The sequence below is a fragment of the Lepisma saccharinum genome, chromosome 21 (genome assembly GCF_977018435.1).
Source record: "Lepisma saccharinum chromosome 21, izLepSacc3.1, whole genome shotgun sequence".
Classification (NCBI taxonomy): Eukaryota; Metazoa; Arthropoda; class Insecta; order Zygentoma; family Lepismatidae; genus Lepisma; species Lepisma saccharinum.
Window position 1 is genome coordinate 28898148 of NC_139249.1, and position 144179 is coordinate 29042326.

The window sequence follows — 144179 nt, forward strand, 5'->3', positions numbered from 1 at the left end:
ATTAGAATATGTTTTTGTTTGAAATTTGACATCGAAAGCTCAACTCGGAATTTTGGGAATATTTTTCGTGTTAGTAACATACTGAACAAATATGCAAAACACAACCTTTTTCGATTCTTTCCGCTATTAGGGAGAAAATGTACAACTTGACTGGACTACTTACAGAATTACCGTTTTGTTCAAATTTGTGGGGCCTTCTAAGTGACGTCATACGAAAATCTCCGAAAGCAAAATGTACGCAATGTGCCGCCTTGAATAAAATCCATCTTGTGCAGTTAATAAGAAAAAGAAACTTGTTGTAACATGGTGTATTGAATTTTATACCAGGAGAAAGTTGATTGTTAACACACACACACACACTTATATTTAACAGCATTTTTGTAAAAAGTAAGCAACACTTATGGCGGGATGGTTATTGTAACATGCTACGAAGACCGTGGCGATAGGTTCGAACCCTGTCAAGGTTTGCATGTTTCACTGTGTTTGTTCTTTCCATTGATGAGATATTGCCAAATCACATTTTTGTACTTGCGAGAAACACTGACTTTAAAATTCAAATAAATTCATATATCTTCCGTTTGTTTTCACTGTACTTTGTAGCCCAACTCATAGAAAAAAAATGTCTTGATAAGGTATGTAACTGACTTTCATGTCATTTCATTTGAAATGTTTCACAAGTACTTGTTTCGCTCTATCTCGTTTTATTTGGTTTTTGTTATTTTGCGTCGCTTTTCTGTCATTTTTGTCTAATCGCGACGATGAGGATTAGTGATGATATGATGAAATTGGTAAAGGGACAGTCACAAAGAAAACCCATGCCCAGAATGGAAATTCGAACCCGGGACTCCTCGTGTCATAGCGCGCTGTGATAACCACTCCGCCACGTAGGCCGGCGTCTCTATCTCGTCCCGACACTTTTGGTGTATCAGTAAATTTCATCGTCATGAATCACTGGAGGTGTAGAAAATCGACGTGCCAAAATTCAACATAATGCAGCACAAAAAAAAAGTGATGCCTCTTCGAATTGAGATAAGATGCTTAATGTCACGGGTATGATTCTAGATGTTCGTAAAGAGCCAACAAAATTTTTTAAAAAATCGGCGCACATTTCCGTACACAATTTACACAAATCGGAATCGAGCTCTTACCAATTTCATGTTGACAGCAGGCACCAATAAATGTAACTTCGCCGAATTCAGATTTGCAAGAACTGGTGCACCGCTGTCATTTTCTTTAGCTTTTATACTCCCGAAGGATAAGGTCATTTCCGATTCGACTGAGGGAGAAATCTCAGACATTTTCCCAGCCGAGGCTCTCACACGTACATTTCAAATTGCTTCTTGTCGTCGTCACCGAAAGGGAAAGCAGCGCGCCTGCCATCTCGCGGGAATTCGTTGAGTCACTGGTTCGTGTTCTCCCTGCATTGTATGCAGTGCGGAACGGACTTTTCGCTCTCAGCGGAGTGTGTTTTACAATAACTGAGGAAAAACAAGATGTGTTGCTACTTTCTATTCCGTAGAACCACATGCCTTTGTCTTTTTCCCCCTTTCTTTGCTTTTTTTCGCGATCCACATTCGTTGTCAATTTCAACACCAGATGGCGGCACTATCGAATGAGGAAACCCATAAGGATTTCTGCATCGGACGACATTTTTACGGCCTGTTGAATTGCCTCTAGTGTTTTGTAATAAGAGCTAAGTTTGGGTTAAGATAAAGGGTAGTAACATTCTGTACAATCTCTGCTTTAATATAGTATAGGTGTGTTTCACCTACGTCACAAACTGTTGAATTGTGGCTTCGAGCAGCCATGATTGAGGCCAGTTCTTGTAAGCATACGGAATTCAAGCAGGCTGGTGGAAGATACTAACACAGACGTTTGTGATTTAAAACAAACGTGAAGATGTAAACAAAGCTACGTGTTGGATATTTCCTTGCAAACGACAAAGAAAATTGGCTGCAAACATGGCGACTGTGAGCATCCTGACGTCAAATGAAACTCACCTATATCACGTAGGCCTATAGTTTCCAGTCGTAATAAATCAGTTTTCGGGAAGTTACTTTCAAAAGTAACTGCATTTCAGTTACAATTACTCTGCCTCAAATAATTAAATAAATCTTTTACTTTAACAGTTACTCCCAGGCTCTCACTCATACAACGTTCACTATTCCATAGGCTACCGAATCAGTTCAATATAATCTCAAACCAAATATATTCACTTCATATTCATTTTTTATCAGCAACATAGACAAAATTGTACATAAGTAATGCTTTTGTGAAACTGATCTATTTACCTTGGCACTTTTTTGGCTTATTTTATTTTTGTTTATTTTATGTTGTCCTTTCTTTTGTGTTTTTAATCTTAGTCTATTGTTTTACTGTTGTCTCTTTCTGGTTTAAAATAGCTTCTGCTGTACTGGAAATTTCAATAAATAAATAAATATTCTAGATAAGTTTATAACAAACCTAATACGAATACTTAGACGTAAGAAAATTTCCAAGTAAACTCTTGTACTTGAAAGAATTACGTCATGCAAAACATTTGGTCCCAGCAGAAGCAGATTTCTATTTATTTTAGCAAATCATAATTTTGTTCATTAGTGTTGAAATATACAGAAAAGTAACTGCGAAATCAACTGTTACTCCGTTACTTAAAGGAAAGTAGTTGAGTAATAGTTACTCTGCTCAAAAAAGTAGGCCCATTGGGGGATGTGGATATAGGGCCCCACGTATTCTCCATCTCAGCCATTTTTGGAGGTGATGCGATCAGCATTATGCTCCGGTCGCCTTTATCAAATAGTGTTGTCCCCAAGTATCCATTTATATACTGGGTGAGCCCCAGAACAGCTTTATTCCGACCTCAGATCATCCATCACGGGAATCGAACCCGGGTCTCCCAAGTGGGATTCAGACACCGTACCTATTGGACCGCCGAGGCTCCAAGCAGGGCTGAATCTACGGATGGAAACGTGTTGTACCTCCACTGGGTATTGAATCCGGATCCACTTGATTACAAGGCGAAGACGTTACCACTGCGTCAACGAGAAGCCCCTGTGTAATAGAGGCGTACTTCTAATTAAAGTATTTAATACTTTACAGCACCTCATTCATATGTCATCAGAAAGAGATAAAGATACAAATATGAAATATCTCTGGAGAGACCTTCTCTCTGTAATTCATACACACAGGACTTCCGGTGGCGGTAATAAGTGAGTCGGACGTATTGCGTTGAGCTCTCTATTTTTCGCTAATTACGGTAAGAAGAATCAAGTTCTAGTGTTATCCGGATATTTTCTAGTGTTTCGGAAGTTGTCAGATGCCCGATGTTAGTAACTCGGTTCCGTGGTTGTGAATAATTGTACAAAAATCGCTAAAAACTGTGCTTAGCGAAGTACACAGACGGTGCTTTGTTTTGATTCAAAGAACAGTTCTTTTGAATCAGTGGACTCAGATCGCATTATATACACCGTTAGCCACATTTGTGGTTCGTCAGCCTTCCATTGGTGATCGAAGTGCATAAAACCTAATTAAAATCTCACATCGGACTGTACTTTGGGGAACTGAGAACTAGTATATTCGTGTAATCGTGTAATTCGGCAAAAATCACCGGTTCGCGAGTGCGGGGTAATCGTGCTGTATAAAAGACAACGTACTGCACATTTGCTTCATTCCTTCCGGACACAACAGGAAGATACAAATCGTGGTGTACACTTTGACAGGTGTTGTGTGCACCGATAATATGTTCGAAAACGCAATTGGGGGGTGTTTTTCACCAACTTAGGCGTCTTCGTAATTTGCTTCCTGTTTCCTCAAGCTCCGACAATGAAAAAACAGGACTTTGAAACACCTAAATCCCCTCCACTCAGGACTGCTCGATACAGACGACGTGGTTTTCAGCTTTCCTCATCTGATACGGATCTGGCAGAAATACATGGACCACACATATTACAAGGATCGACTGTTCCCAACTTTCGCTCCAGAGAATCACTTCATAATTCCACGAATTCGCTCCCAGGTGCTATTACGGACCCTAAACTACAGAAAACCGAATCTACAACTAGTGTTTCCAACAAGAGGCCCCGTGATAGTGGCGATTCATCTAGTGAGGATTCCCGAGTGGATGCTGAGGGCTTTCAGCTCAGCAAGAAGACGGCAAGGAGATTACCGATATATCAGCCAATATCCATCCCACTGAATAATCAATTTAGTGCTCTTCAGGAACACGTAACTGAGGATGCTCCTGGTGACAAAGGGGATGATACAACCACACGAAATTCTATTCAAGACACCCGTCGAATGAAACCACCACCCACATATGTGTTTAACCTTAACAATTTCTATGCCCTCTCCCAACACTTCAAAGCACTTAAAATTCTTCTTCTTTTCTGGCACTACAGCCCATCACAGGCCTTGGCCTCCTTCAGAATCTTCCGCCATCCATCTCTATCCAGCGCCTTCCTTCTCCAACTCCTAACTCCCAGCATACTTAGGTCCTCTTCTACCGAATCAACCCACCTTAAAGGTGGTCTTCCTACTTTTCTCCTGCCCTCCATATGCATAAACGTTATCTTTTTGCACATCGAGTTATCTGGCATTCGGTATATATGTCCTAGCCACCTTAACCGTATTAGTTTAATTTCCTTCACAATATCTATATCTTGGTAGAGTTGATATAGTTCATTATTGTATCTTCTTCTCCAAAATCCATTTTCACATATAGGACCATAGATCCTGCGCAGGATCTTCCTTTCAAAACTTCCGATCATTGTCTCAGCATTCTTAATTATAATCCATGATTCACATCCATACATTAAAATAGGTCTTATTAACGTTTTGTATAGCTTAACTTTTGTTTTCCTTCTGATATACCGGGACTTCATATGTTTTCCAAGTCCAAAGTAACTTCTATTTGCCATACTTATTCTGTGTTGAATCTCTGTCAGAGAATCTACTTTTTCTGTTATATACACACCAAGATACTTAAATTCCTGTACTCTCTCGAAGGAGAGCCCGTTAACTTCAAGATGTGTAGTACTAGTATGCACCTTGGTTATTTCCATATATTTTGTTTTAGCAGCATTTACTGCAAGCCCCATTTTTTTGTGCTGCTGTAAGGAGATTAGCTACAGCTTCACGCAATGCTCTTGTTGTTCTAGCTATTATAACCACATCATCTGCATATGCCATCATTTGCACTGACTTGTTTATTATAGTTCCTCTAGTGTCTATGCCTGATTCTCTGACAGCCTTTTCTAGTGCAATATTGAATAGCATACATGACAGGGCATCTCCTTGACGCAATCCTTGTTTTGTTTCGAATTCTTGAGATAGCTGATTTCTTATTTGTACTCTACATCGCACGTTTTTTAGAGTCTCTTCTACTAGATTTACTAATTTCTGTGGGATGTTGAATTCCCTCATGGCTTCAATCAGCTCGTTCCTTCGTATGGTATCATACGCAGATTTAAAATCTATATAGAGGTGATATGTATTTATTCCAAATTCTTTTGTCTTTGCGCATATCTGTCTAATTGTATGTATGTGGTCTGAGGTCGATTTTCCCTCTCTAAAGCCACATTCGTAGTCACCTATTATTTTGTTTACATACGGGGAGAGCCTTCGGAAAAGTATATTAGAGAGAATTTTGTATCCGGTGTTAAGTTTGCTGATGCCTCTATAGTTTTCTGTTTGTAGGCGATCCCCCTTCTTATATATGGGGTATATTATACCTTCTTCCCATTGTGATGGGATTTCTTCATCCTTCCATATTTTATCTAGTAGATTTTGAATGCTTCTCAAGAAATCCCTTCCGTGAAGTTTCATCATCTCTGCTGTTATTTTGTCAGATCCTGGCGCTCTATTGTTTTTCAGCTTCTCAATGGCACTCTTAACTTCTTCAAGGCTAGGTCCCTGCTTTTCCTGTTCATTAAGCTGGGGATTTGTTACATTCTGATCTTCTTCCGTATGCTGATTCTGTTCTTGCTCCATTCCACTTCCATTCTGGTTTTGTTCATTCAAAAGTTCATTAAAATGTTCCTGCCATCTAATTAAAATATCCTGGTCATTACTTAACAGTCGTCCGTCTTTATCCTTACATATATATGCTCCAGTTTGGAATCCTCGCATTTCATTGACAGTTCTATAGAATCTTCTACTCTCTCGTTTTCCATTAAATGATTCCACTTGTCTCATTTTACTTTCCACACTCTCTTTTTTCTTTCTCTTATGTATTTTCTTTTCCTTCCTTCTCAGTTCTCTATATACTTCTAGCTTTGCTCTTGTAAAATAACTTTGTATCATATTTCTGTATGCTTCATTTTTATGCTTGGTTATCTCCTTGCACTCCTCGTCAAACCATTCATTACGGTTTTGTTTCTTCATTTCCCCTATTTCCTCATCTGCTACTTTTATTATTACATCTCGTATTTTGCACCACTCTTCATTGGGATTGGTGTTGTTCACGCCATCTTCCAGGTTTTTCAGTCTGTCAGTAATCTTTTGCTGATATGTTTTCTTTCTGTCTCTTTCCTTCAATTTATATATATCATGGACCACACATATTACAAGTATCGACTGTTCCCAACTTTCGCTCCAGAGAATCACTTCATAATTCCACGAATTCGCTCCCAGGTGCTATTACGGACCCTAAACTACAGAAAACCGAATCTACAACTAGTGTTTCCAACAAGAGGCCCCGTGATAGTGGCGATTCATCTAGTGAGGATTCCCGAGTGGATGCTGAGGGCTTTCAGCTCAGCAAGAAGACGGCAAGGAGATTACCGATATATCAGCCAATATCCATCCCACTGAATAATCAATTTAGTGCTCTTCAGGAACACGAAACTGAGGATGCTCCTGGTGACAAAGGGGATGATACAACCACACGAAATTCTATTCAAGACACCCGTCGAATGAAACCACCACCCACATATGTGTTTAACCTTAACAATTTCTATGCCCTCTCCCAACACTTCAAAGCACTTAAAATTAATCCTACAATATACCATACTTCTACTGGATCAAAAATTCACTTTGCCACTATGGAGGAGTATAATATTGCTATTGATCATCTGAAAAGTCATAATCTCGAATATGCAACCGGGACTCAAACAGGGTTTCCGGTACTTCGAGTTGTACTGCGAAAACTTCCAAACGATACAAATATCATGGATATCGGCAGATTCTATCAAGAATTAGGTTATGATGTGCTCAAGGTATCTCAGTTGAAACAGAAGGATCAAAGTACCCATAAACTCGTGCCATTAGCTCTTTTTCTGCTGACCATTAAAAAGACTGAATTTGCGAAAGGAATCTATAAAGAACCATATTTTGAACAACACCGTGTGGTGATTGAGGAGTATCACCCACGGCAATTTATACAGTGTTTTAAATGTCAGAGACTTGGACATGCCCAACAGAACTGCAATGCCATAGCTCGCTGTGTCAAATGTGCTCAATTACATGATACACGGAAATGCCCTAAAAAAAGACCGTACATCACCTGCTAAATGTGTAAACTGTGAAGGTGACCACCCTGCTAACTTTCGCGGTTGTCCAATTTTCCAACGTGTACAACGAGCGCAAGAACTCCGCAAAAATGGTGTACAGTCTTCTTCCGACACTCCTAAGCAATCACCTCCTTCCTTACAAGACCAGACAGCTTTCCCTGCACTACCAAACACTAGGAGTTATGTTACTGCTGCAAATACAAAAACTAATACAAGAGGCCAGGAATTTAAGGACATTTGGACTAGCATAAAAGAAATTTTCGATTTCAGGGGTTTTCTTCAAAAAATTAAATCTGGTCTACAGCGAATTAGTCATGCCAAGACAATCGTAGATAAGTTCAGTGTTGCCATGGATGTTTTGGATAACCTTTTCGGAAATGGCCCGTAAAGGTACTCCGATAAGTAGAACATTGACGTGTGTTCAGTGGAATGCTGATGGAGTTCGTACTCAATTCCTGACTTTCAAACAATTTTTACGTGAATATAATGTTGATATAGCTCTGGTGAATGAAACGCACTTGAAACCCCGTAATTAATGGAAAATTGCAAATTATACCATTTATAGAAACGATCGGTTCCCGGGACGGAAAGGAGGTACGGCTGTAGTTGTGAAATCTTCGCTATTTGCACGTCAACTTCCAAATCCAGCTCTAGAAGCTTTAGAAATCACAATAATTGAACTATTAACTACCACCGACCCACTAATTTTGATAGCAGGATATAACGTTCCAGAACAGCTTATTCCTATACAAGAACTAGAGACTGTTTTTCGCTTGTGCCGCAAAGTGATTTTAGCTGGTGATCTAAATTGTAAAAACCCTGCATGGAATTCGCGTGTAGTGAACCGTGGAGGTGCCTCTCTTCTCCAAAGTGTCCAACAATTGAACTTGCCCATTCTTGCCCCAAGAGAACCCACTCATTATCCACGAGGACGTGGACTTCCAGATGTGTTGGATATCTTGATATATCAAGGTGTAAATATTATGACTGGTCCCTATGTTATTCATGATCTAGACTCGGACCATCAACCAATACTCTTTGAAATTGTTCATCATAATTTATTGAAGCCTCCTCCTCCAAAATATCATGTTACAACAGACTGGGATGTTTACACTCGACAATTAGTGCCTATCATTGACTTGCATTTAGCTTTAAAAAACCCAGCCGAAATTGATTCGGCTTTACAAAACCTTACAGCAGGTATACAAACTTCTTATCTTCACTCCACTATCAGAACCCCTCAGTTATACAATAACTATGGCTGTCTATCCCGTGAGGGTATGATCCTCCTGAACTGTAAAAAATATTTCCGACGGAAATGGCAACAAACTTATAACCATCGCTACAAACAGTTGTATAATCAATTTCACGATCGATTTCGCCGATACCTCATTCGGCAGCGACAAGCAGATTGGGACACCGAATTCTCCGGGATATCAATGCAGGATAGTATATTCTGGCAATTATTAAGAAATTATCTGCGAAAGAATCCACAATCTGCTGCCTACCCTCTCCAGGGTCCAAATGGCATGATGTACACACCAGAGGAGAAGGCTGAAGTGTTCTCCAAACATCTGGAGGACCAATTCCACACACCAGATCAACCGCATAATGGCAATTATATCCAGAAGATTCAACATCAACTGGAACAATTACGTCATGAACCACTCACAGCTTATCCACTTCTCACAACCCCTCAAGAGGTCAAAGGTGTTATAAATCTTCTTCGACCTGGTAAGGCACCTGGCTTTGATACTATTACTACATTACAACTGAAGAACGGCCCCAGAAAATTGTTAGTTTTTCTAGCAAAAGTCTTCAATGCTATATTCCTTACTGGCTATTATCCATCAAGTTGGAAACTAGCAAAAATAATCCTCTTGCCAAAACCAGGAAAGAACATTCTTCTACCACAGAATTATAGACCTATAAGTCTTCTGAGCCATGTTAGCAAAATTTTGAACATATACTACTCAGACGATTACAAGCTGTGGTGGATGAAAAAGGCTTGCTACCGTATCATCAATTCGGATTTCGTCAACATCACAGTACTACTACGCAACTGGTCCGAGTAGTGGAGTATGTTACAGGAAACTTTAATCTCAGTCGACATACTCTAGGGGTATTTCTTGACTCCGACAAAGCCTTTGATCGAATTTGGCATTCTGGATTAATTGTGAAACTATCGGAATTGGGAGTTCCTATTTATTTAGTGCAATTATTGGATCAGTATTTACAAAAGAGACAATTTCAGGTGCAATTTTTAAGTACTCGATCTACCGTTAAGATCATACATGCTGGTGTTCCTCAGAGAGCTGTTTTATCTCCACTTCTGTTTGCTTTATATACCAGTGATATCCCTGCTACTCATAGATGCATGTTAGCTACCTATGCAGATGATGTTGCCATCTTTACAAATAGCCCTTTACAAGATCTATGCTATAGCAGGATGAGACAACAACTATTAGAGTTGGAAGATTGGTCTACTCGCTGGTGAATGAAGTATAATTCACTGAAGAGTGCTGCGGTTTTATTTACACGTCGACATAGACAACTACCAAAGATTCTACGACTCCAGGGATCTTCTATACCGGACAAACTTTTTACCACATATCTAGGAGTTGTTTTGGACCGAAGACTAAATTTCCATAAACACATCTCAACTGTGACAGCAAAAGCACAAAATCGAGTTGGACAATTGTACCCAGTTTTCCGAAATCCTACCTTGGGACTGACGACTCACTTGCATGTGTATAAGATGATGGTACGTCCCACACTCCTGTATGCAGCACCAGCTTGGGGTCATCTCCGACCTTCAGTCATAAGGACATTGCAGATTATACAGAATAATGTTGCTCGACTTATTACTGGTCATAGCCGAGATACTCGTATCTTACAAATCCATGAGGACCTTGAACTAGATTATGTTCAATCTGCTATATATGCCATGTGTTACAATTTCTGGAGCCAGATCCAACAGCATCCAAACCCAGCGGTTCGAGGCATTGGAACTCGACCACAGGTCCGGATGACCCACTCCATGCCCCGAAATTTTGAACAAATCTAAATTCAAAAATGCTATTGTATTATTGTGTTATGTGTTACATATACTCCCTGTTTATGAGTACTTCAAAGTACGTTTTCAATGGAGCAGATTAGTGTTCCTTGATAGTGCAGCTATAAAAGCACAGATTGTGATTTTGTTGTTTCTTTGTTACTTATTGTTACTTATAAATTGTTATCATTATTATTATTCTATGTGGTTATTTTATGTTTTGTGTCTTAAAGTGATGTGCAAAATATAGTTTGTGATTAGAACTTTTCATCAGTGCACCGAACTATTGTATGGTTTGAAAAATAATAGTGATTATTTCCTTCCTCTGTCAATGCAAAATTATAACAAGGAACTCAACAATTTCAAATTAGTGAAATAATACAGATGAACTATTGTCCAAATCCCGGCCGACAGTCGACCCGGGTTATAGCAAGAAAAATGTTGTATATACACTATTTTGTAAGAACATGATAGTAAGTCAAGGGCACAATGGTCCCGATACTTACAAAAAACCTGTTAATAAAGCATTTGCATTGGCATTGGCATACACACATGTTGTACACATATGTGCGATGATTTCATATCAGCGTTATATACACTATTTCCCCCAATAAATTGTAGAAAATTACAGGGGGCGCCCGGTCGTCATGGCACCTGATAATTTTCACCTGGCCCCTAGATTATTTTATTATATTTTTTTAATATTTGGAGTTCGCTGATTGAAATTTCCATTGCCTTTTAACAAATAACGACTACAGTATGTGTTTTTTTAATACTGATTGATTAATTTAGTGTTTTAAGTCCACTTTATGCACAGTAAGGCTAATCGGGGCTGGACCTACAGTTTAAAGTGGGATCCAAACCACTATGTACCTCCACCGGGTATCGAACCCGGGACCCCTTGATTACAAGGCGAAGACACTACCATTGCGCCATCGGAGAGGGCGTGTTTTTTTTTATGTTTGTGTGTTTTCTGTATCGTGTGTATCATTAAATCAGAACAATACACATGCCATTATAAATTTTTACACTGTTGCCAGACGAATTTTAAAATCTACAGCGATATGGTAAAGTCAGTCATGTATTAGAATTTTTTGCACATGTAAAAAAAATACTAACTCCCGATAATCAGACTTGCGCCTAAATTATTTTCAGTTTTATCTACCCCTGCCCCAAACATTCAAAGGAGATAGTGTTATGTGTAATTTTGCGGACTGATAAATCATTAAGATAATATTTTGGTGCGTTGGTAGAGGGTATTCCCAGAACAAGCGGTCATAAGGAGTCACAAATGGTGGACTCGGCCTCCCTGGGAAATTAATGTCACACATTTAATATCGGTCCAGTCACTGTAATTTGCGTTAAATATTATTCTGTTTGTTTTGTTGTATTATTTGAGAGGACAGCGCTTTTTGAGGAGGAATGTCTTGTTTGCATCCCTCCTGGAAAAATGTAATATCTGTTCTTTCCTTAAAATATACCTTCCTGCTCCTTTCTGGAAAACAGGCGGACAGGCTAATGAGCTGTTGGCAAGCTCGGAAAAAATAAAAAGTCACACGAAATTAAGCACGTACGTATCACTATGCTAATATATGTTATTTCCGTCGTAAAGTGATAAATTAACGAATCTAGAAGTTTGAATCCGAAGTTTCTTGTAGGTTAACATTAACTTCCCGTGTGAATTTTATTTTCTGGCAAGCATGAAACATTTTCTCTTCCTGCTCTACACAGCAACCGAAAACCTTCACTGAAAGAACCTTTGTTGTGTTTTTATTATGGTACATTGCAAGCATCAGCTACCGGGATCTTTTTACTTATGTTGTATCGTATCACAATTACCTACAAAAGAAAATGCTTCTTGTGTTATGAACAACTGTGGCAAATCGTTCTCCTTTGATTTCATGCCGCCTCTCTTTGCCTTCTTTGTCACGCCGCGGCGTTCGTTTTTTCGCAACTCGATACCGACAGCAGCTATTGTTTTTTGTATATGAAACTCGCCCTTTGTTTTGTAACGACATGGAATTTATACTTCTGTGACATTGTTGAAGCTTCAGAACGTACAAATGAAATGTATTTCTTGAAAATAAGGGCGAATTACGTATAAACAAATTACGTACAACTTGGTTTCGTTAACACGTTTTTAAATTATATTTTGCGGAAACTACAAAAATGTACTTCTAAAACAGAATTTCACAGAACTGAGTTACTGTATTATGGAGAAGAATTTATCAAGAACAAATCAATTGTGTGTGAATTGACTGATTTATTGAGTTGGTTATAAAGTGCACTTTATGCACACTACGGCTAATCTGGAATGGACCTACATTTGGAAGTGGGATCCGAACCACTATGTGCCTCGACAGGGTATCGAACCCAGGACTACTTGATTAAAAGGCGACGACGCTTACCCTACTACTGTACCATCGGGGAGGCACATGTGGGTGTGTGAAGTGAGATAATTTGGGAAGCTACCAATTACTTTCTTTCTTCTTTCCGACATTGCAATACAATTTCTCCAAACAACTCTTACAAACACACACACAAACGCCCGCTCACGCACATAAGTATTCAATGCAGAAATTGGACTGAATATTAAAATAAAAGAAGAAGAAGAAACCGCACTTCACTCAGCCAAAAGCTCTCCGCCTATTAAGGCTCCTTCATACATTGACGAAAACGCGCAGTGCAGACGTTCCGTTTTAAACAGATTTTTCAGTTACGAGCAAAGATAGGACCTCGGGGTTTGTTTTCTATCCTTCAGAAAATATGGCTGCGTATCTCCTACAAAGCAGAAATTTTAAAAAAGACCCTGCTTAATAAGTAAATTGGGCATAAAAATGGGGAAAACCGTAATTTTCACATGCAATTATCTCGTTAACCACACAAGCTTATGGAAAACTGTTTTGTTGGGGCCATGCAATGTTCATTGTACTTGACATTAACATCATCACTCCAGAAGTTAGTTTTCCTATTTTGAGACTGTTTGAGGAAAACGAAACCCTTGCAATACGTAAAAGTGTCCCTGCACTGTGGCGACATCTCGTGCAGATAGTTAGAAGCGTTCTAAACTCCACCCACAGTAGAACGCGGAGGGATACAACAAAATAGCTCGAAGACAAAACACGATCGCGAGAGACAGGGGGAAGTGTGCGTGCGTCAACTGGACGTGTTCAATTGCAAAATATGGGTGACGGCAGCAAGTGTGTTTGACGTAAGATGTGGGCTCCGAGAACAATGAAGTTTCAAGCTCTACAAAATCGCCGGCAAAATAACTACACAGACGTTCACGTATTGTGGAAGGGTTCAGAATGAAATTTAAATAATATCTATCCGTTTACTACATCATCAAATGGGGAAGTATTTATCGGTTTCCATTAGACGTTTACATTGTACGTACGTATTTTGAGTAATTCAATTAAACCGGTGTCCTTGGCAAATATTACGCTATAATACGTAGAACAAGTTTGCTGGGGGTCCTGACCCCCCCGAAAGGATTATGAAGTACTAAAATTAAATAATGTAAATATACTCCTTTAGCAATTTTTGCATATTCGATGGATAATTTCCTCTGAACGCGTATTGGAGGGAAGGATTATAGCTATAAATATAATACGGCTTTGAAGTATAGCACCCGAAATACTTATCAAGTACTACTATTTTTACTCTGAATATTTTGGAAGGCAATGATTAGGATTGAGATCATAAGGCTTTGAAAGACATAAAGGATTTATTTAGGGCGTCTGGACCCCCTCCCTCAAACGAAAAGATTACCAAGTAATAAAATAATAACAATACTCGTTTAGCATTTGTTGTATATGATGGTTGTTAGCTTTATCTGAACAGACTGAACTTATTGGAAAGCAAGGATTATATTGGGATAGCACGGCTTTGAATGATATTACAAAGAAGGTTTATGCATACTACAACTCATAACAATATGTATACAATATCTATCTGAAACTTCACTGTATCTAACATTTATTTCGTTATGCAATTATCGAAATTAAGTGTCCCTTTTCTGTCAAACATGTAACACCTGCACATGCCATCAAGACGAAGAAAGTAACTTTCTGGAAATTTGACGAAGAGCTTAACGCCAATATCATGAACACCACAGATAATTACTATTACCACGTGTAGGGTAATAGTAATTATTACACGGAAGAAGGTACTGTATCTTTGGTCTGTGGACACAGAAAGGTGTTAAAATAGAATACATCCAGAGAGATGATCAGTTCTGGAAGAAGAATATGGAAACGCAGCTACAACAATTCTATGTTGAGTGTCTACTACCAAAACTTGTCTATCCACGGCACACATGTTCAATGCAGATCCGAAATCCCACGAGAATAATCCAAGCCCAAAATAGAAGGGAATAAAAAAAACACCGGCAAACCGATCAAGAAGGAGAATCTTTCTAAACGAGGTAACCTTTGTAGGTAACGTATGCATTGTTTGTGGCATAGTTGGAAGTAGTTATTTCTGGGAGGCCTACACATAACGTACAGCAACAGATTTTACTATAGTAATTATTTAGAGGCTAATTTCTTCATGAATTTGATCTTATTTATGTATTGCAGTGCACAGGAGGCGTTTTGTATAGCAACAGAGAATATGTTTACCTTTGAGACTGATTTTGTCATATAAATTGTTCGCAAAGTATTATTAGCTTATGTAACGTAATGTACAGAAACACAGGGCGCTTTCCAATTATTGTGAGAATTTCGTTGTCATGTATTTGTTCTTATTGTATTACATAGTGTATCTACGTGCACTGCTGTTCATGAATATTTAAGAAGCTCATTGTTTCTGTCCGTGTATGATTTCTTTATTTTTTGTAGCCCAGTAATTTTTTATCTGTTTGTCAGATTTTTTTCTTTTCTTGTTATTTGTACTTCAAATAAGCAAAGATTGGAATAGTATACAGGGTGGGCCAGATTCAATTAGGCAGTTTTCGAACATTAGTAACCAATAAATCCAACAGCATACGGAAAAAATTGGAAAGTACATTTTTTGTCAATAGATGGCTGCATCATACGGTATGCTGTGAACGAGGTTGATCGCTGGATTGGCCGTCGAGGGCCTGTGGACTGACCAGCCCGATCACCCGACATCAACCCACCAGACTTTTTCCATTGGGGTTACCTCAAACACAAGGTGTACGCTAATCCCATTGACAGTGAGCAACATATGCGTGAGGTAATTGTTCAGGAGTTCAAGAATGTTCAGGTTAACATGTGTAGGAAGGCGTGTGAAAATGTTGCTTTGCGTCTACAAGCCTGTGTTGACTTAGATGGTGCCCAGGTCGACCACTATCTTAAAAATCAATGACTTATGTGTGTGTGATTCCACTTTTGTAACAATTTTGTAGCCGTTGGAATTGTTAACATTTGTCAATAAAAATAAAATGAAGAAAAAATAAAAATAACATCTAATCAAAAGCTGCCTAATTGAGTATGGCCCACCCGGTATATCTACATAAGAAACTGTTACTTAAGCAAGAAAAATAAATGTACCTCGAGAAAAACCAGTCTACTCCGTTCCCTGCGATGTCTGTTCTCATCATCCCATTCATTACTCTTCACCACGAAATAAACTTTATCTGCAGAAAATAATACAGAAAGCCTACTAATTCAGTAGCTCACAACTTTGCTCTTCCAGTGTGAGCGTTGTTCGTTGTAAAAGCAAAGTTGTAAAACTACAATTTTAGCATACGTGTAGTTAATTGTACATGATCAGAATGATATGTGTATATCTTATGGAACACTGTCCATTCAATGAACCTGTTGTGATCACTGACTGGGCAAACTGAAGAAATGTTTAATTCGTGCTCTGTTTTAAACTAACTAGTGTCACACGAAAATATAAACAGTTCATATTATTAGATTACTATTGTTAATAAATGTTATAATAAAAAGAATGTATTGCCGGCTCCCGTGGCGGAGTGGTTAACACATCGCGCTACGACGCCAGGGGTCCCGGGTTCGAATCCTAGCCTGGGTATCGTTGTATGTGAGCAGTGGCGCAGGAACGTTTTGCATTTGGGGGGGTACAAAATTCACCCTCCCCCATATATATATATATATACACGCACACACACATACTACTTCAAACCAAGTGTCACAATAATAATAATAATTATTATTATATTTAATTAAATTAAAATATTAATTAAATATGTAAATTAATTAATAATGAATTATTATTATTACATGAATAGGTAAAATATAGTAAAATAATATAGATATAACAGCACGTATTCATTATCTAGCTTACGTATAGTTAAGATCGACAAGATTTGCATAAAAACAACTGCCCTGGCAAGGAATTTAATGTCAAATAAAAAAAATAATTGAATATTTATTAAATATCCAAAAAGGAGTTGGATCCAATTAATGAAAAGTAAAGTTCCTGATTAATATTTTATGGATGATATTAGTAGTGTCCATAAATGTTTGGAACCCTTCAAAGCTGTATGCGTCAAATTCCTTACTTCCAATAAATTCAGCGGAAATAATCATCGAACAAAAGCTAAACAATATTTTGATTATTTACTTTTACTACTTGTTAAGTCTTTCGGGGAGGGGGATCAGGAACCCCCCGTTAAATACGTCCTTGATATCTAAGTATAATGTGAAATATTATATTTTAGAACAACACACACATTCGTGTTATTTAATGATATTTTGCATAAATATTTTTTTCTTTGTTTTCTTAGAATTTAAAAAAAAACAGATTTTAAAACCAGATAAAAATTCTGAAACATATAAAGCTCTGGACCTCGTTCGGGGTTTGTTTTAATTTAACGGAACGGAAAATCAGGAGTTTTAACTGTGAAAATTGCGAACAAAGATACATCTATTCATTTTAATGCAGGTTGAAATTAAAGGGGATGAGGAGGATCTTGGGCCACCCCATCCAGAAATAATCATCTCCCACCCAATGGATATAGAAATTACATTATTAAATATATAATACTTATGGAGTTCCACTTCAGTTCTTTTCATTCTAATTTTAAAGTGCCATAGCTACGCATAAAAATATCTTAAACAATTTATGGCAGATGTGTACCACATCCAATGCCTTTGAGAAGCCATGTATTTGGTATTTTCTCAGACACCTACAGGGCGTTGTATTAAAAAAGAAAATAAAACTCGAGTTGAGATGGTTCCCGATCAACTCGTAAGAAGTCTAAGTTTGAAATATTTGTGAAACATTTGACAAAGCATTTATTTCTTATATAATTACAATTAGCTGTACCTAATGACACTCTACAAGCACTTTATCATTACATATACAAAACTGAAATCCTTCAGATATCAGAGGAAACTAGGAAAGTTATATGCTCAAGACTTTTTTTCTTCTTTTCAATCCTTGGTGGACAATATGAAGAGCAGGCCAAGGTTTATTTTCGTATGTAATAGTATTAAATGCAGGTGCATGCGTGTTTTTTTGGGTGACATGTTAATTTCTCGTTTATGTGAAAAGGTAAACTTTAATGTAAGCAAAAGCATGTGCGCGTCACAGTTAAAAATTTTCGCATCTACAGAGAAAATCCAAAACGCATTCCCACCTCGCCGGCCTCCGTGACGATGGGGGTTAGAATAGCGCGCTATGACGTCAGAGGACCCAGGTTTGAATCCCGGCCTGGGCATGGATGTTATTTGTGAGTGTATATCAATTTCATCATATCATCACTCATCCTCATCTTCGCGATTAGCCAAAAGTGACAGAAATGCGAAGTAAAATAAATGAATCAAACACCTTGTGAATCCATCCAATCCAAAATATACCAATAGAACCTGCAGTGAATCTCATTTATGTCGTTCATTCATCTGACTAATGTAATGTACAGTTTGACTTTAGGGTTTAACTTAAAATGGCTTTGTGTTTGTGTTGCATTCGATATCACAATTAGATTATAAGCAATTAATATCCAATTATAAGTATACCCTAATACATAGGTAAAAAAAAGTCCCCCTGATAAAGTCGCAAATTGCATCCTGTTTAAATGTGATGGAAAAATTTAATTTCGCCTAGGAATGATATCGCTATGCGATGAGTCGAGAATTGTCACAGCCTCATCTCGTCTCCTGTGTGGTGAGGTCCTTCTCGTTCTTGTTTGTGCTTATTTTTGTTTCGGTTTCCACTCTGAAGTTATTAAAACTTATTCTAGATTCACTTCATGCTCAAATAGGCTAATCGGGACTCTATTTCCAAAAAAATATCTTAAAATATAGGTTTAAGTATAGTTTTCCGTACACCATCTTACAAAGTTATGAAAAATATGGGTGAGGTACAGGAGTACATTGTACCCCCCAAGTTGGTCTGTCGTGTCTCGTCTCGTTTGTGTAAATATTTCGTTTCGAAAAATTACATTTTAAACATTCAAAAGAAAATGGAGTCAATCATATACTCTTCTGATGAATATTTGTATCTTATCTTCGAATCGACGAGACCACTTCTTTAGCATTCGTCTGCAGCATGATTTTCTGAGAGCAAATATGGTTCCATCGTTCCACACACATTTTAAACAATTTTCATCTCCTTAAAGAGGTTTCCAAGAACTTAGGTCAATGAACTAACTAGTAGCAAGCACAATGTAGTAGAATAAGTTTGCAATGGATTGAATTTCTGTGGTAAGAAAGATAATGCTCATAAATTATAAACAATATACACTTTTTTATTGGGTGAATTGAAATAGTACCTTCCGTCTGCTGTAAAATTACCAAAAGGGGCTACAACTCGATTTACTAGGGTACAGTACCCCCTTTAAAAATTTGGGGGTACAATGTACCCCTGTACCCCCCTCCGTTCCTGCGCCACTGTATGTGAATGTTCATTCATCATATCATCACCACATTAGCCAAAAGTGGCACAAAAGGCGAAGTAAAATAAAGCAAATCAATCAATCAATCAAAAAACAATGTATTGTTATTATTACTATAAATACTAAAATCTTAACAAACTTGAAACACCTCGCGACAAAATTCTGCGTACGCCAATTATAGTTACAAAAATTGTAATTTCTATTTAGGAACTGTAGGTACAAAACAGGAACAGTTTTCGATTTTTCTTTCATTGCTCTTTATGGAAGATTAAAGAGAGAGAGAGTGGGAGAGAGAGAGAGAGAGAGAGAAAGTGCCTTTTCCCCTCCCTGCCTCTCCCACATAATGATATATCCAAGATTCAAGACATGAAAGCGCGGCTGTATAGAGGTGATCACCTCTTCCATTTCATGAATGTTTGAGAATCTTTTGTCATCAAATTACGGATTTACTATCCATGAAAAATTCGTTACGTGTTAAAAGAACGATAATTCATGTTTGCTTTCTTCGCTCGCCTGCGCGCCAGATGGTCGGTCAACTGCTTCACAACAAACAAATTTTCGTCCTTCCTCCCTTGCAAGCGATTGTGTTTGTTTCTCCTCAGGTACTCCCCCACCCCAACTGCCCTCCCGTCAGCCGTGAACAGTAAACAGCAAATGCCTATCTTCAACGATCTCATATGAAGATCTGTTTCCATGTGTAGGTGATCTTTTATACTTTTTCAAAATCATTTCGCTGTTTCTTTAACATAACTTGTGTAGGTTCGTTAGGGACTATTTACTGTGTCGGAGCTCTACGAGGAAGTAGAAGCTGAGACCCAGGCAAACTGTGAAGACTGCCAATCTCGTGACGTACTCGGTTACGTCCGAGACACGTTACGGAGTAAGCCACGCAAAAACCAACCCACATGACCCTCCTTTTTTCTTCTTCTTCCTCAGATTCGACTTTCGTCAAATGTATGAAGGAGCCTTAACGTTGTTCCTTCAAATATGAACAGAGTGGGACTGAGAACAATGGAAGTGTCCCGTCATTATATGTTTAACCAGATGTTTAATCCTACACGTGTTTCTGTGGGCTCGCGAAAATCCTGAAGTAACTCAATCCGGCAACAGCGCATCGCTACCAGAGCGGGTGGTTCCACGTCGGTTGCTAGCGCGTCCCGACTGTACGTTGCTTGCCCCTTCCTGAAAAATGCCTCGCTTGCCCCTTTTGGGAAAAAAAATCCTTGCTCGTCCTTTCCAAAAAAAAAAAAAAAAAGAATGCATTAATTGCCGTTTCTGAAAAATGTCCTCCGTGCTCGTTTTTGGAAATTAATACCTTTCTTGCCCTTTTCTGGAAAGATGCCTTGCTTTCCCACGCCCGAAAAAATATTACCAAAGATTTCATGAACGTTTGTTGTATTTGAGCTAGTGCAACAATGAAACGACATGGAGCATGCAACAATGTGTGTCCATACGATAAGATAATTATCATTTCTTGTGACATGTTCGACAGATGGTCAAAAGCGTTAAATTAGTTTTATTAAATTAAAGAAGTTACGTGCCGTACGTTATATGTAATTTGCAATTGTTCTATATTATTTTCCTCTGTTTACAATTGCAAATATTTTGTCTTTCAACTTGAGACGCTCCTCAAAATAAAATATGAAAGTAATAAGTAAAACATTCTTATTATGAAAGGAACCGTTGTGGGGAAAATTGACTCTTGATCATGGAAATTGCTCCTGTCTATTTCATACCCTGCTTACGTCATGAAAAATTGTAATCATAATGGCATCTAAATAATCTATAATGTTAAAAATAGCCATTGTTCAAAAGACTTGTTCTCTCTCTCTCTCTTCTGTGTAAATTATTGAAAACATAATTAATGTCTCAGCGATTCAATTTGTAATTAGAAGAATCAATGATCATTGTAACGATATTCAATTCGGTAAAAACGGTTCGTTCCTCTCTTGTTGTGAAAAATGGTAATTTATTGTTCATCGTACGAGGATATTATTTTAAGCCCTGGAGGCGAACCATTCATCAACAAAATAAAGATGGACAGAATTTATTCACAGTACAAGTTAATCTCATTCAGATTTTTGATAACATTTGCTTACGTATTTAGCCTTGTTTTCAGGGAAAAGACACACATACATATACTTCTAACTGTTTATTCTTAAACCTCAGTTCGAATAATCAAATCCTTCGGATCAGATTCATATCAGACATACTCTCTCAGCTACATACCACACAATTACACTAACAGCAAAATCCTGACATCTGTAGGCAAATAATTTAGCTCTCACGCTCACACAAACAGAAGGAAAAAAAGCATACAACATTTTCTTTCGTACGACACACTCAAACTGCAAATTCTCTTAGCATCGCGAATTCCTGAACAAAGCTCTCAACCTTGGTATCTTCCCGCATTGAGGTTGATGTAGCTGGTTCCAGGCAGCCCACCCGACCCTCCAGCGGCTCTCAAAGATCCTGGATAGTTGTAAGCGCCTTGTCCTTGATATCCAGCGTAGCCGCTGATCGCCTGGGGAGCGTAGTTAGCTTTTCCTTGTTGTCCAGCGTAGCCGCTGATTGCCTGAGTAGCGTAGTTAGCTTGTCCTTGTTGTCCAGCGTAGCCGCTGATCGCCTGGGGAGCGTAGTTGCCTTGTCCTGGATTTGCAGCGTAGCCGCTGATCGCCTGGGGAGCGTAGTTGGCTTGTCCTTGTTGTCCAGCGTAGCCACTGATGGCCTGAGTGGCGTAGTTACCCTGTGCCAAGCCACCAAGGTTGGAGGCTCCTCCTAGGTTGCCTATCCCTGCCGTGTTACCGTAGTGGACGACTGATGGATGGGCAATGGTACAGAAGGGGTAGTTGGGACATTCCTGAGGAGAAATGCCGGCGGGCAGTTGAGCTGGTTGACCAGCAGAAGCTATGGCCAAAATGGCGGAGTACAACACCTGAAAGAAATGGAACGTCACTAGTATTTAAGAACAAATTGCCGAAGTTATGATTGATCAAGCCACGACACTTAATCAGACAGTTTGGTAGGAATGACTAGATAGAATATCCTGAAGAAAAAAAAGGATTTGGTAGTAACAAAGTAAGGAGAAAATAATATTTGATTTGAATGATGGGTGTTTCTAAAACTTACGGACTGTAGCTAAAGCTGGAGAAAATATAGATCCGCCCGCAAGAATATCTTCATGAACAGAATATCAGATAAATATTTCTTAATTTTTTAAAGGTTATAGTTACCTTTGTTTGTTGAAACAATTCTTAAGCATAAAGTTTATTTTAATTCAATTTATGCACTGGAACTGGGTCGAGAGTTTTAAATGGGATCCGAGCCACTACGTTTTTCCACCTTGTATCGAACCTGGGACCCGTTGACTACAAGACAAGAGCGTTAGCACTTCACCATCGAGATCAGTTTCTGTCACAACATTAAATTTATTTGGCAATCACACACAACGCTGTACATAATGTAAGCCCGAACGTTCTAATACAGGAGAAGACGCAAATGCATTGTACAAAGTTGTAGTTGCAGAATTTTTTTTATGTCGGTTCACATCAAACATTTTAAAGAGAAGGTTTAAGATTTGGGAAAGTTATTTGAATCAAACACAAGTGATTCGTGGTATTGTGTATGTTGTGCTTCCTAACTGTAATTGTGAATCTTACCCTCCTGGGTAAGACTTTTTCGTGGAAGTGACCATCAATGAATGGAGGCTTGGTGATTATTATATATTTCATTCGTGTAATTTAATATAAAGGACTGAAATTTTTTTAAGTAATTTTGGAAAAATACTTGCTCGTCCTCCCTGAAAGAAATTCTGCGGACTGCCATGTATGTGAACTATGGAAATATACAGCATCTCCGGACAAGCATTATTGAAAGACAACTTACCAAATTCATCATGGTTGCTAACACGTTTCTGCTGTTTCCACAGGAGCGAAGGAACTGATGCTTTGTTCCACCCTGGGAGTGACTTTTATACGATGCGTTTTACGGCTCTGGGTGAGACTGCTTCATGTAAATCGAAACGGCAGATTCATGACAAGGGAAAGTGCCTCAAACGGTAACATTTTGTTGCATCGGTTTCTTTAATGTCTCCACTGATTTTCCATGAGTGAAAACTTGATTTCAGAACTACTTCTCGGCATAATTACTGCATTTATTGTGCTTTCTCTTTCGTTCAGATATCTGGTTAATTAGGTTTTCATTTTCTCATATGAATATGACAGCTAGGAGTAGCTAGGTGCTCGTGGATATTGTTTCTCAAGGTCTTCTCGAATATCTACTTCTGCCTTTTCAAGCCAAGATAAAAACCACATTGTTGGCAGGTTGACAAGCCACCACTGGATAGTTCCAAATCGAGACAAGCTGAATTCTATTTCTACCTTTTCTTAACCCTAGACGTACCGCAGAAAAATATAGCATCTGGTACCATCTGGGTCTCTCAGACCCAGTGTTAAAAATTGTGGTATTTACCTTGGATAACACTAAGCAGATTTTTTATTTAAGAATCTTTATTTTATGTGATTATGTTTTGATTTGCTTTATTTTTCTTCGCTTTTGTGCCACTTTTGGCTAATTTGCGAAGATGGGGATGAGTGATGATATGATGAAATTGATGAATGGACACTCACAAATATCCATGCTCAGGCCAGGATTCGAACCCGGGACCCCTAGCGTCGTAGCGCGATGTGCTAACCACTCCGCCACAGGGGTCGGCCTGTGATTATGTTTTGATTTATTCATTTATTGCACTTTATTACGTGTTGTTACAATTACAGTTCTACTAAATTTTGTTCTATTACATTATCATTAGTTATTTTAGTTATTTCCGTTTTTCTACATACATATTTATATGTTTTATTACACTTTATTCAGTTTTGTAACATTATTCTTTTGTTTTATTACAATTTTAATTTTATTTTATTATGGTTTTATTACACTGGTACAAGAACTACTGCACAGTAGGAAATTTATTTACAAATCTATGCACTTCCCGCAAACAAAATGTGAATGTTGCATGCATACGGGTTTCTTACATTTTGTGCAGATGTGATTGGTTTTCCTATTAGCCTTCCACTTGCAAACAGTGCATCTTCTTCACTTCTTGCCTAGTGCTGGAGGTGGAATAGGATTCGGATCAGTCGAGGGTGAAGCACCAGCAAGCTGTTTCCCTTGTTCGATAAGGAACAGTCGACGCGTGCGTGATTTTCCACTGCAGTAGTCCCCATTCAGTGACATCCACACAACAAAAGCGTTGAGAGCACTGATATCTATCATATTGTAGAAGATCACCATTGGCCATCTTCTTGTCATTCTCTTCACAGAATAGCAACGAGCCATTTGGTCCATTGTATCGACTCCTGCCTTGGTGCTATTGTAAGAGAGGATGACCTCTGTCTTTCTCAATGAGTTGCTCTCATCGATGTTGCCTTTGGAGTGCATGGTGCTGAGAACAACAACTACTTTGCCGTTTTTGGGACAGTACGATGCAAGCATTGCGTCCTTCTGAAACCCGAATACTGTGGTATTGGGGTTACGTCCTTTGGTTGTGACAAGTAGTTTCAGGACAACGAGCGCCATTTCCCCAGCGCCATCTACATATTCAAATGGAAAATATCAGTGGGTCTCAAAGACCCAGTTTGTACCAGTTGCTATTATATTCTGCAGAAGTCTACTGGCAAACTCAAACACGAAGATAATCTCAACACTTAATCTTCACCGAAACAGCAACAAAGTCACATGACCTCATGGTCCGTGCAAAATTCCTTGCAAAAGTATAGATATATGAATTCAGTTATGGGTCTCAGAGATACTCATGTGTGTTACATTTTCCCTCCATTTTAACTGAAAAGATAGTGCGACTTACTTACCTCTTCCAATTGTAACAGAAACAGAAGTTGTACACCAATAACTTCCTGCAGCCAAACTCACATGAACTAAGATAAATCCTTAGATTTATCTTGTTAGAAAAATTGAAGGAAATATGCTGTCACTGGTCTCACCAAATTTGTGAACTGTCTTTGCATGTGGAAAGCTTCAAATAAGAAACACTGGTTGCCTAATGAACCGTATGCATTGAAATGAATATTGTGTTATGTATGAAGAACAAGTAATTCCTTAACGTTTTTACTTTTGAAAATATTCTTAAATTCAATATTAAACAACAAAAAAATGCTGTGTCACAGGTGTTACATTTGTTTTGTCACAGTCATTACGAATGATCTATAAATTCAAGTTCAATACCAAAAAGATATGCTAAAAACAAAAGTGAAATAATAAACTCGTTAGATGCATACAATTTTATATCTTTTGAAGATGTTAATCTAAAAAATTTCCAGTATTTCTACTTTTCATGGATTTGCTCTAAAACGTCTGAGGAACACTATACCAACCCCTAAGTTGGGATAGCAGCAGACGAAATGACCAACGTCACAGCTCATACATAATTTGTTGTTGATAAGAAGGAAGAAAAACAATTTGTATTAAAAATGTATGTAACTTTTACTGGAAATACAGGTTATCTATTGTTTCACTTTTGGTCAAATTAAAAATACAAAATTAAGAAAAACTAAGGGTATGGTCATATTGGATCTGGTTTCGGCCGAAATTTTACACAGGTGTACACGCCAAGAAAACGGTAGAAAAGTATGGGGGGGGGGGGGGCTGGCGCCGAGGTATTCTGGCGTGCACAGCCTTGTTTCATCGAGCACCCAATGTAAGCAAATACTTCCTTTTTATCATTTCGCCAGAAGTGTGATGTCTCGCACTTTATATATTTGGATGACAATAGTGGACATTTCAAGTTTTATTGACTTGGTTTACGAACGTAGACTATTAAACACACTTCAATGAAGGGGAATTGCAAAGCGCTAAATACATGTTTGTCATTATAAGAAGGCACAAATAATAAAAATCTTCCAAAACCTTATTAACACTCTCCGTTCTGCCTCACCAATATTTATTTTCAACTAGCTGATTACCCGGCGTTGCCCGGGCATTTATTTATCCCAATCTTCTATTAGACAGGAAAATAATGAATTTTAACTATAGTGTAAAATGTAACTAATGTTATTTACAGATATTGAAAAGTATAAGTACAGTATACAAATTATAAAGTAATCAAACGTCTCGAACGCCTGGAGCAATTTCAACCAAACTTGGTACACATATGAAAATTGCAATCGTGAATGTCACCAATTAGCTTAGTGATTCCGAAAACTATGGATTCCACACTAATATCGGTTGTTTTCGAATATTTTTACATGTCACCCCCTTCCCACTCCCACCCCTGGGGGTGTCTTCCCACAGTATTTATTTCGAGATTGCAAGTGATACGTGTACCAAGTTAGGTTGAAATCGCTCCAGGCGTTCGAGAGTTTTGCCGGAACAAACACACATATATACACACATATATATACACACATACATCCATTTTTATATATATAGAATATAGATGCAGAGTTTTCGAACAGAAAAAAATCGTCGGCTATTTCAATACATTCTGCCCATCAAACTCTACCGGGACACTGACAATTTTCCTGTTGCAATGTAACCTCCACATCGCGAGAACATCTGTCAGTCGAACTCGCTAGAACATGGCATGGCAAAATAGAAATTCGGCGGAAACCGGTCCAATGTGACCGTACCGTAACATGTAAACCTTCCTCTATAGCTTTTTTGTATTTGTTGCATTTTACCTACTTAATGTCGCTTTTTTGCCTTTTAAAGTTGATCTCAACTGTATGGATGAACGATGATTTGGCGAAATTGAAGGCGCACTGACAAATGCAGTGCCCCACAAACACTAATGCTAGGGAAAATAACAGCAAAAACATACTATTAAACATGAACGTAACAGAATTATTATTTCAGAAATGTCATCTCAAAATCCTCTTCAAACTACAATTATGAAATTTTTAAAATTACCAGCATGCATGGTGAAATAGTTGACGCATCACTTTACGTATGCAAGGTTTCTTGATTCGAAATCTTGGTAAGTCCCATTGCATTTGTTCCTCAATCTATTTCAACAAAGAAGTATTCATTTTCGCTGGCATGCTGGCGGTGTGGTTAGCACAGCGCGCTACGAAACCATGGGTCCCAGGTTCGAATCACAGCCTTTGTGAATATCTCTTCATCAATTTCATCACATCATCACTCATCCCCCTTGTCGCTATTGGCCAAGTGTGGAAGAAGAACGACACTAGACAACAAAAATAAAAAATCTTCGCCGTCGCGATTAATCTAAAGTGCTAGAAAAGCGACAAAAATAATTTTAAGAAATACATCTGGAAATAACTTGCTATATTGTAGATGGGCTCAACTAATATACACAAATGGAGACTGGCGTACGCAGGAGGAGCTGATGAGGTTACAGCCCCTCTAGAAATGTTGAGAAAACCAAAATTTTTAAATAGAAGCAGTACAGAACAGGCTGGAAAATGCAAACCCATCTTAATTACCACTACCATTTGTGTCTTTGGAACAACTTTTAAAACGAAAGTGAAAAACGGTAATTGCAAAATATTTTATATTGTGTAAAGCCCACCCTCTTGAGCGCAGATACGTAATACACAACTTTCTAATTCCAGTTCCCTGAAAATATATATATATATATATATATATATATATATATATATATATATATATATATATCATACGCTAGTGCTAGTAGATATACGTATGTATATACCCATATACAGCAGCAGTGTTAGACCCGGAGAAGTGATAGACATACACCCTTCGAGCAAGAGTCCTGTGTTTTTTATAATTCCATCTCCTCTACGCATCAAAACAGCAAAATTTAAACTAAATACACAAAACTGAATGCGATATTGGGACGTAGGCATTACATGTAAATCGAGCTAGTAATGTGACCTAGATTATACTGATAATTACGGTTTTCTAAGTCTCACGAATCATCTATGTCTCAAGTATACAGGAAACGAACAATATGAATCACGAGTAGAAAAATGGAAAAGCTCATACATTCTCCGGTAGATAGAAAACTTTCCAGTGCACAGTTACTATTAGCATGCGGGAATTTCACTTTTTTTGCACACCTGAAAGCCCGTCTCGTACATGCACATGCACGTATATAACTTCCTATCTGGTTGGAAGGCCATCAGTTCCTCTCTTGCGTTGCGAACAGCAGAAGCTCCTCAACAGCTATGATGAAACAGGTAAGCTACGTCTCCAAAGATGCTTCGGAGCATCCTCCACGAGGACCGCGGAGATGTTTCACTCTTGCTAGGCCGAATCATAAAGGAAAACTCTTTTCCGTATTATACGAGCAGGGCTATGGGAAGGGGGCAGAGGTGAATTGCTCACCCTGAGTCGGCAGTGTGCCCTCCCTGAAGTCTACAAACTTTGCACACCAATGCACGTAGCAGACATAATAGACCACGCTGTAAGAATATTCGCCCACCCACCTCTAGAATTCTGTCTACCACCCTGTATGTGTGTCGCGTGACTTGGTTACTTTCGCACATAGAATTCCACATGTTTTCAGTGTAATCGTTTTTTTTAAAAAAAAATAAATAAAAAGATCTCATACCAGTGTTTCTGCCAATTCCAAGTTTCAAAGGCAAACTCTTTTTAAAAGTTAGAGACAAGAGATAGTCCGAAAATGTGAAATAACTTATGATAGTTAGTATGAGGTGGAAGTAGAAGTTCCTATCGTAAGTTTATAATATGATTAAAACAGAATTAGAAAGTGTGAATCGCTAGCATATAAGATGAAAAGATAAACTAGTAGGGCCTCCTCTACGATGTCGTGGTAACGCTGTCGACTACAAAGAAAAAAATATTGTAGCTTATTGGCAACACTGTAGGTGGGTGGCGTGACCTTGACTGGACTGTTTTCGTGGCGAGAGCTATAGTAATGACGGGGTCTTGGTGGTTCGATTTCCGGTGAAGCACTGTAGATAACTCCTTTTCCGATTAGCTCTGAGTGTAAGCATAAATCAATGACAAACTAACGTTTTTGATCAAACAGCAGGCAAACGGTATGCATAAATTTATCTTAAATTCGATCTACCTGTTTCATGTTGCTTAAAGCTATTACTCATACTATACTACAGGAATCTTTTTCCTTTTTTACTGGTTCTGAAGATTTGTATCTGCCACACTTTCAACCAGTATTTGAAAACTTATTCAATGATGTGTACTCTTCTAGGTGTTGTGTGCTGTCATTTTGGCCTTAGCTTCTGCTGATCCCCCTCAACTGCCAGCCGGTATCTCCCCTCAACAATGCTCCAACTACCCCTTCTGTACCATCGCCCATCCATCAGTCGTCCACTACGGAAACACGGCTGGGATAGGCGACCTTGGTGGAGCGTCCAACCTCGGTGGCTTGGCACAGGGTAACTACGCCACTCAGGCCATCAGCGGCTACGCTGGACACCAAGGACAAGCGAACTACGCTCCCCAGGCCATCAGCGGCTACGCTGGACAACAAGGACAAGCTAACTACGCTTCTCAGGCGATCAGCGGCTACGCTGGACAACGAGGACCAGCTAACTATGCTCGCCAGGCGATCAGCGGCTACGCTGGACATCAAGGACAAGGTGCCTACAACTATCCAGGATCTTTGAGAGCGAGTGGAGGGGCTGGAAGAAGCTACATCAACCTCAATGCAGGAAGATATCACGGTTGAGTTAGCCTTGCGTCTCTTCCAAGGTACCCATCATAATAAGAGTGTCTGTGATCGATTAGTTAAACATGAATGTTGAAAGACTTGTTTATAATTATTGTTCAAAAGGTTTTGTAATTTTTAAGATAATTTTGTTTACTGTTACATTTTTATAGTAACAATTGTAATAAATATTGTATCTACATAATGCTTACGTGTCAGCATTAAAACACCTAGAAACATCTACTGTGGTCTTTTAAGAAGCATTGCAATGCATTTTATCTACGTTGGCAATGCTTTCACTGCACATCAATGGATATTTGAGGACTTGTTTTTCACTTCACACACGCAAATATACATGCATAAATTGGGGTATTTTTAATACAGGGCTTATCATTACTAGATGTCTTGCTGCCCACTGAAGAGAACGATAGACTCGTAAAGAAATGTGCTTTTCGTTGGAAATCCAATCCCAAAGGGAGGCAAGACGTCCGGTCATCGGGAGATGCTGCGATTACAAAGTAAAATAATAAAAAATATTGCACTTGAAACATTTTAGAGAAGAACTAAAGAAAGCTAATATTCGCATATTTGTGTGAAATTAGTCAAATAACAGCATAATACTGATAGAAATACGCATTAAATTTGCTTAGCTCAAATGAGAGTCCAGTACTACACCTCGTGCCCAACCAACCCTCTACGGTTCCTACTGAGTGCAAAGTTGTTACGCGGCCAAAGTCAGCGCAGAATTTACCGAATATGACTTCTGATTTCCTTCCAGTTACCATTACTAGAGGGGAGACTGGATGCGGCTATTAATTCTCCATTGGCAGAGACAGGATCAGTGCGATAGAAGTGGCCAAGAGATACCGTTGCCAACTGCCATTCAATTATGTAATCCTGGAGGCAGTGACACCAACTTATATGGGTCTATGGGGCTGGAGCCCACGCAATAATTTGCCTGTTATCAGTTCCGTACCCAGGATTTCTTTAGGCGGAAGGACAGATCCATAGGCGCATCTAGAAAGTTTCTCTAGTGGGGCACAGCATATGCTGTAATTGTAATGCTGTAAATATACACACACATACATAAATTACTGGAGACTTACATTGTTCGACACATTGATGCTACATAATATTTTGTTGACTTCTGCATCTTTATAGACAATATTCATGTACTCCATTATGCTTTGCTTATTTCTATGCTACGAATCTTTGAAGAACGACATTTACTACGTATGCAACCACGTGACAGATATTCGCAGTTGACACTGACATTTATTTCTGTCAGAGAGTGAAAAATTTGTGTTATGATATGGATAGACTACATAAATCATCTGTATTTAAATATCTCTTATGAAACTTACAAATTCTTTGATTTTATATGGCAACAAATTATGTAGTCTACGATAAGCAACATATGTGTGTCCGGTGATATGCGTAGATGAAGGTTCACACCCATTTTGCAACATCAAAGTTCCTCAATTTTTCAGGTATAACTTTCCAGATTACTGTACAATGATTTAACTTGCTAATAAATAATAGTTGTACTTCAACTTTGAAAGTTAATCAAATTAATCAAGTTTATTGAATATTTCTGAAAATAAATGAAAAATAAAATAAGAGAGCGTCTTATATATTTAATGTTATCCCCAAAGGAAGGTTGCTGGGATGATAGAACTAAATGTGTTTTCGGTTACCAATCCGTGAATTTTTAGGTTTTGAGTGTTTTTAACAAATTTTCTGTGTTTTAAATTACTTTCTCACTCCTACCCTGATTTCTTGACTTCTCCAGGCCTTCCACGATTTTCAGTGGGTACCCTGTAAATGTATTTTCTGAAGGGAAAGTTTAAGATAAGTGACTCCAACCTGTCAGTGTCTCTGCTGGCATAATATTGTTTCCATGACGTATTGTCGCTTTTAGAATCTTATTCGACAGTAAAAATAAATGTCAGTGGCAACCAAAAAGCTATTAAGTGGGGTTGCATACGTATAGTGTACCAAAAATGCCAATTTCAACGGCTCTCTCAGAAAGTTGTTGATGTTGTACAGTCACACCCCTGTGTATTTATGTTCAAGGCAATTACAAGTAGAAAAGAAGAAAAGTTGTAGTAAAATAAATTCCGATTGACAGAATCTGGTAAATGATATTGTACTTAATTTCTTGAGTTTTTGAAAAATTATGCTTTTTGTTAAAAGTACTTCAGGACAATTTTGACAATAATCGAAGAAACCATTCAATTATCAAGGGGTTCCTATTTGTTTGTCGAGTGTCAAACAAACGCTTTTGACTCATGGGAAATTCAAAACAATTTTAACAATTTCAGAATGTCCTACATAGCCAGTGCAATGTCCGTAGTGATAGTACAAGAATCGTCCTTAGTAGCAAGTAGTATCCGAGCCGAGACAAAAAAAAACAGAGACATTCATTAAAAGGAAAGGCCTGTTCCGACTGAATCGAGACGTCTGGTAACCTTGCATCAATGGTTATAAAACTAAAATTAATTAATATTGCAGACTACAGATTTAAAAACAACACATTCATTTGTGCAAAAACAAAATCGAAATTGTTGCAAAATTTTAAAAATCATCAACGTTACTTTCGTAGGTTTTTAGGCTGACAGACACATTTTAGAACTTGAGCTGGCTCCCATGGCCTCTGCCTGTAATTAAATTTTATTTTAGAAATAAAGTCCCCGCGCTGAGGAAAACAAAATGTTTCATCATTATAAATCTAAAGAATATTATTACTAACTGTTATAAAAATATGTAATAAAAATTTGTTTTATCTCCGATATGATACTTTTCAGTGCCCTATATAATTTACACTATCCGTGGTCACGTCGTTATTAGGAAAGTAAAGGAGGGTAAGGGCTTATAACCAGGATGAGGATCGATAGGCATTAAAAACTCTCAAAACAGGCAGGTAAAAAACTCTGTAATATACAGGGTGTATCAAAAAGAATCATCCGATTTAAAAATGCTATATTTAGGAAACCAATGGACATAGAACCTTGCAGTAAGTTGTAGAATACATGCTGGAATATAAAGTTTTGCTTGCAATAAGGTTTACTTTGTTGCAGGTAGGTGCCACTGGTGCAGCTCACTCTTTAGTCCGCGTCAGGATGGCAACCCAGCAACCGGCAGCATTCTGCGTACAACGTCGAATACTGTGAGCAGTAGGTGATGCAGCACCGTATTTACGACGAAACTCACACTGCACAACTGTAACGGACCACATTTGTTGAAGTGGAGAACGCAGAAAGCTTTCGGTTGTTGGGATGTCATCTTGAAGCGGACTAAAGAGTAAGCAGCACCAGGCGCCCGTTCCGAAAGTCGCACGAGTTGAACGCGTTAAACGAGTTATGGTAAATGGCCGTCCCATAAGTGCTCTCGTGCATTTCGTTATGCTGTCCCAAAAGTCGCTTTCCGTGCTTCTCGTGCAAGAACGAGATTCACCAAACGCACGGGCCAGAAGACTGGTTTGTTCGGTGAGAATCGTCTGCTGCGTGCAGGCAACGCGCGTGCATGATGGCTTTAAACTGCATATGAAGCAACATGCGTAAGACGAGTGTGCCTCAACTGTTCTTACAATGTGATTAAGATGAGTAACAGTGTTAACAGTAGAGTTTATTTATGCCATAAGGACATGCCTTCCGCTCGACGCCACGAGGACGCTGCGCCTGCGCTTTCGTCTAGAGCGTTCCATAAGTCTGTAAAATAACTCGTTTCACCAGGTTGACGAGCGAAGTTACTCTCGTTAAATTCGTTTCGTTAAGACTTTCGGAACGTACCTACCTGCAACAACGTAAAACGTATTGTAAGTGAAACTTCATATTCCAACATGTATTTTTGAATTTTGAATTTTTTGAATTTAAAATTTTGGGAGCGTCAGCACTTAGGCTATTTTGCTCCCGTCACATTATACGGGGGCCAGCCCCTTATCATTACAAATAACAACTCTAGCGTTGCATAACTAAAAATGTTAAAATGTTCTGACTTCTGTTAAAAGCTGAGGCCGTAAACGGGCACTCAGCACACACAAGGACAACAAACAGGACAAAACACACAAAATTATACTGGCCATATTGCCAGTCGCCAGAGCCTCGTTAGTCTTTAGTCCAGGGTGCACTACGTGGAAGTGAGGTTGACTTTTGGGCGCCTACGTGGAAGGTCACCCCTTACACCCCAACATGTATTTTACAACTTACTGCAAGGTTCTATGTCCATTGGTTTCCTAAAAATAGAACTTTTAAATCGGATGATTCTTTTTGATACACGGTGTACAAAATGGGCACTAAGATTAATAAACATCGCCAGATTTTTCGTCGCTTCCCCAAACTAGACACTCTAGCCTCAGTGACCTTCTAAATAGACACTTAGGACTAAAATGGACCCAAAAAAGCCACTAAAAATAAATCATGTATTCCTCTCATAAATAGCCTGGAACGATTTTTAGACATAAAGCCTACTCCGCACTGACAATGAAAAACAGGATAACATTATTTAATGTGCTGGTCAGACAGTGCTTACATATGCATGCGCAGTGTGGCAACATAGTGCACCATCTTACCAGAAATCATTAGAATGCGTCAATGAGAATACTCTCTGAAGCAGATATAAATGTCCCAACTATCCATATTAGAAAAATGCTACCATTCACATCATCGGCCAACGGAATCATAGAATAAAAATTTATAAAATGCTACGACTTAATTAACACAGAAACACCGAATACCTACAACAAAAGCACGCACAAAAGGTCGAGCAGTGTCCCCGTTGGTCATCAAATCAGAACAGAGTGCATATACGGTGAAATATAAGTGTATAATTACGAATTATGATCAGGTCTAGAGACCTAGCCTAATTCTAAACATGTATAAGTCAACCCTACTCCAGTTTGCACGACAGTTGTGCGAAAGAAAAAAACAACATGAAGCAAGTAAAACACAAAACAGGACATGAAGAAATGCCACAAAAATAAAATAAGAAGGCAAGCCAACAAATGTTGCCGAAATTTCCAAATATGCAAAACTGCCAAAATCACGGATCTGATCGGATTTTCCGACCAAGGAACGAACCAAAAAGGCATTTTAGGGTAAATATCATTTCGTAAAATTATAAAACAAATCTCAGAGTTCAGCCCACTCAATGTTTTTAAAAAGTTGGTACCACTGCCTGGGAGACATGCGAGCGAGTAATAAAGATTGGTGGTAGGAGGAAGTCTCCTCTACTTTGGTCACCGTTCAACCAGCTACACATCCACGTACCTCGGTTTGCTTTCTGTACTGGAAATGACACCCAGATAGGAATCAAGACGACACAGGACATTTTCCAGCTCTTTACCATGCACAATAATAAAACAATTGAAGACCGGTGCGAGAGAGTTCAGCACATTCCTCCTGCCTCTCTTGCATGCGAGCAAGTTCCTTCCAGCAAATTTCAACAATACTTGCCAATTAGTTGATCCCTGCTTTCTGCTGCTACTTCCTATATAAACCCCTTTACCTTTATGCTAATCATCAGTCAACCCAGCACCTTCAAGAACTAAGCTCACACTGCAATCATGATGAACTTAGTAAGTGGGGACATGGTAACTTAACAACCTAATGAAAGCTCTAGTGCTTCACTTCTCAGCACTGTGCGAATTACATTTTTGCTTTTGGGGGAATGCCCACTCAGTGGCGTGTTTATGATTTCATTTTGGGAGTTAGGTTTTTTGGGAGGGATATGCAAATGTGAAAATTTGCTACAAGACAGTAAAGTCAACTATTGTATTGCGGTTCTAAGTATCTTTGAACTAATCTAGGTCATTAAATCTTGTGATAACATTTAGACATAATTTAGAAACACTTGCTATACAGTAAAATCTCGTTAATCCGGACTAATTAATGGGGGATAAGTTGACCGGTTTAACGAAAGTCCGGATTAACTGAAATAACCTAAAAGAACAGTAGAAAGTGCATTGAAACTCCGTTCATAGCAACAAAACACGTTTATGATGGTGTATTTAAAGGGCATAGGCCTAAATACATATCCAGTAGAGTACAAAGTCTGCGGGAAACATGATTTCATCAGTGGTTGACTGCCTTTTCTTTGGGAAGTTCTCTTGTTGAATTCTAGACACATTTAAAACCTTGCATTATGCTTTTTTTGGCCTTTTGCCTGTCCGGATTAAGCAAAGTCCGGTTTATTTGGGTCCGGATTAACGAGGTTTTACTGTATTTGCATTCTAAGAAAACGCAGACAGCTATCGAACTAATAACACCGAAAATTTGACCAAATTTCTATTGCTAAGTTCAAACTTAACGTCCACCTAACCCACCTTCAAGTTTCTTGTGAACACTTTAATGCATGTAAAATATCATCACTATGCCATGAAAGCTCAAGTGGAAAACAGCCTGCTGTTGTTTCTGCTCGGTGAGGTTGGTCATTTGCAGAATAGTGTCCTTTTTAATCCACAAGGCTGTATATTTGTCGGTAGGGAAATCTTTGATGTGCATTAAACGGAGTCCTAGGACGTTTCATAGCCGTATTTGTGATTTTTTTCAGATGTCCTTGTTCCATAGTAAAGAAATGGTATACCTACTATAATTTTCTTTCGTCAGGGATATATACGTATATATATATATAATTTTTTAAATTATTTTTTTGTGGCGAGAAAACGCCGGATTGCTGAATAACACGAGGAAAAATTACCTTCACAGCTTCGACTTTGAATATTGTGGTTGAATTATTGTTTCAAGCGTCAGGTGCGGGGCACAACTCAGCTTCCACCACAGGCCAAAACTAAATGCTAGGAGCTCTATCTAAACTTGGTCATCCTAACCTAAGCTAACCACAGACCTAAGCGGAATTGTAGATTAGTAATTGTTAGGTTAGGAGGGCTATAGTGTGTCTCAACCTTAAAAGTCAGTATGGAAGTAAATGGAGTACTTCCCTCTCTCTCTAATACATGAGTTTTGCCAATAGCTCTGTCCTTCTCTACCACAGCTGCGTCGCCAGTTGTTACAAAATTTACAAAAAGTAAAAGTCATAAATTTCAAACAGTGAAATAATTATCCTGTAGAGTTTTTTATGCTCTATTTACTGACGGCATTATATAACCTGTCATAAATTCATGTGATCTGAAATTTCCATAATTATGCAATTTTGCAATAACGCTTAATTTTTTTCTAGTAAGTACTTCAAAAGCCATAAATATGGAACCGTTTGAACAACTTCGCCAGTTTTTTTTTTCTATGGGATCTATGGTGTTTGTAGATATGATATTCTTCCCCAGAGTAAATTAATTTGCTTACGAGGAGAGATATTTTGTATAAATCATCAGACCGTAACACGAAAAAGTTGGTTAGCGAGAAATTTTTCGGTTTGTCGCGATACACGTGCAGACCAAGCGAGAAAAGTGTTGACAATTGTTTGAAATTATTTTTAGAATGCATTGTTACTCCACAGCACCGTTATTTATTTATTCCGCAATCGTAGTTTGTTTATGCGGGCTGTCTCGCGTATCAAATTCATTGCGCGCCACCAAGGTTACAATTCAGTTGCAGGCAGGTGTCCCGGTTCGTAGGAAGTGCAGTGTGCTTTATTTTCCGGAAAAAAATGTATCTTAATGTTTGTTTTTGTATTTATTTAATTCTGTTTATGTAAAAGATACAACATTCAACGAAAGAAGTAACAATAGTTGCGTGTATTACACATATAATGCAAATGTAAAATAGTAAATAGTTACGTCGAAATATAAAGATTTACATGCAAATCTTGAGGTAACTATAGTTGTTTTTTTTCAAAATGCATCAAATACATAGATTTTGAAGATTTCCTATACGATATTAAGGAAGTAAATTTGTCAAAATCATTAGCGATTAACAGCGACTCGAGCTCCTCCGTTTGTTGATCTGGCAACGCCGCGCTTTTAGCATTAATTTTTAGCGTTTGGTTGAAGCTTGGTGTACCCCGCACCAGACCCTTCTTACTGGCAACTGCGTCCTGATTGTTTAGAGTTACTCATTGTTGAAAGTATCTCAGTTGCGTTACTGTATAAATAACACGATGCTATATTTTAACTATTGGGACTTAACAATCGGTCTTTCCATTGCTATGCCAATATTCAGAACGAGAATTTTAAGGAAAGAAAATTCAGTAATCAATTTCGTAAGTCTAATTTTGAGGGAAGAGCAAAGTACGTTAAAAGTTCATGTAACTAAGTAACTAATTTGCACTAACTCATAAAAATAACGATTACTTGCAAATGTCTTGAACGTAACACGTTTCTTTTATACGTAGAGTGGATTTAACCTTAGATCATTTTCAGGATAGCACAACAGGCATGTATTCACAAGTGGCAGTGACAACAGGATTCTGAAGCCTATATTGATTGGTTAAATAATCTGTCTAAAAATATTGTCTATTCCGATGAAAGAAATATCGATGAATCTGTTGCACATGGCTATTTACACGCATGATAGAAAAAGCCATTTTTCATTGGCTCATAGCAAAACATTACCAAAAAAGATTTTTCGTTTTGATATCTTCCAAGCTTTGTGAAAGTTCGTCTGTGTTATGCTATATGGCCGTACCTTGTATACACACATCTCTACCCGTTATGCAAGCAGTGTGTGGAGTGATAGACTTTCAGGAATCTCACGTTCAATTTCAAATTAGTATGAAGATTGTCGTTTTTTTCGAGTCAAGTAGCGGTATTCAGCTTAAGCAATGTTAACTGCCGTTATAATCCAATTTGCACTAATAGGTCTTTCTGCTCAAAAATGCTGTCACTTAATGCTTTTTACCTGCTGCATTCTAGGTCGCCATCACTTTATTGTTTACCGTGGCGTCTGCAATTCCTCCAGCACAGTATCCGGCGGGAGTCTCTCCCCAGCAGTGCCCCAACTACCCCTTCTGCGGGAACGCCCCTGCACCCGTCGCTGCCAACGGCGGTTCCTACGGCAACGCGGCATCCGACGGCGGGTACCAAGGTGACCAAGGTAGCTACGATGGTAGTCATGGAGGAGAAATTGCCTATAATGTAGGCCAAGGAGCCTACAACGCTGGGCATGGCAGCTATGGAACAACTCAAGGTTTCCAAGGAGCATACGGAGCTTTGCAGGGAGCATATGGAGGTTCACAAGGAACATACGGAGCTTCACAGGGAGCGTACGGAGCTTCACAGGGAGCATATGAAGGTTCGCAGGGAGCTTATGATGGTTCACAAAGCCCCCTTGGTGGTGGACAGGGAGTCATCGCCTACGACGCTGAGAAGGGGCCCTTCCCAGAGGCCCAGGGAGCCCACCACGGTGGGCAGGGTGCAGGAAATGTCCACTACAACCAACCCAGCGCCTCTTTTGGATCTGGAGCAGTCGGCAACTTTGGAGGAGCCGGATTTCAGTCTGGTGCCGCCGGAGGCCAAAACTACAACAGCCTTCACGGCTCTCTCGCAAAATTTCCTGCAGGGCTTAACCCCGCAGCCTGTCCAAACTATCCAAAATGTTAGTAACCATTGTAGCGATCTGTGTACTGGCAGTGTTCTATAATTCTGGTTAAATTATATTTGTTATGAAAGAAATTCCGTATAGAGTCAATTATTTTTTTCCACTAATCGGATTGAAATGTTTTCCTGACTCAATGAGTTAACAGTGCGTAAGTGTTAAATTTTGAATAGAGTTAACAAAGAAGTCTTCTACAAAGAATTATTCTGTTTGTAATGATCCACGTAAGACAAAACTTAACTAACTCTTCGGTACAACAGTGACAGGGTAGACGCTATATACACCACACAGATGTAATTAGTTCAGTTTGATGATACAGAAAAAATCGAATTCTTAAAATTACACAATCTATGAACACAGTTACGCAGTCAGTGTTTTTTTTTTACCGAATGTATATATATATATATATATATATATATTAATTTAGTTGGTGTTTTAAGTCCACTTTATGCACAGTAAGGCTAATCGGGACTGGACCTACAGCTTAAAGTGGGATCCGAACTACTATGCGCCTCCACAAGGAATCGAACCCAAGACCCCTTGATTACAAGACGACGACGGTACGACGACGGTGTCCATAAAGTCTCACCCCACCCTGGGTATTATGAGAACACGGATTCCATGATGTTCAGGGGGAAACGTTTTGAGGCCAACCATTCCCTACCCGGGCCCCCACAAGGGGGTAGGCTGGGGTTGACTCAATTTTTTCAAATAGCAAGGGGAGTCGAAGAATATGTCGTTTGCAAGGTCTTATCATAACAACAATACAGAATACAGCAAATCCGGGGTCTCTACGTAGCTCCAGTTGACAATGGCGTGAAATCAAATGTAGAACATGACCAGCATTGGACAGGACTCTAACTCCTACAGTAGTAATCCTAGACAACAGTGGGAACTGGAAAAATGTTCCTACACTGTAGCATGATTCGGAGATATCCTAGCAGTGTCTACAAATACGTACACCCCCCCCCCCTTCCTAAGAGATGGCAAGCGTCCTTACACAAAACCGCATGTCATCGCGCCCCCTGAGGTTGCTACTAGGAGGACAAGTACAAGCACAATCGCAACTCATGTCAAATGGTGAAGGAGGCACGTAGTTACATGTACAATGTCAACTGAAGGCAAATGGGGGGTTACAAGATGTTACAACATGTACACCACCAAAAGTCAAATTGAGCTTACCTACTATTTACAGAAGATGTTCGAAATGAGCCCCATTCACTTCTTGGCAGTAGAACAGACGAGTATAAAATGCACGTCGCACTTTGCTGAACGTGTCTGCTGAAATGTCTCTACAGGCTGCTATTATTCTTTGTTGCATATCAGCTAGACTACTAGGTTCTGTTTTGTACACAACAGATTTAAGGTGTCCCTAAATGATAAAATCGTTCGGAAGCAAATCAGGCGATCTCGCAGGCCATTCGATGGTACCACGACGGCCTATCCACCTATTGGGATAATGTTCGTTCAAGTACTCACGTACGTCTTGGCTGTAGTATGCAGGACATCCATCTTGCTGAAAAAAACGATATTGTCCGCATCAAATTCAGGCACACCGTTGACATCGACTGAGTTTTCTACAAGGTCCGTTACCAAGGGATCCACTGTGTCACGTACAATTTGCAGGTACAGATTACCGTATAAATTGCCATTAAGAAATAGGGGTCCAATAATGTGATTTCCTAAAATACCTGCCCACACATTAACCTTCTCAGGTCTTTGCGTATAGCCTTCCCTCACAACATGGGGATTAACATCTGCCCATACTCGAACATTGTGTTTATTGATTGATTGATTGATTGATTTAGTTTATTTTACTTCGCGTTTTGTGCCTCTTGGCTAATTTGCGAAGATGGGGATGAGTGATGAAATGATGAAATTGATGAATGGACATTCACAAACAACCAAGCCCGACCGGGATTCGAACCCGGGACCCTTGGCGTCGCAGCGCGATGTGCTAACCACTTTTTTTTTTTTTTTTTTACAAGTTTTCTTTCATACAGTAATTTTACAGGTTTTGGATAACAATAGTTCTTTTAACATTCCATCAGCACCTTTAAAAAATGTGCAAATAATATTTTTCTTTTATCTTGAGACACTTTATGATATTCCTGTTTAACATATATTAAAAATTGATCATGAAAATCTATACCTTTATGTATGCAGACAAACAATATATAATGTCCAACCAACCATTGTACACTACGCAATTTAGTACATGGAAAATACGAAAACGTAGGTAACATTATGTTATGCACAGTAAACGCATTGGGATGGGTGCGACAATTTTTTCCTAATAACACACATAGATATTTCCATGTTTCACGTGTCCGTATGCATTCACTTAGCCAGTGTAAAATCGAACCATTTTTTTTACACCTACCGCATAGTGGGTCTTGTAACAATTTTAATTTATGTAATTTCTCTTCCGTCACCACTATATCCTGTACCACACAGTACCACGCAGATTTTACCAAGGGCGATAAATGTGGTGCGTGAACATTGTTCCATATTTTATGCCAGGGATGGGTTGGTTGATTAATCATTATCTTGCAGCTAGGCAATGTAGCCAAACAACGGGCCTGGTATAATTTAGATACTTTTGGTATTTCAAGAGGTTTCGCTGAAAGTAGTATATAACAAATTTCTAGCACTGATTCTTGTAAATATTTATACTGCGGTGGCACCGTTGCTATAGCGATCGGAGACTGCAATGGTATGGTGTCCAAAATCTGCTTAAGTATCACACCCGTTAAACTGTCTGGGAAGTTTACTAACATTGACATATCTGCTTGTACTCGGAGAGCCTGGCTTTTTAAATCCACGTGAATCAAGCCAAGCCCCCCGCACCGTACCGGCAGACATACATTCTCGTGACTCACCCGCAGCATTTGGTGTGCCCAAACAAACCAGTTTATCGCACTCCTTATCTGTACCAAATCCAATTTCCTCATCGGAAGCACTCGTGCCACAAACCAGAGCTTTGAACTCGCATAAATGTTTACAAAAGCTACCCTGGCAACCAAGCTAAGGGCACGAAGTTTGTTTTGTTTAAGGACACTTTTCAGGTCAGCAATACATATTGAATAATTTTGAGCAATCATTTCTTGTAAAGAGTGGGTAAAAATTATTCCAAGTATTTTCAGTGCATTTACTTTTTGAATTTTATCATTTTGATACGAGTGGTTTGTAGCATCTAAGTGCATCCAATGAGTTTTATTATAGTTAATCTTTAGTCCAGCCACCGAGCTGTACTTTTCTATCACATTTTCAAGTATTTCCATATCTGTTGGCAAATTCACAAACACCGTGACATCATCAGCATAACCTAATAATTTTATCGTTGTTGAGTGAATATTTAACCCCTGCAATTGCATTTCAAGTACCTTTAAAAATGGCATTAACGCTACACAAAAACTTATCATAGACATGGGATCACCTTGTCGGACACCCCTTTGTATAGGAAATGTCTTAGTTAAGAACCCATTGATTTTTACACACGATTTGGCATCAGCATATAAACTCTTAATCGCATTTACAAATTTTGTACTACAACCCATCCTTAAAAATACAGCATATAAAAATTCGTGCTGTACAGTATCAAAAGCATTTTGAAAATCCAATGCCACTATACCATGGTGACCTTGTATGGTCGTATGTCTATAACTAGTTATAACATCACGAATTGTCTGTAAAACAGTAAATATCGATCTATTATTACCATAACAGTATTGATGGACACCGATCATTCTTTCCATATAAGGCAAAAGACGACGAAGTAAACATCGTGCAAAAATTTTATAATCCGTGCACAACAAAGATATAGGTCTATAGTGTTTTACTATCGTAGGGTTTGGAACTTTGGGAACCAGGACGATTACACCTGTATTGCTCGTCCTACCCAAGCAGTGTTGGTTATATACTTCATTTACCCAGTCTGTCACAATATTACCTACAAGTGACCAAAATCTTTTATAAAATTCTATGGGAATACCATCTATTCCCGGCGATGATTCATTCCTAGAATCGCTTCGTACACCTCAGCAGCTGTAAAGGACTTTTCCATCCGCAAGTTGTCATTAAGAGAAAAAATTTCCGGAACTTGTTGTAAAAATATTTGTTCCTGAGCTGGATCATAACTTGTTCCTTGAAATCTAGAGTGATATGCGCGGTAAAAGATTTCCTTTATGTCAGTCACATTACTATACTCCGAATTATCTTCGTCTATTATCTTATGAATCGTTTGGCGTTTTCCACGATTACGTTCTTGTAGAACATGACTAATATTTGCCATTTCAAGAGGGTCAAAAGGTAAAAGTTTACTACGAATTTTGCACCCACTTCTCTTTGCGCGTGTAATTGCAACAATATTGCCTGTACTTGTTTAATGTTCTGTTGCACTTTTCCCCCTCTTACTCCTTCATCAGTTAGCTCTCTCAACACTTTATAATAAAAATTGTATTTATTATTCCAATCCTGGTTCCGTTCCCTACTATATTGTCTACAAAACCGTTTGATAGCTGGCTTTAGATATTCATCCCACCACTTAATTATATTTATTTGTTTCGCTCTTAATCGTTCCCAATATTTCCATTTCTCTTGGAATTTGTCAGCAAAAAGTGAATCATCAAATAACGATATATTCATTTTCCAATATCCATACCCATATTGTATATTTGGCAGTTGCATATTTACCGCCATTATAATTGCACTATGATCTGAGAAGCAAGTTGGCACCATATTAACATTAGTGATATTAGGGATAATTGATGGTGAAACATAAAATCTATCTAACCGTGACGCTCCCCCATCCTTTACATACGTGAAGCCTGCACTAGTTGGGTGCAAAGTGTCCCATACATCTTTCCATTGAAACCCAGTTACCAACTGTTGCAGCGCATTGGATGTATTAAATCCAGGGCGCTGGTCTTTTGGCAACAACACACAATTAAAATCGCCTCCACAAATAATATGTTGCTTATTACCTTGAAGTTCCGTCGCTACTTCAGTTGCGAAAAATTCATTGCGTTGCTGCCTTTGATTACTACCAGAAGGCGCATACAGATTACATATCCACAGGTTTTCCACTTGTACACTTGTAATTCTACCACTCGGATGGTATTCTACATTTAATACAGGTATATTATCTCTGACTAATACAGCTGTCCCTTGCGCTGAATATGTGGGATTATTATAAACAATATAACTAGAGGGTAACTCATAATTAGTTATTGCTACTTCTTGAATGAGAGCAATATCTATAGCGGACTGAATTAGAAAGTCCCCCAATGCACTTTGTTTTGTTTTGTTTTGTAGTTTGTTTATGTTTATACTAGCAAGTCTAATGGTGGTAAGCATCACTATGGATATGTAAACACTTGATTTTACAATACTGTTAAATATATACATTGTTTTACTGTTTTTAGGTCTACCTTACACACCAAGATTCTTAAATTGTCCTTTACTATTATGGCTATTCCTTGTGTCTTGTAAGTAGCATTATTGTATACACGAAGGGAATATGGTAAGTCAAATTGGAGAACCGACACTTCTTGAACCAATGCAATATCAATAGATGATTGCAAGATAAAATCACCCAGGCCATGTTGCTTTCCTTGGTTCTGCATTTTACAACAAAATTAATATTATCACTTACCAAGAATACCGCATGTCGCACATCATCCTGGAACAACCTATCGCACCACACAAAAACACACCATATACTAACGCGAAAAACTAACCAGCACAAATTTATCATATTGAAAAAATCTAATTTTTCTCACTTTCAGTTGCGAAAACGTTAGTATTTGGATTACTCTGGGATCTGGTGATACGTGCCGGTGATGGATACGGAGAAGGTCGATCTTCAGGCTTTTTTTCCGACAGTGAAGTCACCTCATTCTTTGCCTGGCCTTTCTTCCTTTTATGTTTACCCACCTGTTTCTTACTTATGTTTGAATTGGAGCAATCGGGGATGTTTTCAGGCAATGGGTTTTGTAATTGCTCTGTACTGGATAATTTCATAACACCGGTCGGATCAAACACCATACAAGAACTATAACTACTCGTCGTGAATTTCTCATCCTGCCGGATTTCGGCGATCTTTTCCTCTTGTGGCGAATTTGTTTGTACACACACTGGTTCATCCTTATGTATCACTGGCTCTTTCGGCACTTCTCCTATCGTGGTGTGAACTGAAGATTGTAATTCAGTCGGTAGAAATTCCATTGTGTCCTCCACAAGGGGCAGCTGGATCGGAGAGGGAAGCACACTTTGTGCATAAGTCACTGTTGAATGGAAAACACTGTCAAAAATCGTTGCGGGCGGGCGAGCTCCCCCAACTACTGAACGGGTATATAAACGTCTTTTCGGGCACATTATAGCTGTATGTGACACTTCCCCACACAGTCGACAAGTAGGCTGTTGGCCCGGATAAGTTGTCCAATAACGAAGACCTAGAATTGTCACATAAGACGGTATTGGTTTCTTGAGTGACATTTCAACTATCTTCCTCCCAGTACGAACAGGGTATATATGTTCACCTGAATAAACTTCATCATTGAGAGATTTGATTTCACCATAGGATGTCAACACAGCCCGAATCGCGTCGTCCGAAAGTTCCATAGGCACTACATGTAATCGAACCAGCACAGTGTTTTTATCCGCCCAGTCAATTTTCACATCATGAGAACCCTCTTCGTCACTATATTTCAGAGTGGCACCGCATTTAGCTATTAACTGTTCACCCAGAACTCGCGAAATCAGTTTAACATACACACTTTTCCGAAAGTAATCTATCTCAATACTTAGCACTTGATCCGGGGTCAATAACAGCTTTTCACTAATGAACCGATGAATGTTCATAGATGCTGGTACACGAGATACAGTCTGAAAACACAATTTCAAAGTATTTACTCGCTTAAGTTCCATGGTGCTTCACAATCTATTCGATTTCTTGCGTCACGCTAGCGTTGCCGATTACCAGTCCACTCAACACACAGGAGCTCACACGCGATGTTTCTCCTTCGAAGGCTGACCTTCGACTGTCCACTCGGCCACAGGGTCGGGCCATTGTGTTTATTAACAAAGCCATTTAGTAAAAGAACTTTCGTCACTGAAACAGATGTTGTGTAAGAAGTTCTCGTTGTTAGCAATCCTGTCGCACATAATTTCGCAAAACTCAATTCGTGTATCGAAATCATCATCTCCTAGTTCTTGCTTTATCTGCATTTTGTAAGGATGAAATTTGTGTAATTTTAATACCTTACTGATAGAACTCCGTGGAATCTTAGTTGCTTCTTCTATTTGTCTGAGAGACGTTTCAGGGTTTACAGTCACGCGTCCTATAACTTCCAACACTGTTTCCTCATCGATGTGAGATCTCCTTTGCGTTTCAGGGAATTTTTTCACAAGGTCTGAAACATACTTATGGTCAATATTAGGGCATTGGGGATAGAATTCGTTAAATCGTCTAGCAGTGGGAGGGTAGTTTCTGCCACATTCACCGAAAAGAAAGATAATTTCCACTTTGTCTGCACCAGAACGCGCCCTTCCGGCACCATTCATTTTTCTCGTCGTTACAAACACTTTAACCACCAATACACACACACAAACAGAACCACGGTAACGGAAGATACAAGAAACACGTTAGTAGAACACAGTGTGTACGACACTGCAACTCTTCTACGTGTCCGGTCTGTTTGCTTACGAGAACACAAGCAGAATGGTTCTGTTGAATCTTCATCGCGCTATTAACACTGATTACTTGGTCTGGTTCGATACTCCGTCTGCATTCTCCTTCAAACAAGTGAATGGGGCTCATTTCGAACATTTTCTGTAAATAGTAGATAAGCTCAATTTGACTTTTAGTGGTGTACGTGTTGTAACATCTTGTAACCCTCCTCCCACCCCCCCCCCCATTTGCCTTCAGTTGACATTGTACATGTAATTATGTGCCTCTTTCACCACTTGACTTGAGTTGCGACTGTGCATGTCGGTCCATGCCCTCTTGGTAACAACCTCAGGGGGCGCGATGATATGCGGTTTTGTGTAAGAACGCTTGCCATCTCTTAGGAAGGGGGGGTGTACGTATTTGTAGACACTGCTAGGATATCTCCGAATCATGCTATAGTGTAGGAACATTTTTCCAGCTCCCACTGTTGTCTAGGATTACTACTGTAGGAGTTGGAGTCCTGTCCAATGCTGGTCATGTTCCACATTTGCTTTCACGCCATTGTCAATTGGAGCTACGTAGAGACCCCGGATTTGCTGTATTATTGTTGTTATGATAAGACCTTTCAAACGACATATTCTTCGACCCCCCTTGTTATTTGAAAAAAATTGAGTCGACCCCAGCCTACCCCCTTGTGGGGGGCCCGGGTAGGGAATGGTTGGCCTCAAAACGTTTCCCCCTGAACATCATGGAATACGTGTTTCGCCATTTCTTCCTATTTACAGCCGTTCTCACAATACCCAGGGCGGGGTGAGACTTTATGGAACACCCTGTATATGCGTATATAGACACACACACACGCACGCACGCACGCACGCACGCACGCAAACGGGAAGCTCAGAATTCTCACTTCAAATGTCTGCAATTCCAACGGACTAGGATTCCATATCATATAACAATGGTGGTTGTTACTGGGAGTATAAGAAGGAAGCTTAGCTTAAGTTTATAGTGAATACGTGCTGTAAAGTGTTGCAAAGTATAAATCACTTACAAGTGATGTGCAAGCTGTATAGATAGTGAGCGATTGTCACTACTATGTCACTACTGAGCTTGCACTATTTCATTTTGCCAACTCAAGAATATGGTTTCCAAGAAATAATTAAACCCGCGCTTTCAGAGGTTCATTGGGAAACTAAAGAAATACGTAGTTCTCTTGACTGATTTGTAAGAAACTTAAGAACATTAGGTGAAATGCTCCCAATATGGCCCATTCTGTAAGTGATGGAAAAACAGATAATATACTTGACAAAAAATCTTTATTATTAAATTTCTGCAACACGTTTTTGTATTGCATATAATATTTATGTACCTATATAATTTGTTGTTTTTAACAAGTCTGCACATTATTTATTGCAAATGAAAACTTATTCAACTTAGTACCCAAAGGTGCAAATTATTCCTTTTGGCAATGTTTAATGAATTCTGGTATCATCTAGGGCAAACAAATGACTCCTTGTTTTGCACTGTGATTGGTTGATTGATCCATGTGAAACTTGATACGTTCTTGCAATTACTTCACGCGTCGTATTATTTTATTATTATTAAATAACATTAACTTAATAATACTCAGCGGTGAACGATGAGACTCAGTGAAGTACACAGACTCCTCTCAGGTACAGGGATAGTGTTAGGCAAAGACAATATTCACAGCACAGAGAAATAAAACCACATTACTGAAGTATGTATAAACTGAAAGTGTTTATTCTTTATTTATTGCAATTATAATGCAAATGTACTTGAGACGAAGGCGAGGACTTTGCTTTGTCGATGAATTGACTCAACTAAAACGCATAAACTCAATGCGTGGCTATCGGCAAGCCTATGATCACATAGACCTAGCTTGCGCCCCGAACTACCATACCAAGATGTATGCACAACACCGAGGAGTTATTTTTAATTTTAAAAGCTTCGTTGATCCGTGGCGAAAAAGTATGATGATTTCTTACGCGATATCCTCGCTTTTATACTATTTTCGAGAACACAGATTAAAGTACAGATGAATCACTCACTATCTACAAAAGGATACTATCAACAAAACTGACATCTATACAACTTTAGAAATACAAATTCGTATAGTGCACTCTTGCAAACATGAAGATACATTAAACTACTCATAACAGAGCATAAAATACAATAAACATTAAACAAAAGATATATATTACAAACAGGATGCAATATTACATATAATAAGACAACATTTACGCGTTCTTTCATAAAAGTATAATATATCAGTGACATATTTTAAAGTTGTGACGTCACATAAAAATATGGATCATATCAAACTTGTGGGTGAATCAGTACTTAGGCTATTTGCACCAGTCACATCGTACGGAGTCGATCCACGTACAATTACTAAAATCAACACGTCTCTCTCTGAGGACTGACTATAAGGGTTCATTTAGCTATCAATTTTTTCTTGCATGTTAGGTTGCAAAAATCCAGACTATATATATATACTCTACAATCAAGGTGCATTTGAATAAGCCTGCTATTTCTTTCCAAGTAAAAGTAAAGGGTACACATTGTGCATTGCACCTGTATAGTGACGGTGATGTAACGCGTTTATCGTAAGTATCCATTGAACAAACCTGATGAGTCCCAGAGCCGCTTTATGCAGATATCGTGGGGCATTCCACGAAAAGTGGTAATACTCCATGTCAACAACAAAATTAATTAATGGAAAGTATTATTGTTTTTAATTGTATTAATGTTTAGATGTTTGTTAATGCATATAATTTGCACATTTCACCAATAAAAGTTACTAGCATCTGCAGCCTATGTGCTTCACAGAAATGAAGTCAAAATTTGCAACATTTTTAAAGCGTCACACACGTAAGGCACTTTTGTAAAGGTTTTTTCATGCATTCAGCCTATGTCAACATACTTAAGTTTTTTAATTTGTTAGCAGACACCACAAAATACTTCATAATTCTATGAAATCGTTTCATTATGAATATTTTAATATAATCTCATGTCTAGAACCTTAAATAATAATAAATGTATAAATAGTGAAAGAAAGGAAAAATACATTCTATTTCTCAATTTAAATAATAAAATAGACTTAACGATCATATAACATATATTTTATTTTCATTATTATTATTATTATAAAATGTGTATTATATTTATGAAACCGCATATTCTTTAATATGGAATAATTTCTACAGAAACTACAAACTTAAATATAATACACATGTATATACATTACAACTTTTTTTATTCTTTTCAAAACGTTCTGTACAAGACTCAACAAATCAAGTAAAATACAACAAAAGGAAAGTGTTGTAACAAGATTCGTAACTCTGTTACTTTAAATTAAGATATGTACTTAAATAGCAAAGTCATTTTTAAATATTTAACTTTAAGTACTATTTTCAGTTTCTCCCCAAAAGGGTTCAAAATATTCCAAATTGTGTATCGAGTTTTACTGCGAGAAACGTGTAATTGTACATGAAATGTATAGCCAGTTGAAATTCTTTCAAAGAACAAAATGATTCGGTTCATTTATTATTGAAATGATGGCCACCGTTTGTATTTGGGAGTAATTACACTGAGGTTTGAAACTTGTTACGTCATCAAAGATTCAATCGTAGCGAAATTTTTGGTGAAAAGTCTAACGAATTACTGAAGGTTAAGTATCGCGAAATTAAGATTATTTAAAAGTTAATTTAGTGTTAACATTTTGGATAGTTGGGACAAGCTGCGGGGTTGAGTCCTGCAGGGAACTTGGTGAGCGATCCGTGAAGACTGTTGTAGTTTTGGCCTCCGAAGCCACCAGACTGAAATCCGGCTCCTCCAAAGTTGCCGACTGATCCGGACCCAAAAGAGGTGGTGGGCTGGTTGTAGTGAACATTTCCTGCGCTCTGTCCACCGTGGTAGGCTCCTTGTGCCTCTGGGAAGGGTCCCTTCTCAGGATCGAAAGCAATGACTCCCTGTCCACCACCAAGGGGACTTTGGGAACCGTCATAAGCTCCCTGCGAACCTCCGTATGCGCCCTGTGAACCTCCGTATGCACCCTGAGAACCTCCGTATGCACCCTGAGAACCTCCGTATGCGCCCTGGGATCCTCCGTATGCGCCCTGGGATCCTCCGTATGCGCCCTGCGAACCTCCGTATGCGCCCTGGGATCCTCCGTATGTACCCTGGGATCCTCCGTATGCGCCCTGGGAACCTCCGTAAGCTCCCTGGAAACCTCCATAGGCACCTTGAGCGCCTCCGTAAGCTCCTTGTGCTCCTCCATAAGCTCCCTGGGCGCCTCCATAGGCACCTTGAGCTCCTCCATAACCGCCATGGCCAGGGTTATAGGCTCCCTGGCCTACATTGTAGGCGATCTCTCTCTCATGGCCACCGTCGTAGCCACCGTGGCCACCTTGAAATCCTCCCTGGCCGGCGTAGATGGAGTTACCGGCGAATCCACCTTGGGACGCTGCGTTGCCATAGGAACCCCCCTTGGCGGCGACGGGCGCAGGGGCGTTTCCGCAGAAGGGGTAGTTGGGGCACTGCTCTGCTGTAACTCCTGCAGGGTACAGCACTGGAGGAACGGCATACGATATGGTGAAGGTGGCAAATAATACACACTGCAAAGAGGAAGAAAACACATCCATGAGAAGTTTTTAGCTTCACAGCAGTGACTCTAGCATCTATTTGTAAACTCATACTTCGAGGAGAAACATTTGATGATGTCCATAAATGTAATTCTTTCAAATATAATAGTTTGCTTTGAATTTCTTTACCTCTACGTATTCGCATTTCAAATATTAAGTTAATACAAATTAAGGGAAATAATATGTAGTTTGAAATAGTCATTAGTGAAAAATGAACAGTCAGTCGTAGTTCATTTATGAAACATGTTTTACTTGTTATGCTGTATGTAAGGCATTGGCATATACTCTGTAAAAGCAGTACCTAAATATTTTGCAGCATTTTTCTTTTCAAGTTAACAAAGAGTAAAAAAATACCCTTTTTCAGTCTGGTATTATGAAACGTGATACTAGTAGATTCTATGCGAGAATCAACATGCACTTTTTGTGTTCTGCAATTTTCGTGCAACATAGGTTGGAGCTGCACACCTCTGAGATGCCTTTTCTTCCAATAAACGATACTCATACGAGTTAACGCACATGTGAAAAATAAGGTGCATAAATATCTTCAAATCACAATACTATTATTCTTCAGAAAGCCAATATCCCCTTACGTGATGATGTCATCTAACCATGTTGAATATTCCGAACTGACTCAAACTAGAAATTCAACTTGTACGTGAACGATAAGATCAAGACAATTTAAATTCCCAAAGATTCATTAAGGGGTTTACACAGACTACAGATAAATTTTCAATGTGTATCAAAGATCTCACACTTTTGCTAATGTTCTTTGGTCAAAAATTAAATACACCGAAGTCCAACATGCATCACAATAAAAAGGTCAAAGAATGTCGATTTTACCGAACTGAGAATATCAATTTGCAGGAAAAAACATAAAAATTTAGTTTGATCAACGTATTATACTTCCATTTAATTTCTTGTTAAGGAGTACTACGATGAAACCCATGTGACTTTACTGGTGCGTATAATCCAAATAATAAGACATTTTGCTGCAGATCTATATCTGTTGAGCAGCTTTATTGCTCAAGCAAATAGAGTACAAGGTTGACTCACTCTCTTGTATGATGTTCATGTTGTTTACACATTATAATGATGCACTCAGGCGTTTTGTTCCTCGAGTCATTCTTTTGTAACCGTTGTACATTTTTCCTTTTGTTTTATGCTCAAGGGGCATTTAATAATTAACATAGATGTACGACATGACATGCTACTATTCAACATGAGTACTTATGTTTTTAAGATGCAGCTAAGAACAACATTACTTGAATAAGCAAATTAATGTAAGATTTATAATGACATAGTGCATAATCGAGATAAGCTAGGGTGTCACGATAGCGTAGTGACTAACGCTAAAAAATTGACACATTGTTTCCATGGCAACTTGTTTAAAAAATTCATCATATCATCACTCATCCTTATATTCGCCATTAGTCAGAAGTGGCAGAAAAGCGAAGTAAACCCAGATAGCACGAAAGCTTGTGGCAAGGTTGAAGCTGCTTGCTTGTAGTTTGTCAAGGCCAATTGGATAAGGCAAGCTGGATGTAAGCATGATGCTAGATTGTTTCAAGCATGAAGGTTTCTGTAACAAGCTTGCTGGAATTTTGATGTGCGATAACTAGTTGGCTTGATTTATTTATTTATTTGTTTGTTTGTTTGTTTTATTTTACTTCGCTTCTTGTGCCACTTTTGGCTAATTTGCGAAGATGGGTATGAGTGATGATATGATGAAATTGATGAATGGACACTTATAAACCTCCATGCCCAGGCCAGGATTCGAACTCGGGACTACTCCGCCACGGGAGCCGGCAACTAGTTGGCTTGATTCAAGCCTGATGTAAACTTACACTTGTCATTATATGCTTCCAGCAAGCTTGTTCACTTTACACGGGAAGCGTGTTTCAAGTCTGAAACAAGCTTACTGAACTATCTGATAAATATACCAAATCAATTCAAAATTTAGGTAAATTGACTCATTTTCACTCGTTTATCTTCCTGTGACAGAGTGACATCTTCACGATAATTCACCAATCTTCAACTAGAACGTATGTAATCCTCATATGCGTCTCAGAGGAACTAAAGATTGCACACTCACCAATTTTATCATGGCGACAAACACACACATACACGGTTTTCAGAAGAATCCAAGGAACTGATGCCTTCCCAAAATGCAAATAGCCTTTATATAGGAAGTTTCACTGGAAACACTGATGGTTAACTGCGGGGGAGAGATTTCTTTGGAATTCAACAGGTGGAAGTTTCGATTATACAACTGGAGGGGAAAGTGCTGCTTTAATTGAACCAGAACCGAAAGCTGCAATTAGGGTATGTACGGGATGTATTGGTTAACAACTATTCGTACATGATGTACCAAAAACATTCTGATAAACTTACACGCACAGTATGGTAAGACTGTCACACATTATCCTCAAATATGAAGAACTTGAGATACATTTTTAATCAATTTGAAAACTAAACATATTAGCATATATTAGCACACTTAACAAAAACTTACAGATTTTAAAAAGATCACAATCCGACCTCCTTTGCAGCTTCGATGCTAAGGGTCCTGGGTTCGAGTCCCCGTCTGGACATGGGTGTTCTATGTGAGTGTCCCTTCATTATTCATCCTGATCTTCGAGATTAGCCAAAAGTAACAGTAAAGCGAAGTAAAATAAATCAATCAAAAAAGAACATGACTGCAACGGTTCATAACAACAAAGGAAAACTAATTATGACCTATCACTGGAAGAAAACATTAAGTAAATAACATATGAACCATACCATTATAACATAGAATTTGGCGTCCATGCACCTCTTGCTTGTGGCAAATACCTTTATGCAGCAAAACCTAGGAATTTATAGCAAAAATGATAACAGTTTTCTCTCTACAACAAATACCTTTTGTCTTAACTGCAACGAAGCTCGCTCACTAAATTATTCTGTGACAAACAAGTTCGAAATGCACATTTGGCGTTAATATGGAACATATTAACTACAATTGTTACGGTACAGAGAGAATCGTAACAATGTGCGTCCATTTCGATCTGCAGCCGAGAGATCGGGAGAAGCGTGGCGGGCGGCGCTGACGGAGATGCCGACATTTGCGGCCTGTAATGCCCGCTTATTTTTATAGACATTTGCAGACATTTATATAAATATTGCAAAACGAGCACTAACCTGTGTTATAACACGCAAAAGTTCTTCTGTAATTCATCCAAGTTCTGCTCTTATATACACAAATAAATACGCTATAGAAACGATGTTAAGAGCCACAGATAATAAAGTATTTTAATCATAGTTTTGACCAGTAACGTCCTGTTTAAGTTTTTTATCCTTGAAAGAGTTTTGTGGCCATGGGAATCGTTTGGAGGTTTCGAATGTGCAACACTGTATCAGGATTACACTGCAAACGAAACCGATAAAAGTGAATGGTTTTCGTGAGCTTCCTTGCAATCCGAAATATCCGAGCTCGAGTTTTTTTGTTCCTTCGCGAAGACAGAGTTGCAAATATAGTGGCGAGCAATGTAAACCAAGAGCGTGTTAATTTCGTACTGTGCGCAAGAGTGTTATTCTTGGTTACTTGCAGTTACTTGTTTGTGTTATTGTAGTGTGTATGTGTGACGTGTCAGTGAGACGATTGGAATGCCAGCCGCAAGATTCACGTTAGAACAAAGATTTTTTATGTATGACACGTACGTGAAAACAAACTCGTGTCGAGACGAGTGTAGGTAATTTGTACAGAAATTCCCATGCGTTTCAACTCCACACAGAGATACGGTTAGACATCTTGTCCTTAAATTACGAGAAACTGTATCGTTAAATTTTAAAACACCTAAGCAAAAACGACGGATTCTAACCGAAGCAAAACTCGATGATATTGGTGCAGCGTTAGAACGTTCTCCAAACAAACCTCTACGCCGTGTTTCACAAGAGGTGGGCGTGTCAAAATCATCGGCACATACAGTCACTAAGCTACTAAAATTAAAACCATACTCTTATAACACAGGTTAGTGCTCGTTTTGCAATATTTACATAAATGTCTGCATATGTCCATAAAAATAAGCGGGCATTTCAGGCCGCAAATGTCGGCATCTCCGTCAGCGCCGCCCGCCACGCTTCTCCCGATCTCTCGGCTGCAGATCGAAATGGACGCACGGTACATGGTAATTCAAAATGAAGACTACAACTTTACACAGTTATTATGAGGTTATTATTTATGATAGCAAATCAGACAAGGCATCAATATAAAGAAGAACTTTGGAAGTTTTACTCACATGACTCAAATTATAAAGATTCAACCTGGGAACCACGTGTAACGTGGAAAAGATCCAAACAATAATCAAGTACTTGCTATGCACTAGACAGCAAGTCGTTGTCAACGGTTTCGAAGGCGCTAAGAATTCACAGTTGTAACTTTGGCAAATCTTTCGGAAGGGTGAAACATATGCATTACTACCAAAACGCATGTGGAAATGCCTTTGTACCATTGTGATTGAATCAGCTCTCGATAGCTCCAACACACAATACGCCTTCTACTGGCCATTAGCCATTTTGCGACACTGGCGATCCTGGTGGAGCATCTGATAAGCAGCCCGCTAAGTGGGAATAAAACTTCCAGAGGGGTTTTTCTTTATATTGATGCCTTGTCTGATTTTCTATCATAAATACTCGTAGTAACGTCATAATAACTTTGTAATGATGTACCATTCATTTTGAATTACCCTGTATTTCTAGTAGATCTTATATCGTATAAGTATAATAGAACACCAAGAAGTTTTGTTTTATAACTGAAAAACCGTTATTAATCAATACTAATATTTTTTCTTTTCATAATGCAGCTATACTATATACACATTCATAGCCACTTCATCCAAACGTTAAACTCATATTTTTCGATTTTGACCATTTCTAATTTTCCAAGCACTCTTACCCAAACTTTTAGCCATTGCAGGGTGCCTTGTAAATGATATTATTGTGAACAACCCTTATACATTGATGACACTCCTACAGAAAACGTATTGAGAGAGAAATGAGCAAGACAAACTTTTTTTGTTGTGTTAAAGAAACTAAAAATATTCTTAATGTAATAGGGCACCGCGAGGTAGGCCTATAATCTTTTCAAACCTTTTTCCTATTCTTCCTCGTTCAAGGGCCTCATTGTCTCGACGGCCATGGCGAACTTCCCCGATAACCAGTTTTACGTTGTCGCCTTGTAATCAAGGGGTCCCTGGTTCGATACTCGGTGGAAGCACATAGTTCTTGGGATCCCACTTTAAACTGTACGTCCAATCCAGATTAGCCTATCTGTGCATAAAATGGACTTTAAACAAGAAGTCATACAAGATTCGACGGCCAGGACGTCCCTCTTCCTCCCGAGCTTCAGATCGGATGTGAGCTGAACAGAGAAAGCTAAAACACGGATTGGTTAGCGTATCTTAATTCCCAATGTAGATGAAAGCAAAATATGGCATCATAGCTAGGTTTACCATATTTTTGGGGTTCTAACCCAGGACATATTTGCAATCAACTCGTTACTGCTGAATTTCAGTTTTATTTACAAAAATAAATTGAAATTACTTAAATATCTTAACATTTTATTGGAACATTAAACTATAAATTGTACAAGAAAAAATATTAACATTGTTTTCTAAAATCAATCAATTAATTTTCAAATGTTTAATTGAATAATACATTTTCTGATGTTTAGGAAACCTCTCTGTTCTAGGCAGCATTTTCTGTTAGTTGACTCAGTTGTACTTTTCACTAGCCATGACTTTTTTCAGAAATGGCTTGTTTGTTTTAATAACATCATCAAATTCACAACATGAAAGTTCTGAATTAATTTTAACATTCAGCAGATGTTTAACAGTGGATACTAGAAGTCTACCTCTTTCTGCAGACCAAATATTTCTCATAATTGAAAATACTCTCTCAACTGGAGCAGATGTTCCGGGCAAAGACATAGCAAACTCAACCATTTTAGAAATGTTGGTACATGAAATATCAGTCTTTTGAAACACCTTAAAAATTGGTCGTCAATATTCAATACCGGTAGCTATTTTCATGTTCATATTCTCAAAACTCCGGACATTTTGCAATCCCGAACATCACCCCGGACAGTACTAAAAAACCAGGACTGTCCGGGCTAATCCCGGACGTATGGTAAGCCTAATCATAGCCTAAACTTTAGACGTAACAAAAGAGCTTGTAAACTAACCCAACTACAAGCAAAATATGCCGGTCCCCATGGCGAAGTGGTTAGTACATCACGCTACGACGCCAGGTGTCTCGGGTTCGAATCCTGACCTGGGCATGGATGTTTGTAGTGTCCATTCATCATATCATATCATCACTCGTCCCTTTCTTTCGCAAATTAGCCAGAAGTGTCACAAAAAGCGAAGTTAAACAAAGCACATCAATCAATCCAAACAAAATATGATTGCAACGGATTGAAACTGACATCATTAAAAAGAAGAAGTATTGATTGTAGTAATCCATTAAGAAGCATGAGTAAGAGAAAAACGCTACGTAGAATACCGAAGTAAACACACTATTTCCATATTCGTTACTTTGACGCTTTTCTGCCGCTTTTGACAGACATGTCACTGAGGGTAAATGATCGTTAGATTGAATTTCTGAAGGGTACTCACACAGAAATATCCATGCCTAGAACAAGAGTCGAACATGGAAACTTCCAACGTGTGTTTTCTCTAATTACTACGGCCGAGATTTAAGTACCGTCCCTCAGAGACTTAACGAGACAGAAACGCCACGTAAAATAGGAAAGGTACTCTACAAAATTACAAATACGAAGAGCAGCAATTTTCAAGGGATGTGACCTTCATAAGCAACAGCATAAGCTCTAGTTGAGTTTGAACAACTTCCTCTCTCTCTCTCTCTCTATCTCTCTCTCTCTCTCTCTCTGTGTGTGTGTGTGTGTGTATCTCTTTCTTCTTCCTCTATTTCTCTAACTCTTTCTTTCTTTGTATGTCTTTTTTCTTTTGTTTCTTTGTCTCTTCCTATTTACATAGGTTTGTCCTCTCCTTTGGAGCCCCTTTTCTCGCACAATTTAAATTCGGTTCAACTTTCGTATTGTTTCATCGAAAAAAGGTTCTTGGACCGTATTGAAATTTATACGGGACAAATGTTCCTGGACCGAATTCAAATTGATCCTGGAGAAAGGGTTCCTGGACCGTATTGAAATTTATCCGGAAAAAAAGTTCCTGGACCGAATTGAAATATTTAGCTATAGATAAAAACCCATTTACGCTTGCTGATTTTCTCTCCTGGACCGGAATTGAATTCATTTAAAATCTCTGCACCCACAACCCTGGTTCAGATCCCACTTCACACCGTGTAAGTCTGGTCTGCAACTCCTGATTTTTGTCCAGTCGCAATCGTAAAAGACACCTTCTGTTGTCAACATACCCCTTTCGCTCTCAGTTCAGAAAAGTCAGAGAATCGGTGGCCCATTTGCTTGCTACCCGGCGACGACCGTTTGGTTCAGCCGCGCCTTTCCTTTGCCACGTGTTTCGAAAACTTTTGCTCTCAGACTTAAGTTTGGCAAAGCAGAATACCACGAGAATCTTCCCTCACCACTGCAACTGGACCAAGTCAATTCGTTCAAGGGTTCATTTGAGCCTCCCTGGCTTTCGACGGAAAATACAAAAACAGAATTTGAAGTTGGTTCTTTCGTAGATCGGGCTTTAACCTTACCTGATCCAATAAATCATTTAGAAGTTGGTCTACTTTCAAGTCTATATTTCCTTTCAATCAAGGTACGTTCATTGCATTGCTTCAATGCAGAAAACTTTAAAACAAAATGAATGAAGTCTAAACATCACAGTCTCTTTCATATTCAACTGATTTATGTAATTTTCTTAGTTTGATTTCAGAATTTCAATTCGAATGATATTGATTTGTGTCCCAGTCGATAACAAAATTAGATTTAATCAATTAACGTTCAAGTGAAACTATACTGCATGCAAGATTTAAATTCATGGAAATCATTTTTCTGTGGAGATATTGGCAAACATGTACATGCTTATTAAGATAGTAAACCCACTAAGTTCATCCTCTTTTGATAAATTCAGAAATCACACCCTGGCCTTAATGATACCCATGGATGACACCTGGGCACTGACATCGCCCGGCCAATCGAACCCGGCATTAAGTTCAATTCACATGTTTCAATTCTTCCTCTGCTTTGCACAAACTAAATGGATTGTCGGTCTCAATTTCATTTCCGGTGAAGCACGTGGTTTCAAGGTGCATGTGGATATTGCAGTGAGTTCCCAACATCAGTGCGGGAAAATTCTTGAGGCGGTTGATCGTATCGCACCGGAAGTGAGTGGAATATTAATTCGCAAATAGCGCTGAATAACGAGTGCGAATTCTTTCCAAGAAATGGAAAGTTCATAAGTTGTTACGCAAAATCGATGTACAGTAAGATGAGCACGGATTTTTTTTCTATTTAATAAAAGACTAAGACCTTTGTTTGTGCTAAGACTGGTGACATCAAAATACATTTATCGTGATGTACTCTAAGTAGTTATTTTTTTTAAAAAAAAATCTCTCTTTGAGTTGCTAAAAGTGTTCATTTGAACGTTCATTCAAGATCCAACATCCTTTTTCTGGAAGTACATATAAATTATTTTAAGATCGTTCGCTGCGGGACGGCGCAGGTTCGAATCCGGCTCTGGTCGGAATTTATTCGGCCTACGTATAGGGCCGGTGGCAACCCACCATCGTGAGGAAATTGGGAAGCTCCGAGTGAGTGAGCGTAACACGGTCGAGAAGACCTACAACAACGGCTGGGGGTTCGTCGGGCTGATCACCCGTCACCCCAATACTGGTCTGAGACCTCCACGCTATAAACAGGTGACGGAGGAACAGTGTGGGAGGGAGGCCAGCAGCCGGTAGGTAAGCCAAGGCCCTTCAAGGTGCTGTAGCGCTGTGGGTTATGTTACATATAAGTTATTATGAGGCTAATATGGTTCTGGCGCCTGGGTAAGCCATCTGTGGCTTTTACTTTCACACCGTCCTATTTTCTGTCGTGGTTCTTGTATGTACTGAGACTTAGGTAGTTGGTCCTATAATTCTTTACTATATTCATTTTGATATTGTTGGTGTTTTCATCTAATTTTATGCACTGAAAGAATTAATTACTCGTTGGTAAATTGAAGTAAACTTGTTTTTCGTCAACACAAAAGGGGCATAACTTGCTTTACAATGAGAAAATAGATGATAAAGATAGTCTGAATATTTGTGTGGGACTCAACACATCTTAAACCACAAGAAAGTTATAAGGCTCTGAAAATTTTGTATTCCATTTCCAATAATATGTATGATTTTGCATTTTTATTTAGCGTAGCTTTTCGTCCACTATTTGATAATCGCCCGACCCTGTGGCCGAGTGGTTAGCACATATCGCTGCAACGCCAATGGTCCCGGGTTCGAATCCCGGTCGGGCTTGGTTGTTTGTGAATGTCCATTCATCAATTTCATCATTTCATCACTCATCCCCATCTTCGCAAATTAGCCAAGAGGCACAAAACGCGAAGTAAAATAAACTAAATCAATCAATCAATCAATCACTATTGGATAATCGCGGCGATGAGGATGATGATGATATGGTGGAATTAATGAAAGAACAGTCACAAGGTCATCCATACTCACACCGGGGTTTGAACCGGAGAACTATGAAAGTCGATCACTTAACCACCTGTGAAATGCTTAATCTCTTCACATTCTGTAGGCTTAAGCTGTGCACACATTAGTATTGTAATAAATAGTAGTTAAACCTAACACATATTATTTCTTATTTTTCCTGCAATACATGTCGATTAGTACTACACAAATGTTGGGCAGTTTGCCGGTATCTAATGCCGGTGCATATGTATTTTATCAATTCCTGATGTACCTTTTGTTTTGTTTTTGAGAGAATACTTCCTAATTCAGGAAAGTGATTGGTGTTTTTAACGGCAGGCTTGAGAGGTTTGTAGAGTGATCTGTTGCGAAATCAAGCAATATTTCAGTAGAATTATGTTAAAACACTTTCACTACTACTGGAAGAGGATTTTGGAGCTGGATATCCCCGATATTTGGTGTTGAAAGACCATTCTGCAAATAGAAGCACTAGAAGTTACAAAACTTTTCGTTCACACGAAACACTGTAATAAGGAGCTTTGCCTGCAATAATACTGATTTCTAAGCTGCAAGCAATCTAGACTATAAGTAAAGAAAAACACTAACGAGTAAGAAACAGATTTTATTCATTGTGCGTTTGTTATACATTGAACAACAACGTATTTCTAACATCTCAAAGTACTTGACAGTGCTGAAAGGACATTTTGGCACATGTTAAACACAGTTTCGCTGTGTTATTCCATAACAAGGCTCATCGTTAGTACTGTATATAAAGATAGAGTCAATTAGAAAAGTAGATGAGAGAAATTGTCCATGACCATAGCCATTCACATTTTGTGTTTGCGATTTTAATGACGTTTGTGTTTTACTTCAAAGTCATGTTTCGCCAAACAGTGAATGAAAATGGTGATGGACAAAATTGTATAATATCTATGGCAAGTTGGGAAAATGAGTGGCTTGAAAGCAGAGAGAAACAAGGAAAGGCAAGATATCTTACGGATTGGAGATTGTCATTTGTTCAAATAGTTGTTGATCAACTTAGGTTGGAAGATGAGGAGGTGTACTGGATGTCAAAATAGTTCTTCCAATAAACCAGATGGCGTTGTTCTCTGTCTCTTGTATGGATGTTTCCCCCTCATTTGACATGCAAAGGAAATCTAACTCGAAAGGTTGTTAACAGAGAGGATAGTTGGGGCATGTGGATGCCTGGATACCTGCTGGATACTTGGGTCCGGCTCCGTGTAAGGTGTTGAAGTTGGTTCTTGTCAGACCACCAGCTCCAGACAAGTAATTGGAAATGCCAGCAGGTGCACCATATGCTGATCCACTGTAGCCGCTGTAGCCACCTGGTGCTGGGTTGTAGCTGACCGGTGCTGGGTTGTAGCTCGCTGGTGCTGGGTTGTAGCTCGGGGTGTAGCTAGGCTGTCCTGCGTAAGGGTAGCTCGCTGGCGCCGGGTTGGCGTAGCCTGTTTGGCGTGGTGGGGTTGGCGGAGGAGTGTTGCCGCAGAAAGGGTAGTTGGGGCAGTCATGAGGGCTCACGTTGGCAGGGTACTGGGCAGGCTGAACAGCAACGGCCACAGCCACAAGAGCGGCAGAGAACACCTGTCAAATAGAAGAAGACATCCATCAGATCAACTCTCTTTTTTTCAGTATAGCATTATTAGTATACAATGTGTATCATAATAGAGTGAACAACGTTAAGAATTTAATTCGACTAAACTACAATGATATTTGTTGTGTATCAATCGGTAACTTCAAGTTTATATGAATGTCTACAAATTACTACAAATGTCCAGTTATGCGACACACATCCCATCGAAATTCTACTTCTTGCCACATTTTCCCCTAAAACTCCTCATCCACCAAAGCAAGGGCGTTTCTTATTCTCTCCTTTAGCTGTTGCACATTCTGCGGCATAGGTGGCACATACACTTTGTCATTCACAAACCCCTAAATGCAGAAGTCTAGGGGTGTAAGTTTGACACGTGTCTGCTTTTACTGCACCTGTGAAAGTCGCCATTTTCTTTAACACTACACCAGCGCCACAATGGCCGTGTTTACAAAAGTCTTGCGCATGAAAACAAAACTTGAAGATTTTCTCATTGTTGTCTTTCAGATGTTTTTTTAACGATAAACCTGATAAGTTGTATACTCTATTATGATACGCTCTGTATGTAGACTATGTTGGACTAAACAAATGTTGAAATTTCAGCTGCAGTCGGGAATAATACTATCAGCATTGATTTTTGAGTTGAGTATTAAAGGATTCTTCGGTTGTTGTCTTGTCCTTTAAATTAACATGACGGGTTCCCTACTGGCTACTTCTCTATGATATATTTCTACGTGTTAGCAAAACCTCAAACGACTCTAAGATCATCTTCAACAAGTTTCTTAATAAATTCCTTCCGCACAGTCTTGCTTTCATGGTCGTAAACAGGAGAGTTTCTAACCAAGATTTTTAAAAATTAAAACTACGTTTAGCACGGGACTGTCTGGAGCAAGCAAACGAAAACACCTTTCAAGTATTAATGCGTGAGATGGGATTGAGCCGTTTGCAGCAGCGCACCTACTCGGTTTCTCCCTTTCTCTGTCGTTGCTCCACATATTTCCGATACAGAGTATAGCATTTGCACCGTCTTTGGTCATATTTTAAACCGGTATTTTGAAATGAAAGAAATACAATTGAAAATTGGACAAAATAATATTTTTTTACACGAATCCATTCCTTTTCAAGTATTTCGCGATTTTCTTGTTTTAAAAATCTAACTCGTCCTGCAAAATGGCATCTTAATGAATATGATTATCTTGAAAAACTAAAATTTTGTAGCTCATACAATATTTAGTTTAGTAGATAGGTAAGTGTTCTCTTAAAAGCATAGAATGTAGTGTAAATTGAGTACGTGACATACTGACGCAATGCGATGAATGTTGAATATCTGCCACGCCAAATGACGCCGTGAATCATATTCCTTTACATGGCCTATTAGGTAAACATGCTCGAATGGAACTGGGTTCGTCGTCTACACAACTTCCTCTTGTACACATTCGTTTAATTAATATTTTCCATTAAAGAAACAGTACAAGTCATATAAGCGCACCGTAATTAAGAACAGAAACTGCTTTTTTCTAACGAAGTGTGGAGGCATTAAAATTATACTTAGTTCTGGTTGTCCTTCCTCATAACGCAAGAGTTTCGGAAATGAAAACAAGATTCTGCACTTATCCTAAAAGGCAAGAAAAACATACACACATAGCGCGCGCGAGAGATAGCAAAAATAGATAAATAGGGAAAGAGAGAGAGAGAGAGATATAGAGCTAGATAAACGGAGACGAAAAGTAGGAAGGGTGAATGAAAAAGTAGAGAAATTGAGTCATGCTGTCTAGGATGTACTGCTATGAAAAGAGAAAAATGAGAAGCGAAGAAATGGAGACTCCTGCGTGGCGAGAAATCTCTCTTACAATTATTGAACCTAATCCAACCTCAGTAAAGCAAGCTGAAGGCGCATAATTTCTGTAAATGCTATTTCCTTCATAGACACTAAATCTGTGTTGTAATAAAGCTTACCAATTTCATCATGGTTATAAACTTGAGCACACCAGTACACCAGGGAAATAAGTTGGAAGAACTGATGACTTCAGAAGCAAGAAGCTGGCTATATATACACCCGCACACTTCGCTCGTTCACTGACGTCACAACTCTAATTTTCCATTAACTGTTTCCTAGATCCAATTCCAATTTACGAGCATTTCTCTTGTAAGCTAAACTTGTTCAAATAGAAGCTAAACCAGATCCAGCCACGTGTGTATTATATCTAACGGTAAGGAATGTTGCCGTTACTGCATTTTTCATGTCTATAAATGGTTAATGGCAGCATAATATTGTTTGTCTACATTAAATATCCAAATTAGAATCGAATACATGAGGAAAGTTGCACTTAAACTTTAATATGTCTGATAAAATTATATACATATAATTAAATTATGAATAAATTTGCACTAATTATGGAAAACACATCTGCTAGTGGATATTTCGCTTTTAAGATTTTGTCAGAGTTGTTTTATGACAACATAACAAATCATTATGTCTCTTTTTTCAAGTAATTACTGAAAGCTTCATTAAATCATTACAAGTATTCTTAAACGTGATATTCATATACTGTTAAACTGTATCCGATAAAGTGTCAAACAATATTAATTTGCGATCGTGTTTTATATTCATTTCTTGTAACATTAAATCAGTACAGCACAAGTATTGCTCGGCATATTGTCCACGACTATTTTCATTAATTTTTCACTTGTATTCTATGGATAGTTCAGAGATTGGCAGCAGCTTACGGATAAACTCTCATTGTGTAAAAAAAAAATACAATAAACATGATGGTGGACAATTTACTTCGTAATACTTATGCATCTCATTCTACATGTGAAAACTCACATCTAGAATTATATTATTTCTGTTTATCCACGCACCGAATAACAAGATTTTGTAAATCAGTAAAGCATAATGTATTGCTTTCCTTTTTGTATGACAATATTTAAGGCCAGACGTTTATTAGGGTCAGAATTAAGCGCACGAATTTGGGGCGGCAAATTTGCTCATTCGTAACGCTATGGGTGACGATTTGAAACCCCTCGTACAGTGGGATCCATGAGTATTATCGTGAAAATTGTTCATCACCATATTCGTGCACTTAATTTGACCCAATAAGAGCTTCAAGAATTAAAAGAAAACTCAAAACAAGCTGTTGACAACTTCTGCACCAGCATACATAAAGATCTATTGCTTAAAAACTCATAGGAAGTAAGAGAAAAATTGATGAATATAGTCATGGACGATTTCTACGGTAATACTCATGAATCCCACTGTACATAATTGTCTTTTACGTTGTGCTCTATTTCTGCTCAATTTTCTGTTCTGTAAATTTTGCTCCTAACGGTATGATAAATTTAGCAAACATTTGGTATTTTTACGACATGAAAATACACTAATATGCTTTCGACAAAAAACAGAAATCGTTCGAATTTTTTAACACAATGAGACGTCTGCATTTTCATGGAGGTGCAAATGCGCCAACATGTGAACAGACCCCAAATAGTGAAAAGACAGGGAAAATGTTATCTGTTTTGAGTAAAACTTTTATTCGGCAAGAAATATTAAATTTATTTCTTTATATAAAGTATTACGTGAAGCAGATAAGTGGATACCAGGCACGACTGAGTGGTGGAAGTGAGTGTTAAAATAACTCGAGAAACAAATTAATTGCGCTAATACTAATAGAGATGCAATTTTTTTTATGCATGTCAAGTGTATTTGGATCTGATAGCAGATACATACTTAATAGATTAGACTTCAAAAACTAGAACTATATCTGACAACCTTTGAAACGGTTGCCAAGTGAAACTGAATTTGCATTTAAATCTATAATTGATGTTCGAGGGTTGGATCGCGTCAGATTATATAGGCACATAGAAAGGCATGTGTTATGTGTGGGGACAAATTTCTTGATTCTTAGTGTTAGCAGCCTAGAATAAATGTCCTATCACAAACAGCAATACTTCAGAGTAGCTTATTGTTGGCAAGACACACTTGTTTGTTGCACTAGACGAAAAACTTGGAATTAATGTAGAGTAATTTACATTTTGTGCTCTTGATTACGATATACAAGGGCTGCTCTGCCAACTAACTCTTGTCAATGTAATGCTACATAATGATAAACTGCGTATGGAGCAGTAAGCTACATGTAAAATAATACATATACATGCACCTGTAAGAAATACACAAAAATTAGAGCGATACAAAAATGTATAACTACAAATGCAAAAGACAATAGTAATAATCAGGGCTCGGATTTTGATTACATATCATCTTTTTTTCCTTATATAGTATGCATTGCCCTTAAGTATTATAATCCTGAATATGAACATCTGATCATAAAAACGTGAATTTTATTGTGCATTTTTCGTCATAACTTCTATTTTTTAAGTTTTAGACCATTTTTTCAAGTTTTACGTCATTTTTCTGTCGTTATTTCAAGTTTCACGTCATTTTCGGTCATTTCTCGCGTTTTACTTCTTTTTCTGGTCTTTTGTTTTGGCGTAATTACAAAAAAAAGTAATGTAATTGCATTACGTTTCACTCACTCATTTTTAGCCAGGAACTGACATTTATCGCCTTGATGTCTGCAACAATGAAAACAAAAACTCTATCCTCACGTGATTGTAGGAACAAAGCAACATGCCCCTCGACATTACCTACTGCAATAATTTTGAATAAGTTAAGATTTTTACAGATTTTTATACTTAAAATTCACATACACCTTGAAATTTCACTTCTGACGGTACAGAAAGAAGTCATTTTTATTAGGTCATTTTATAGATCATTTTTCAGATATTTTTAGGTCATCAAAATCTGTGCTCTGGTATTAATAATATATTAATACAATTCTATATAGTGAGTGACTTGATATCTTCAGGATGTGCCACGATTCTATCTCATCAAGAAAGTAATAGAATATGCATTAACATCAAGACGTCAAGTATTGAAAAATAATGTCAGTATGAGTCTTTGTATGAAACCAAAATCGCATTTGCAGGCTAACGAAGCTCTGGTGTCTGAATGAATCCACAGCCAGTATAATCCTCTGTGAGATTGTTTTTGTGTGTTGTCCATGTTTATTTATTTATTTATTTATTAATGCCTTGTTTTAAATGGCGGAGTTAAGGCCGTACAATGCCTTTTCTTCCACTCAACCATACATTTAAAATTATACATTATTATATTATACACAAAGTACACTAAGTCATTTCACATAGGTCCACACACACACATTATACTCATACACACAAGTCTTAAAGCCCTGAATATAACACACAAAATACAAAATATATAATACACAAAAAACTAAATATGGAATGAAAGAATGCAAAATTTGAAATTGTATTTAAGTAACTGCAAGGTATTTTAAGAATTCGTTCACTTGCACATGCTTTTTAGTCTGCTTGACAGGGGAAGATCTAACAACTACTCTGAAGAGAGTGGCGAACACGTCTGCTAAAGGAACCGACGGAGCTTACTGCTCTAGTGCTTTCTGGCAGCTGATTCCATAGTCTTACAGCCGATACGGAGAAAGAGTTGGAGAAGAAGTTTGATCTGTGGACAGGGATAGAGAGAACTGAGGAGCTGCGTGATCTGGTGTCGCGATCGTGAAATTCGTGAAGAAATTGGAAGCGAGAGAGGAGATAGGAAGGTGACTTGAGGTTGAGAACTTTGTAAAGTAAAATCAGAGTGTGCAGCGTTCGTCTTTCTTGCATACGTAGCCACCCCAATTTGAGAAAATAAGGTGATAGGTGGTCCCAATATTTTAAATTAAAAATGTATCGTACGCAGGCATTTTGAACACTCTGCAGACGTCTAGCTGACTCACCTGTTAAGCCGGAATACGCTACGTCACAATAATCTAAATGGCATAAAACTAGGGACTGACATAGTTTGGCCTTGATAGAGGTGGGGAGGAACTTGCCCATGCGTCTTATAGAATACAGAGATGCGAAAGCTTTTCTACACGCCGAACTTGTGTGATGTGACCATGATAAATTTCCGTCTAATACAATTCCCAGATCTTTAACAGTTTGGTTAAATGGAATGTGAGTCGAATCTACAAGAATGGAAGGCAGAATGTTAAGATCTACGTAACGTTTCAGTTTATCGGAAGCAATCAAAATTGCTTGTGTTTTATTAGGGTTAATATACATGCCATTGTCTAGCGACCAGTTAACAATCCTCTCTATATCTTCATTAACCTTGGAAATACCATCGTTTAACATTACTGGGGGTGCAGAATAGTACAACTGGAGGTCATCGGCATACAGGTGATAACGGCAGTGTTTCAAGATATTTGGTAGGTCATTAATGTATAAAGAAAATAATAAAGGGCCGAGTACACTTCCTTGCGGAACGCCACAAGTAATCTCAGATAGCGCCGAGCACTTGCCATCATAAACCACCCTTTGTTTACGTCCAGTTAAGTAGGATTTGACCCAGTCGGTTGCAGAGGTGGTGAAATTAAAAAATGATTTTAGCTTGGAAATGAGAATATCATGGTCGAGTGACTGGAAAGCTTTCGTGTAGTCCAATAAAACTAAAACTGTCGCCTGTCTGCAGTCCATAGCTTGTCTGACGTCGTCGGTTATGTGAGTCATGGCGGTGCTAGTGCCGTGATTAGGTCTAAATCCCGACTGAAACGGAGCCAGAACTTCATTTGTATGTCGGCTGATTTGGTCGTGAGCAATGTATTCTAATGCTTTCGATAGCGCGGGAAGAATACTGATAGGTCGGAAATTGTCAATGGAAGTGGCGGGGTCAGTCTTGGCGAGAGGAAGAACGTGTGCTATTTTCCACTTATCTGGAAAAATACCAGAGCGCAGAGAAAGATTAAAAATGTCAGTGATGTATGGCAATACATGAGGTAAAATCAGCTTTATTAGTCGCAATGGGAGGTTGTCGGCTCCTTCAGAACCAGATTTGATCCGACCGATTGCAGTTGCAACTTGGAACTCATAGACTGGGTTAAAATTGAACTCTATCATTTCTGTTTTGTGGTTTGCTATAGCTCTAATAGTAACATTTTTAGCATCGTTATTCATTGAATTAGAGAGAGAGAAATGTGTATTTAATTCATCAAGGGACGAAACACGAGTAGGATCTACGTTACGTTTCTCTCCTAGCCCTAGATTTCTTAAGTTATTCCACAACATTCGGGGGTTGCCTTGCATATTTAATAATTCGTAAGAGAGCCTTCTCTTTGCGTTGCGCACGGCCTGATTACATCGATTTCTCAACACGCGGTAGTTATTAAAACTGTTTAAAGTATTTGGAGATTTGAGGCGCTTGTCAGATTTAAACCTGCGGTGAGCCGAATCACGCTCCGCCATAAGTGCGAGAATGCTGTCGGTCATCCAGGGGGAAGCAGGCCGCGTGACGCGTTTTTTCTTGAGTGGAGCATGTTTGTCGAAAAGGTGTAAGATTAGACTATTTAATTCATTAAGCTTATCGTTAATATCAGTGAAGCTGTTTATTGAATTCCATGGGGTTCTTGTAGCATCTTCGTTTAGTGAAGCGGGGTTAATTTTCTTTAAATCGCGGTATTCAATTATGTTTGGCTTGGATTTCGGAACATTGAGCGAGTAAGCAACGTAAATAAGATCGTGGAACGAGAGACCGCAGGCGCTCGTTTGTCCATGTTTGGTGATTCGAGAGCAGTCTCCTGTTAAGATGACATCTAGCCAAGAATGCGACGTAGCCGTGTGGAAGGTAGGATCGAGCTTCAAAATATTTAGATTGTAAGAAGAGATAGCAGCGCGGAATTTATTTACTTCGGGTTTGTCAGTTTCTAAATGAAAGTTCAGATCCCCAAGTAATAATACATGCGAGTACATGGGAATGAGTTTAGCCAGTTCCTCCTCACAATTTACAAAGCACGTTCCAGGTGGACGGTACGCAACAGCTAGAAGTAGCTTCTGTTTGTTGATGGTAAGTTCCAGGAAAAGATATTCTGTCATTCGTGCGTAGTTACCGTCAGATTTAGCCACAACCACCGCGGTAATATCTTCCCTTATCAGTGCCATCACCCCGCCACCTCGTTTCCCCAACCTGTCGTTTCGGAAGACGTTGTAGCCTCGGAAGGAGACCATGCTGGAGGGTGTGAGGGGATTAAGCCATGTCTCCGATACAAGAATGCAGTGGAGATTCAGGGGGGAGAAAATAGCTTTGAAGCTATCGAGGTGCGCTTCGATGCTCTGTGCATTCACGTGTGACACCAACAGTGAGTTCGGACAAGTCTTCAGCTCATTTCCGAGAATTTCGGCTGTGCTGACCGCGGGGGGCGGAGTGCCAGGGCAATTAGCAGAGCGACGACCCTCTTCAGAATTTCGTCCACTGTCACCGAGATGCGTTGTTGCCAGATTAGCCATTTTTAGAATTGAGGTTTAACGAACAGAAACAAGATGGGAGAAGAAACATTAGCATACCAAAATTAAATTTAGAATTATTACTTACCCTGTCAAGCAGAATAGCATGGAGGAAAGCATCAGGGAATGACACACACACACTCACATTAAAAAACGATAACATAAACAAGAACCCGGACAAAAAACTCACACTAAACACACATGATTTGAACACATCACACACACAATTATTCATACACAGCGTATCATAACGACAAAAGTCACATATGCTCTTCATTACACTTCGTACTCAGTTCGCGTTGCACCCCATCTCAAGGGAGAACGTCAAGATCCTCGGGGGAAGATATAAGGTAGCGACGACCTCCGTGAAATACGAAAATGCGCCCGTCTTGGCTCCAGGCATTGCGTGTCCCTACGCGATCCTTTGCCACTCGCAAAACCCTCTGTCTGTAGGGAGTTAGCGACTCTGTAATTAATAGGGACGAGTTCTTTAGCATCTTCTTTGATTTCCACACCTCGTTCCTGGAGCGGTAGCTTACAAATTTCACTATGATGGGGCGTTTTCCCGATCTCAAAACTTCCGCAGACGATCTTTTCGGAGGGCCAAGCCTGTGGCACCGGTCAACGTGCTCGAGCTTGATGTGCTGCAACTGAAGCTTATTTTGTAAAGTCTGGAGCACGATGCTGTCCACGTCTTCGTTGGTGGTTTCGGGGACCCCATGCAGCAAAATGCAGTTCCTCCTAGAGTACTGCGCTAGGTCATCTATTTCAATGGTGTTCGTGCGTATCTGCTTGTTCATGCTCTCTAGGTCGCGCCGCAGCTCTGTCATGGAGTCGCTCGTCGATCTCTTAAATTGCACAAACTCCTCTCTGAGGTTCAGGAGTGACTTGCGGAGGTCAGCATCTTCTTGCACCGATCCATGGTTGTCTAGCAACTCATCAAGTCGTTGCTGGAATGCTTCCATGGTTTTGCCTATTTCTTCAACTTTGGTCGAAACAACTGATAGTGTAGGCTTGGACATGATAACAACCCCGAAGATCCACACGGTGAAGCTATTGACCTGGCGGAAGATGTGGCAACGTACAGCGGTGGAGAATAGAATGCCAGGCTAGCTGAGGGGTGAAAGCGCGGAGCTCTATTCAAGCACGTCCATCCACTACAACTCACAACTCACTGTGTTTGTGTTTATGATTGTCCTTTCATCTTATCACAACTCTTCCTCATATTCGCGATTTAGCCAAAAGTGACAGAAATCTGAAGTAAATGTAATCAAGTCAATCAATCAATGATGAAACGAAAACCGATGCGAATTTGGTTATTACGGTTTGAATGCTATTGACGATGAATATCAGGAATATCGACTTGCCTCCATGTTCTTTCTTGTTATGTTGAAAGAAGTAGTCATTTTGTTCAGAATATTTCGAGTCATTTTCTTCTGTCAAACTGAAGTCCAAGCACAAATTCGTTCCTCAAGTTCTACATGTTCATTAAGTACCAATTGTACGAAACATTTGAAGAACTTTGCAACGTCACCCGGTTGTACACCAGTCATCACAAAGTTAGTCCGCTACTCCTTTAGTCGGGAACATGAGAATCTGCAAATCATCAGGGCTTGCTGAGTAGAAAAGAAACACAACACAGTATTCAAAGTTAAACGTAGTTTTTATAAGCACTTATATTTTCTATCGTATGTGTACTTACAAGCAAGGCACAGATTTGATTACGTTTCTGCCTGAAGAGGAACAATTCTATATCATATTAAATCACATCACAATCACTAAAGACACTTTCTTAATATAGAATTAACGTTGGACGAGACAAACATAAATACACGAAAGTTTCTGTACTTAATTATTATTTCGAGTATAGCCAGAATGAAACTAAAATAGTTACCAATTACATTATTCCGGCAATCCATTAACTGTTACCAAGTTCTTGTTGATTCTTCACCTTCACCTGTTTTTTCAAACACCGACTGTCGTCAGGTGAGGAACATTCAGGTGGGTTCACTTCCTCGGCTGACATGAGAAAGTGACGTCAACACGAACAGATTTTGACGTATTTATAAACATACATAAAAGTTCCAACTACAACTGTATCAGTCTAACTATAATTGTCTGTGACAACTTACACATTATTTGAAGTAACAAACATTTTAAAAATCTTAACCTCTTACAAATGTAAAATCTTATTTTCCTTGTTTCAATTTAATTGATTCTGACTTTTCCATGACAATACAAGAAATTCAGGCATATTAAAAAATGTTCGTTCTTTGATTCATGTTATGTACGGCAAGAAATATATAAAAATGAACTGACATCGCAATATTTTCAGTTTGAATTTTTTTGTATATTCCAATTTATTTGCGTTGCCGTACAATGTGCCTGTCTTCACCCGTTCCGTTTACAGAAGAGGCAATTCTGGTAATTAGTGTAGCACATAAGATATCATTGGAACTTAGAAACCATTTCATGTAATAATAAAAAACGTAACCAATAGAGTTTCGTAAATAGTTTATTTACATTCCTTTCGAAAACATACAAAGAAACCTGAAGTACTGTACCAAATTGCACTGCTATCTAAGATTTCTACACTGACTAGCAGCAAATTGCCATTTGGCACGGATCACAGTTATGCTTGATTCACAGACGTGTATAAATTGCAATGCAAGAGTTGAAATACGACGGAGCAGTTTTGCATATATTCCATATGTAACTAAGATTACAATGTTCTCTTAGATTTGTGTTCAGATGCTGAGTAGATAGATAAAGCATGAGTATTCTTGGTGGTAAATTCTTAAAGCTAAAAGACAGAAATATGAGGAAATAAATTAGCACAAGGGGTAGTTAGGGCAAGCAGCAGGGTTGATGCCAGCAGGGTATCTTGTCAGAGCTCCGTGCAGACTGTTGTAGTTGGCATTACCATGTCCGGCGTATCCTGCACCAGACAGTCCTACACCGGCGCCTCCAGCTAGACCACCCTGTCCAGCAACACCACCACCCAGGTTGTTGTAGCTGTAGGTGCCTTGGCCACCCTGGCCTGAACCTTGACCGCCGTAATAGCCTCCTTGTCCTCCGCCGATCCCGCCCAGTCCGACTCCATTGCCGTAGTAGGTTCCCTGACCACCAACCGCTGAGGGAGCGTTTCCACAGAAGGGGTAGTTGGGGCATTCATGAGGGCTGACACCAGCTGGGTACTGTGCTGGGGGTACGGCAAGAGTCATGCCGAAAAGAGCAACACAAAATACCTGGAAGGAAACAGAGGAAATTATGTTGGCAAAAATCATATGTAGGAATCTAAGCAAGAGATTATTTTGTTGCAGAACGTAATAATTAAGAATATCAAACATTTTACACGCTACAACATCCGAGTTCTGAATGGCAGAAATCCAAACTCTCCCTTACAATGTCACACACTCCCAACATCGCCTCAAATGTTTCCCTATTTTTTCATAAAGGTACAATTTATGATCGTTTTGCTGCTAAAGTGACCCCTCCACCATACCAGATCGAAAGGTCAAGAATGCCATGAATGCGATGTTTGCAATTGAAAATAAATGGAAAACTATCTTACAAAAGTACTTCTGCGGCCTAATGATGTTGAAACTAATGTTGAAATCAATTGTTAGTATGTTTTAGTTCGTGGTTAGCCTAATGGTGACCACTCTCACCTTTGTCATAAGATTCAACACTTTTTCTTTTGGAAGGGTAAATATTTGTGGTTTTCCACACAAGTTTTAAAAATGCAATTAAAATTATGTAGAGGCTTTCCATTTTCTACAAATATGAAATAATATTTTCCTTTTACGTTACCACTTATCAGAGATACCATCGTTTTTGGTACATTAATTATTTTCTCTTAACTTGAAGAGAGGAAATTGTCCTCACTTGCCAGTTGCCACCTACTGATGTAGCTTTCCTGATCACGCTTCATTGAAAGAGTTTGACTTAGATATTTTCACTCTTATTTTTGTTATGTCATTATTTGTAGCACTTCCAATATTGGCCATCTTTGCAAGTACTAGAGATTTAAAAGGCTTCTTTCTAACGACACATGAACTCCCGATATTCTTTATAAATTGCCCTCTGTATGACAGTATGGATGAAATAGAGAGTCAGTTTGCTACAGTTCTGTGTGACTCAAGTAAGTGAGACATGATATATGGAAATGCCATATCGTAGTTTGAACAGTTCGGTGATCTATGTAGCAAGTAACATCAAAATAAAATTCTTAACGACGCTTATCTTCAAGTTTGCAATGTTATTCTCAGTTCGAATTACCTACTGAAACTGCATTCAAGATTCCATGCTACCTTAATGAAAAGTTGACAGCAGGGTTGCGTATGAAGTTTAATAATCACAATGTGATAAATGTGTTTCTCTTTCTTTCTTTCGAGTGAAGCATCATAAATCCATATGCTTTTCATGTCTATTATTACACATAACAAGTAATGGAGAAACCTAACTTTGCAAGGAAGTTCTCATTCACAAGCTACAACCAAAAATTCCAGAAAAAACAATAAAACAGTAAGAAAAATCAAGCGCAGCATAATGCTGCAGTAACTTTCCAAAATGTTCGTCCAGACTCTTGTGTATGTAATTTTTATGGTGGCTGTATCTTAAGATTGTAATGTTCAAATTCTTTTGACAATAATGTACAGTTTTATCACACTACTCTGCGAAAACATTTCATATAAAGTTGAGTAATGAATGTTCCTTGGTATGGCAACAAGAAATATCAAAACGCCTACGAGAGATTTGAACGCAAGATTGGACACTGTAAAGTCATATTTACGAGTGAATTAAAAATACCGGTTAGTTCTATACATCCACATTTAGGAACTGGCCTGAATCCAAATTATCAAACAGAGCTACCAATAGCTGAAACTAGAATATCAACTTACCAACTTCAACATGTTGCTTGTGAGATAGTAGAGTACGACTGGTGATAACCCTCAAGAAACTGATGCCTTCTGAAAATATGGGTGGGGTTTTTATACCATGAAGCGCCGAATTGCTTTCCAATTATAAAAATACTGATGGAATTCGCTACATATGGCAATTACTGCAATTTCTTCGAAAGCGTTTAGCAGGGGGGGAAAGCTATAAGCATCGATTACTTTTGTTCTTCCGGGTGAAACTTGGCCGACAGCCGTGCAAAAGTTCTCCTGCAATAAAGGTTGTTAGATTTCTTGTTTCACGTTGGTGGAAGTTGTTTTCATTCTTCTTATCGGAATTCTTGTTGGTATCTGTTCATCAGTGCGTTAAAGTGACTTCTTCCTTTGACGCGCAAACTTTGATGTTTATGGCGTCCGGATACTAACAAGAGATTTGATGAAAACGCAGATATTACACGTAGTGAAATATTTCTGCAGTCATTGTCATTTCTGCAAAAGCGTGCATATTCGTATTTACGCAAACTTAGCTCTAAACATTTGATTGAATACCAAATATTGAATTTTCTCCCGTCTGGGATTTACCCTCCGCTCTGCATTTCTAAATTCGTTGCCCGAACCGAGCAAATCAATTTTCCTCCACTTAGAGACTGTAATAGGTTTATTTTTATTACTTAGCAATAATTTTTTGGTACCGCAACTTAATTTCAAGGCAGAGAATATGATGATTGTACTACTGGCATGTCAATTTTTTGTATAAAGAACTTTAAAATGTATTTTTAATGTAAATTATCTGCGTTTTTGCATAAACTTATGGTAAACAGCACAGTGTGTTTCTGTTTTTATTCCAATTGTACAATTTGAATGGGCTTCGATTGGAAGGTCGTTAACACTTAGAAGTTCTCAGTGTAATTATCCGTGTTCTCTTGAAAGTTAGGCTGGCAAAAGTGAGTCAGCGTGCAAGGAGGAAAGTGGTCAGACGTACAGTGGGATCCATGAGTATTACCATGCAAATTGTCCATGACTATTTTCGTTAATTTTTATCTTACATCCTATGTGTTTTTAAGCGATGGATTTTTATGTATGCTGGTGCAGAAGTTGTCAACGGCTTGTTTTGAGTTTTCTTTTAATTCCTGAAGCTCTTATTGAGGTCAAATAAAGTGCACGAACATGGTGATTGACAATTTGCACGGTAATACTCATGGATCCCACTGTACTTATACAATAATCCATAACAAAGAAGTTGAAGCCATGAGGCAAGTTAGATTTACCATCATTCTAATTAAATATTTTAATTTTTGGCAAACATTGTTTCATAACAAGCAATGAATTACCTTCAGTTAATCCTTGACTACATGTTTTGAGTAATGCACTTGTGGTGTGTGTCATGATGCATTAGATGTTTCCATTTAATTCCATAATAGCTGCTGCTAGTAACGAAAAAGCGTTATTGTGGAGCAGAGGTTCGCTGTGCAAACTCTATCTGCACCTGTTCAAACTTTTTCTAGGACCAAAAACGATACCGATATTTGAAAATAGCAATAATTAAATTGTTTTCAAATATTGATGAATATTGTTATGTAAATAATCTTCTTCAATTTTATGAATGAATTTACAAAAAAAAATTGCTTTAAAATATTCAATAATTACATCATAATATAAAAATAGATATTATGTAATAAAAATAATACGGCGTTTCTTACATAATTTGTTTAAATAAAAATAAAAATAAAGCTTGAATTTTCAATAATTTCCAGCATGCTTAGACTCCGCACCACTGTCGTGCAGCATTTTTGCCGATTCCGTGAAGGATCAATATGCCAAGGCCAATGGCGCACTCCCCCCCCAAAAAAAAATATGTCATCTTTCTCCCCCAAATCATATCATTCGCGCACTCAAACTATATCGTAATCCCTACAAAAGTATTTAATTACGACAACGTGTGTTAGCGTTTTGTAACAAATGAAGCACCAACTTTAATTTATGCAGTATACCAACACTAAGCATTACATTTTAAGTTATTAATGAATATCGAGAATATTGCTTATGTATTGTAATACAGTTATAGTATAAAACTTCACATTCACCTCAGTAAAGCGCCAAACACACATTCTTGTAACACATTATTGCGAGCGAAGCGATCAAGAAAATTTTTACATTCATTCCTATCCAGGCTTTCAAGAATATTAATTTAATGGGGTGTCAATACTTTCTTAGGATCCCGAGATATTTACTCTTTCCCAGCTCCTCTATTTACTCGTTTGTCGCCACAATATAATGTTCGAACTCCCCCCCCCCACCCTTCTACAGAAATCCCTTCATCTAAGATTTAACACTTTATCAAGAGCTTCATATCTCTCCCCTTAAATTTAATACTCAATCCTACCACCAACATTTCCATGACAATTTTAGACTTACTGTTGATTTTGAACAGTGGACATTGCCTCATCCCAAAAATTAAACAGAATTTTTGCAACAGTCTAAGACAATAGTAATACACTAGATTTGGATCCCCCTCAATTTAATGCTCAATCCCCCTTTAACTAAAATACCCGCCATAATCCAAGACCTAGAGTCGGATACTGTCCCCCCCTCCAACGTTTAATTCAGAATATCCCCCCCAGAACCCACGTGTCGATGAAGGTCTAATACGTATGTAAGAGTTGGATATTTCTCACACACACCCTCGATAATGCCCTTAAACACTTTCTTTTCTTCATTCTAATGGATTAAATATGGTGCATTTAAGGTGTAAAACTGTTACATATATTTTGGAAAAATATATAAATGTTGAATTTTCCATTATTTGAAGGAAAAAATTCCCCCAAAAAATCTCGATGGTGCAGCCTGCGCCATAATCTCACCCTGAGGGCACCCCTGCCCCCCAAAAACGTAGATGCCTCACAAGAGAAGTAGAGGAGACCAAGCGTTTGATATCATCACAGGTTCACCTTTTAAGAATGTAATATTTCACATACATTTCTACTTAATTTTTAATTAGTTACATTACAGATACTTCCCATACAAATTTTTATCCAATTTTTCAGCCTAACATTGTTTTCTTTAAATTCCCTCCTACATGCTAACCTTTACCCCACAATTGGGGCAAAAATATGTTTTCGCCATCAGTTAAAAAACATATTACGGCAAATATATTCGAAACATTAATATGAGGTCTAGTGAAACTAAAGGCACATTCCAGGTTTGTTCTGACTACTTTTGTAACGTAACAGAACCAGAAACTAAGTCCGCATGCTACTCTATAAGTTATGCAGCATATGCAGCTTATCACTGCGTATGTAAAGATCTTTAAGGGGGAAAAGAAAACTTTCGTTAACGTTGTTCGCCCGAAGTCAGGTTTAGAGATTTGAGTCTTGAATATTCTTATTTTGCCTGTAGGCCCTACGCATTCGAATTCGATTATCGTCATTATGTCGGTTGGCTGAAAGAAACAAAGCGGCTGAAATCAGAGGCGTATTCTGGGCGCATGCGTCAATTGTGGGAAAAGAATTATTACTTTCTTTCACTTCAGATCCAAGAAATGTAATATAAGCTTAGTTGAGCGCTCTCGTGTAAAGTAAATACTTCTCCTATATGAATAAATTAGAATGTAGAAATGCTCATTAATGTCGTCGCAGAGCAAGCTGTCCGATGTACCGCATCAGCGAAGGAAGATTTTAACGTGGGCAAGCGCTGCTCCCGTGCTTCTTCACTCCCCTTTCCGCTTCTTCCCCTTCACAATGCGTGAATATCGCGTTGGCTGCATGCTGTGAGGTGACAGCTACAGAGAAGAGTGTGCTTGTTGTTTCGTTGAACAAAGAGGTGGCAGCGATTGATTTTTTCCTTGGAGGTTCAGTGCAATGCATATTTAGTTTAAAGTTTGGTTTATTTTTATTTCTGAGCCTCTTTTTAAAGTTCCACATGGCTTAGTGCAGTATTTTCCCGAAATATTTTTTAAAAAATGACGGAAAATGAAACAGGGTGTGATACAGGATTATTATTATTATTATTATTATTATTATTTGACTTTGTAAAGCTACAGAATGAGTTGAGGTGTAAGGGATGATTTTCCACGTAGTACACCCAACTGTCAACCTCACTTCCATGTAGTATACCCTGGACTGCATTTTGCACACGAACGAGGCTCTGGCGACTGGCATTATGGCCAGTATAATTTTGTGTGTGTTGTCCTGTTTTTGTCCATGTGTGCTGAGTGCCTCTTTACAGACTCATAAAATTTTATGATTTTAGTTATGCAACCTTAGAGTTGTTATTTGTAACTGTAAGGGGCTGGACCCCGTATAATGTGACGGATGCAAAATAGCCTAAGTGCTGACGCACCCCCAATTTTAAAATCAAATCAAATTAAAGAATGAGTTGATTGCTCTCTATTCTTCCACCAAGTTTGAAAATAAACCTCTACATGCACTAGTACCATATATGAAGACGAACAATATTCATAACATTATGAGTAAAACTTACAAGTTGGCTACACTCATTTTGTCAATACCAGCTTCAACTGCATCAGTGTAACGATCTTTTTCAGCATTAAGAAGAATTAATAATTATATTAGAGCAACCCAATCGCAAGGAAGATTAAGTGCGCTTGGTATATTATCCATTGAAAAAGAGCTGCTTCTGAAAATTAAAGCATTGCCCTCATTTTACGAAGATGTTATACGGGAATTTACCACTCAAAACACAAGAGCAGAATTTACATTTAAATTATTTTAAATAAGTCTGGTCTTTTGTTCCTGAATATCTGATTGTAATTTAGGCCTCTACTATAATGTTATTTGCATAAGACAAACAAACCTAAATTGTGAACCTCCAATATAAATATAAACTGTTTATAAATATCAAGTAATTTTATAATTTTATGAAGACTTCCACGTCAGACATCAAACCTGGTGAGTTTTGAACTTTATTATCCATATTTCATTACTTTATACGTTATGTAATATTTAGTAATGTTAATGTGCAAATCGTCAACTATTGAATACGTATCCCCCATTTCATAATATATAGACTATATGTTTTAAAAAATGTGTGTACAGCATGCCCTTTATGAAAATCCAAGATACGCCACTGGCTGAAATGAACCTAACACACTTTTCATTGTTTTTCTTCAGAGCGACAGGAACAGGACAAATTTGGAGCAATTACTGAGAATGCGAATACGTTTCGGCACAACAAAAGCACCATATCAGTCCAGCCACAAGTAGGTCTAGGATGAAATTGCATTAGCACTTCAAATTGAAATATATGACATAAGATACTATAGGATCGTATGTGTTGGACTTTCATACTCATGGTACACTAGGACAGGTACGGTACTATTCACATCAGAACCTCCCCCCTCTTATATGCAATTTCAGTTAAAACTTTCAAGCCAATTTTTGTCAGATGGTTAGTCATATATTTTAGCACATTTCAAATGTCTCATTTTGGGCAGATGAAAATACCTCCATAAATCTGGCCCAGGACAATAATGAATAAGGAAATAAAATAAGAGACATGGAGAGGAAAGAATAAAGAAATAGCGAAAAATAGGAATGAAAATAGGAAATATAATAGTTGGAAGAATAAATGAAGATAAAAGAGGGGGAAGGGTACGGCAGAGACAGAGAAATAGCAATAAATGAAGATAAGTAAGGAAAAGGGTGATGGAAGAAGAACAAATGAAAAAAGGTGGACAAGAAAAGTGTAAAATAGCGAAAGGAGACCTGCTGAAGGAAGGGGTAAGGGACAAGAAGAAGACCGAAACGAAAATAATTCTAGGCTTGGAAAGTGAAGTGCACGGAAATATCCATTCAAAAGCAACGAGCAATGTTGGTTTTAGAACCAAAATTACAAACTTCAAATAACATTCACTTTTGGTCTCTAAACATTCGGAAATAAGCATGGTAACCATTTTACACATGAACCCAATGCTTTAAAAGTCGCCAGCCCTGCTTTCCACGTCACCTGCAGTATGAACGTTATCTCGTGCACGTAAACGATAAAACTCGCTACAGAAGCTTGTATCTGTTTCAATGAAGCTATCTTGGAATGATTCAAGGATACCCGAATCGTCTTCTTGATCCATATTTCATGACTAGTTTCAAATTTACCTGGTCAAGCTAATAAAATACATGGATTTCTGAAGGCGGCGAGGAGGAACAAGCGTACGTCCATGACCAAACTGCCAATTGAGTTCCCGAGTGCTACTGTCTGTGCAGACATGTCCTTTCCTCCCTCAGACCATGTTAAGCTTATCTTAGCCTCGGCATTACTGTTCCGCTTGAGTTCCTTGTTTAGCTAGGAGGAAATATGTCTGTCTGTGTGGACCAAGTGAACAAGGGCGTATTTAGGGGGTGCAAGGTGTCCGAACCCCCGAAAGACTTACCAAGTACTAAAATTAGACAATTAAAATATTATTGTTTATCATTTCTTGCACAATCGAGGGTTATTTTGTTCCGCCGAACTCTCTGGAAGATAAGGATTAGATTGGGACCATACGACTTGTGGCACTTGGTTCGTACAGTCAACGCCAAAGATAATGTTATTTTCATTACTTTTTTTATTCTACATTCTATGTTGATTTAAGGAATGAAACTGTGTTGGTTCGAAGCAGGCATTGACGTCATTACTAAAAAAAGTAAAATAAAAAAAGTGCTCCCCTGTGTTTTGCACCACGCCATGATGGCGTATAGGGGGTGTGGAGTTAGGGCACCACACTTTCTTGATCACGGCCGAAAGTGGTGGTGATGTGATCAGCACCACGCCCCTTGCCGCCTATACCCCCCAGGTACCCACTTTATGCGACGCTGGGTGGGCGCCGGAGCCGCTTGAACAGGTGTTCAGACGTCATTACTTCAACTCATTATCATCACATTGTGTAATACAGATCGAATGAAAATAATGGTGGACAATTCGCCTAATGTTTATTTTTCCGTTGGGTGTACCATGTTGCGGATCCTACATGTGCAGAAGTTTTGATTTGATTTTAATTTTTGTTATTTAACATCACTTTTATACCACTTTTGACTAATCCCGACGATGAAGATGAATGATGAAATTGACAAAGGGACACTTCAAAGAACACCCATGCCCAGGCCGGGATTCGAACCCGGAATCCCTGAAGTCGTAACGCTCTGTGTTAACCACTGCGCCACGGAGGTCGGCAGGTTCAAGAGTTTCAAACTCTAACACGCCTCACCGCTGGAAAACAACAGCTTAATAAGGAAAGATTTGCATGTAATGGCGCCTTTTCTTCGCCCGTTAAAAAGCGGGAAGGCGTGTCGGTTTGACTTGTGCAATTCTCAATCACACCAGCTCCTCAAGTCGTCTCCTGTTGTTTGCGTGTTCTGCACACGGATAACGGTGCCAAGTCTTCGAGCCTTTAAAAGTCAGGGTCAACGCGTTGTATATAAAGTGTCTACGGTCTGTCGCTTGCTTTGATGTTGTGACGTAGAGCCATGTTGAAAGTGGTGAGTAGCCACTTCTCTCTCTCTCTCTCTCTCTCTCTCTCTCTCTCTTTCTCGCCCCCCCCTGCTTTTCTTGTATGAATTTTTAGTCTCTCTTATGCATGCGATTGAATATCCTGTTTCGTTCACTAAATGATTAATAACTTTTTCTTATTCAATGCGTGAGCTATTAATAACAAGATAGAGTTATTAGTTAGCTGTCTGTTCCAACTTGTCAGTTACTGTTTGGTTCATTTGCTTATGGTTTGTTTCACCCGAAATATTAGTAATATTTATTTGAAATTGAAATAATTGAATTATTTTATCCATGATGAACGAAGAGTTCACTCCATGAAATATCTATTTTAAGTTTTTGATTCTCTATTCTGCCATACTATAGTTTTTACACATTAAAGAAAGAAGCATAATGAAAAATAAAATTAAGAAGTAAATTATAACTGCAGGTATAAAAATATAATTACAATTTGATTTTTGAGTTTGTTTTTAAGTCCACGTTATGCACAGATAAGACTAATCGGGACTGGACCTACAGTTTAAAAGGGAAACCGAAGCACACCCGGTATCCTTGATTACAAGGCGACGACAACATTACAATTTGATCACGAAATTAGTGCAAGTTTTCTGTATTTTTTAAAAAAATTATAATGTATTCAATGTTCATTCAAAATGTATTATGGAATATAAGTATTTATATGAAAATTTATTACTTTCATGTAATTGCTTGAATTGAATTTCTGCCTTTTTTATGGTACTGTAGGATACTAAGAGATCAAAATCAGTTAAATGGAATCTGGAAAGACAAGTTTTTGTAACCAATACTCATTGTTAGCCCCGATGTAGCAGCAGTTGAACCCTTTTGTTTTTGTGTTGCAGATATTCTTAGTAACTTGCACGCTCCTCGCTGTGGCTTCTGGTAGACCACAGGCGGACCGCTACCCTGCCGGAGTAGACCCTCTCCTGTGCCCTGCGTACCCCTACTGCTCGAACAACGCTGCCTCCCTAAGCCCAGTGAGGGGCGATTTGCAGTATCCTTCCGGCGTCAGCAGAGCCCTGTGCCCCGCCTACCCCTTCTGCGGGAACAACGCTGCAGCTTTCAACCCGGTATCCCAGCACCTTCAGTATCCTGCAGGAGTGGACCCTGCCAGGTGTCCCGGATATCCCATTTGCTGAACATGTATCAGGAACCACCCTTCAAAACAGAACTCCTATATGCACCAAGTTATCTGTACTCTGTAAATAAATAAGTGTACAAAGCTTCGATTTTGGCCTTGTAAGCATATTGGTTACTCTTACCTTCAAGATTACCTTTGCTGTACAGTTCCATTCCTAACAATCATGTAGGATGTAATAGAAAAACAAATGAATGTAATGATGGATCTTAATACATATAAATCCCGCTATACCTGATGTCTTCAATGCTGATAGCAGCGTCCTTGACGGGCAATTGATACAAGTTACAAAATATTTACTACCGTTTGTTATAATAAAAATATACAAACAATATCGGTTTCATAAACTAATCATGTTGAATTTCGAATACAGTGAAAGCAATTGAAGAATCGAAATATATAGTGGCCTAAGTGAAAAAAACAAAATGTTTGGAAATCAAAACTTTCTTCACCGCCCTTTCACTCTTCAATTGCGTATCACAATTTAAACTAAAATGATTTAAACTAAAATCATTATAAAAATATAAGCTATAATATATTTTGCCATAATACTAAGCATTTATTTCAAAACGTCTGTAAAGTCCACTTTATGATCAGATAGGCTAATCGGGATTAGTCCTACAGTTTAAAGTGGAGTCTGAACCACTGTATAATATGCTTCCACCCAGAACACCTTGATTACAAGGCGTTAGCGTTGGGAGACCCAGCGTATTAATGTTCTTTTGTTAGATAACAGGGATGATATACGGACAAGATCATCGGAGATATTCAACAAACGCTAATAGATGACGTCACTTGTAGGTTCTTCATTTTCTCAACAATAATATAATGTTACAATTTGATGCAATGAATTACGTACGTCTGCTACAACATACTTTGAATTTATCCTTGGAATGTCCTAATCGGGGGGGGGGGGAGTGCCATCAGAACTGTGGTTTTGTGATAATGTATGAGCGCTCCCAACCCATGTCAAAATGGAAATTATCTAAATCACAAAATAAAACGTGTCTGACGGGCTCACCTATATGTTTCCCACCTTCGTTTTATAATATAAAGTAATGCTGTCAGGACTGGTCTTGGGATGATTACATTTGCTCATATAGTCTGAATACAACTTCTGTGAAATAATGGAGGGGAGGTGTAAAAATAAAATGTAAATGTAAAGTAATTATGTATGTTCCAAAAATAAATCGTGGACATGAAAACGGCAAAAAAAAGTGTTAGGTACAAAATAAAAGATTGATTGATTGATTACATTTGCTCATTCCAAATTCTTAAGCATTTGAGGAAAAAGTGGTCAAAAATGTCATCTGCATGTGTGAAACAATTATCTTCTATGTAAGAAAGAGAATAAATTGGTCATGTATTTGTTGATTATCAAACTCATGTTGGAACGCCGCTTGGAAGTAGTAGTATAACGAATCACAGAGATATCGGAAAAAATGAACTATGGGAACACATACCTCAATAATTATTTATATATATTATGCAATGCACATGTATGAAACTATGCCCCCTCCAATAATCCAAATATAATAATTCGTATACAATAAATTACTCTTCATAACTGAGTGAGAATCGAAAGTTGTTTCAAACTCCATCTGGCGAGCAGAATGAAAATGAGTCACATATTTATTGCCCCCTTCTGATAGATAGTGTACAACTTGTATAGCGCTGAAGACACTAGGAAACACATTTTATTGTGTAATTGTTTTTTTTTTATTGTGAAAAGAAAATATGTACAATTTTATTTCAAGAACATTTCTTTTGAAAGGAAAAAAATTGCAGTAGAAGCAGCAGAAACACCTTCCTCACAGCGAAGACGTGCGTTTATCACAAGTTGAAAACAACCCTTCCTTGCAGTAGTGAAAATTAAAGCTCAAAGAACGAAGCACAGCCGTAGAAGTCAGAAACGGAAGCCCTTTAGTGGCAGTAAGGGTAGTTGGGGCATGCAGCAGGGCTCACTCCGGCTGGATATTCCCTGGTGTAGAGGCTGTTGTAGGGCAGAGGTGCGCTGGAGCCGCAGTAAGGGTAGTTGGGGCAGGTTGCTGGGTGCACGCCTGCTGGGTAACTCCTAGCGACTGGTGCCACTGGGGCGGATGCGTATGTTGCCAAGATCCTGTTGTCGCAGTAGGGGTAGTTGGGGCAGAGTGCAGGGTTGAGACCTGCAGGGTAGCGGTCAGCCTGGCCAGCGGCCATTGCGATGACGACAGCTACAACAATCTGGATTGAAAGAAAAAGTACAAGTAAGTTAACGTTTCATTACTTGAACATCAACATAAGTGTAATAAACTTATTAGTATGCCCTTGTTGTAGTAGAAATCATGTTGGTAAAAGGCAAAAGGAATTCTGTTCATGAAATATTCATAAATCGTGTTTTACTGCCACTAATGTACATAGAACAAGTCTCTGTGGTGTTTTTAGTCTTCTGAACCCAAAAAACACTATGAAATGCTACCAAATTAGCAGTTTTATTCTATATAAAAGCAGCTCTGATATTTCATTTTTTTATTTATACGTATATATACACAATAATTAAATACCTGTAAATTACACGTATATGACATTTTTTTTAATGTACTTGTTTCTGCAAAGTAAAATGGGCTTCTGTCCCAATCGCATTTCAATATTTGGCAAAATGAGGTTGGAGGCGGGCGGGGGGAGGATCCTATCAAATTTTGCTTCTCGCTTCTCGCAAACCTAAATATTGACAACTTATTCTACTACACTCACAATACTGTGCAGATTAAGTGGCACATTTAATAGGGTTAAAGAATGTGCCACTTTATATTATGTACAACCACGGACACTTCTAGGTTGTAGGCTAGAGTTATCATTGACTTTCAATGGAGGTTGTGCACACTTTGTAATCGTTAGTTATCATCACGGTAACTTTAACTGTGGAAATTAACATTAGGAACCAATCAACTCTCGGTCTAAATCCCTGGTTTATTCTTAAATGTAATATTGTTGAGACATAGAAATATGAAACGCAGGCTCATGTTTTTGGTAAGAATATTAGATCAGATGTTATATCGGATCTGACTATAGATATCCCAAGCAAGTGCACTGTACTATAACCTCAACTACCATTATCTTCGTGTTATTCAGTCGCTATTAATCTAGATGTTTAAATGGATAATTTTGCAACCTTAGAGCCGGGTAATACTAGCTCTGATTTACCTTCAGCAAAGTTATAGGGCAAAATATTTTTAATTTGTTTGTTGCGTTTGTATTTTTACTCAACTTTATGCACAGATATGCTAATCGGGACTGGTGGACCTACAGTTTAAAGTGGAATCCGAACCACATCGAACCCGGAACCGCTTGATTACAAGGCGATGACGTTACCACTACGCCAATGGACCCGAAACATTGGATTGATTACTTTTGTTTACTTTACTTCGCTTTTCTGTCACTTTGGCTAATCGCGAAAATGAGTGTGGGTGATGATATGATGACACTCAGTGCTAACAACTCCGCCACGAAGTCGGCGAAAGATTTGCAATAGTAATACCTAAAGCGGTAGTACAGAACAGTTTGAGTTAAATGCTATTGATTTCACTTGCTATGACGTTCTTTACGAGAGGTAAAACGATGGGGGCTTGTTTTAGTGCTACCCCTCCCGAAAATAACATGAAAGGAGCTTGAGGAGTGAAGCCGCATTGCCAAATTGTTTTGCATGTCACTCCAATTTTCTTAGATTTCACGGTCAGGCACACGTTTCTGCTCGAATATTCATGGCAACTCCCCCCCTCCCTCCGATGATCTGCAATGTCAGTAACACATGATCACTATAACAAAGATATGCTTCTCCCTTCCCTCTAATTGACTAAAACATGACGCTCTAAATTTAATAATTGAATAATATTTGGTCCACTTTATGCACAATCAGGCGAATCGATACTGGGCCTACAGTTTAGAGTTGAGTCTGAACCACCGAATAGTTGTTTAATCAGCAAGTGGTTGATTTTTAAGTTTGTTGTAAAGTCCACTTTATGCTCAGATAGGCTAATCGTGACTGGGTTCAAAACCGGCACCCATTGATTGCAAGGCGTCAGCATAGCCACTACGCCACCGGTAAGGCCCGAGGTGCTTGGTTTTCTATAATGTTTTGTCGAGGTTAGTATTTTCAAATGAAAACGAGTTACGCACAATACGCATTCCTTAGCACGAAATGAGAACACTGACAGTATTCCTTACTGCAATGCAGAACGGTGAACCTCCGCCCCTGAATATTATCGCGAATCCTTTCTCCAATGTAATTTTTCACGCTGTACTTACCAACTTCAACATGGTGTTAAATGAGACGAGACCTGCAGGAAAGCAGTGGATGGGTGCTGTGGAAGAATTAGGTGATGTTGCAGCTCCGATCGACTCATTTATACCTGCCCGCCCCTACGTCGGAGGCACAGCAACTGAAGGTCACCCGATGATCTTGTGTTGAGAAACTCCCAATTGACATTCGACAATAGCGGAAGATGAGTGACCCGTCAATGCCACGCCACCGTCTTGCAATATTCAGAAGGAAACGACCTGAAAATGAAAGCGTATAATACTCATCCTGGCACAGAAATCGTAATTATATCATAAGAAAAATGTGAATTCCACTGACAATTGAAAATCGCATTAGTTTCGTACCGGCCGCCAGGTTCGTTATGTTTCATCGGGCGAAGCTACGTCCTAAAGTGGACATTCTTTACGGTGATATCACCTTTGGAATTTCGCATCGTAAAATATTTCCATAAACGGCTAAAATTGAGGACGAATTTTCACTCAGATTGGATGAAAATGTGTAAACGGAACACAATATTTGTGCGTGCAAGGACGGGTTTCCTTATTGGATACTTTTGTCCTGTGACATTTGCTCCACCCAGTTCGTGCGAATAGAATACGTGTGTGTGTGTGCGAGCGAGTGTGTGTGTGTTAGAGTGAGTCAGTTTTTTTTCATTGTCACTGCCCTCGGGATGCAAGCACGGTTCACGGTAGGCAGTGCGAGCTAGACTGGAAAGGTTGTAAACATCACTTCACCGTTTTGCATCAACAAGTAGCTTCTTCATTACACTCTATGTCTGTTGTATAAAATTAGTTCAGAACCTTATTTTTATTATTATTAACATCTGTGTTGCCAGTAGAGTGACCAGAGATTTTGCAAAGGTATTTCGGTTTCATAGTTGCTAAATTCTCTCTCTCTCTCTCTCTCTCTCTCTCTCTCTCTCTCTCTACTCTTCCTTCCGTCTCACTCATCATCAGTGACGACGCCAGAGGGGGACAAGGGGGGCGAGCGCCCCCCAGTCAGACACTTCGCCCCCCCCCCCCCAACTGACGGTAATAAAATATCGAATAATAAGGGTCTTCATTTCTAAGAGTAAGGCAATTTTTATTTTTTCTAAGTCACGTATTCTGCATGATATAACTTTTTGTATATAAAATTCGAAATTTGATTAACAAAAATAATTTTGTTTTAGTATGTGTATGTGATTTTCTCTCAAGATTCCAGCACTGATCTTGGCATAAGTGATTTCTCATTCATGTATGCACTGTAAAAAAAAAATACACTTTCTGCACACTTTTGGAACACTTCCTAGAAACTACTTTTGATCACTTCTTGTACACATTAAATGTGCACAAGAAGTGTACAGGAAGTGCTTCAATAGTGTACACGAAGTGCTAAAAAGTGTACAAAAAGTGCAGCAAAAGAAGTGTACAGGAAGTGTGCAAGTAGTACTTCCAATATAAAAGTATCCCAAAAGTGTGTAAGAAGTGTGCTGCAGAAACTACTTTTGATCACTTCTGGTACACTTTACACATTTGGAACACTTGTGAAAATACTTGAGCGACACTTCTTGCACGCATGAGATATATCGCAATTCAGTACTCATACTTAGTTCCTAGAATAAAAATACAGTTGACTCACATTTAACTTGACAATTGAAGGAGGAAAAAGCAACAACTTTCAACTGTGAACCTTAAATTTTGTGAGATGCGTGTTTGTTTTTCTGCGACACACGTACCTTCTACTTATATAGTCCAGAATCAAAAAGGTTGCTCATGGGAGATTCACTTTTATTCACTGCAGTACATTTTCTTCTTTAATTTGTATCTTAGATGTTCACATATTTTTCGAAGAGTGTTAAAGCTCAATTTTTCACTATGATTACAATCAAACGTATTATTATTTGTTGTACAAAAACTTATGTTTCTTGTACACATTTTTACAGAACCATCTAGCGGCCGGTGTAGGAACAACCAGCCCCCCGAAGTTAACGATCTGTTTTGGTGTGCTTTAAAGATGAATAGTTCGATTTAAGAAAATCTATTAATTTCCTCGGAACATTCAACTTGCTCCTTCTTAAATTTTAATGAGATTTATCCAATTATCAAATTGGTACATTAAACAAAAAAGTATTGATAGTTTCATGATGCAATGCGATTTCCATGTGTTCCAGGAAAAAAATAGTTATATTTTGTTATTGTTTAATGTTGCTTGCTTTCAAGTGTGTTACTGCTTTATATAATGAAATTGATTTATGTTCATAAGATATTCATTTGTCAAAAAAGTATAAAATAACAATCGATATGACCAACAACACAAACTGAAATCATGTGCTACAAAAGTGTACAAGAAGTGTACAGACTTACTTTAAACAAAAGTGTACAGAAAGCGTTGTAGAAGTGCACACAACTTTGAATGTGTCCCCAAAGTGTGCAACAAGTGTACAAAATTTCGTCATTTCGGGTCGCACACATCTAGAACACTTTAAGTACACTTTTGCAACACCTTCAGTACACATCTTGTGCATATTATATGCAAGAAAGTGTACCAAAAGTGTACAAGAAGTGTGTTTTTTTTTACAGTGTGTCCTGTGATCGTCGCGATTAACCTTAATTTTAATCAGTTTTAAAAACTGAAAAATAGGGTTGAAATCATCATAAAAATTATGAGGATCGCAAAACATCATCTGAAGTACGAGCATGTTATTCTAATAGTGGATCGTCCGTGCCAAGGAAACTGACACCACATATCAGTTGTCGTGTTATCGTTATCGTACTAAGACGATGATGAGTCTGATTCAAACCTTAACAAGTTCTTGGAACTCCTGAAGCTAATTTCTAAATGCAACAATATTATTTGGAAATGTATTGAACTTGGACCTTCAAATACAAGTTATACTCACAATTCCATTCAAAACAAATTAATCTGCGTAATGTTCACACTTATTCTCAACAAAATGAGCCAGGAAGTGCGGAAGAGGCGAAAGTATTCGCAATGATGGCAGATGAAACAAAAGACGTTGCAAGAAAGAAATAGGTGTGGTCGTCGTCTGATATTTGTATCGCGGGCAGATTCACTCTTTGCATAAATTGAAGAACTTCTTTCCAATAAGTCCATAGATGCCTGCAATTGTGTAGCACAAACGCACGTTGGAGCTTCAAGCGCACTCTTCAGCGTTACGAAGATGGAACGAAAATAGTCCACTTAATGGATTTCATCGATTTCCTAGCAAAGTATAAATTGGCATTTCACGAGGATCACATTTGTAATCTCTGTAACAATCCTAGTTTCCAGTGCAGCGTGTGAAAGAATATTTTCGTGTTTGAAACCTTTGAAAGGCTTTGCTCGAAACCGTATGTCACATTTGGCTGTCCTTGCTATTGAGGAGGTGGAATGTCATTTCTTGGACGTAAAGAAGGTGGTCGATGCGTTCTCCAAAGCACTTACAGATAGGAGAATTGCACTTCACTAAGTGACTTTCGCTGATTCTAATGCTTAAGAAAATTATTATCTTCCAGCATCATACTTATTTTGCAAGAAAATTAAACTCTTCGAAATTTGATTTTCGTCGTCTAAATTATCTTACAACTTGACTATTTATATCGCAAGTTTCATCTCAAGAAAGATAATGAAGTATTAAGTTATAAATAGGAAAACTATTTTGAACCATTTTCTACCTGTCTCTCAATACTGAATAGGCACGAGAAACAACGCAACTTACGGTAGTTCCCCGAATAAAAGAAAATGAACGCTTTTATTAAAACATCTCATACGGAGAAACTCATAATTAAGAATTAAATTTAAGCCGTAAACGCCCACCCTGCATAAAGGACAAGCACAAAACGTGGATAAATAATGTGTGTGTGTATGTGTGTACTGCTTTCAGGCGTTTCAATGTAACTGTCCCCTACATTATTTTCTCTCTCCCCTTCTGCCCCCCCCCCCCCCCGTTCACTTTTCCCTAGCGCCGTCACTGCTCATCATTCTTTCTGTACCTATATCATCCTGTGCTGTTCCCTTTTTTTGTGTCTCCTTCATCCTCTTCCTCCTTCTTTCTATTTGTTTCTCTATTATCTATTTTCTCACTCCCTCTCCATCCTCTACCTACTCCTCTCTCTCTCTCTCTCTCTCTCTTTCTGTCTTCCTCTCTCTAGTCTATTTTCCTTGATTGAATTAGATTCCCTTAAGTAGTTTTTCTGCCCCTTGGCTAATAGGATGAGATGGATGAAGAGACAAACACAAGACACAACACAATTCCTGGCTGGAGGTCCAGGCGCCGGAGCCTCGGTAGTCTGAAAAACCACGTAAATTAACCTCGTTCAATCAAGGAATAATATAGTGGATAGAGAGAAAGGAGTAGATAGAGGCTGGGAGAGAAAAGAGAAAATAAAGAAAATACAAACTGATGTGTGTGTTTGTGTGTGTCGAAATCTCTCTCTCTCTCTCTCTCTCTCTCTCTCTCTCTCTCTTTCTCTCTCTCTTTCTCTCTCTCTGTCTCTCTCTCTGTCTCTCTTTCTCTCTATCTTTCTCTTTTTCTCTCTCTCTTTCTCTCTCTTTTTCTCTCTCTCTTTCTCTCTTTCTTTCTCTCTCCCTCTTTATTTCTCTTTCTCTCTTTATTTCTCTCTCTCTTTCTCTCTCTCCCTCTCTCTCTCTCTCTCCCCCTCTCTCTCTCTCTTTCTCTCTCTCGTTCTCTCTCTCTCTTTCTCTCTCTATCTTTCTCTTTTTCTCTCTCTCTTTCTCTCTCTTTTTCTCTCTCTTTCTTTCTCTCTCCCTCTTTATTTCTCTTTCTCTCTCTCTCTGTCTCTCTCTCTTTCTCTCTTTATTTCTCTCTCTCTTTATCTCTCTCTCTCTTTCTCTCTTTATTTTTCTCTCTCTTTATCTCTCTCTCTCTTTATTTCTCTCTCTTTATTTCTCTCTCTTTTTCTCTCTATCTTTCTCTCTCTATCTTTCTCTCTCTCTCTCTCTATTCCTCTCTCTCTCTCTCCCTCTCTCTACCTATCTTCCATCCTCTCTCATGTGTGATTGTAGGTGTGCTCTAAACGATTACATAATTATCGTGTTAAAATGTTTCCAGATTGGAGTTTTCATTTAGACTATGTTACCATGGGCTTACGAAAACGAAAGGGGGCACGCCTGAGAAAATTAAATTTTTCAAATGAAAGCAGTAAATAACTGAGGAAAAATCAAAGTGATAAATACAACTCCTTACCATTTTTGTGTCTTAAAACTTTTATACTTTGAAAACTTTTGAAACGAAGATTAAAAATTGTCATTACGAAATATTTTGGTGTGCATCCCGCCCTATAGAACGCAGGCCCCTCCGAAAAATAATCCCCCGTATTCAATGGTGTGAGGAGCGGCATTCTGACATTGGCCTAGGGCCGGTAGTATTCTAAATCCAGTCCTGAGCCCCATATGGCATTGCTTGAAGTAAATGAAGATCAAATATCCACTATTACCATAAAAATTCATTACATTCAGCCACAGAATTCCTGAACAAACTTGTGTCCAATTATATAAATAATACATCAACACCTCATTCATATTATAACATTACAAGTACATACTCGACCTTCGATAAAAATTATAAATTTATACTTACATTAATAATTCACACAGGAAGTATACCATAATATATTTGACCTAACCCAAATGCGTCTATTAATCCTGGTGGGTTTTTTTCCTAGCTTTTGCATTAAGTATAAGTTTTAAAGAGCGTCATTGACGGCGTTAGAAAAAATAGTAGGATTTCAATGTGGAGGGGAGGAAATGAAGATTAAAATTGGTAAACGCTGTAAGTGCCACAATAATTCAAACACCGTTTTCCACGTTAAACTGTGAAATGTGCCATGCTTTATAGTGTGGTAAACGTGAAATGTGGCTGGTAGCCCTCTAAGTAGTTCAAAGGGCGTGTAAAGAGGCACTAGTGTGCACGTTCTTACGGGCTGATGTGCTGAACGATGCGATTTCTCAACACTTTCGCTTCTGGCACTTACAACGTTAACCACTTTTAGTCCTCAAATATTGTTTGAAGGGCACTGACATGTAATATAAGCACTAAGTACCATAAAAAAATACATATTTCTGGCGGGAGGTGAAGGGAGAGCTGAAGAGCGTTGATACTCACTTTCACGAATATATTTTCCAAAACTTTTAATTCTGTTGTTCATAGCTCATACAAAACTTAGTGAAAACTACATATGCTCACTGTTTTGCGATTTGATGCTCACATTGCAGTTACCGGTAGATCATGCCGTCTGTTTTGTGGTAACAAGTTTCCAATTGCATTGCATTTCCATAGTAACCTGCAACAATTAAAAATATTACTTAGATCATTATATTATGTGGCAATAGCCTACCAACACGAGACACACCAGAAAGTTTTCATATTTCCTAGTAAAAGGTGCACAGCGAATTAAGCTTCTGACAATTACAGTTTGATTTATTGAAAATTGCGATGTGATAAGCACTTCTCCAATAAAATGCTAGCTATATAAAAGAATATATTGAACTATACCGAGGGATTTTGTTCATCGGATAAATTTGAGCTTTCTGAAACCACACAATTAAACTACAAGATGCAATGTAAGATAACATCAATTCACATTAATAATAATAATACTAAGTCATTCGATAATCAATAAATTATATCACGATAAACATACATTAAAATGTATTTACTCGACAGTAGTGGCATCTAGTGACAAATGAAATTCAAAAAGGATGCAAAGCCACGAGTGGCTAGGGACAATATTAGAACCAAACCAAACCTGGCCTGCCTAATCTCTCCACGTAGGCATATAATTGCATAAATAAGCATGTAAATAGGTTTGGCAAGTTATATTTTGTTTATTTGCATATATGGATAGGTTAGGCAGGTCAGGTTTGGTGCTCTTAGCATGTATTTCCCAAGGTGCTAATACTGTCCCTAGCCGCTCGTTGCAAATCCATTACATATTATGTAAAATTACCACACAGATAAGTTTGGCTTCTTAGGAACTTTTCCAGTTTTAAGGCAATGTCAGTCAAACGGCTGTTATTCAGTCAGTTTTCTGAAACTCCTTGGTTTCTTCTCGACATACGTATTTCTTTATGTAGCGGCCATGTTGGAAATAGATTGTGTCTTTGTACAGTGACAAATTGTCCATCACCAAGATTATTATTATATAATGAGGATTGAAACAAAACGCGGAACAGGCTGCTGATAACCTCAACACCAGAATACCAAAATATACAGCCACCCAACACGTATGATGTAAGAGAAACATTAATGAAAATAGTCATGGACAATTTACCAAGAAAAACATATGCAACCGACTGTACTGCAGGACATTGTCCTTTGTAGAAATGCATTCACAGTTCCGAGACAGATACAGAAGAAAAAATAGAAAACTCGGAACTGAGGAAACAAAGAGCTATCGCAAGATTTGGATAATTTATTGCTTCCGTTTCTGTACAAAATGGAATCTTCCTGTCATTATATCCGTTCCTTTCTACAGAGCAGGAAGGGTTGGGAGAAGTAACAACGGATTCCTGAAGAGAAAGCCGCATATTATATGCTCGGTCCATGATAATTGTGAATCACAGACTACTAAGCAGCGAAAACCATAGCTTGGAATTCCTGCCTTGAGAGGAGGAGGAAGAATGCTTATCTTTCATTGCGAGATGGAAGTGGCGTTTAGCGTACTAACCAAAGCTGAAAAACAGTATGCTTATCTGCTGTTCATGTACTTCCGTGTTAATCAATAACTCAGGAACCTGAAAGAAAATATCGGCGGATGCTTCTGCTTAGAAAATACTCTCTTCTTGCAATGTACATTATATTATTATGACTGATCCGTCAGGTTCGAGATCTTAAGGAACCATACCAAACCCTGAACTATACATTTAAACCCGGGTTGTTAACACATGTTACCAGCAAATGTTGATAACATTTCGAAAAACGCTTGTGAATTTGTTATCAACATCTCATGTTAGCAACAGATTTCCCGTGTTGCCAACAGAAATTTTGGTATCCACAAGAAGTCGGTAAAGATCAAAGAATGTTAGCAACATTTGTTACCAACACATGTTAACAGAGCCTCTTGGATGTTAGCAACATTTCCCCCGCTTCCCTCCCGCCACCATCATGCCAGTGACAGCACGCCAGTGCGAAAGCATAGTTTCGTGTGATGTGTGTGTCTTTTTGTAATTTATTTTATCATGGAAAATCTTTTGAGTGAGATGGAGTGGTCAAAGGATCAAGTGCTGAACTTAGTTGAATAGTTCCGCGAGAAGCCTGTCCTTTGGGACCAAACTTATCCACAATTTAAAAGACAAAAACCAACAGGTCACTTCCGCTATAATTAGCTCTTGCCCGTACTGAAGGTCTCACCCAGAATCTTAAGAATTCTTGGTCTTCTACGTTGCGCCAAAATGACACATGCTGCCACAGAGAGTATAATTCCTCCACAGTCGGCAGCCAAAATATTAACAAAAGTTATTAACAAAAATAAATCAAACTAGTGTTCTGGTTACCAACATTTGTTGACAATATCTGTTGTTAACCGTGTTGGTAACAAAAAGTTGATAACATTTGTTGGTAGCATTCGGTGTAAACGCGGCTTTAGTCCTGATTGCAGGTAACTGCTTCCGTGAGAGTACAACAAACAGAATCAACGGGGGCAAATAAAAATTGCAATAAAGAATGTTCTTGAACCAGATGGACAATATTATATTAGCATATTTAGAGTGTACGATGAGAGAACTGTCAGTCTCCCACCAGTACTACTTCTGATCAATATGTTTACCATAGCTCTGACGGACACAAGCACCACCGATTATTATTTGTGACAGCCAACTATGAATCACATTCAAATCTTGCTTTTACTTGAGGAATTTAAAGGTTGAACATGTTACTATCACGAACGTTGTATTTAAATAAATGTCTTAATCCTTGTACTACTTGTAAATCAACAAAATATGTTCTTTATCATTATGAACGATTTTCTATAATAATTTTCAGCCCAATTTTTATGCAAATATGTCGTGCCCTTAGTTCTAATTATTAGGTCAGGGTACGGCAGATTGTTAATAGTTACTCATATTTTACACTTTTTCTTTTATTTTGCGGTCCTCTTCAAAGCCACGTGACCTCGCAGTTTCTTTCTATTTCGATTATTTTAAGACGCTTTTCTACTTTTTGGGTTAATCGCGACATTGAGGATGAATTGTGAACTGATGAAATAGAAAATGGGGCAATCACAAAGATATACACCTCTGCCTTAACCACGGATCGAACCTGGAACCTCTGGCTACGTAGCACGTTAAGTTTACCACTTTCGCCACGGAAGCCGATAGTCCCATATTTCATCTTCATTACATAATCTCTCTCTCTCTCTTGGATTTTTTTACTTCAAATTAATTACTCTTTATTCACAGCAAAAATATCAATAATACAAAAGGTACACTATATGTTCATTTATTCAAATATTTAAATTACAGTATAAACGTAAGGCAGTAATGTGTTCAACATATCATAGTAGTTATAGAGGTTATGTTGCCTTGTTTTCGTGTGTCCATCTAACGTTCTGTTTTTCAAGGAGGGATTGTTGATTGTTGATTTTTGTATATGCAAATCAGCACATAGGCTATTTTTGCCCGTCACAAAATACAGGTATAATCTCCTTAACTACAAAAAAATATATATGTTAATAATTTCCTCACTAATACAGTCGTAGATTCCTTAACAAGAATTAAGACTGCACTATCTCCAAGGATAATATCTCCATACCCTACATCCTACTAGTATAGTTGAAAGCTTACTGGCCCTAAAGGAACGGATACTGCCGTATCAAATGTACTCCGGACACACCACTAACCGACGTTGAAAAATAAACCAGTTATAAGAGCCATCTATTAAAGAATTAAACTGGCCTTTTACAAAACAAAAAAATTGCTCATTAATGACATAACAACGTAATAGCATACGTCTTAAAGGCAGTCATTTGTCTGTGCCACAGATTGAAGAACTCGCAAGGCAACAAAATTGAAATCACCTGTAGAATGAAGACATGAAGACTTCACGATATCTCCAACGTCAACAAACAATTAAAAGGTAATATAACAGAAGAAATCTTACTTGTCAACACAAACAGATTGCATCGCCAATCGTACAATGGCGTTAATTAGTTTCTTCTTTGCTCAGTAAAAGTGACAAGAGGCAAGGAAGGCAGACAGGCGTTACAATATCAGCATCAGAACAGTCCGTTTTTTTATCATTGGTGGTTCACGCGTTGAGTAAGTCATCAGCGTTTTAAACTGAAGGAATTTAAGACCAGTCAGCAGGGGGTACTGTGAATACATTTGTGGTTGTCTTTGGCACAACACCTCATACAAAATCGTACAGACACAGGAGTTAGGTTTGCAACGTACACTACGTTTCTTTCGATAGCAATCTGGTAGCTCACAGTTTAATGTTTTCTTTCCTGTGTACAAAGATTACAATATTATGCAATAAGAATGTCAGATTATATATTATTACATATATATATTCGAAGAGAAGACTACATTTAATATGACAAAATGATATGAATCCGTATCTCTGTAAGAATACAATTTTCATAAGCTGTGTTGGACTCCGTCAGTGGTTGAGCACGTTGAGAGGTCGACTTTCATTCTCGCAGCTGTAGTTCCTGAATTCGAGTCCCGGCCTGTGAATGAATGTTCTCTATGAGTGTTCCCTCCATCTCCATCAATTTCTCTAATCGTCATTCATCTTCATCGTCTTGATTACCCAAAACTTGCATAAATACGACATGAAATAATAAAGTCAAATGTGATGGTGATTTGTGATGTGAAGTTGTGATGATATTTCAAAGATTCAATTTAGATACATCTTGTTGTATCTAATGTAGACAACTCGTGAATTGTGAATTATATAGAAATGGGCGGTTTGCCTGTTCACGAAACTTAAATCTGCAAGACTTGGAAGAAATTGAATAGTTCGAAAATTCGTTTGCTGTGCATAATTGATTCCAATCAAAACAAACGTTCTCGGATATACTTATCCTGACTATAAATATCTCAACAAGCTATTGGCTATAACTGAAAGAATATCTACGGTTTAGCGTTATAGTTTAATCCAACGGTTAGGCTTATGAGCTTTCGATACTTCTTTTTTAAGGGCAAAATTCGCTCGTTTAGCTGGTCTTTAACATGTAAAGGGAAATACATTAAACATGCGAACCAAGTAAATAATGCTTAACTAATTGACTTCACATATTCGAACACTTTAACGAGAACGTAGTTTATTCGAACAACTAACACAAGGTAGGTTAGTGTCAACAATAAATAACAATAGACTAATGTAACAAGGCGCCTGTCTAGCGTAGAATCAATTAGAGATAGTTTTGAGTCGTCAGGCGTAACAGGCAGCATTTTACATTGAAACCTCATCCATCTGTGTCTACAATTCAAGCTTGGGGTGCCCGCCTGAGTTCAACTATATGCATTCCCCAACACATGAATGTTACATCAGATTCTTGCGATACGCAGACTGGTTAACCTTCACGCATGTTACGCCCCTTACGCACTTCCTTGCCATTGTACATTGTTTTATCAACGCCTGAAACAAGCCAAGGCGGCCCCCTCCCCCACTGCCCCCACCCCATTATACACACAAGGTTGGTCGAATGGGAGTTGTTTGGTTCCGTTGTTGTTCTGTCAATTTGTCCAGGTAGGGCGTTACCCCAGCGAAAAATCTGAATATTTGCCAAGGGAACAGGAAGGTATTTTAAGTCCAGCCAACAGATGTCGTTGATGTAAATTCGAGCGGAACTTTGACAGTTCTCAAAACTTTCATTGGCTTATTCATCTCGTGTAGTTGTGGCGACAAATAATTCAAGTTTCAGACGGCGGTTAACCTCACCTCCATGTAAAGATAAAACTAAACACACTTCTTTAAGGTAACTGAAGCCATCTGTCTTCTATTTTTACGTGATGAAATTCTTGAACATTAGGTTAGGTCAGTACATTCCGGCCTCTGCAGAACCGGATCTACAAATCTTCGGCCCCCCCGCAAAATATTACCAAAGGTCCCCTCTACCTACCTTCACACACACACACACACATTATATATATATATATATATATATATATATATTGCACATGTCTGCGTGTGTAATTCTTGATCTCATGTTGAAAAACTCACATACGAGGGCCTACAGGGTGATTCAAAAGTCCGTTAACACCCCCTATAAAATGTAAAGGAGTTAGGCTGGGTACAATTGATAGAAACAGGTTAGGCTTAGGGTGAACCACGTTGGTGTGTTCAAGTGGATGTCCACCATATTAGTGGCCGCCATATTGAATTCAACTCAATTTTTTTAAAAAATGTGAAGGGGGTGATGTGCATAGGCGCCGATTTGATTATGAGATTTTGGGGGGAGTAAAGCTAAGTAAAGCATAAATACTGATTTCTTTCTGTTTGCGGGAAGAGGGGTAATTTTTATTTCCTTAAGGTGGAACCTAATACACTTGAATTAACCTTTGAAAAATAGTAATTGCAATAACTGTATTTGACAACAAAACATATATATCAGGGTACATCGAACTTTATTAGCTGAACAAAAAATTCACAACACTACTGTGATTATGTAATTATACAATATAATCAGTGGAGTGCCCAGGATTTTCGAAAGGAGGGGGTTAGGTATACATTTTTTGGGAGTCAGCCCTCATATTTCCATCTTTTCCTGGATTTGGTTGTCTTTTTTCTTTTAGGAATACTGGGCGAAAGGGGGGGTTATAACCTCCACCAACCCCCCCTTGGGCACGCCACTGAATATAATACTTTACATGTAACTTTTGACTGAGAATTTTTTATTATATTCTGTTTATAATTCTTATTCTTACAATCCTTTATAGGAGTTTAATATCTTCACACATATTTACATAAAAAAGGAAGGCCCAAGATAAAATTTTGATCTGGGCGAGCGATTTTTGACATTTCCGAAGGGAAACAAAGGAGCCTATCTTGCAATGGACTGGCTCATTCAAGAGCATGAAGACTGCGGTATTTCAATGCTTCTTCCTCTATTCTCGCACATATTCATTCAGAATATGCTATGAGTTTTCATTAATTGATTGTCAGTTTGAAAAAGGAAATACTGAAATAGTAAACGCACAAGCACAAGTAACACCCTCAAACTGAGTGATAGTCCCATATTATTGATTCCTATTTCAGAGCAGAATCCTGCTTAATTTCCCACCTGTTGTGTGTGAAGTTTCTGTGTGCAAAAGTTATGTAATATGTTGGAAGATATGCATTGGGCCCCTTATAAGGGGTAAAACGAGAACTGGATGGGCCCGGGCCCCTCTGCCCCTCCCTCCCGGTTTCGACACCGGTGGTGATGTGATATACATATATGACACTATTTTTTCATGAAATTGTAGCCTGATTTGATCTAAGGTCGGAATTTTTCCGGCTTTGCCCCCGCAAAAAGCTGATCCAGGGTCCACCCAGCATCAAATCAAATAGTACCCGTTGGGGGGGGGGGTAAATGCGGCCGGAGCGTGGTGCTGATCACATCACCTTCAAGATGTCCGGCATCGAAAATATGTGGGACCCTGCCTAAATGTGCCTTCATGGCACGGTGCTACATGGACAGGGAACTTTAACTTTACCTATGATATTGTATTCGTTTCTGTACCTCTGAGTAACTACGTTCATTTTTTATATGCACATATACGAACACTCTACTATGTCAATGTCTGAGGGGCCCCCGCCCACACCGCACTGCGGGGTTTTGCGGGTTGTAGATCCAGCACTGGGCCTCTGTAATCTAATTGTTGGTGTGATAAGTTTATAAGCTATACATTCTGTATTGATTTGCTTGCTTGATTTGATTTGTTTTTCGCTTTTCTGCTACTTTTAGCTAATCGCGAAGATGACGATGAATGGTGATACGATAAAATTGATGAAAGAACAATCACAAACACACATGGATAGCACACATAGTAACTACAAGCATTGTGAGAAGTCCACTTTGGGAACGCATAAACCCTAGCAGCAAGCTAATTTCGGTAAGGGGCGGCACAGCTACGCCATGTCGGTTGGGTGTTAGTAACACGTTTTTGATGCAATAGTCTGTGAAATAACTTTGTTTTAGATTGGAGCGAAATCCACAACAATCTTTCCAAACGGATATGTCTTGGTACGATATTGCTAGAGAATTGTTCTTTGATATGAATTTACGCAGCTTGCCTTGTCTTTTTTTTTAAAAAAAATTCTTGTATCCCGAGATTTGAAATCGAATTTCAATGCGGAAAGAATTGACTGTAGCGTAGTTGTACTGGCGTGTACGTACAATAAGTGGTTTGATCTTCCCTCTTTTTGAACCAACTATGCTAAAAGAGAACATTGGAATGTGAAAACATTGTTGCAATATTCCTGAATATTCTACAGGACGGTTGTGCTAATAAGCAAGCTTGGACAACTAGAATAAAGTGCAAGTCACATAATTTGTGGTTTTGTAGAATTGCAATCCAAGACTTGCAATGAGTGCCACATAAGATTTCACAGAAATTCCCTTCTAAACATGAAAGGGTTAAAATCAACGCCATTAGCATCGTTCCATATAAAACAACGGATTGTGTAAGACCTACAAAGGAGGAAAAGAAGCAGGTACATTATTCTTGATTTTTCCGCAATCCAATGCAGAATAATGACTAGAAAGTTGCCCTCTCATTATCCTCTCTACATTTGAGTAGATTCTTTTCAGAATTGTTGCCATGTGACGCATCGTGGTGCACAAATTGGAGCAATTTTCTTCTTCATCAGAAGGTCAGGTCCGGTCTTACTTCGTTAGACCTTCGTCCAACTTTTTGGCAGCAATCGGCGAGGTCAAACCCTGTCCCACAGCCAAGTTTTTTTGTACTGCCATCTCATTCCAAATGGCCCAATTATAATTCTTCTTCCCGTCCAAGATTGCGCCTGAAGAGTATAATGTATGCCAGGTAGCCATTCTTCGAAGCAGCTGACAGGAAAACCTTCACGGACGTGTCCATCTTGTGCAGGGCACTCCCATTTCGGACAGGGATTATATGTACGTACCTTTACATGCGCCGACTATAAAAATGTATGCAGCTCCATCTGTACACTTGTAATCCTGTTGAATTAGCGCAAAAACATGTTATTACTTCCGACTTCCTTTCTCAGCGAATGCATTCGTAATGCATTTATGCACCGCCGTAGCTCGCCAGAACTAGACCGGGTGTTTTTGAAAGGAGTTACACCACTACTAACTCAATTTCAGATCTGCTCTTTGTTTTACTTGGAGGATCGTTTCACAGTTCCTTGCTTTACCTTATATGACAATCTAACGGACCTATGCGGCCGATATAATAAATGGCTACGTAATAACTCACAGTAAAATCTCATCAACTTCATCATGTTTGATGTGGGGATTTGTATTTTAGTTACAGTATGTAACATTCTTATTCGTACACACGTATTTTCGAAGAAAATGCTTTAATATCTGAAAGGAAATACACTCTTTTGAAATTGTTTCTTTACAATTCAATAACTAATATCATTAGGAACATAAAATTTTACCCAAATTCTGTATAAACAATAACAATAATAAATTTAATTAAACTGAAAGAGAAACATGCCATTTTTTGTACAACTTTTCTATTCGTACACTTAATAATATAAAAGAAAAGAGTATATTCAGAGCAAATTGACTGACAGTTCTAATACTTTGATGCGTATCCTTTTGCTTTAATTACTGCTTGACATCTGTTCTTCATAGAATTAACCAGTTTCCGACATGTTTCAGAACTTATTTTATTCCGCTCGGCTTGCACTACAGTTTTCAACTCTTGTTTGGACTTAACGCCTACTTTATGGACTCGTCTTTTCAAAATTGCCCATAAATGCTCAATGGGATTTAAGTCTGGACTTCGTGCTGGTGTTTGTAGTAGTTTGGGCACATTCCATATTAGCCAATTCATGTTAACTCTTGCCTTATGCTTACTGTCATTGTCTTGTTGGAATCTGTAGATAGGCGGCATGTCCATTTTTTGGGTACTCTGCTTTACATTGTTCTTCAATAAGTCCAAATAGACATATGCATCCATGATACCATCAATAAACAGGATGATACCAACACCTTTGGACTACTTACAGACTCAAATCATTAATGACTCACCACAATGTTTAACTGTTGGAACTGTGTTAATGTGATCATTGTCTTTATTTGATTTTCTCCAGACCCTATTTATCCCATCTGACCCGTATATATTAATCTTGGACTCGTCTGACCATATGACACTATCCCAAAATTCCTGGTCCTTGTGAATGTACTCTTTCACGAATGAAAGTCTATTCCTGCGATTCACCTTATTTACATACGGCCTCTTTCGTGGTATTCTGCCATGATATCCATGCTTCCACAAGGCACGTCGGACAGTTTGATCAGACATCATCTTGCCAGCAACATTTTCTACTAACGGTCGTAACTGAGGCACACTTAGTCGGGGGTTTTCTCGCACTCTTTTTAAAATAAAGCGTTCATCACGTTTATTCAACCGTCTCTCTTTTGGTTTTCTCGGCACATTCTGTGTTGAACCTTCCTCTCTAAATTTGTTTACTATGTATTGAACTGTGGAGTGTGATTTATTGACTGTTTATCCAATTTTTCTTAACGAATAACCTCTAAGGAACACATTTATAATAACATCCTTCAGATCGGAACTAAGTTCCTTCACCTTGCACATGCTGATAGATAGACGATAGGCCTACAACAATACGTACTCCAGCATTCCGCTTGACGGGGAGCGCGCCTGCATGTTCAAACTTGTTACGAAGCTGCAAACTGCAGGAAATCGCCCGAATAGCGGTAGCGCTGTATGCGAGGAAGATTGTAACTCTTGCCTGTACGAATAACAATGTTGCATGAAACAGCGTGTTTTTATCTTTTCACACAAATTATATGCTCCGTTTATACACTTTGAACATACATTTCTATTGACATTTGTTGGTGAAACCTTCATTAACATTAATTTCCTGGTACATATGAAAATGATTATATTTACTAGTAGATATGACATTTTTAACTCGGAAATTCTATGTGTACGAATAACAATGTTACATACTGTATATGTAGGGAGCGGAACTTGATGAAATGTCATCTTTTTTTGACATCTCTGACACGATGCCCATTAAATATACACAATATTATACTTCGCTTAAAACCCAAAAAAGGTAATTTTAAAGGGCATTTTTATGCATTTTTGCCAATTTTCAGGTTTTAGGTCATCCCGGATTTTCGGCATTTCCCCCTCATTTTTCACAATATTCGGTGCATTGTTTCGTCATATTTAGTCTCTTCTTTAATTTTGGTAATATTCTTGAGTCTTTTCGCCAAGGTGAACATAGGCCTAAATACAGGGCTCGAAAAATCCCGGTCGCCATGGCAACTAAAAATTTCAGCCTGGCGACTGTGATCTTTTGCTGTAATATGTACGAAATTTTGATGAATCTAATCGCAGTACATCGTAAGTTACCAAATTATTATTTTTTCTCAACGTTGTGAACATTCCATAGAGTCAGTAACAATTTCTTACCCTTTGTCCCCCAACACAACATTTCCTGCTTTCTCAAATAATTTAGCGATGTTTTGAATACCGTGATGCTCAGCATCTTATACAGAGTGTTTCAAAAGTTGCACAACCCAAACTTTGGAAATGTATATCATGAAAACCGTAAGAGATATTTACACCAGGTTTCTTGTATTATAAAGCCTCATCCATTGAGATATTTTTCAATGTTAACATTAAGTTTACTCTGTACAGAAAATTATATAAATTAATTACTGACGGAAAGCAGCATTCAATTTTTTTCCAGAAATGAACTTCTGAGTAAGAAAGATATGTAAGAAATGATCTGAGGTTCATAATTAGATAACTAGTCAGTCTGTCATTTGCGACAAATATTGGTCATGTGCAACATTTGATGAATTCTTGACTGGCGATTTTATGGGTTGACTGAAAAGTGTCATTTTTGGGACATATCTCCGTATATGGCAACACTAGCAGGTCGAAATATTGCCAACAGTCGCATGCAACATGTGTCTAAGTATTGTCTATACATTTACGTGAAAAATCGTAAATTAAGATTTTGTGCCTAAATAGGAATCTTGAGAGAATCCTAGGCTGCCCCTGGTTACATTCAATAATTCTCTTCACTCACTTTCGCCGTTACTGTGCCTGTTTTTTTAATTCATTCAGCATGGCATATTCGTTGGAGCAGTGTGTGTGCATTGCTGAAGAGTATTTTACTACTCATGTGCAAGAGGTTTTCCAAGAAAAATCCCCTGCTTCTACTGTACCTCACAAAGCAACTGTTTTACGACTAGTCAAACACCAACAAATGATCCCACAAATTGTTTAAGAGTTGGTATTTATTGTTGAAAATCAGTTCTCAGATGTTTTCAGCAAATGAACAATGTTTCTTAAAATAATGTAATAGCTTTTATTTAGATAAATGCTAACATAAATTTATGAACCCAATGATAGCCTACAGGATTAGTTTAGTGCAGAAAACCCGGTGTAAATATCTCTTACTATTTTCATGATATACATTTTCAAAGTTTAGATTGCGCGACTTTTGAAACATACTGTAGTATGCACAATTGCTAATAGGTGGTTTCCTGGCGACTGATTTTCAGAGCAAATTTTTTCGAGCACTGCCTAAATATATCTCACAGGATTGCAATTTACGAGCAAAAAAATGCTAAACTGGTGACAGTCTTTGTTGTGTCGGGGGAAACCACCAGGTGCCCGTCTGGGGCAAACTCAGATTTAACATCAGATAAGGTCAATTTTTAGCCTGAAACTAACAAATTTAATGGTCATTTCTTGCATTTTTACGCCATTTTCCCCATTTTTTAGGACATTCTATAGGCCATATATTGTACCTATATTTTTTAGGTCATCAACTTCCGCTCCCTAGTTATATGATATAGCTCGTTTACTTTTGATTGTGATTATGATCACAGTTGAAACAATTAGATTAGGGAACAAATGTGAAGAAATCTCACTACGAAAATGAGCAGAAATGCGCTCGTACAGTGGGATCCACTAGTATTGCTCGGCAAATTGTCCATGATCATTTTCTCTTAGGCCCACTTTATACCGCATTTGTTACAACCTGTCCCGGTTCCCGCGCTAGCTGGTCGCTGGCTTTTCTCCGTGCTGGGGAAAGTCAAAGCCAGGCAGCCAATTAAAATACGCAACATCTCAACAGCGTCTACGTAAGCGCCTCTCTTCTGGTTTCCATTCGCTCCTCGCTGCCCAGCAGACGATTTTTTCCTCGTTTCTCATTGGCACCGAAACTGTCGAGCGATCGCTAACGCAGGAAACGGGACAGGTTCTAACAAACGCGGTATAGATGAAAGCATTTTCCTTAGCATTTTTCTTAACATTTACGCCATGACCAAAATGCTACCCTGTAAAGTGAAACATTTTATGGCATTTCTCAAGGATGGATCCGTCCTATTTCCGTAGCATTTTTCGGAACATAACCAATCAGAAGCGACCTCTAGGTCACGAGTGAATTTGTAATGGCGGCCGCGTGAGATGTAAACAATGTATCACTTCATATTTTTAAAAGCCTATAACTATTCAACATAGGCGCCGACTCCATGGGGCTTGGGGGTGCTCGAGCCCCCCCTCCCAATGTTAACGATGTGAGGGCAGAGCCCCCAAATTAATTTGCTTAAGAGGATCTAATGTATTATTTTGCTTCTGAATTGTGTCACATGAACTTAACTCTAAATACACATTCGAAATGTTCTAGACCATCAACTTTGGAGGGCTGAGACCGTTAAACCATCAACTTTGGGGGACTAGGACCAGAGACAGCAAAACACATGACTTATTATTATATACTAAGTATGTAATTATGAGTATTGTTAACATTTTTACTAAAAAGAGTTTCAAAAGACGATGTGCATGAACTAGGAGAGTGGATGGGACGTTCGGGCTACAAATGGCTCTCACATGACATTCAGAACGAGATCATTGATATATTAGGGAGATCTGTTTTGCGCTCCGTGGTAGCAGATATTAAAAGTCGGGAATATTTTGCTATTATGGTTGACGAAACTTGTGACATATCCATCCATGGACAATTAATATTCTGCATTTGAACTGTGAATAAAGATTTTGATATTTTTGAGGAATTCATGAGCTTCTATGAGATTCCGAACACTGAGGCCAATACTTAAAAAAGGGAGAGAGTGAGTCATTCATTAATTTATTTCAGTGATCAGAGCCCCCCCCTAATAATTTTGACAAGTCGGCGCCCCTGCTATTCAACCGAAAGGAATAAAGTTTCGTATAAAACGTTATTGGGTACAAAACAATGGCGCCGCTTAAACACATACTTTACAACGTTTACTGTACACGTATGGAAGAATATATTAGTTGTTTCAATTGTAAACACAGTGCACACAGCATAGATGGTGTAACTCGACGTGCCTTTCATGCTGTATACTATGTTATACATTGTAATCGCAAAAGCTAGCCGAAATTTTACATGAAATGCTTTCGTGTAAAGTACTTTCTGCTATAAGATTTTTGGAAGCATTTACATAGCATTTATGCTAGCAAAAATGCTATAGGAAATGCTTTCGTCTAAAGCCGGCGTTACATCCTATGTCTTTTTAAGCGATGGATTTTTATGTATGCTGGTGCAGAGGTTGTCAACAGCTTGTCTTGAGTTTTCTTTTAATTCTTGAAGCTCTTATTGGGTCAAATAAAGTGCACGAATATGGTGATGGACAATTTACACGGTGATACTCATGGATACCACTGTACTGTACAACGTCAAGAGCAGCTGCCCATATGATGTGATGTGGCGACGTCCATCATGAAGTGTTCCCAAGTCCAAGCACAGACGATCCCTCCTGAGCATTTCCGAATGGTTTGCGCCTTTGCGGCATAGTAAGTGGATGCTTTTGCGTGTAGTAATATGTTACAGACATTTCTACAGAATTGAGCCAAGAACAACTTCTGAGGAGCAATAAACTTCGGTACAAGGGGTGAGAAAGAACAATTCGAACCATCAAAACTTGTCTTAATCCATCCTTCTGCCCTCTCAAATAACTTCGATGATGACTATTAAATGAACAACAATATGGAGACAGAGGGAGAGAGAGGAAAAGAAAATAAAGGAAGAAACAAGATATTGTAATGATGGGATTGATCATTACTGGTTTTGTGGTATTGTATTAATTAATTGCTGGCCAGCTACAAGGTGAAAGTGTTAATTAATATGTTTTCATTTGTGTATTTTTATATATTATTGCATGTAGGTATATGTACTTGTTTGATTATTATTTTGCTGGATATTAGATTGCCCTGTCTTAGCTTACCAGTTGGTCTTCAAAAAGACCGTTCCTGTGGAAATTTCCAGTGCTACGGGATGAACGTCCATGGACTCCCACCCCGACTAGAAAAAGGCCAGTTTGGCTTAAAAGAAACAGTTTTTTACCACTTTCACGACGACGAGGAACCTTTCCTCTACAGCAAGGGTTTGTAAAGTATTTCGTTCCACGGCGCCTTAGTGTTTCAAGATCTTATTTCCGCGGCGTTGAAGTCAGACTGTAGGTCTATCTAACACTTGCAACGCTCAGTTAGTGTGGTGAGGTTGCTTGCCTTAAGTTTAAAAATAAACACGTATTTGAAATTCAGAAATATTTTGTGCGTAAAAAGTACTAAATAAGCAGATATTTGGAACAATGATATCATTTCAGTGAAAATATTGGAACACCTGCAAGTCAGCCACGCCGGCCGAGGGTGCCGCGGCGCACACTTTGGGACTCACTGCTCTAGAGTTTAGTCCACTTATGGTGGCTAGACTGATGATGGAAATATACATGTAGCATTTGCTAAGGCCAACCCCTGTTTGAAATCCCCAAGTTTCATATCATAATGCCTAGCGGGCTGAAGAAGGATGCTGCGCAAGGAAACGCTACTGGCCGGAATATTAATAAGTCGAGGGTAGGCCACTCTGTGTTAGTGAAAGTACCAATGGTTAACCATGGGTACGCCTTTGTTGAATTAAGTAAATTAGTTACAATGCACATATGGAAACGCTATGTAAATATGTATATAAAAACAGCATACAATAAATCCATGTAATCCTCCAAGTTGATGTTTTGTTTTGACGAGTTAACTCCAAAAGCTATAGTACTGTTATTTTTATCAATTGTATATTCACTCTCTGTACTTGTTGCAGTGTAAACGAGACTAGGGACAGAAATATAAATTTTATGTGTAACCCCCCTTCCCTTTTCGTAATTCCGGCGTTATTATGAATGTGCTCTCAAGACACCCAGGGAGAGATATCACATCACCAGGAGACCTGGAGCACCGGGCGGCCCGACAGCTGAAAGCCAATCCGATCCATAATCCACTTCACATTCCCCAACAGGGGCAGAGGCCCTACGCATACTCTTCGTTCCCCCAGTGTTTAAAAATTTTTGTGGTCCTTAAAAGGACCGTTTTTGCCTCTTTTTCAGATCCACAAGGAGGAACTAGGTATGCATGAGTAGGTCCTACTAACAATAGAATTGACGGGCCGATAGGCCAAAATACCCAAAAACCTTCCTCTCCTTACCAACCCCCCCCCCCCCTTTCCGCGCTCGCGTCATCTTAAGACTAGGATCCGTAAGATGTGTGTGTTTTCCCTCCTCTTCAACGTGAGGGTTTTTTACACATCAGAATCTAAATAATGCTAATGCAATTCAGACGCAGCCGAGGTTTTTGCCGGCTTGCCGGCTTTTAACCTCGGAGCTTCCCTTCTCTTTCTTCTAGTTATTTTCAAAATCTTTCTAATTTCGCCGCCTCGTAAAAATCTCCTTAAAGACTGAAACCAGGTTTAAACAAATCCCGATGTCATGTAGGTAGTTAGCATACTAGTGCATCCTTGCATGAATGGAGGTCTCCTCAAAGGGGCCACATCCAGCTAAACTTGGATTTGACTCTCCGAGGAGGGCTACCCCCTGACTGCAACCAAACCCGACCGCCTCAATCAGCCTTACGAGGCAAAGTTGAGACACTAGAGTCCGCGTCAAATCTCCTTCATATGGCGATAGCCAATAGCAGCGCACTGCAGCGGTGCCATGTCGAAGTCTCACACGGAAAAGAGACAGCGTGGTTGAGCGAAACGCCTTGTCACGGAACAAGGCAACGCCGCACGTCTGTGATTCGCTGGTGCTGTTCAGGCGTTCAAGGCAATATGCAGGAGATTTGACGCGCACTCTAGGCGAGGTTAAAAGCTGGTTGCCGGTTGATGGCCGTGTGCACGAACGAAGATCAAATTTTAAACTCGGATCGGGAAAGGATCACTGGAAATTCCATTGCACGAAGACGGTTCAACACTTGATCGCGATCTAGGAACATCAAATCGAGTTTATCTTCTGATCGGCCATTCGCCACCGTTTTGGTGACCGGATCAAGAAAGTGTGGGGCGTTACCCCCACACCCCCTATACGCCTTCATGGCGTGGTGCTATGCACAGGGGAACACTTTACTTTACTTTTTTTGGTGTCTGATCCTGGTTCACGATACTGACGCTTCGACTGCAGGCAATTGTTTTTGAGTATAAAAAGAGCGGAAAGTGATATCGAGGGCGTACAAACGCTAGAGATGTTGGATGTACAATGCTGATAATTCGAGAAATGTGTAAACTAAAAACTGCCAAAATAATAATAATAATAATTTGTGGTTCTGTGGTGCAAAGTCGAAATGTTTCTAAATACTGTACTTTCTATCCCAGACACAAAACACGTGCAAGTGCAAGATAAATTAGAACAGAGCAATGTTACGATATTGCTACATGGTGTTGGAAATATGATTGTATAAATTTACGAAAATACATGTTACTGGCTATTTACACGACACGACAATATAAATATATAAGAATTAAGAAATGAAAAATGCAAATACTTACCACAATACAGTAATATTAACAATGAAATATCTTTATTGAGCGGGCGAGGTTCAGCGTACGCTATTCTCTCGCGAATGCATTTTGTAAGGCATTGAAGTCCCGTAGAAGAAGATTCCATGCTTTCTCCTTATCCCTTTGTCTTGCGCCGTCAGTTCTTTTTTAAGATTATTATTTCTTTACACCCTACTACATCCTTGTACTCGTCGACAAGGTTGATCAGTACATTTCTCAAATTCAGATAAATTTGCGGCCCGAATTACTTTCTTCTCCTACACGTTGATACTTTAACACATCACACTACTCGGTGGAGTTCTTGATTGTCATTTGTTTTAGCCAACCAATCAGGTATAGCCTTACAAATTAATCTCGGATCATTTGAACGGAATCTCGTGAACGTCGTTTTTCGTTGGTGCAATGCAAGTCTTTAAACCAAGTTCATTTAGAGTGGATTAAAATTGATCTCGCTCATCTGAACTTCGAAATAATCGGCGTTGGTGCACGCGGCCATGACTCAGGTCGGACACCACTCAAAGCTTCGAGACCTCTTTGGGGGCAGCGTTTTTCCTTTCTTTTTTTTAGGGAGAGATATCGAAGGAGAGAGATAGAAAGGATTAAGGAAAGAAGTAATCAAGGGCCGAATATTAAAGAAGGGAAACGGGACATTACCACAAGATAGAACTAGAAAAAGAAAGGAATAGAAGAGAGAAAGAGAAAAAAAGAACAAAGAGGAAGATAAGGAAATAGGAGAGAGAAAGAGAGAGAGAGAGAGAAGGAAGAATAAATAATATAGTAAGATAAATAGAAGAAACAAGAAATAGAACAAGGAAGAAAGAGAGGAATAGCAAGAGACAGAGAGAGAGAGAAAATAAAGAACAAAGAGGAAGAGAGAGGAAGGAAGAATAAGAAAATAGAGAGAACAAACAAGAAATAGAACTGTAAAGAAAGGGATAGAAAAAAGAGAAAGAGAGAGATACAACAATGCACAAAGAAAGAGAAAGCGAAGGAAATACCAAAAGAGAGATGGGCAAATAAGAGTAAGCGACGATAAGAAACGAAACATTGAGAAAAGGAGGGAGAAAGGAAGGAAGTTATGTTAATGACAAAAGAGTTAGAGAATGAACACAGAAGCAGAGTTCACGTGGATTTCGTTCCCCCCCCCTCCCCCACATGAGCTCCCATGAACAAAATGCTGAGATGATGGCATTGTGCGTGCAGAAATTGGCAGATCCTCTACTTTTAGTAATGCCCGCTTTAGAGGAAAGCTTTTTCCTTAGCACTTTACACGACCAAAATTCTACCGTGTAAAGTGAAACATCTTATGGCTTTTCAGATGCCATGGCATATTTCATGGCATTTCTCAAGGATAGAACTAGTCCTATTTCCGAAGCATTTTTCGTTGCATAACCAATCAGAAGCAACCTCTAGGTCACGAGTGCAGCTGTAATGGCGGCCGCGTGAGATGTAAACAATGTATCACTTCACATTTTTAAAAGCCAATAACTATTCAACCGAGAGGAATAACGTTTCGTATAAAACGTTATAAGGTACAAAACAATGGCGCTGCTTAAGGGGGAAAGGGACAATTTGCCCTAGGTCGTTCTCTGTTCGGCAGCTACCGATCACTGTTGCCAGCTTCGCTGTTTGGAGCCAGATCTGGCTCTTTCGTGCACTCTTTTGGCTGTGAACTGTGACACCCGCCCCTGCCCCACTATGATGCCACCACTGGCTTCGGCCCACAAGGACCAACTTTTGCCATGAGTGTACATTTTGCACGTGACGTGATATTATTACATTGGCTGCGTCACCCCCCCCCCCTCTCTTACCTCCCCAGCTACTTTTATATAGCGCCGCGGCTGAGGTGAATATGTCACTATTGTTATCCGGGAATCCTTTATTTTCGATTTCATATGAGCATCAGTGGATTATTGAGATGGGTGATGCCGCCAGATCTAGGCGGTGAAAATTAAGAATAAATTGCCATCACCTTAAAGTTAACGGTAATAGCAGCGTCCCCAACCCTCTGACACCTAAAATTACCCTAGGAGACACTTTACGCAGCCTTCGTTAATCTAGCTCCTTGAAAGTCATCTTTAGCTCTATTAATGGTGAAATGTAGCTCTTTTAGGTACATCAGTTTTGGCAACACTGCCATGATGGCCGTTATTTCATTCGTTCTCTCGGGAATATCAAACATCTAATGACGTAGAAAAGTACATGGACGGAAAAGGGACACGTTGAACTATGTCATAGTAGAAGGAAAAGTCGAAACTCCCATTTAATTAGACGTAACTTGAAGTTGAAGTTGATTTCCCATAAGGAATACATGGGATTCTGTAAATACTTATTCATCATATTTTCCAAACATCGTGTCTGGCTTACTAATCAACTTCAAAAACAGTTTCAACTTGCAATATGGAGAGAGATTCATACTCTCTTGCATACTAATCCCTCTTTTTTAATAACAGTGCATAATCCGACGATATTGAAATAAATCCACAACTGGTGCGTAATTGTCTCTCGTCGCCTTAAATACATACTTTACAACGTTTACTGTACACGTATGAAGAATATTTTAGTTTCTTCAATTGTAAACACCGCGCACTAGCCATATATGGTGTAACTCGACGTGCCTTTCATGCTGTATATGTTATATATTGTAATCGCAAAAGCTAGTCGAAAAGTTATATGAAATGCTTGCGTGTAAAGTTCTATCTGCTGTAAGATTTTTGGAAGAATTTAAAAGGAAATGCTTCCGTGTAAAGCCGGCGTAAGAGTGTTCCAATCATTTTTTACTGTTTTGTAAAGGGAAACAGACCGTTGCCATCTTCCCAGACATTATTGCTGTTATTTGTGTTTTTCAAGTATATAACAAAGGCAGGTTTCCAAAGGGAGGCCGTGTATTAACGGAAACCTCCGAAGCATATGGAGTTATAAACAGGACGCTTCCTCATACACTCAGAGAACTAAATACATCATATCGATTGATGCACTAAAGTGTGTTTTATGGCTTCTTCAAAGAATCACATTTGATGCATTTGGGTGCACTTTTGTACGTCGTGAAAGATACATCAAAATGCACCATTTGATTCAAGTGAGGATTACTTTCAGTCGAGATGCATTTCAATGCATCTGTTGATGTTCCTTGATGCACAAGAATGCATCTTTTTTGACGACGCACTTAAACGTTTGGTCCGAGCTGCAGAGTTTATGTAGCTCAGACGAAACGTTGAAGTGTATCTTCAAAAAATATGCTTTCTGCTGCATAAAATCGCATCAAGGTGCATCAAAACGCATCAACTGATGCGTTGAAGTGCATCTCGACTGAAATAAAGCCTCACTTGAATAAAATTATGCACTTTGATGTTTCTTTCACGACGTACAAAAATGCACCCAAATGCATCAAATGTGAATGTGATTCTTTGAAGAAGCAATGAAACACACACTACTACATCAATCGATGCATTCTGGTGCATAAATCGATATGATGCATTTAGTTTTCTGTGTGTATAGTGCAGAGCTTATATCTGGCTAAATTCTACTCACTGTGTTGGGGAGGGGTACAGTTAACAGAAAATTACAACGTTACTGAGAGAACGGCTATCTTAAGATTACCAGACGTCGTGACTTAGGATCAGTCTGTGTCCCAACCCGACCTATAGCTAACTTCAGTCGAGACTTGCAAATGTCCACGTGAAGATTTTTTGTTAGCGCACATTCGAGTATATTTTTGTTCTTGTTTTGTTTTATTAATCACTTCTAATAAGTATGACAAATTAATTATAGCTTTAGTTAGTTAGGGGGTGCGACATTATGCTGGACTAAATTTGTAATGTTTAAGAAGAATGTGAACTTCTTTTCCTTATTATAAAACTTTGAATACGTATTTAAACGTTCATTTATCTGTGTGTGTGTTGGATGGAGTTGAGTTTCTTAAGTTTTAAGTCCATTTTATGCACAGGTAGTCTAACCGGGACTGACCCTACGGTTTAAAATGGGGTCCGAACAACTGTGCAATGTCACCAGTTATCGAACCCGGGACCCCTTGATTACAATGAGACGACGTCACCACTACGCCATCGGGGAGGCCGGGTGGGGTGGGGTGTATAGCCTGATACAATGGCTTCATTCGAAGCTTGGCCAGCCCCCGTGGCGGAGTGGTTAGCGCATCGCGCTACGACGCCAGGGGTCCCGGGTTCGATTCCCCTTGGGCATGGATGTTTGTGAGTGTCTATTCATCATATTATCACTCATCCCCATCTTCGCAAATTAGCCAAAAGTGGCACAAAAAGCGAAGTAAAAATAAAGCAAATCAATCACTTGATTTTTTACTTCGCTTTTTGTGCCACTTTTGGCTAATAAAACAAATCAATCAATCAATTGATTGATTTGCTTTATTTTTACTTCGCCTTTTGTGCCACTTTTGGCTAATTTGCGAAGATGGGGATGAGTGATAATATGATGAAATAATGATATGATGAATAGACACTCACAAACATCCATGCCCACCCATTCGAACCCGGGAGCAAATCAATCAAATCAACTCATTCGAAGCTTGATGATTTCAGAGCTTATAGCAGCAGATTCAACAGTGAAGTACAAATGAGGAAATGAAATAGATTACGGTAGGTGAATGGAGTAGGCACTAGCCTATTTTATATCCCTTCTTTGAACTAGTATTCTCTACTCCATTCTGCTCTGTCCTTCTTATGCAATCTCTTTATATGGATATGGTTAAAGTTACAGTGGTGTAAGTCACTTTCTTAAAAAGAAAACACAGTCTGACTCACAGCACTTTCCTGATCAACACAACGGCTGTTTCCTTTATCAGTAGACCTTAAACTGCCATCTATTGACAGTTGAATGAATCTCTGATTTACTTCACGTTTTCTGTTAACAGATTGACTTATATAGATCTGGTTTCTGTGTCCAAGTCTTTCATTTTAAAAAGTGACTTACACCACTGTAACTTTAACCTGTCCATATATAAATAGTTGATGAGTGTCTTTGTAAAGACCCGATTCAAACTCTGAAAATATGGTAGCCTGGTTTTGTAGCTGAAGGAGTGCTCCTTCGTTACGTCCCAGAGCGGAAAACGCCGACTCAGCCACTGTAAAACAAAGCAAGTCTTTACTTGTCAATGGGATCGTGACTACAAATTTCCAACTGTAGCCCTTAAATCTGCATTAAGGATCTTGACGACAAGTGATAGTCATCTCGGAACGAGGTAAAATCCTTCGTTCCGTGCGAGAAGTTGATCGATAATGTGTGAGCGTTTCAATGGTTACAACAATCACCTGTCTCTGCAATTGTAGAGACTTGCAACCACACAAGTTGAAACCTAAGAAACACAGCACCTTTAAAATACCTACAAAGCCTTCCCAGGTAGCACGGAAAACTTGCTGCAAGTTTCAAGCACACTTGTCGTGTAAAGTGAACAAGCTTGCTCACAGCATGGAATGACAAGCTGTAAGCATGCGTCAGGCTTGAATCAAGCCAACTATTTATCGCGTGTCAAAATTGCAAGCTTGTCACAGGAAGTTGCATGCTTGAAACCATATTGCATCATGCTTGTATCAAGCTTGCCGTATCCAACCAGTATCCAACTGGCTTTGACAAAGTACAAGCAAGCTACCTCAACCTTGCCACAAGCTTTCATGCCGTGTTAATTTCTTTACATTTATAATTTGTTTGCACACGGGGTAGGTTCGACAGATTTTGAAGAAGCTCGTAAATCTGCATTTGGGAAAAAGTTATTCATCACCTCGTTAAAATGGTATCCGGACAATTGCGATCGCGGACAATTGCAACCAATCCAGTATCGAGTGAAATGTCCAACGAACAATTGCGATCACATTAGGCAGGGCACCTGAGGGGCTGAACCGGGGGCCATCACGACACCTAGAGGCATCTATGATTTATAATAGTTTCTAAATAACTTCCAATGCATTTATAAAAGTTTCCACTTCTTTTTCTGAAGTAATACTAATTTAACGTTACTTGTATTTATACAGGGTGCGGCAGAAATAACTCCAGGATTTCATATGTAAATAACAGAGCAAAATTTTCCAAATTTTTATTTCACAGTTGGATAGAACAAAGTTTACCATTTTGTTTCCCATATGTACCGGGAAATAACTCCCGGATTTACCGCTACCTGATCCGGCGCTAGTGATGCGGGCGAATCAGGTTGTGACCTTGAGTCGCAACTGAACGAACGTGGCAATTTCGCTGTTTGGTTCCAACAGGATGGTGCCACAGCACACACAGCACACGTATCGATGAACGTGCTACGTGAAATGTTTCCAGGGGGTCTGATCTCACTTCGAGGTGGCATTACATGGCCAGCTCGTTCCCCCGATCTCGCACCCTGCAACTTCTTTCTTGGGGAGTACCTGAAGGCTAAAGTTTACCAAGGAAGCCGAGGACAACCAATGAACTGAAAGATGCTATCCGACAGGAAATCGCGGCAATTCCACCAGACATGACTAGGAGGGTAATGCAGAACTTCAGGCCGAGACTTCAGAAATGCGTAAACTGTGAAGGTCGGCATTTGGACGATATCATTTTCACCAAAATGTCACAAAATGGTGGCTTGTGGAAATTTTGACAAAATATTGTACATATGGTTCGTTGTAGCTGTGCAACACAGTGGTCATTTTGTTATTTGCAAATGTACAACACAATGGTAAACATTGTTCTTTCCAACTGTGAAATAAAAAATTTGCATAATATCTCTCGTTGTTTTGTTATTTAGCTACACATGAAATCCGGTACTTATTTCTCACTTGTATAATAGGATAGAAATATTTTTCTTACTTCATTTATCTTATAATACACGAGATAGTCAGTACCTTACAGTTAAAACTCTTATATATGTACTATGCTTTACATACACAACCGATTTAAGTTAATAACATAACTGTTGATACTATTATTCACGAAAGCAATTGATTTAGATGATAACTTGTAACTCTCGGAAGTTTTCCTTTCGTGGCGAATTGATATAATTAATAAAATTATAATGTATATATTGTTAGCGCTAGTACTCAAACACATTTGTTGGACGTAAATCGTACAATTGCACATGCAATTCGATATCCAACCTCAATATCCTTAATTTCAGGTGAGATTGCAACCTTTCGTAAATGGTGTACGTACCTAGGGTGGGAATTCTAGTTTTCTCACCATCAAAGATCAGTCAAACGGGTCGCAATTGTCTTACCTGCAAAGTTCATTCTCCAAGAAGTCTTTGCAATTGTCGCCATCGCAATTATCCTAGATTCCTTATTTGTCGGTGTTCACCTTTTTCTCCCACTTCAGCAATGATCTCACATTATTTTATACAATCTGGCGCAAGATTTCCAATGACACATGTAGGGACGACTTACGTATAATAACCACATTGACAATTTTTTGGAAAGTATAAAATTTAGCTGTGCATTGTGGAAACGTCTACTTTTATATAAATAAAGGATTTGTCATTTGCATTTAGCCGGTGTTACCGCAGGTAACAACAAAATGTAAAGAATTAATAAGTTGTTTCAATAAAATGACAACATTGTTAAATACGTTAATGAACACCGTTGCCGTCGAGTAGATATTGCCTAGGACATTTTTTCTGCAGCCAACAGAAGCGAAGAGGGAGGCCGTTCCGCTACCCTGAATAGGCAACAAGGGAGAAGAGGGCGTCAATGCAAGGAAAGAGCGGGGAAGGGGCATAGTGTGCTATGGGGTTATTCATATGCCTGTTAAGGGGCCCTGTTGCCGTTCAGACCCACCGGAGCAGCCAGTGTTGTCACATCGGATTGGCAGAAAAGAGCTAAATCCCGCCTGAAATAGGAATACAATTTCTGTGAAGCAACAAGAGGTAGACTGCAGAGCCAAGGCTGGATTGAACTACAACTGAGACCAGTTAGGTAATAGACGAAAATATAGTTCCTTGGTGTGATTCGTGATTTGGACAAACCTTGCTCCAAAATACTAAGTTGGCAACAGTAGTACGTACAGCTGGGCGCTTCCCTTCCATAAAGGAGCGGAGTTCTGACGTCTGCTCAGTGCTCACCACACAAACGGCAAACTGACCCGAGAAAAGTGTGGATCTCCTTCTTCCCCTTCGCAGCTCATTGCAAAGAAACGGAGACAGATGAAGAATTGACAAGGGTCTACCACTATTCATTGGATTTTCGTGGTAACTGTCTCACTGTGCTGATGGCAAAACAAGAACGAAATGAACAAATATCTAGCTCGAAGACATGTTTTCTTTACCAGGGGGAGGGGTTAATAACGTCTAGCAGGCATAATTGTCGTACTGATAGTCGGTAACACTTTTCAAAAAGTCACGCCACGCCACTGGATTTGTTATCATTATCTTTTGTGCACCCGCCATGTTTTTCCCCATTGGTTCTTTCAGTCCAATATGTTCATATTCCATCCCAAGTGGTGAAAATACAAAAGTCAGGGAAATCATTCTATGAGTGAAAATGTATAAAATTTTGAAACTGCATCGATAAACGTAAAAATCAAGGAAAATCAAGTGTTTTTTTTTTGTGCTTGCCATGCTTTGCGAATGAAGAAATGTCTCCTTTTTTGAAACTTGATCCAGCCTCTTCATGGGAAAGATCGTATGTAAAATATTTTTATAATATATCATCCTTCATCCAATTTTGTCAATATTCTCTTCAATACCAAGCACAGATTAACACTTAAAAACTTGTTTATTAGGATATTAGAGCATTACAGAAGAGTCTGGAAAAATATTTTAAAATTACCTGGAAAACAAAGTGTTTTGCCAAAACGAGTACCCATGGAATAGTAGTAGCAATAATTTAGTTACGAAGGATCGGAGATCAATTGACCTTTTCTTGCTTAAAATGCAACGTGTACAGTACTTTTTTGTGTGTGCCTAAACAAGTGCTAACAAGTAATAATTGTATTTACGGTTCGTCAACGCTAAAACGATTAGGAACCACGCCCAACCGACACCTTTGCTGGAGGCCCACTTCCAGTTGCCTGCAACAAGCTGGAGAATGGTTATTAATGAGGCTTCCAGATGGGAAAGGCTGGTCACGAGTTCGTCTGCAAACTCCTCCCACGATAACTGTCCAAATGCATGATTGAACGGTGCAACCTGCAATCATGGCTTCCGACGTATTCTTGGCAAATTAGTTGTTGGCCATTTTTCATCCGGCGAGGTAAAGAAAGATGTCTGCACGGTTCGCGAGCCAGTCAAAATGATAATTTCATCTACACTCGTGTCCACAAGCTTTATTAGGCTCCTTGCTGTGAAATAGCAAGGTCGGGAAAATCAGATCAGGTTCACTTCGGACAAGTTGTTTGTTAGTTCATTTCAGATATTATCTACTACAGAAGTGCAATTGGAGACTTGGGTATTTATATCCTGCAATAAAACGTTTATTGACTGAAAATCTCAACAAATATAGCCACTAAATAATAATTATATAAGCATTAAGATGATTCAGTTCTTGTAACGCTAGATGCTATCTCATGGAAAGATCATACAATATTAACAATATTACTTTTAATCTCTTATTGAATTTCCGGTTTATTTTATGAAGTGTCCTGGACAAAATTAATGACAGGACAGTATGTCACCATAATATAAGAGCAATAATTCTTTTCTTTAAAAATCAATACACCTTTACCAGAAGTATTGAATCTTCAACATTAATTATTGTAGTGGATCATATGAGCAAATACATCAATAGTAAGAGAATTTTATATTCATCAATCTCCAGCAGGAGCATGAAACAATCACCACCAATCTCCTTGTGGCTAACAATAGGAAACGATCGCTTTGCAAAGTTGATGTTTTCATTGTTAATACACAACCAACTGTTATTGTCTTCAATGTACATTCTTTTTCACATTCCCGAAGCAAGCAACGGTTCTCTCTCTTTTTCTCTCTATCCTCCCATCTCCTCTCTGCTTCTCTTACTTTTCTCTCTCTCTCTGCTTCTCTTACTTTTCTCTCTCTCTCTGCTTCACTTACTTTTCTCTCTCTCTCTCCCTCCCAACATCTCCTTTCTCCTTCACTTGCTTTCTCTCTCTCTCTCTCTCTCTCTCTCTCTCTCTCTCTCTCTCTCTGCTTCACTTACTTTTCTCTCTCTTTCTCTCTGCTTCACTTACTTTTCTCTCTCTCTCTCCCTCCCAACATCTCCTTTCTCCTTCACTTGCTTTCTTTCTCTCTCTCTCTCTGCTTCACTTACATTTCTCTCTCTCTCTCTCTCTCTCTCTCTCTCTCTCTCTCTCTGCTTCACTTACATTTCTCTCTCTCTCTCCCCCAACATCTCATTTCTCCTTCACTTGCTTTCTTTCTCTCTCTCTCTCTCTCTCTCTCTCTGCTTTACTTACTTTTCTCTCTCTCTTTCTCTCTCTTTCTCTCTTCCTTACCCATGTCTTCTCCTTTTTCTTCACCTCCTTTCAATCTTTTCTCTCTCTTTTTTCTCCTATCTGCTTCACTCTCGTCTCTCTCCCCATCTCTCTCTCTCTCTCTCTCTTTCTCTCTCTCTGTTTTCTGTTTATACATGTATTTTTTCCATTTAGTCTCTCTACTTTCCTTGTTTTCCTCTTTCTTCATCTCTGTTTGTTTGTTCTCACTTTTTCTCACTGTTTCATTTCGGTTTTGTTTTTAACTTTCCTTTATCTTTCTCGCTCTGTCTCTCTAATTTATCTATGTTTCTCTTTACTTGGCTTCCTTTCCTCTACCCGTGTTTCTTGCTTCATTTGCCACATACACACACACACACACACACACAGAAAGAGAACACGATTCCAACGTTAATTCAACGCATAGGCTACGTGGGATACAAAATCCTTGAAAATGTTAAAAGTATAATAATTATATTCTTCAGAAGCCCAATCGTTTTCGTCTAGTAATTCTCCACGCGCCTCGATCGGTGAGCACAATAAGTTGTCTACTCCTGAACTCACCAGCGAAGGTTATGGGTTCGAGTCCTGGCCTAGGCATGGGTTCTCTTTTGTAAGTTCCTCGCTTCATCAGGTTTCTGTAATCATCATCCTTATTTATCCTAGCAATTAGCCTAGAGAGGTAGGAAAGTGGCGCAGAATAAGATGGAGAGAGGAAGATTCTTATTAAGTAATTTTCTTTCTTCCAACTTCATCATTTCGGCCCCCGTTAGCACATCGCACTGCGACGCCAGGGGTCCCGGGTTCGAATCCTGGCCTGGGCATAGATGTTAGTGAGTGACCATTCATCAATTTCATCATATCATCACTCATCCTCATCTTCGCAAATTAGCCAAAAGTGGCACAAGAAGCGAAGTAAAATAAAGCAATTCAATCAATCAATCAATCCAACTTCATCAAAGCTCGTTTATTTATTCCATTCATGGGCGTCGCCAGGAATTTTTTTATGGGTTGTAAGTTCATTGATATAACTTTAATAGTAGAAAGGATAACAATAATAATCATGGTTATGCTTATTAGTATACAATTCTACTCCTGAGGAAACGTTTCCACTCGATCCACCTGATGAATGAATATCTAGCACACTTGTTTTTCTTATATATTTACATTTCATACACTTTAAATATTTATATTGTTATTAACTTTTACGTAGTTCAAGAAAACGTTTAAAAATTAAGGGGAAAGCACATACAGTGTAAGTTCTTTGGCATCTCACATAAAATTATTTTCGGAATTTTAAAACAACTTCAATGTTTGATTTAAATTATATAATATGAAACTATGGCCTGGTTTTTGTACTTTACACTATTTTTTTTAGTTCTAACACAGTTTTTACTGTTTATTCTGTTCGAATACAAACGAATTGAACATTATTTCTGTTATAAACAATAGACTCTATAATAATCTTTCTTCTTTTCCGTAACTTCAAATGATCTTTGCTAACTTCCATGGGAGGCTCAAGGACCCGTTCGACTCCCCCTTCCCGACGCCCATGTCTCCATTTATTTTCTTCTTCACAGCTTTCTTCTTTTGGTTTCCTCTTACACGTATGTCTTTCTGTTCGGTCCTCTTCTCTCTCTAATTACTTTTCTCATATATTTTATTATATAGTTGTTAAAACCATTGGTTTGTCACTAATATATTTATTATTGTGAAAGAAAGCGTAATTTCTTTGTTATTATATGTAATAATGCACTTTGTTTGTAATGTATATCTTTTGTTTATTGTATTTTATGCTCCATTATGGGTAATTTAATGTATCTTCATGTTTGCGAGAGAGCACTATACGAATTTGTATTTCTAAACATGTATAGCTGTCAGTTTTGTTGGTAGCATCTTTTTGTAAATAGTGAGTGATTCATCTGTACTTGAATCTCTATTCTCGAAATGGTATAAAAGCGAGAATATCGCGTAAGAAATATCACACTTTCGCCATGGATCGACGAAGCTTTTAAAATTAAAAATAACTCCTCGGTGTTGTGCATACATCTTGGTATGGTAGTTCGGGGCGCAAGCTACGTAGATCTATGTGACCATAGGTACGCCGATAGCCATGCATTAATGCCATGCACAATACTGCAACCATTCTACGTTAAATAATAAAGCTAGCCTAGAAATTAATTTGGAAATAAAAGGCTAAAGAGTAAATATTGGCTCAGTTATTATTGCATATCTCTTGGCGTGGTAGTTCGTGGCGCAAGCGACAAAGCGAAATCCTCGTCTTCGTCTCAAGTATATTCGCATTATAATTGTCATAAATAAAGAATAAAACTTTTTAGTTTATCTACTGCAGCTAGTGTTGCCCACGGGACGAGACGGGACAAGCTTTTAAAAATTCGAGACGAGACGAGATTGACCATGTGTCATAAGACAAACGAATATTTTCGAGACGAGACAGCATTTCCACGAGACGAGACAGGCCAAAGTCTCGTCTCGTGGGCAACACTAACTGCAGCAATGTGGTTTTATTTCTCTGTGCTGTGAATATTGTCTTTGCCTAACACTATCCCTGTACCTGAGAGGAGTCTGTGTACTTCACCGAGTCTCATCGTTCAACGCTGAGTATTATTAAGTTATTATTAAGACATTATTAATAAATATAATAATACGTTTAATAGTATAATAATACAGGCTATGAACGTATCAACTGATTGATTTTGAGCGATATTATTTCAATCGTTTGATTGGGTTTCAAGATCGAAATCCATGACTCGTAAGCACTGGCGTACTCAGGATTTCTAGGGGTGAGGCAGAACTTTTAACTTGATGTGCTTTCAGTGGCGCAGGAACATTTTTCAACTCGGAGGTACAAAATTTGTTCTACACACACACACTATACATATACATATACATATATATATATATATATATATATATATATATATATATATATTACAATGTTGGGGCATGGTAAAATTAGATTTATAGAAGAGCACACGCGGATTTCCTATTTTTTTAATCGAAAGTTTACATAAATATATTTTATTTCTTTATTTTTTAGGATTTATGGTTATTTTGAAAACAGACTTCGTTTTGGACTAATTTCGAATGTGATGGAACGGAAAATCAGAAGTTTTTTTTTTAAAAAAAATTTGAAAGTAGCGAAAAAACATGCATCTATTCATTTTAAAGCAGGGTGCAATTTGAAGGGGCGATATGAGGGATATCCCCACCCTCCGTTTTGAAACATCAAATCTCTGGTTAATGACACATCTCATCCAGGGGTCACTATTTTTAACCCACTTGTAAACTATATCATCGTATTTATGATGTTCCAGTTCAATTCAATTAAGTTTACCGTACCATAGATACATACAAAAATTTCGTTACACAATTTACGGCGACTGTGTACAGTGACGCCAATTTATATGTGTCCGTCAGGCCCGAGCCCGCCCAATAATTTGTAATTTCTTTGTGTATTTATAATTCAAGTGTTTAAGCTCACGCAATGTTTTTGAGAAGTTGGCTCCCCTGACTGCGTCTCTTTTAGATACCACGTATTCTGTATTTTTTCAGACTTTTGATGTTTCACTGTATCGAATACTAAAATTGGGCTGTGTTTTTGACGTTTAATTCTGTTCGAGATCTTATTAAGATTTGTAATGTTTTGTTGTGTCTTAAAATAAATAAATTGAGATGGTCCCGGATCTACACGTGGGAGGTTCAGGTTCGAAGGAATGTTAAAATTAAAACATTTGAGTCATTTATGATGGAATTTGCTATATTTTTTAAGACTGCAAATACTGAAAGTACTATCATCGTATGAAAAACCGAAATGCGTCAGTTCTTACAGCAAATCAAGAAACTGGCATGGCTACTTTTGAAACATCGAAAACGACTGATTCACCTTGTAGGAAGAACCATAGTTACGAAGTTAGAGGAAAAACCATACGTTCGAAAGCAATTTTTTCAATCTTTGGTGCACAATATATGAATAGCCGGTTTGAAGACTTTTCGCATGTAGTCCTATTGAATGCACACACATGGCATTTAGATTATTAAGATTGTGTGTTTTATGGAGACATGTCAGGTGAACTTTAATGTAAGCGAACGCATGTGTGCGTCAGTAGTTAAAAATTTTCACATCTACAAAGAAAATCTAAAACACATTTCCGCCTCACTCAATGGTTATGTGAATTCAATTGAATTTGTACCAATATCTGCAGCTGAAGGTGAAGACGGGTTCACTGCCACGAATCTAACCTTTACTGAACAGAGTGAGATTAAATATTTGCTTGGATCATAGAATGTAGTATCGAATAAAATGAATTTCGGTGATACGCCGATCTTGATGTTTAATTTTCATGAGATTTAAGCTCCACTTACCATTTTAAATCTTCGTTTTGAAAGTCATTCAAACACAAAAATAGTTATTGGAGGTCATTTAAAGTTGTTTTTTTTTCGATCTCATTACTGCCTTCATTTGAATTTTTTATTTTCCATAATAATTGGGGGGCTGTAGCCCACTTCAGTCCCTCCTCTGCGTACGCCAGTGCTCGTAAGCGTTACCCTGCACAAGTTAATTGTTTTCTCGCAAAAATTGCATGCATTTATTCCTTGTAATGTCTACAATGGCGACCAACATCTACCTTTCAATCCAAGAAAGTTATCCTTACCTAATCGTGTTTTGTTTGTTGCCGGAAGTCAATAAATGGACAAGAGTTTATGTTAGCTCTGCAGAAGCATTAGCCAATCGATGTGGGGGAAAAAAAGAAAAAAAGACAATTGAGAGAACCCTTGCCAATGCAGAATAATATTCTCCCTACTTATATTCTTCATCAGTTTGAAGTTCAGATATGTTATCAGATTATCTGAAGTCATGTCAAATTTAGACTTGTCACGAAAACATTGGAACAACTCGAAGCTGAATTCGATTTTACCCCTTACTGGTAGGCACCCCAAATAACAGCAGAAATCAATGCTTTCGCAACATAATAGGCTTTATTTATTTTACTTAGCATTTCTGCAAAGATGAGAATGAATGGTGATTCAATAAAATGAATGAAGGGACAATGACAAACACACATGAACTACACAAATCCTTCAGAGGGTTATCCTGGCAGCAGGCCCAGCCGCCAGCGCTTTATCTTTTTCCAGTCAACTTGTGAATGCGGGTTCATTTCTTGCTCTCTGATTGGCTGTTGGAAAGTTACGGTGCTCTGATTGTGAGAATATCTTATTTGCGCTGTACGTTAGGTTAGGTTAGGTTAGGTTAGGTTAGGTTAGATTAGAAAGCAGCAAATTTGCGCTGAAAATAGAAAATAATATATTCTCACAATCAGAGCACCGTAACTTTCCAACAGCCAATCAGAGAGCAGGAAATGATCCCACATCCACAAGTTGACTGGGAAAAAACATCGCCAGCCGCCAGAGTCTCGTTAGTCTCCAATATTTAGTGCACGTGGAGGTGAGCTGACATTTCAACGTGTTTTGAATGATTCTGCAACGTAAAATTGTCATATTTTTGCTACATGGCGTCCCTTTGCTGCCACTTTTGGTCATGACGATGACGATGACTGATGATGCAATGGAATTGATGATGGACAATCACGAAGAACACTCATGCCCAGGCCGGGACTCGAACCCGGGAACTTCGGTGACGAGATCGAAAGTCGACCGCTTAACGCGCTGGTCCACCAACGTTAAATTGTCTCTGCTGAACTCAAAGGTATACACATAAGATTTTATTGAGCTTACAATGGAAAAATGGATTGACAGGAACCTTTTTCTTCTACAAGCGTAACACATTTTAGCCAGCAAATGAACAAATTTAGCCATATCGTTTGCCACGAGAGCTGACTTCGATCTTCTAAATTTGTGTTTTTTGTTAGGCACTATGATCATTTGAATAATTTTTATTGTGCACTCTTCTGGATCTAAAATATCGCGGAATAAAAGCATAACTTATTTTGCTCTGATCTTATCAGTAAAAATGAACTCGTCCATTTTTTTGTTAAAATAGAGAAAAGGGGAATAAGTTCAATGATCGTTTTTTAAAGAAAAATGGAACGCATTCATTCAGTCTGGTTTAAGAGTGTGTGATTTACAAGTTCACAATTTTCTTTCGAGGAGTTCTTGTATACTGAAAGCAAGTTTCGATTGAGAAGAAATGCAAATTTAATTGAACCTCAGGAATTTGCAAATAAGGGAAGAGAGAGACGTTTCTTTGACAGTTTTTATATTCTTGGGTTTTATTCTTCTGTGGCGAGATTATCCACAGACTCACCTTGACGTGCCTTCGCGAGGTGTGGCTGCGAAGATCGACCGCAGCGCCGCGTAGCGTTCGGGCTGAGTCTTTGTTCCGCGGTAGATGTTTACCAGTGTCGTTATCGCTTATAAAAATCTGCTTCGGCTTCTGACCGCCTGGGGGCAGGGCCGTGCCGGGGATTGAATGCGAAGGCCGTGCGGATCGACACATGACGAAACGGAATGGGCGCGCGTGGTGTCGAATGAGCCGAAGAAAGGAATTTCGATCGGAACGACCTTGGGCCGGAAGTAACGGAAGCTGCTCCGTTATAATCTTGAATTGCTCGCCACTTGGCAGCTGAAGAGTTTCGCTCTAACAAAAGAATAGCGATGGAAGAGAAGAAACTTGATTAACAAAGCAAGGTTATAAACCATCGTCCCACGGTTCTTGTCAAGGATTCTGCAACACACAACGTTACTTACCTGTGGGATTCCCGTTATCATAACGTAGCTTTCTGGATAAAGGGCTCATTGTTTTAAAAGGAAAGGTTTAGTCAGCTTTATGCTCAGATAGGCTAATAGGAACTGGACCTACAATTCAAAGTGGGATTCGAACCACCGTGCCTCTACCGGGAATGTAACCCGAGATTCCTTGGTTACAAGGCGACAACGTTATCACAACGCCTTCGGGCAGCCCCGATAGGATCTGATCAACGAGCGGTGTAGCAAGTAATGTTAAATGTACAGTCGCCGGCAATATAAATGGGACACCTAGATCCTAAAATACTCGCTTCCATGCAATGCGTTATGTGTGTTGCCTAAGCCTACAGCGGTGGTAGAAGTTGCCATTGAAAATTTGCTATTAAAATTCCCTTATCGCCGTAGAGTTAGGCAACACATATTTCAGGAAACATATGTTTCCCATTTCTATTGCCGGTGAGTGTACAATGACAAACGTTTATCAGTGAAGAGGCATGCTATAAAATATACCAGTAATATATTATGTATATATAACACATTTTCAATATTAATGGGTGAGACGTCCCCTCTACTAACGACACCCATCTTAAATACAGGGTGTGTACAGTGGGATCCATGATTATTACCATGCAAATTCTCCATCACCATGTTCGTGCACCTTTTTTGGCCCAATAAGAGCATCAAGAATTTAAAGAAAATTTAAAACAAGCTGTTGGCAACTTCTGCACCAGCATGCATAAAATCCATTGCTTAAAACATAGCCTATAGGATGTAAGAGAACAATTAATGAAAATAGTCATGGACAATTTGTCGAGCGATACTAGTGGATCCCACTGTACAAACGATTTTAGCGGTTTCAAATATTATTTGTAACTACATATAACATTAGATATAATTTGTTCGAATGTGATGTTAGAGGTCAAATATCTCACAAAGCGTTGTTTCCTGTTGCAAGTGTTGTACGTTTCTGCCTCGTGCCGCTAGAGCGCAGCACTCGTTAAGATCGTAACAGGAAGCGAGAAAGCAAACGCTCTCCTCTAATTTCATGCAAGTTGCTCAGTGACAACCGTTATACGACAATTTAGAAGGGCGTTCAGTAAATATCCAACCAGTGCAAGCTCCATACAGCCATGGTATGAACAGTTCACAGCTGCAGGATGCCTCTGCAAGGCATAAACAACATGTCGTCCTCCAGTGCCTGAAGAAACAGTTGAGCGTGTACAGGCCAGTTTCGTGCGTAGCCGCAAAAAGTCAACGCTGAGAGCAAGCAAGGAATTGGATATTCCAAGAGCGATCGTTTAGATCATCTTGCGGAAACGACTGAAGCGGAAGCCTTACCGCTTGCAGTTTCTGCAATCTCTAAATTCCGAGGGCAAAGTCATTCACTTTGAGTTTTGTACACGATTCAAGAGCAGAACGTGATTGTAGAATTGATGTTTCCAAAATCACAAAGGGGGAACATATCAGACACTTGTAATGTGCCACAAAACTTGTTGAGTTTCTCTACAAAACTGTAAAGTTACTTCATGATACGCTCAAAAATACACATACAGTAACATCATGAAACCGTTCCAATCATTTGTATACACCCTGTATATACGCTAGGCCAAACTGTCAATTCCACCCATTTATGTGAGTTCTTCAGCGGCTGCGTGAGAACGTGCGATGATGTTGCCCCGAACTTGGCGGCAATAGGACTGGCGTTTGCATCATAGCAACGCACAGTCTCACACTTCCTTGTACGTACGTACATCAGGTACTTTTCACAAAAAATAACATGTCTGTCGTCCCCTACCCACTCTACTCGCCTCTGTGACTTATTTTTCTGTTTTCCGACTGAATATCACGTTGAAAGGCCGCCACTTTGACACGCAGAAACGCAGGCAGTCCTGGACGCCCTCACAAAACATCACCTCCAGGATGCATTTAAAAAGAATCACTGGAAACGGTGTGTACAGTCACGGACACTTCTGGGTAGTAATGATGATTCTGTTGAAAGCAAGCAGGATAAAAATCATGATTATTATTTAAATATATTTTTTTTTTCAAAAATTGGTTTTTGGCACCATACATATAGATATGTTTTTTTTATAAAAAGGCTTTTTTTCTGGTAAACGATCCTGTAAAATATTTGAACAGTTTGATTGGTTTGGTTTGGTTTGATTTGGTGTTTTAAATCCACTTTATGCACAGTAAGGCTAATCGGGACTGGACCTACAGTTTAAAGTGGGATCCGAACCACTATGTGCCTCAACCGGGTATCGAACCCGGGACCCCTTGATTACAAGGCGATGACGTGAACAGTTTGATTAAAGCAAATAAAAAATGATATGTAAATATACATTTTCTGTTTTTGATACTGTACATATGGAAATGTTTGTTGAGTGTGTTAATGAAACCTCTCGTATAATAATTTCAGTAACTTTTCTTCCAGTGAAAATAAAATATTCTACATAATTGTAACTTAAAATATATTTTATAGTCTTTGTAACCGAATTTTGGCAATTTTTGAACGATAGTTTGCAAAATATCAGCTGCAATGTTTACAGTTTAATGATAATGACACTATTTACGATTTAACATGATTAATATTGTGTATGTTATTCTACACAAAATGTTTGCTATTTTTGCCTATAAAGATTATTAAATTTTAAAATCAAAATAAGTTTAATTTTTTTTACAGTTTTCATATTATATTTCCTTTTGTACATATATTTTGTTTCCTGGTGTAAATAGCCCAAGCATTGACGCACCTTTCCTTTCTTAGAGCCTAATAATCACCATTAAGTGATTACGAGATTAATGTACACGTATTCCAACAAAAGTGATTCTGATATCTACAAAATTCTTATGTACATTATTGTATAAATTATTTCTTTACATCTTTATTGATTTACATCAGTGATTTATTTTATAAATCACCTTGGTTGAAAGTCAACGATATCCTTATAAGCCAGAAGTGTCCGTGACTGTTCGTGCGGAAGGGAACTACTTCGAAGGTGATGGCGACCAATCAAGACCATTAGACGCTCTCATATACATATATATGTGCTAATATTGAAAAAGTAAAATATAGATAATGTAAGTAGTAATAAAATCCAAAAACATGTAAGCAATTTCGTAACGAATTTATATAACCAACCAATTATATAAAGCAGTAAGAGAAATAGCGCATTAATGGTTTAAAATCGATTGATTTTTAATAATAATTGATTGAGTTTAAAATTTTGGGTGCGTCAATGCTTGGGCTATTTGCACCAATCACATTATACAGGAGGGCACCCAGCCCCTTATCATAACTAAAATGAAACGCGTGTCTCTGAGAATTAAATTCTCCTTACCTAGTTAAACACTGAGGCTGCAAAGGGGCAGTCAGCACATCTAAGCACAACATACAGCCGTGCAAAGTATTATACTGAGAGTGAGGTTGACTTATGAGTGTCTTCTGAGAAGGTCACCCCGTACACCCCAATAATAATAATAATAATAATAATAATAATAATAATAAGAGGCTCTGGCGTCTGAACCCATGTCCAATATAATCCTCTGTTGTAGGACGTGTGTTGTGTCGTCCGTGTATTTTTGTGTTTGTCCTTTCATCTATCTCATCACATCAGCATTCATCCCCATCGTCGCGATTAGCCAAAATTTGCAGAGAAGCGACGTAAAATAATCCAATTCAATCAATCAGTCAAGAAGAAGAAGAAGAAGCGATAGTTATATGAAGCAACTAATCGAGATCAGATTACACTGAATATTTTTATCGGCACAGAAAATGGATGAGCAGATATCCTTATTGCAATGTATACTATAGTTACCTTGCTTTCGTACATACTAATTTATTATTATTATTATTATTATTCAGTTGAAAATTAGGGGCTCTGACTTGGGGTTCGAAAGTACCCCCCTGGGTGCCTCCAATACCTGAGGCCTGCCACAATTTTTTCTTTCTTTCTTTAACTTGGAATTCCAGAGTGGTCATTCTGATGTGTAATTTGATTCAACAGTTGGTAAACAATATCAGGGTGTCGTTTGTCGAACACCAACGATAGAGACAGAATTCTACATGCGTGTCAAGGTAAAACAAAGATGGTGGAAGAAATGTGTGTCGCCCCAGTCGAATTTGTTCATGTTACCATTTGAAAATAGAAAGTGCAACATCTGCGTGTGCATACGTTATCTATGACTTGCACAAGATTGAGAATGTTCGAGAACTAATTTAAATTTCTTTAAGACAACAAAATTAATCATTGTATAAACGGTTTTGGCTTTGAAAAAATGTATTAGAAAGGTATGTTATTTACAACTTTAACTATTTTATGTAAATATTGTAAACATCTATTTTGCATGTCGTAATTATGTAAATCTATAGAAACTTGTAAATATCCAGCAAGTTTCCTTGGTTTTTTGTAAATAACCGTGTAGTATAAAAGGAAGCCGATTTTCTGTATATTTCGGCTACCTTACCTGATTGCCGGTATCACAAGTTTACCTTGTAGGGAGAACTGCCCGCTCTTCGGAGGCTGCAATTTGCTTGGATTAGTTTCTCAAACCTGCTGCTTCGGCTCTAGTTGCTTCCGATACCGAAAAGCAATCGTGACTTATCCTGGAAGGGTTACCCGTTTCGGATTTGTCATAAAAATCTGCATCAGTTAACCTAAATCCAGGATTGCCAAGGATTAAGTATTAATGTATATTGTGCATTAATGTTAATAAAGTCTACTTTTGTTGGAAGAAAGTCCCATACCTTTTCATTGCTAAAAACTAAGGAAAGGTTTTAAAATCCTACACCAGTGACCAGGTAAGGGTCTGTAAGATAGTTACCCTAACAGCTATCTCAGAAGTTCGATCCTGGGTAACATAGTAATTAAGCTAGACTCTAGAAGACCGAGAAGGTGTGTGTCAAATGTGCCTTCCGAAACATGGAAGTCTGTCATGAATTTTTAGTCACTTTTGATCGCTTTCAAGGGCACGCTCCATTTCTTAGCGTACTTGTTATGTCGCGTCCAGTAAGAATGAACAGGGTGTTGCAATTCAAAACTTCCCTACAGGGCATCAAAGCGGACAGGTTTCCTTTTACTCTATACCGGATATCTCTGGAGCAAGAGAACGAAAACAAGTCTCTATACCAAGCACATAGCCAAGGGGAGGGCTCAGGGGACTAAGGCCCCCACCCTCAAATCCTTCAAATATCTAATTTAAATGGTGCACAGTGACAGAGTGAAATGGTCAACATTTTGCTCTGTTGGGATCTACAGAGCTGTCCTGTCATGGCTCTATGAGCGTCCCACAATCGGCAGAAGTGGGGTATGGTTGGTGGACTACAATGTGATCCGGGAGGACCAGCTAGATCCGAGGGATCCTCCATTCATTTTGGGGGTTAGGCGTAGAGTTGACAACTCTGTACTGTGAAAAGACATGTCAAGAGACAGCAATATGAGGCCATGGATGTTCCCAAGGTAAAATATTCCGGAGGTAAAATAGTCTCCCATTCGGATCTCCGGGCGGGACTACTTTGGGAGATCCCTGAACTAAGAATAAGATGTACATTAGGTATAAGGATATGTACTTAGGTGGGCAGGCCATGTGGCACGAATGGGAGAGGAAAGAAGAGTTTACAGGATTCTTATTGGGAAACCTGATGGTAAGAGACCAGTAGGAAGACCAAGACGAAGATGGAGGGATAATGTTGAGATGGACCTAAAGGAAATCGGTGAGGATGGAAATGGGTATATAGATCTTGCTCAGGATAGGGACAGATGAAAGGCCTGTGTTGCTGCAGCCATGAACCTTCGGGTTCAAGAAGGGTAGAGAGTTAGTTAGTTAAGTGGTATTTTTGTTACTTCATTAGCAGATTAGCAGGATTAATCATCTTGTATAATAAGTTGTAATATATATTGAGAAATTCATCTTCACTTCTTCTACTTCCCAGGGCCTCCCCGATGGCGCAGTGGAAGCGTCATTGCGTTGTAATCAAGGCGTCCCGGGTTCAATACCTGGTGGAGACACGTAGTGGTTCGGATCACACTTTAAACTGTAGTTCCAGTCCCGACTAGTCTTTCTATGCATAAACTGGACTTCAAAACAACAATAATTCAATTCTCCTACCTCACCCAATTGTTCACTCTTAGATGGCGGCTGCTGAAATAAATTTCTGGCTACGGGCCTGGCAGTTACCAGCCATTGCAGCAACGCGTACTTCTTCACTCTACCCACTCGATTTTCTCCCCTTCTCTGCCGCTATGCGCGGTCTTTTTTTCAGCCACAGTCATTTATGTTTATTCAGGAACATGATTATTTCAAACTGAGGGGGTGTTTTTTCAGAGGACGACACTATTATTGGGGAATATGTCTCAAAGTTATAGGCAGTGGTCAGAAGTAGCGAGCTACTTGTAGCGTCGCTACTGTAGCTAGCTACAAAATTTGTAGCTGTAGCTGTAGCGACCCTACATTTTGAAAATTGTAGTTGTAGCGGTAGCGAAGCTACAAAATTCCTGTAGTTCTAGCGAAAATTTCGCTACAGCTACATTTTTTCTCAGCATTTTGAGGTGAATTTAATGTGGCAACAGCGTCAGAAAAATCGACAATAACCCTTAATTTTGCAGGAGGTTCATTAAGACAGTCTGTTACATGAAGACACAGATTATCTAGATTGTAGATTATAGATATCTGTGTAATTTATTTAATTAGCATCTGAATAATTTAGATATCCACATAACTAACTGACATATATGAATATATTCCAGCTAACAGCTACGTTTCTTTTTATCTGCATCGCTATTTTGCAGAAAAACATGCCTCGTTTGCTGCACCGCTGGAAAAAGTGCCTCGTTTGCTTCACCCTCGGAACAAATCCTGTGGATATCCATGGTGTAAGATACATCAAAATGTCATTAATTGCTGTGTAAAATATAACTTGCAGTGCAAAAACGAGCGATGGGTTTTCCACTGCACTGACAAAGGAATAGTGCCAGCAATAAATGGCTCAGTACGTTAACAGTATTGATCATCGTCAGTATACAGAATCTCACTAGCAAGAAATTATTGTTACAAGAATGATATACAGTTTCTGGAATTACAATTATTTTCGCGATAATTTTTGTCCACAAATTTTAAAATTACAATACGTTTAGAACACTCAGGTTTACACGACAGTTTCCTAAATATATTTTATCATATTGCAAAAAGTATGCAGAAACGACAATTTACTTTAGTTAATATTCATTGTTTTCAAATTTATGTATTTTTCCTACTTTCCTGTAACTTTTGCTAATCATGACATTCTCACCATCATCATCATCATCCTTCGCCGTTTCCTGCCTCTGGCTGGGTCGGCATAGAAGTCAAGCCTCTTCATTTTTTCCTGGTCTTCCACCACTCCTCTCTTTCTACTGTGTTCCAATCTTGTCCTCTTCTCCTAACACTCTCTGCTATCTGCTTTTTTCACCAACATCTTGGTTTCCCCCTTGGTCATATTCCCACTCCTGTTGCATTATAAGATCTTACTGGTAGTCTTTCTACATCCATCCTCCTCATGTGTCCGAACCATCTCATGTGTGCCTGATCTAATCTGTCCTGAAGCTTCACCACACCCACTGCCTGTCGGATCTCCTCATTCCTTATTCTATCCCTTCCTCAAAAGACTCCTTAAAAATTTAATCTCCACTGCCCGCATCTTCTTTTTGTTTCTCTATGACATTGTCCAAGTTTCTGATCCAGTAATTACTGGCACATAGTATGTGTTATATATTACCTTCTTGCATTTCATAGGTACACCCCTGTTCCATATTAATCTTCGAACGCTTTGATATAGTCCACTACCCATTTGTCCTCTTCTGTTTACCTCCTCATCTATTCTTCAACTTCTCTCAATCATGACAATGAGTATGAATGGTTTATTTAATTATTCTCTTATCTAGTCGCTTTCTGCCACTTTCCGCTAATTGTAAGTACGAGGAAGAATGTTGAATGATGAGCAGTGTGGGGAATGGAGGAGCAGGACGAATCCCATCCTCCCAACTTGGCGTGTTTCCTAGTTTTTGTTTTGAGTCCATTTTATGCATAGATAAGCTGATCGAGACTGGATCCTAACCACTATGTGCCTCCGCTGGGTATCGAACCTGGGGCCCTTTTGTAATCAAAGGGCTCCAGGTACTTTTAATTCAAAATGCTGCCTTCCTATCAGTCTACAAAAAATGAAATATTTATTCTGAAGAAAAATATGTTGATGTGAACATGAATACGTAATCCTACCAAATTTTATTTGTGTATAGTTGTAATCATTAATTTGGATGACACCCTAATTGCAATATTCACATATCAAATTTGAATTGATATGCCACTTGCATAGGTATGGTATTCTCAAAAACCATAGTAAAAATAAGTAACTGAAGTGACCATGCTTTCAAAATTATTGAATGATGGGAATCATATTAAATAACAGAATTTATTTACCAGTAGTAGGAGATTTTTAATACCCATCCATATGGTTGTTTTTAATTTTCTTATGCAGAAGTAGCGCAAAAGTAGCGAAGTAGCGAGTAGCGCACATGAGTAGCGTAGCGAGCTACTTTTTGGTAAATGTAGTTGTAGCTGTAGCGAAGCTACATTTTGGAAGAGTAGCTGTAGCTGTAGCGAAGCTACTTTTAAAATGTAGAGTTCTGATCACTGGTTATAGGAAAGAGGAAGTAATGTATTCTTAGGATTATATACGTGGATCCACCATACTCCCGCCGATTAGAAGTAGAAATATGTCGATATGACTCGAAATAGAGCTCTTGAGAGGAGTTTATTTAAACAAAAATTGATAACCGGATCTTTGCATTTCCAAGTCTCGTATCATGTTAAATTAATACATTCTGCAGGTTGTGCCTTGCTTGAGGACAGAACACGATTATCGTCAGCTGCTTCGTACCTCATTAAAACAAAAATAACAAAGCTGTAACTGGTTCTTGATCAAATTAACTTGGCAGGCGCGAAGCAAGATATAAATCTTCCAGGTGAGTTCGTCCCACGTTACATATATGTTTTAAAAAATAAGAAGTCAAGCCTTGAATTTATTAACGTGTCGTTAAACACCATTCTGATCTGACAGATTTTTTTGTCGTTTTCCGATTTACGAGCCATTGCTTGAGATTTTTAAAAAATCTTCGCAAGTTGCAGAACTAGTTATTGATTAATATATGCACAGAGTAGGTAGCAAAGTTTGGTATAGTGTAGGGATGTGACGAAGCTGAAAATTTGCCGATGCCGATGTACTCACCGATATTTTTTGGAACCGATACCGATGCCGATATTTAACCGATTCCGATACATAAAGATTATTAAACAGAAATGGGATGTTATTTTCTGCATGACCAAAATAAATTTCGTATGTACATTTCTATTGCATATCATATGCATATACATATATATTCACAAGAGATGCGAATGTACATTTGCATCTACAAAAGGTTATATGAACCTAGAAATTTAACATTAGTACACAAGCAGTTCTTTGAAATGCAAAATTAATTCCTGTTCTGCCATATTCAACTTCAGAAATACGAGATTTGGAAGCACTTTAGGAAGTAACCTACTTCTTCTCTTATCGCAAATCTGTTCAGCAACACTGAACACTCAATCACTGAATACTGATGCAGCAGGTATGCTCAAGTATCTTCTCAGGACTTGCTTCAGGTTTGAATACTCATTTTTGAATTTCCATTACAACAGCAGATCCTGGTTCAGCAATGTACTGTTTTTTTTCCGATTTATAAAGGGTGTCCCATAAAGTGCGCAACTTTTGAATCTGGTGCCATTTTTTAAATGTTTTGTTGGCAGCCCTGTTCTTATCATTTCTAGTATCTACTATCACTCCGATTTGCTTAGCAGTTGTTGTTTTCTTTATTGTTGCAGGTGTTGCCGCGGAGCGGTTCACAAATGAACAGCGCGTTCTGATCGTGAAAAGTTATTATCAAAATCTTGAAAGTGGGGCCTAGACGGTAAGACTGAAAGTGGGGCCGAGATGGTAAGACGACTTCGCGCGGTTTTCGGAAGAAATGAAGCACCCAACAAGTCTACAGTTCTGCGGCTGATAAAGAAGTTCGAAACAACTGGTTCTGTTGCTACTGTGAAATCACCTGGGCGAAATCGCATTCAACGCAATGCTCAACAAATCGCAGTTGTGCAACAAAGTGTAACAGTAAGTCAAGGAAATCATTCGCCGACGGTCACAGCAGTTGAACATTCCACGCAGTTCATTGCAAAGCATTTTGAGTAAAGACCTTCACATGCATGCATACAAAATCCAACAGGTGCAGGAACTCAAGCCGGCGGATCATAAAAAAAAAAGACGATTTTGCGAATGGATTGAAGAGAGACTGGCATCGGATGAAAATTTCGCAAAAAAACATCATTTTCAGCGACGAGGCCCACTTCCACCTCAGTGGATTTGTTAATAAACAAAACTGCAGGATTTGGCGGACTGAAAATCCACGAGTGAACCACGAACATCAGATGCGTGAAACACTCGACATTATCACAGAAAAATTTCCGGGACGAGTGATCTCACTGGGAGGTGACCAGGAGTAGCCTGCCAGGTCCTACGACCTTACCCCCTGTGACTTTTTTTTGTGGGGTTATGTCAAGTCTCAAGTGTACGCTAACAAACCGCGTATCATTCAACAACTGAAGGCGGAAATCATACGCGTCATTGCCGACGTCACGCCAGACATCTGTGAGCGGGTTATTGCAAATTTCATCGAGCGTGTCAACACATGCCGACTCAGTGGAGGTGGTCATATGCCACTATGTTTTCCACTATTAAAAAGGAGATGTTATTGAATGTAAATATATAAGAATATACGCATTTTCATTGATATGTAACTGTTTTATTACTTTTTTAAAAGTTGCGCACTTTATGGGACACCCTATAGTTAGGTTGATCCTCTGAATGAGAGTTTGCAATAATTTTATTACAAAAACTCTACAATAATGACGAATCATAACCAAATTTTCAATAAATCTTACAAAACTAGAATATAAAACTTCTTAGAAGGTAAAAACTCTAGTATAATCTGTACCGGTTTAAATATCGGAATTTTGCCGATTCCGATACCGATGCCGATATGTCAATTTCGGCCGATTTTCATACATCTGTAATCGGCTTCGGCACATCCCTAGTATAGTGCAATCGTTTAACAGCTGATAACTATATTATATGAACGCTTTGGTGCAAGGTGTGATTTAACGATGGGCCCTACTGTACCTCCAATTTCCCTTGAAAAATACGATAGTAACATTTGCCTCACAAATACTTGAATTAGATTTTCATATGACGCCATCGGTGCAATATTATTAATGAGTTAGAAGTTCTAGAGTGACTGAAATGATCTCGCCTTAAGTAAATTGAATGCGAACTTGTGACTTACTATCGGCCATAGCTTACGCAACTCTAATTATGGCCCACTCCCTGAACGACAGCAGGCTCTGCCAACAACAGTAAGGCAAGACTTCACTTGTAGTTTGCCTCAGCAATAGAAGATCATTTCAACTTTCCACCGCTATGTTCTTCTATACTCGTTGATTATGTCAACACCAGTGTGCGAATTAACAAACGGGGACAAGTTTGCAGGTTTGTGGATTAAAGAAGGACTCCATTCGGCAACTGACCAACCTCACAGAGCCAATGCAACAGCAGGCTGTTTTCCTCTTAAGTTTTCATGGCATGGTGCTGATATTTTACATGCATTAAAGTGTTCACAAAAAACTTGTAGATGGGTTAGCTGGACGATAAGTTTGAACTTGACAAAAGAAATTTGGTGAAGCTTTCGGTGTTACTAATTCGATAGCTCTGTTTTTGTGCATGAATTTGGATTTTCTTAGAATGTAAACATACTTAATGTTTCTAAATTACGTGTAAATGTTATCATAAGACTTAATAATATAAGTTAGAACCAATGTTCTAAGGTTATAACCGCAGGTAAGATTTTAGTTTGCACTACTAACATACACAAATTTGCATACCAAATGAACCTACCTCCCAAATTGAAATCAGAAATACGCCACTTAGCGGACCCCCCCCCCATCCCCAAAGCAAGAAACCTAATTCACAGTTGTCAACACAGATGACCATTGAGAAACTGGCAATCAAGAAACATTAAACAATGTCAAACATTTGTTATTGTTGGCAAAATAATAGTAATATATTAATTCATTTAATGAAAGAAATCTCTGTAAGATGGGAAAATCTGCATTCTATATAAATGTTTCATTACATATCTAACAAGTGTTGATAATAAAAGTAATAATAATAATATCAACAACAATAATACACGTTTTGTTTGAAGCCAGCCATGACCGTATTTATACAGAAACAATGGGTGGGGTTAACTTACTGCAGCCCAAGGATGGTGGAATTTCAATCGTTATAATTTAATTGTTATTAATTGTTTATTATTAACAAACAATTTTAAATTACAACGAATAAACTTTCCTAACTAAGCAATTTGGATGTAAATATCAGCTTCATACACACTAATTATTTTAACCACAAACATATTGTTTTTGCATTTAACGTTGTTAGAATTGAGCTTAAATAATTTTTCAAACCACATCAACCAATGTAGTGTTTTAACTAAGTTTGAGATGTTGTTATTTGATTACACGATTAGTGAAAAATGTTTACTAAACCCATGGGATGGGTTTTCGACCCGTTAAACTCTTCACTCATAGCAATGGATGTCACCTCCCCAAAAAGCAAAGTTCTATTCGCACAGTGTTTCAGTGCGTAAAAATGCAAACATAATGCAGAAGTTGGAAGTGTGTACAGCGAGAATACTCATACAAAATATATAGTGTAAGGCTACGCCGTGAACATGGAAAAAAGTCCATCATTACATGTTAACCTCCGTGTGACTTGAACAAATCCACATCGTTGTTCTTACCAATATGCTTTTGGCGACAGTTGCAAAAATATAAGTATCCATGCAATTGTCCATAATTGTATCCAATATTTTTTCTTATATTGCATATGTTTACTGAGGATTTGGTTTCCGTTGCTTCAGTCATACACGCACACCTTTGATTAGATAGGCAAAGTCTAGAACAACCAAGTTTTCTAAGCCGTGACCCTACTATCTCTGTATAGAGGAGGGGGGTTGTTATTGTTGTTCTTATTATTAGTTGTGTGTCTGCGCTGTTGTAAATTTCCAAACTCCAAACCATCGGGCCTAGTACCAAGTTTCGAGCTAACATGGTTCAGTCGGTAGGGTGTCTGACTGCCACGTGGGAGACCCGGGTTCAACTCCAGGGCTCGATGATCTAAGGGTGGGAATTCTTCCAATCTTGTACCTGCATAAAGATGTTCATCCAACATCTAATGAAGTGAGGGCATCCCTGTGGAGAGGGGAGGGGAGTTATGCGGGCCAGAGAATGGTGCTGATCAATTCACCTTCACAAATGGTAGAGATCGTAAATGTGTGAGGTCCAGGCCTCGCCTTAGGCGTAGCGGTAACGTTGTCGCCTTGTAATTAAGAGGACCTGAGTTCGATATCCGGCGGAGGCACATTGCGCAGTGGTTGGAATCCCACTTTAAACTGCAGATCCAGTCCCGATTAGCCTATATATGCATAAAGTGGACTTAACACTCAATGTGGGGGCCCTACCTCCACTCTCCCTCCCTACATGATTTCATGACATTACACTATGAGTACTGTGTAAAATTACCTTTACATTACCTTTATACTTACATATATGTATATATACAAACAGTGGAATATAATTAGACAAAAATATGAAGGAATTCATATTA

At 38.6% G+C, this 144179-nt stretch overlaps 8 protein-coding genes across 9 annotated transcripts in view; 2 read left to right on the plus strand and 6 right to left on the minus strand.

Annotated features, from left to right (window-relative positions):
- The window catches only part of LOC146004073 (uncharacterized), a 6809-nt gene extending 5609 nt beyond the window's left edge, over positions 1 to 1200 (minus strand). Inside the window, exon 1 of the mRNA XM_083142701.1 lies at positions 1149 to 1200. Within this exon, the coding sequence (XP_082998827.1) occupies positions 1149 to 1157 (9 nt within the window). The 5' untranslated portion in view covers positions 1158 to 1200. The remainder of the gene's footprint in view (positions 1 to 1148) is intronic.
- Positions 1201 to 21539: 20339 nt separating this feature from the next.
- Positions 21540 to 23313, minus strand: LOC146004331 (uncharacterized). The gene is made up of 2 exons (XM_083143101.1): positions 23276 to 23313; positions 21540 to 22325 (listed from the first exon to the last, which is right to left on the minus strand). Exons 1-2 carry the CDS (start codon positions 23285 to 23287, stop codon positions 21780 to 21782), a joined length of 558 nt encoding a protein of 185 aa, XP_082999227.1. The 5' UTR covers positions 23288 to 23313; the 3' UTR covers positions 21540 to 21779.
- Positions 23314 to 38123: 14810 nt separating this feature from the next.
- Positions 38124 to 39534, plus strand: LOC146004126 (uncharacterized). The gene is made up of 2 exons (XM_083142792.1): positions 38124 to 38177; positions 38830 to 39534. The coding sequence occupies exons 1-2, from the start codon at positions 38124 to 38126 to the stop codon at positions 39514 to 39516; spliced, it is 741 nt and encodes a 246-aa protein (XP_082998918.1). The 3' UTR covers positions 39517 to 39534.
- A 9456-nt stretch (positions 39535 to 48990) lies between these two features.
- Positions 48991 to 54024, minus strand: LOC146003980 (uncharacterized). Its single transcript, XM_083142514.1, has 2 exons — positions 53940 to 54024; positions 48991 to 51820 (listed from the first exon to the last, which is right to left on the minus strand). Exons 1-2 carry the CDS (start codon positions 53967 to 53969, stop codon positions 50918 to 50920), a joined length of 933 nt encoding a protein of 310 aa, XP_082998640.1. The 5' UTR covers positions 53970 to 54024; the 3' UTR covers positions 48991 to 50917.
- Positions 54025 to 62109: 8085 nt separating this feature from the next.
- Positions 62110 to 65138, minus strand: LOC146004074 (uncharacterized). The gene is made up of 2 exons (XM_083142702.1): positions 65061 to 65138; positions 62110 to 63097 (listed from the first exon to the last, which is right to left on the minus strand). The coding sequence occupies exons 1-2, from the start codon at positions 65070 to 65072 to the stop codon at positions 62669 to 62671; spliced, it is 441 nt and encodes a 146-aa protein (XP_082998828.1). The 5' UTR covers positions 65073 to 65138; the 3' UTR covers positions 62110 to 62668.
- Positions 65139 to 73959: 8821 nt separating this feature from the next.
- Positions 73960 to 76415, minus strand: LOC146004271 (uncharacterized). Its single transcript, XM_083142971.1, has 2 exons — positions 76367 to 76415; positions 73960 to 74710 (listed from the first exon to the last, which is right to left on the minus strand). Exons 1-2 carry the CDS (start codon positions 76376 to 76378, stop codon positions 74294 to 74296), a joined length of 429 nt encoding a protein of 142 aa, XP_082999097.1. The 5' UTR covers positions 76379 to 76415; the 3' UTR covers positions 73960 to 74293.
- A 7276-nt stretch (positions 76416 to 83691) lies between these two features.
- LOC146004344 (uncharacterized) lies at positions 83692 to 85049 on the plus strand. Its single transcript, XM_083143131.1, has 2 exons — positions 83692 to 83829; positions 84700 to 85049. Exons 1-2 carry the CDS (start codon positions 83818 to 83820, stop codon positions 84994 to 84996), a joined length of 309 nt encoding a protein of 102 aa, XP_082999257.1. The 5' UTR covers positions 83692 to 83817; the 3' UTR covers positions 84997 to 85049.
- A 1656-nt stretch (positions 85050 to 86705) lies between these two features.
- On the minus strand, positions 86706 to 95544 carry LOC146004062 (uncharacterized). 2 transcript variants are annotated; one of them, XM_083142678.1, is made up of 3 exons: positions 95502 to 95544; positions 89280 to 89531; positions 86706 to 87218 (listed from the first exon to the last, which is right to left on the minus strand). In XM_083142678.1, exons 2-3 carry the CDS (start codon positions 89289 to 89291, stop codon positions 86919 to 86921), a joined length of 312 nt encoding a protein of 103 aa, XP_082998804.1. In that variant the 5' UTR covers positions 89292 to 89531; positions 95502 to 95544; the 3' UTR covers positions 86706 to 86918. The 2 variants fall into 2 exon arrangements, with proteins under 2 accessions (XP_082998804.1, XP_082998803.1); XM_083142677.1 differs by having other exon boundaries at positions 95399 to 95525.
- Between the last annotated feature and the right edge of the window lie 48635 nt (positions 95545 to 144179).

What these genes read in the sequence shown, in the direction of transcription:
- LOC146004126 (XM_083142792.1), top strand. Translation starts at nt 38,124, where the DNA reads ATGCCAATATTCAGAACGAGAATTTTAAGGAAAGAAAATTCAGTAATC. An exon ending in AAAATTCAGTAATCAATTTC is followed by an intron (nt 38,178 to 38,829) that starts GTAAGTCTAATT and finishes GCTGCATTCTAG; the next exon opens with GTCGCCATCACTTTATTGTT.
- LOC146003980 (XM_083142514.1), bottom strand. Translation starts at nt 53,969, where the DNA reads ATGTGTGTGTTTGTCGCCATGATAAAATTG. An exon ending in TTGTCGCCATGATAAAATTG is followed by an intron (nt 51,821 to 53,939) that starts GTGAGTGTGCAA and finishes TCCTCTTTGCAG; the next exon opens with TGTGTATTATTTGCCACCTT.